The following is a 134499-nucleotide window of genomic DNA, read 5'->3' as shown; positions in this document are numbered from 1 at the left end:
GTCCATTCAAATGTTTTACAGCCTTCCATGTTTTTAAAGTTTAATAGTCATAGTGTTTTAGAATAAAGATGTTCGTACATGTCTAACTGAATCTTCATCTTTCGCATTTTAATGCACTTACATATGTTATAGATGAACACATTTTAACACATTTTAATGTGTTTTAAATATGCATTTTTAGATTAATATGCAATTTTAAATTAAATATGCATTTTTTATGCAAATATGCAAATATGCATATTTTTTTTTTTAAGTACACACTTTAATGCAAATATTACAAATATTATAAGCCAATGATTCAGTGACCCATTAATAAAGACATGTGCTTTGTTTCTAAATGAATCGGCAAATCAGACTGTATAATATTTTATAAGACAGTGAGAGCAGGCAAAGTCCATCATCTGAACTTTAAAATGAAATTCTCAAACTTAATGTCTTGGACAATTTTATTTACTGGACAAATGTGTAAAAAACACTGAAAAGTCACAGCAGTTACTTTTAAAATTCATCCTTGTGCTCATACTACAACAAAAGGGTGACGTGCAGCATGATCTACATTGTGCAAAATTATCTTACTATACATACATTGATTTTTAGGGGTAAAAGAGTGCAAAAATGCTATGGTAAGAACCTGTTAATTGGTTGTTGGTAAGTTCCCTAAATGTATATGTGTGAAAAACTGTAATAGATCTAATGCTCTGTACAAAAGGGTTGTGTTTTTAATGGTAAAAGACTGTAAAAATACTACAGTAAAAACCTGTTAATTGGTTAACAGTATGTTCCCTTACTAAATACATAGTCCAGTAATTTGGAGTGTCACCTATAGTGGCCAATAGCATTTTAGGGTTGGCGTGTGTCCATGCTGCTGGTCTTATTTTAAGCTGACACATCAGTTTAATAGAAAACTGAGTCATGAATGGATTGAGCTGATAGACTTCTTCTTTCCGGGTACTGTAAAGGAAAAGTGTTCAGATTCACTTTTTTCCTTTTCATTAGAAATTACAAACCAAAAAGCGAGACACCCTGTGAATTTTTAGACTAAATAATGTATATTGTTAAGCACGGGTTGTGCTCAGTTTACATAAATCATGCGTTTCATCATGATCATTTTAATACTCACACTTATTATGGGATGTTCTCTCATCCCCTCCTGCACTGCATTTCTCCTGTTTTTGGTTTTCATTTATATTGTCTGTGTGGAAAATGTTAATTATTACAAAAATTTTACTGGAATCAATAAGTGAACAAAGGAACAAAAACATACACTGTAAAAAACAATTTGTTGATTCAACTTAAAATAATTTGCTACCCAGCTGCCTTAAAATTTTCAGTTCAGCCAACTCAAAGTTTAGTCAACTTGAAATGTTAAGTTGTACTAAGTGACAACTTAGATATTTGAGTTTATTCAACTTACAATTTTAAGGCAGCTGGGTAACAAGTTGTAAACAAATTGTTTCGTCAACTCAAATATCTAAGTTTTCAACTTAACATTTCAAGTTCACTAAACTTATTTGAGTTGACTGAACTTAAAATTTTAAGCCTGCAGGGTAACAAATTATTTTCAGTTAAGTAGACTCAACAAATTGTGTTTTTTGCAGTGTACATACATATATACATATAGTCATTGTGTTAATGATATTTAAAAAAAATATGCCTTTTAAGCATATCTATTCTGTAACTCAGATGACTTAACTCAGACTTGAGATACACATTCACCACTTATAACACCAACACTCTGAGCTCTAATTATTATTAATTACCCATATAATGTTATTATTTTTTTTAATTTCACAATGCCATACCCACCACATGCAGATGCTGAACATGTAGAATGTAAAATCTCAGAGCCATCTGACAAGCTGTCATTATTTTTTGTCATTAATGTGTCATCATCACTGACTACAAAAAAATAAAAAATAAATAAAACAAACAAATAAATCAATAAAAGGGACACAGGAATGACAAAAGAGATTGTTGGATATTATTGTTGTAAATATGTATGGGTTTACTTGTATGTATAGTGTGACTTACAGTCTAAAAGTGAGCCTTTGCTCTGTCTGGTCTTTTTTGCCATCACACGATGTCTGTGATCCAACTCCTTTGGTATTTCTGTTTTGAAACAGTATAACTGTATTTAACATATATAGTCTGTTTCAGTTTTTACTTTCAGTCTGTTCCCTGTTCTGCTTTGCTAGTATAGGTTTTTTGTAATTTTATCAAACCAAACTTTAAAGCTTTCTTGCACTCTTTTCTTGTCAGTACAAAAGACAAAGCAAGTATTAACAAGTATTCATTGAAATTATGGTCAAAAATATTCATGTATGGAAGGTTTTTGTATCTATAAATAAAGTAATATAAAATGTCTGACCTGGCTTTTATTACACTGTTCACATCACTCTTCTGAAAGAGGTACTTTGACTCAGTCAAGCAACAGGCTAGAAGGAAATGCAAATTAATGCGAAAACAAATGTATTTCTCTGTTGACAGTGCATCCCCTTATTGGACCGAAAATGAACCAACAGGATGTATGCAATGCCAAACAAAAGTATTTATTCAAGTCAGTGCACAGTACAAAGATGTATGTGTTGTGAGTATCAATAATAACACTGCAGTATGGATGTGCCTGTCTCTAGAGCAAATGCTGCTTTTCAACATTCTATGAGAGACTCCTTTTTTCCTCATGAATAATGAAAGGCAAACAAACCCTTCATATGCTTGGTGAGACCTTAAGTCATAGAGATTATTCCCTTGTAGTATATACACTGTAAAAAATAAAAACACAATTTGTTGAGTCAGCTTAAAATAATTTGTTACCCTGCTGCCTAAAAAAGTTCAGTCAACTAAAATAAGTTTATTCAACTTGAAATGTTAAGGTGTACTAAGTAACAGCTTAGATATTTGTGTTTGCTAAACTTAACAGATGGGTAAGTAACCCAGCTGCCTTCAAATTTTAAGTTGATTCAACTCAAATATCTAAGTTGTCACTTAGTATAATTTAACATTTCAAGTTGAATAAACTTTTTTTTGAGTTGACTGAACTTTTTAAGGCAGTCAGGTTACAAATTATTTAAAGTGACTCAACAAATTGTTTTTTACAGTGTCCTTGGACATTTACTTATTTTAGTACATAAATTTGGAGGTATGTATTACCTTGTCTATTGTGTAGTCAGTAGAGAGATTGAGTTTTCCACATACGACTACAAAATGTGATGACAGCTCACCAGACACCACAAAAAACTTTTTTTTAACTAATTTGTTTGTAAAAATTCAAATTTTTGGAGTTTATTCAAAGAAGAAAACAAGGCAATCTCTGTTTCGCTGAGCATTTTGAAAGAACCCATTACAGATGAGTTCCTTATAGAATGTCAAAAAAGTGGTAAATTTAACATTATATCAACATTATAATTATGTAAAGGATAAAGCATGGCTAGCTGTGTATTAAATCATTTTATACAACAGTTCTTTCTGCTCTTCAAATCTGACTGGCTGATAAGAGTGTGATATTAGAATCCAACAGGGCGGCCACCCAAATCCATTTTCACAAAAAAATCATTTTAAAGGTATTACTGTTTTTGTGTCACAGAATGTAGTTTTAAGAGGTTTTCAGATAAGAAAGTACGTGTTTATAGCTCAAATATGCCGTTTTCTAAAAAAGATAACGTCTATTTAAAAATTGGCTTCAATGTTTTCAGAGATGTGACATTATTAAGATGAAGAATGAATGCTGTATCAGATAAAAATTGCAATAAAGATTATCGCATATAAAGTTTGGTATCACCCATTCCAAGTTTGCTCCCTGAAATTTCCCACAATGCACTGCAAAAGTGAACATCTGATGGGCAATGCTGTTTCCAGACAACTGATCTCCTATATCTCCTCCTTGGTTCTTGGTTGTTGTTGTTTTGTTTTTTTTTATGTTGCAATGGACTCTCTTTCATGTGTAATTTTGTAGTACTTTATGATTATGACACAATGTCATGTATAAGAAAGAGTAATACGAAAGAAAATTTCACTTTTTTCTGTGACTAGACAGATTAGAAGATTTGTTGTGAAGAAACGTTGTGGTAACGTTGATGATGAATGTGAGCTGTTCTCGGCTGTTTATTTGTTTTTCTGTGTTGGATCTTTTCTGTGTCTTTCTATCCTAGCAGGTCACTTTGTTTTTATGGATTAGATTTCTCCTCTGGCTTCACTCCTGGTCTCAACCACTGCTAAAAAAATCTATAAAACTCATGACATTTTGTTCTGAATAAAGAAATACATGTTATGTAGATTTGACATTTATGCCAATGAAACGACATTTTTAAAAAAGCAATCTACACTAAAGCTACTAGTGAGCTCTGGCTCATCTTGTTCAAATCAGTCACAGAAGCAAGATTACAGTTTATATTTATTTTTAAAAAAGGTAGTCAAGATAATGACTTTTACACTGAAAAAAAATTTCTGAGCTCAAGTCTAATTTAAAAATACATTTAATTTTATAAAGTACTGTACAAAATACACAAGCTTTTCAAAAACAAAAACAACAACAAAAAACATACATATAAACAATACACAAGCTTTTCAAAAAGAAACAAACAAACAAAAACATACATATAAACATACAGTATATACAGTATAAAAAGCTTATACTAACACAGCAGGTAAAACAAGGTCTTTACAACAGAAGCGTGTTTGTGTGTAACATGCAGCATCATCATCATACATAGCATACTCTAGCAGTGTTTCATTTCGGATGCCTGTGCACACTTCCCCCGCAGGTCGATTTTTGAATGACCAATTTCTGGACAGTTATCAGGGCAGGGACTACATTCACAGAGCCCAGGTCAAAATTTTAATGGGTGATTTCCCTAAAAAAAAAAAAAAAAAAAAAAAAAATACACCTTAAAGTAATGCCAAAGTATTATTTATTTATTTATTTATTTATTTTTGGTACATATTTCCCTACTTCAAAAATAATAGATTTAAAATGCATTTAGTTTATACTAGTTCAAGTCTATTAACATATTTATTGACATATCACTCAAGACTTACTAATTAAAAATTTGTAATTAAACTTTATTTGGAGTACTACTTGTGCACAATTCATATTTCTTAATATTTAGCCTAATTGTATGATCTTTAAATAATATCAGTCTTTGAATGCAAAATATTTAGTGTACCTAAAGTATTTAAGGTACAAACCAGGAACAATCACAAACAGTGAAGTATAACTATAGGAAGGTTTAGAGCTCCAGAGTACAGACTTTAACTCATGATTCAGGCTGAATTTCATAGACTAGGGGTCCAAAACTCCTGGAAACCGCAGCCCTACAGAGCTTAGCTTCACAATTACATGCACCTGATCCAGCTAAACAAGACCTTCAGGTTTCTTTTGTTCTGAAAAATACAAGGTATGTCTGCTGGAGCAGGGTTTGAACTAAACTAAACTAGAATATATATATATACAGGAAGCACCGAAACTCACAAGTTACTAAATACATCTACATGTACACCAAAACTCAACTGAGTTATTTAGCTCTTCAGAGTCTGTTTCTTTCATGCTGTAATGTACAACAAACGCTTAACTACCCAACACAATGAATTAGTAATGCACCTGAACTAAATCACTTCCATATATTTCATTACCTTTTCAAGGTAAAAAGGTAATGCATGTATATGGCAGTGATATAGTAAAATTATTCAAAATTAGTTGTGGCTTAAAACTATAGCTATTACTAAACAGGTACTGATAGATGGAATGTCACCAATGCTCACATTTGGCACATTGTTTTTCATTTGATTTTATGTTTGTCAAGCAAAAGTCTTACCTGACTTTTATTACACAATTTAAAGCACTGTTCTGAGTGAGGTACTCTCACACAGACTCAGAGTCCAGCAACAAGCTAAGAAAACAGAAAATAAAACCTACCTGATATAACATGACCAATACCGGTTCAGCAGATATAAACACATCAAAACATCGAAGCAAAAAGAGTTAAGTACAATGCACAAATGTTTCATCAGTTAATTTAAAATATGCTTTCTTTAAATCAGAAGTCAAATAGTTTTTAATATCACAAAATCAACCTGACATACATTAGCTTTTAAATGTGTAGTAATTTTGCTTTCGCCCACCTGGCGAAATGGTATATTTGCGTCATCAATGATCTTATGATTTTTGGATCACATGTCACTTAAGGTGCGGTTATGAGTACGCCAGATAAGAAAGGTTGGTTAGCTATCTAACTTGTAGAACCTCTTACTATAGTATATATATATATATATATATATATATATATATATATTATCAGCACAAGTAAGAAACACGTGTAATAAAATAATTTTGTTAACAAATAATAGTCAAGAGTAAACATCAACTACTAAATGAATACCATGAAAGTAAAGGAATAAAGTGCATAAGAAGCATAAAATGCAAGTGATTAAGTTAGATGACAGTTGGCAGAGTTATGTTATCTCATTAAGAGATAAACTGAGACTAATAAGGTAATAAATGAATCATTTGTTATTTGTAAATGACAAACTCATTTGCTGATAATGTGCAATAATCTTACAGTCTCTGGAAGAGGAGTGGATTTTTACATTCTCTGTGGGTAACAATGCAGTGGAATCCATTTTGACAGCCTTAAACACAGTGCTGTAGGATGCTGATCTCCTGGAGCACCAAAGGGTCCTAAAATCTGTAACGCAGACGTGGCCCTGGAGGAGGTGCAGAAGGAAAGTCTGGAACATGCAGATGAAAGTATCTTGAAGTGATGATTTGCTTGCTGGAGCTTAACCATGCAAACATCTGGAGGTCTTCCACCTCTCTGGGCTACAGACGCAGAACTTGGTCAATCCCCTTTGTCTCTCTAGGATGGAACAGTTGTTGTCTGTTGTTGTTGTCTCGCTGGATGAAGAGTCTAAATGTGGAATATCTCTTTCCTCACAGGCTGGAAGCTCAGAAAGTCAGAAGATCGTATCTGTTACTGGCTCAAAAGCTGGAGACTCTGGACTTGGTATCTGTTATTGCCTCTTCCCTTCAATCTCCTACCACGCAGGCTGGAGACGCAGAACAAGGAGTGTCTTTTGGGAGGCTACCTTTATCCCTTTCCGATGAGGAGGAAATTGCAATTTGGCGCTTCTCAATTTCCATGCTGTGATTGGCTGTTTCAATTAGAGTGGGGGAACACGTTGTGGCCCACCCTTCTTTCCTCCTATGAAACTTATTTGCATAGTCCAAACACACATTTAGGAAAGTGTCACTAAAGTTTTACCAATCCATTTCTCACTTTCCAAACCAGAGTACTTTCGGGCAATGTTATGAATGCATTAAGCCCAAACATGACGGAAGAAGGTTGAGCTATCATGCATGCATTCATTTGTCCATTAACAGCTGAGCTTGTTTAAGATGTTGCACTATATCGCTGTCACTGAGAATATTTATTTCTCTGAGTAAGCAGATGGGTGTGTTGTGGTTTGCATCCGTTTTAAATTTTGAAAACTTAGTTATGAATAGATTTAGATGGATCTTTGTGATCTCTTTTTGTTTCACCCACTACTGCTGCATTTAGGGGTCCTAAGGAATTTGGCTGTCACTTAAAGGAGCAGTCCACTTCCAGAACAACAATTTACAAATAATTTACTCACCCCCTTGTCATCCGAGATGTTCATGTCTTTCTTTCTTCAGTCGTAAAGAAATTGTTTTTTGAGGAAAACATTTTTGCATTTTTCTCCATATAATGGACTGATATGGTGCCCTGATTTTGAACTTCCAAAATGCAGTTTAAATGCAGCTTCAAACGATCCCAAATGCGGTTGTAAACAATCCCAGCTGAGAAAGAAGGGTCTTATCTAGCGTAACAATCTTTAATAAAAGTAATACAATTCATATACTTTTTAATGCCAAACGCTTGTCTTGTCTTACTCTGCCTGGACTGTTTTTGTTCTGACATAGATGAATGAGCTCCAGTTTTCTTCAGAATATTCTTGCAAGACAAAAGTTTCATTCAAAACATGCTTCACAAAATGCATTTAATTTTATGAAGTACTGTAGAAAATAACTTTTTTTTTTTTTTTTTTAAATAAAATCCCCAAAACTGTACAATTGCTTGAACATTCAGTGGACAAAAATACAGTATATACTTACATAAAAAAAAAAAAAAAAAAAAAAAATATATATATATATATATATATATATATATATATACATATATATATATAAAATCAAAATCTTAATGTGTGGTTTCCCTAAAAAAAGACTTAACTAGCTAAGCTAACTACTCTGCACACACACAGAAGGAAAACTCTAAGTAATACAAAAGTACTTTTTTAGATATTTGTTATTGCAACATTCCTTTTCAGCCTACTGAATTAATATCACATCACATAATTTTAGCCTTGACTTTAGTACAACTTACAAATGACAATAAAGAGAGAGACCAGTGTGAAATGTGAGGTAGTTTATGCTCTTCATAGATGTTATACTGACAGCTCTTTACAACTCTTTACAACATTCCCAAACATTATATAATGCTTTGCAGATCAATCGTAAAAATAAATTCATGGATATTCATAGTCATATCATGGATATTCATAGATGAATATCATTTCACAAAGTACTTTGTTACTGTTTATTGATTAAAAAACTGTTCTGAATGATTCACTTTGTAAGTGAATCATAATTCTGACTGAATCATAAACCAATTCACGGCCGGTCATCATTCAGATATCTGGAGTGTCACCTGGAGTGGACAGTTAAACTTTAGAGGTGGCTAATGTCTGTGCTGCTGGTCTTATTCGAAGTTGTCACATCAATATTTTTTCCCCCTGTTCATCATATTCAGAGATGGAGAAAATGCATGTGCCTCTTCTTGAAGAATATCCTGAGTCAACTGAATTGACGGAGATCATAGAGTGTCTTTTTGTCTCTACTGTGAAGGAAAGACATTCAGATTAATTTTTTCTTTGTTACAAATTTTGGTAATACTTCAGAATACAGTTCCGTCATTAGTGAAACTACACAGGAACAAATGACTAATGCACTATTAACATTCCAGTAACTACTATTGACTAACAAGAAATTCTGATTAACGAATCAGTTAGTAATAGTGCTCAGTTGAAAGTAGTAGGTCGCTATTAGCTACTCAGTAACTACTATTTTTTTCATATCTCCCAAAGAACTACTAAGAACTACCATATACATGTTCATAATTAATGTGAATGATGCAAAATGTATAATTAAGTGTTACCAAAGCCATTGGAAGTATGACTATCCAGAACCTTACAAAAACCTCAATAGTTTGAAGTAATGACTTCAGTCATTACTAAGGATTTATCATGATCTTCACTTTAGAATACGGATTCAAATAATTAGTAATTCCTTCTGAAGTATTTGGTAATACCCCAGTCATTACTAATGGATTACCATGATCTTCACTTTAGAATTAATTATACATTTTGCATCATTTACATTAATTATGAACATGTATATAGTAGTTCTTAGTAGTTCTCTGGGAGATATGAAAAAAAAAAAAAAGTAGTTATTGATTAGGTAATAGTGAACTACTATGACTTACTGATTTGTTAATCAGAGTTTCTTGTTAGTTAATATTAGTTACTAGAATGTTAATAGTGCATTGGTCATTTGTTCCGGTGTAGTTATTCATTAATGATGGAACTGTATTCTAAAGTGTTACCCAAATTTTGAGTAATAAATCAAATGCATAAAACCAAAGTTTAATTTAGGATAATGTGGCAGCTTTTATTGTTAGATAAGGATTATTTTATACTTAGTTTAAGTGATGTGTTTGGCCATTTGAACACTTACAATTATCAGATGGTGTCTCATCCCATGCTGGATTGCATTTCTTTGGTCTTTGGTTTGGATTGAAAAACTCTGTGGAAGTTGTTGATTACAAAAATGTTACTGAATGCAAATTGTGACAATATTGTGTTAATAATGGTTTTAACATATGCCTTTCAACATATCAATTCCATGATATGTCTTAGATATTGTTTTTTTTTATTGTCACCCCTGTCTTTGGTTTTCATTTATAATCGCTACGTGGAAATTAGTTGATTATCACAAAAATATTACTGAATGCAAGTTAAACTAGTCATTAAGTTTTTTTTTTTAACCCCATCATATTCATTCTGTAACATAGAGGACCTGAGATATTCACTCATTACATAGAATGCATCAAATTAACACTTTTTAACATATGCCTGCCCATCATATCATATGCATTCACCTACCATGACACCAACATTTAAACCTTGAGTCATCTAAGACACTGTCTTCTGTCATTGGTATTGCTGTGTTTTCAGTACTGACTAGAAAAGAAGAGAAGACATGTATGTAGGAGAATATTTCAATAAGCCTGTCTGTTATAAATAAAGGTTTACTTTCATGTATGGTATGTCTCACAGTCCGCAGTAGTGTCCAAGCTCTGTCTGTTCTTGTTTTTCATATTAACGCCAGTGTTTTCTACTGCCATATCCACATTCTTCATCTCTGTGACGTCTGTGATTGGTAGCATCAATGATGTTTTTAAATATACTTTTTCTATATATTCATTCTTTTACTCAGATGAAAGACTTTCACTCACCACATTTAGAACACCAACAACTTATACTGGTATTTATTTAATGCCATTACATTTTACAGTGTCATACGCACCACATTCAAATCTTGTAGGCTGACATTTCTCAGAATTATGTGAGATGCTGGTTTGTCTTTTAGGTATTGATGTGTTCCCAGCATTGACTAGAAAAGAAAAAGAACCACAGTGCACTTGAAAGACTTACATATATAAAGGTTTACTTTTATGTATGCATGACTTACAGTCTAATGGAGTGTCTTTGCTCTGTCTGAGCCTTTCTGTCATATTGACATTAGTGTTTCTGTCATCACATTGTTTAGCTCTGTGACCTCTGTGATTCAGCTCCTTTGGTGATTTCTGTTTTGAAACAATGTGTATTGTATAAGGTACAAATAAATTTGACTTAACCTTTTTTTTTTCAACTTATCACCAATATCTCAAAATACATGGATATCAAAATATAGCCGCATAAGGACTACAATGTACAACAGATTAATATTAGCTACCAATACAGTGAACGTGTCGTGCATTTAAACTAAATCACCTCCATATGGTCTCATTACCTGTCCATTTGCTGTATAACAAAAGTTAGTCAAAGCATAAAAACTATAGCTATAACTGGAATGTTACTAAACAAGTACTCACAGACAGAACGACACCAGTGCTTACAATTGGCACAATATTTTACATATGAAAGGTTTTTGTATTTGTTAATTAAAATGATTATAAAAAGTCTTACCAGACTTATGGCACAATTCCCATCACTGTTCTGAGCAAAGATGTGTTACTTGACTGAATTAAACAAAAAGTAAAAGGAAATGCAGAAACAGAAATAAAAAAACTTCCTTCTCGTCTATCATGACAGTACTGGTTTAGCAGGAAGTGTGAACAGTGCAAAACATCAGAACAAACAATCTTTTCACGCACACTATATAAATGTAAGGTCAGGTATCCTAAAATGTGCTTCATTTAAATTAGAACTCATATTTTAATAAGACTAATTAGAATATTTTAGAATATTTAGAATATTTTAATATGACCAAATTAACCTGAACATTAGCTTACAACAAAAGTACATTTTAAAGGTATGATGGAGCAGAAATTGCTTAGTTCAATAATTTTTTTTTTTTATCATAGAAATACATTTAACCTCATAACAAATGTGGAAACAAAATGCAAAATGGCTAAACATAAAAAACAAACTTACAGACATATTTTCTTCCTTTTTTCAATTTACAAAAAGATATTCCTTATGATAACAGCTACACAAAGTGGCCAACAATGCAGCTACATTTGTCAGTTCTCCTTTTAGCGCCTGTTCCTGTTCTGTTTCACAGTTCAGTTATTCTATTAAAAATGATTAAATTAGCAATGCTTATTATTTGATTTATTTTTGCAAAATGATGCTTTATATATAATTTATGTATCTTTATTATAGAAATGTATTGTAATCTCTTTGCAGAACACACTTTTAGTTCAATTTTAGCTCAGTCAATCTTTTTCATAACTAGCACCAAACAACATAATTCTTGTTTACAATAATAAGTTATTAGACTAGAAGATTAAAAAAAAAGTCATATCCAGCAATTAGGCGGTGATATGCACTAAGAATGTAATTCACCTTCAGTGCCGGCCCATCCAACAGGCGATACAGGCGGTTGCCTAGGGCCCCGCCTTAGGGGGAGGGCCCTGTGGCCGCGAGGTTGTCAATTGGATTTTTGTCAATTGGTGTGCGCAGCCCAACTTCAAGCCGCACACAACTTCTGACTACATAACTAGGGTGATGCACCAGGGCTGTACAGTGCGGCATACGTGTCGAACGAATGAAAAATCAGTCTGTGCGTCAAATTGACCTCATTAGAACGCGTGCATGGATTTTGCATGTGTTTGAGTCTGTTTACAAACCTGTTGTCTAAAGAGAACATTTTAATGACATGTTTTTGCTTCAAATTCATTTAATAACAATATCAGTCGACAAATAACTAATAACTTTTGTGATCTGACGTGGTTTCACATCACAGAATGAGGCAAAATTAATATTTGATATAGTATTCTATAAAGTGATAAAGGCTGTTGATTAGCATTGCATTGCATCTATAGTTTGTTCATATAAAATACTTGATATGGTTTAAAGAACAGATAAACCATTTAGTTGCAATCGTACAGATATGTCTCCATGTTTCATCAGTTAAAACGTCTCTATCTGAGTTTTATTCAGCTATGCAAAAGCATATAGCTTTGGCCATATTAGGGATTTCCTGTATGAATGAAACTATTATATTGCATGTGTACACTCACCAATGTTTTAATAACACATTATATAACACATTATTTTGGGTAAAAACAGGAATAATAATACTTCTAAGTTTTTTTGTTTTTTTTTTCCTGCAGTGTAGTGGAGTTTTTTCCTCTCTCTCAGTGAATGCATAAGATTTTCTGACTTTTTTAAAATCATAATTTATAATAAATCCTTATACCTTTCTAAACATTTATAGCTAGGTCTCCTGCATTTTAACAGGTCATGCTGCTGTTTTCTGCAAAATATATTGATAATTATTAACAATAATTATTGTTTTGTTTAATTTTTTTATTTAGTAATAACAATAATCAGAATTAATCATTTGATAAAAAACAACATTTTGGCCAAATTGTGCAGCCCTACAAACAGGCACACCAAACTCAGTGTTCTTTTTCATTTCTGGTAAATAAAGTCTGAAAACCTTTCTTGTTACAGTTCAGATTTTGTTGTTATGGCTTAGAGTTTGGAATTCACTTAATATTGCCTCTCAAAATATTCTCTCGAAATTAAGTCTTGTTACACATTAATGCTATTTTTAAATGATTTGAAATGAAAGAATGATAGAGAGCTGAAAAAAAGAATGTTTTGACTGCTATGTACATAATATGTATTGCTGTATTACTTGTTTTCTCCATGCAATGATGCCCATGATCACAGACAGACTTGCCATATAAGGAAAGTTTATGTTTATGCTCTGTTTGTTTATGCTCTGTTTATTTGATTTAGTTTTTGTGTATACTTCATTTATATTTTATTTGTGTTTCTTGTGTATCTGTTTACTCAAGCTCACTTTTTTTTTTTTTTGCATAAGTTTGTTGAATGTGTTATACACATTCATACTTAAATATGGAAATAGTCATGTTATGTGCTTTCTCTTCACTCGTCAAATTTCTATGACAGTTTTTTACACTAGTGGGGCCCATTTTCATTATCTTGCCTAGGGCCCCACAAACCTACAGGCCGGCACTGTTCACCTTTAAACAAAAGACTTAGAAAAAGAGTTAGGTCATTTGGCACACTTCTTTATAGTGTCCTTTTCTATGGTGACTACTTGACTTTTGCCAAATTCGTGTTCTGTACACACACAAAACTGTCATTTATGGGATTCACTCCTGTATTCATATGGATTTGTCACTCTTGAAACTTTACAGCGTGTATATTGCTGTTTTGACCTGCACTCCAGTGGTTCCTTTATTCTCAGTTCACTTGTTTGATTTGTTTCATGGTTACTTGAATCCTCACACATGTCACTGGATGTTCTCTCATTCCATCCTATGTATTTGTGTTTTCTGTCAGAAATTAGTGGAGGTGTGATACTGGCATCTAATACCGTCGTTGCTCCAATCTCACTGCTCACTAGAAAGGAAAACATACAGACGAAGAATTAAACAAAAATCAATATGCTTTGAGCTTACTTTTATGAATATTTACAGCTGTACTACTGTCATCCTCTCCATATTATACAGCTGTGGTCTGACTTTTGTTTCCATCTTTCATTTTATGTAACATTTTTAAAACCACAATTTGAAAAATCTGTTTTAAAAATGATCCCAAGAGAGCATTGTGTCAGGATATTGAGCTGTGTAGCTGTGTAACGTAAGAGATCAATGAGCTTCAGTTTTCTTTAAAACTTTTTGTCTTGTTAAGACAAAAGTTCTATACGTCCAACTTTATTTAAAGTGTAACTGCCCCCTCTGCTGGCTACCTCCATTCCTAACACACAACACAGTTATCTTGCGCAACTTCTAACCCTTTCCAACAGTGACTGTTTTTGAGAAACTTAATTGCCTGTGCTTTTCTTTGAAGCATATCCTGAGTCAGTTATTCCTTCCAGGAGTTATTCCTTCCAGGTGCTGTGAAGGAAAGGTGTTCAGATTAACATTTTTCTTCTACATATCAAATTACGAGTAATAAATCAAAATGCATGAACTTTAGTTGTGTCTCATTTGAATACTCACACATATCACCAGATGTTTCCTCACCCCATCCTACACAGTATATCTTCTGTCTTTGGCTTTCATTTATATTCTCTGTGTGGAAAATGTTGATTACAAAAATATTACTGAATGCTAGGGGTGTAACGGTACACAGGTGTCCAGTGTTGGGGGTAACGCATTACAAGTAACGCAAGTTACATAATATTATTACTTTTTCCAAGTAACTAGTAAAGTAATGCATTACTTTTTAATCGACAAGAAAATATCTGAGTTACTCTTCTCAAATAAGTAACGCCAGTTACTTTTCCCCCCATTTATTGATTAAAATCTCTCCTTTCCCCATGTTGAGAGAAATCAGGAGTAATATGTTAGTTCTAGAATATATGTGAATATGCATTAATTCATCTCACTCACAAAAAACAGATTCAGTATTCCTCAAAATGAATAAAAACAGTAAAATTCAACTCAGAATATGATGCAAACCTGCAAATTAAATATGTTAAATAATACAAATATCCTTTATGCATTTCATACCGCACCTTCGATGATCCAATTCAACCATAATAATAAGCAAAAAATTACTCAAGGTAATCTAACATTTGTTTTCCTTTTTTTTTTTTAATTGCTGAAGTGTTGACATTTTTTTATTTTGCGGTCTACTGTACAGACGTGAATTTACTTTTCTCAAAGCCTGAGGCTTTTTGTGTGAAAAGGCTTTTACATTTGCCAAAAATATAACTTTTTATATTAAAAACAAACAAGCAAGCCCTACCCAGATTTAAAAAGTAACGCAAAAGTAAACTAATGCATTACTTTCCATTAAAAGTAACTAAGTAGCTTCGTCATGCCAAAGAGGACGCTTACAGATGTGGGGATAAAATCTTGTATAACCAGGCCGGGAACAGACTAACAAAGGAGATCAGAGTGGCTAAAAAGAACTACTCTGAGAAACTGAAAAAAGAGCTTTCAGCAAACGATCCAACGTCAGTATGGACTGGTCTGAAGAACATCACCATGTACAAGAAACCACCCCCACAGTCTGTGGAGAATCAACAACTGGCTGACGATCTGAATGTGTTCTACTGCCGGTTTGAAAAGCCCAGACTCACACCCGACTCCCGCTCTGATCTGCACTTCACACATTCACCCACCCCCCCTGCAACTCCCCTCCCTCCCTCCCCCACCGCTCAACCTGTGCTGGAGGTCTGTGTAGAGGATGTCAACCGAGTCTTTAGGAAGCAGAAGCCTAGGAAAGCTTCTGGCCAAGACGGTGTTTCACCTGCCTGTTTAAAGGTCTGTGCTGACCAACTGGCTCCTGTCTTCACACAGATCTTTAACAGATCACTGGAGCTGTGCTTAGTTCCCAACTGCCTCAAACGTTCCACCATCATTCCAGTCCCCAAAAAGCCCAAAATCACTGGACTTAATGACTACAGACCTGTCGCTCTCACGTTTGTGGTCATGAAGGCATTTGAGAAACTGGTCCTGGCCTATCTGAAAGACATCACTGGACCCTTGCTGGATTCTTTTCAGTTTGCCTACAGGCCTGCAAACAGGTCTGTGGATGACGCAGTCAACATGGCACTGCATTACATCCTGCAACACCTTGACAGAACTGGGAATTATGCAAGGATCTTGTTTGTGGACTTCAGTTCGGCCTTCAATACCATCATGCCTGACCTTCTCTCAGACAAACTGACACAGCTCTCTGTGCCCACCTCCATCTGTCAGTGGATTACCAGCTTCTTGACAGACAGGCAGCAGCTAGTGAGGTTGGGTAAACTCACATCCAGGTCTATCACAACCAGCACTGGTGCCCCACAGGGTTGCGTTCTCTCCCCACTGCTCTTCTCTCTCTACACAAATGACTGCACTTCAAAGGACCCCCCTGTCAAGCTCCTGAAGTTTGCGGACGATACTACAGTCATCGGCTTCATCAAGGACGGAGACGAGTCTGCTTACAGACAGGAGGTTGATCAGCTGGCTGTCTGGTGCAGTCTTAACAACCTGGAGCTAAACACTCTTAAAACAGTGGAGATGATCATAGACTTCAGGAGGAACCCCCCTGCTCTCCCCCCCACTCACCATCATGGACAGCACTGTGGCTACAGTAGAGTCATTCAGATTCCTGGGTGCCAACATCTCTCAGGACCTGAAGTGGGACAATCACATTGACTCTATTGTGAAAAAAGCCCAGAAGAGCTGCTAAAACAGTTCTACTCGGCCATCATTGAGTCTGTCCTGTGTTCCTCTATTACTGTTTGGTTTGGTTCAGGTACCAAAACAGACATCAGAAGACTACAACGGACAGTCAGGGCTGCTGAGAGGATTATTGGTATCCCTCTACCCAACCTCCCTGATCTTTACACCTCCAGAGTCAGGAAAAGGGCTAAGAAAATCACTCTGGACCCCTCACACCCAGCCCACTCTCTCTTTGAACTGTTGCCCTCTGGCCGACGCTACAGAGCGCTGTGCACAAAAACAGCCAGACACAAGAACAGTTTTTTCCCCCAAGCCATATCCCACCTGAAACACTCTTAACACACCTCAGTACTGGTCATGTGTATTTACTTAACAAAATTTTTGTATATAGCACATATGCACATTCATAGTTCTGTCTATGGGCATCTTTTTTTTTCTTTCTGTATATTTTTATTACCACTGTTATTTATAATTTATTGTATATTCTTTTTTAATATTAGTGTTTATTATTACCTTAACTTTATGTATGTCTGCACTATGTTTGTATTTTCTGTACTGGAAGCTCCTAACACCAAGACCAATCCCTTGTGTGTGAACACACTTGGCAATAAAGCTCTTTCTGATTCTGATTCTGATTCTGATTCTCTAAGTAACGTAATTAGTTACTTTTTTAGGAAGTAACTCAATATTGTAATGCATTACTTTTCCCCAACACTGCAGGTGTCACGGTTTGGTACGCACCTCGGTTTGAGGGTCATGGTTCGATACGATTTCGGTACAACAGAAAAAAAAAAAAATCATTTCATTTATTTTAAACAGACAGTAGTACAAATTACAATTTTTTCCACCTACGTGTGAAAATAATAAATATTACTTAAAATTAATGTCATATATAGGCTATAAAACCTGCAGTACATATATACATACAAGTAATAAATACTTATAAAAATATATTTATTCTAGTTAACTGATAGACAAGGAAAAACTGTGCAGGCTCGGTGAGCAGAAAAGACTTAAAACATTAAAAAATCTTACTGTTCAAAAATGTTTGACTGGTAGCATACCTGTTTGCTTTTGTAAAGTAAACTACTGCATTCTGATTTACCTGACTACATTGTATATGGAGGTTGTCACGTTTGCACTTTAACCACGCAACCGGCTTAAAGGAAATGAAAAACTCTCACGTTCACACGTGACCAATATCCTCTTTCGAACGGTAATCCAGTTAGTCTCGGCCTGTTTTATCATCCTCCACAAGATGGCGCAGGGACTCACTCTCCCCCTCCACACTGTCCCAGTCTGGCGTACCAAAACAAATCCTCCATCCTTCCGTGCAATGCGATCCCACACCGCCTTCCGCTCTCTCAGCAAGTTTGTGTGAGCCAGCCTGAGATAGCGTTCATAGAAAGGCTAAAGTTTATCCAGAGGTATAGGTGTGAGCAATGGTGTCCCGGTGTGATCCATGCAGGATAGAGCACCTAAATAACAAGCGAATCACCGGCGGCGGAGCCGAACGTTAACCAGCGATCAACAGGACGCTCGCTCCGGTCTATCCCGACAGACAGCAGCGAGGTTTGGTTGAGCTCGGATCCCAAACAGCTCACACACAGGTGGGACAGACAGACGGCTATTTGAAGTTAACGAAAAGGTGCGTAAAGTAAAATATTGAGCTTTTTTTGTTTATGTGTTTACCTGCTTTAAGTCACGCTGCTTTTGTTGATCTTCGGAATAGATGGGAATAATGAAGCAGGCTAGTCAAATCAGCTAACAAAGAAACGCGAGCTATTTACATTTCTTAACATTACAAAATATACCATGGCAACCAAAATTTACGCCAAATTACCATAGTTACTGTATGTTTTGTTACTGCAGCAAAACTGAAGTTTTTCTTTTGAAAAAGTTAGTGTTATGCTATTAGTATTATGGTAATAAAAATAATCTTGTCTACAAAATAGAAACAAAACAAAATGACAGATATTGCGAAAACTTCTTACACTGTTAAAAAGGACCATAATAGCATATTAACTAATTCATTTCATCAGTAAACTGTTTTTTTTTTTTTTGCAATCGTGTTTTATTTTATTTTAATGATCCTTGTGCTTTTATTTCACCATTGTATGGATAGACATTCCATAAAGATCGAATAACAGCTATAAATAATTATTTAAATCATTAATTTCATTATAAGATTTAGTTGAATTCGACTGTAGCTGTTTATTTCGGGTAGTTGTTAATCTAGTTTTTCTCCAGTTAGTCAAGCTGTAGATCTATTGTTATGGTCTGTGATTTTGTTCTTGGTAACATTGTGACATTGTATGCACGTCCTACAAGTTTCTCAGTCAGCTTTGTTCTGTCTTGAAATATTTGCATACAGTACATGAGTTGGTCTTTAAAGGGGACTGGATCATCTACACTACCGTTCAACTGTTTGGGGTCACTTTTTTTTTTTTTCAGCAAGGATGCTGGAAATTCATCTAAAGTAAATGTAAAGAGATTTATAATGTTTCAAATGGTTTCTTTTTCATAAAAAAATATGAAGCAGCACAACTGTTTTCAACAACAATATGTTTCTTGAGAAGCAAATCAGAGAAATTTTTCTTGAGAAGGAAATCAGCATTATTAGAATGATTTCTAAAGGATCACGTGACACTAAAAACTGGAGTAATGGCTGAAAATACATTAGAAGATGGTGACTTAAAAATACTGCATTATTACTAATTTGAACACATTTTTGATTCAATAAATGCAGCCTAAGAGACGTCTTTCAAAAACATAAACAACTAGTGTATGCATCTAAGCTGTTGATCAAAGTAAATTCAGTCGAATCCTAATGATTTCAACTAAAAATGGCATATTTATATATCCTTTCACTTTTTGGTATTCACGTTTTTCTTTGTGATTCCACTTTCCAAGTAGCAGGTGTGCTTTAAATGATTTTCTGCTGGTTATTTACACACAGATAGGCTATATGATGAATGGCATCATCTGTGTGTTTGTGTTCAGGTGATGAGCTTCATGTGTGTGTACTGACGTCCTGCCAGTCCTGCTCATTCGTTGGTGTTGTTGCTCAGGTCGAGCATGGAAAGTATTTTCCTTCTGCTAAACTGGCTGAACCAGAGTGTCAGTTGTGCATGCACACACATTGAAAAGAAGACAGGAAACACAGTGGCGTAAAAAGGTTTCAGGGCAATCTGTTGCTGACTTGGGTTCTTGCCAGATTAGTTAAAAGATGGTAAAATTATACAAACAAATTGATACATTTTTTCATAGTGTGTCGATCACCTCGTGCTCGCTACTGTTTTTAAAATGATTTTCAGTTATGGCTTAAATATTTTTATTTAGTTTGACTTTTAAACAGTTTGGCTTGTTTGTATTTTTTTTTGAATAATTATTTTTAGCTTGATTTTCTTTGCAAAGTTAGCTGGAAGGAGGGTGAGGTTAAGAGCATTGTTGTTGTCCTAGAATCACTTTCATGTAAAAGTACTGAGAAATTTAAACTTGGGTTAAAGTGTGGATATTTTCTCAAAGCTATACTTAATGAAAGTCAAAGTATCTTACATAAAACATACTGTAGTGAAAGTACAAGATGTTTCTGAATGGACTGAAATTTAAGAGACGGAGGAGTTTTTCACGTTAAACGAATGGTTCGCCCATTTCCTAAAAATGTACTCACTCTCAGGTCATCAGGTCATCAGAACAGATCTGGAGAAGTTCATCAGCATTACAATACATACCTTGCTAACTAGTGGGTCTTCTGCAGTGAATGGGTGCCGTCAGAATGAGAGTCCAAACAGTTGATAAAAGCACAATAATCCCCAAGTAATCCACACAACAACTGCATTAATGTCCTAAAAGCTGTAAGAAGCATTCACCATTAAAGCATTTTAACTTCAAACCATCGCTTCTGGCCAAAATACCAATCTGTAATCCATAATAACGCGTCCTCCAGTGAAAAAGCCCATTAATTCACCAACGTACTTGTTTAAAACTATTTTGGACTGTTTTACTTGTAAACAGTGCTTGATCTATTTCTCTCCTGATTCAGACAACATGAGCCGTATTATGGATTGAGGACTAGTATTTTAGCTGGAAGCAACAGTTTGAAGTAAAAAATGTCTTAATTAATAATTTGGTTCTTCTACAAACATGCAGCTTTTTGCTTTATAACAAGTTAATTGATTGAGTGGAGTCGTGTGGATTATTGTGATGCTTTTCTCAGCTGTTTGGACATTTCTCCAGGCCTGTTCTGATGAAGAAACAAATTCATCTACCGGTGAGTCATCTTGGATTGCCTGAGTGTAAGTAAATAGTTAGCAAATTTTCACTTTGGGTTAACTATTCCTTTAAGGCTATACAACACAGCGGATGTTAACTTGACCTTTTTTTTTGACACTTGAATACTGTTTTTACACTCATGTTTGTCCTCAACGATGGTTAATTAACACAATTACAGTGAACTGCTGTAGGACAAAGACTCTTATGTTGTGGGACTGATGAAATGTTTTGTCACAAGCATGAATGACCATAGTTTTGGACAATCACTTTTTGCTTAAGTAGTAACATTCACTGTAACGTGAGCGTAGTGAGACGGTACTTAATTTTTATGATGATAGATTTACGTCATGATGATCAGTGGCATGTGCACCTTGTACTTTGAGTATCTAAATGAAACTGAAAAGAGTAAAAAGTGACCTGGGTGATCTACAGGAGATACCATCCCTCTCTTTCATCTACATTCCTAAACTTCTTATAAATAAAAATGAAATTAAACCCAATGAAATAAATGTAATTGAGTAGTTACAAAGGATATTTATAAGTAATTTACTCACCCCTTTGTCATCCAAGATGTTCATGTCTTTCTTTCTTTAGATGTAAAGAAATTGTTTTTTTTTTTAAAACATTGCAGGGTTTCTCTCTATATAGTGGACTTCTATGGTGCCCCTGAGTTTGAACTTCTAAAATGCAGTTTAAATGCAGCTTTAAAGGGATCTAAACCATCCCTGCCAAGGAAGAAGGGTCGATTGTTTTTTTTCTTAAAAAAATGTATCATTTATATACTTTTTATCCTAAAACGCTCATCTTGTCTAGCTCTGCGTGAACTCTGTGCATTCCGGTTTATGATAGGGTATGTTGAAAAACTCCCATCTCATTTTCTTCACCAACTTCAAAATCGTCCTACATTGCTGTTTTACCATTTTTGTAAAGGCCGCTTGATCTTTTTTGCACGTTCACTTTGTAAACATTGGGTCGGTACTTCTGCAGCAATGTAGGATGATTTTAAAGTTGGAGGAGAAAATGAAATGGGAGTTTTTTGACATTCACGCAGAGCTAAATAAGATGAGCGTTTGAGGTTAAAAAGTATAGAAATTGTATTTTATTTTATTTTTTTTTAGAAAATAACCAATCGTTTTGCTAGATAAGACCCTTCTTCCTAGGGTGGGATCATTTAGAGCCCTTCGAAGCATTTAAACTGCATTTTGGAAGTTCAAACCTGGAGGCACCATTGAAGTCCACTATATGGAGAGAAATCCTGAAATATTCTCCTAAAAAAATAATTTTTTTACGACTGAAGAAAGACATGAACATCTTGGATGACAAGGTGGTGAGTACATTATCTGTAAATTTTTGTTCTGGAAGTGAACTTCTCCTTTAAGGCTGGATAATCTGCAAGCAGGTTTCCTTTTCATTTTTCTTCTTTATCTCTCTGTATAGGGCTCCTAAAGTCATTAAATCTTTATTGTATTGAAGAACAGTAAATTCCATTTGATAACTACACAATGAGTAATGTCTGTTTTTATATCTGTTTGAACCCATGTTACTCTTTTATTCTGCCACTCCTAGTTGAAGAGCACGTTTGCATCAGTGTCACTCGTTTTCTTATGATCTGACTTGCACAGGAACTTTGGCTGCTTCTTTAAATGACAGTTGTTAATTTACATTCTTTGAAGGAGAATGATTTTCTTGTTTATCTTTCACTGGAATCTGATTTGATCGAGTGATTTTTACAGCCTTGGTTTATGTTCAAGAGCTTGACTATGTGGTGCTGATTGTGTTTTAGTATTGTTTTGATGATGAAGGTCAGGCCAAAATTTTGAGACCAGGTAAACATGGTGGGAAAGTTTTGCATTTAGATTGCAAGTTGAATGCTGTATGAAAACTTATTTGGTTGCACTAAAATCTTTCATGGTGGCAGAATATTTTGTGCTTGCCCATTACCAAAGTATTTGGTTCATATAGTTGATTTATTTCAGTAGGTATAGATTAAATGGTGGTGATTTCTTCTGTAAATAAAAATGAGTGGGGAAAAATGTATTAAGAAATATCTAGGTAATAATTGATCAAAGGTAAATAAATAAAAATAAGACATGATATTTAATCTAAAGAAGGTAAAGCCTATGTTTAGGACCAGTTAGGTCTCATTGCTGACAGTCACATTCCTTATTGGTGTGAAGTGATGCACTACCAGTCAAAAGTTTTTGAACAGTAAGATTTGAAATGTCTTTTCTGCTCACTAAGTCTGCATTTATTTCATCCAAAATACAAATGCAGTAATATTGTGAAATATTTTTACTATTTAACCGCTTTCTATTTTAAAATGTAATTTATTTCTGTGATCAAAGCTAAATTTTCAGCATCATTACTCCAGTCTTCAGTGTCACATGATCCTTCAGAAATAATTCTAATATGCTGATTTGCTGTTCACAAAACATTTATTATTATTAATATCATCCTTAATATTTAAAACATTTTTTTCAGGATTCTTTGGTAAATAGAGAGATCCGAAGATCAGCAATTATCTGAAGTAAAAAACTTTTGTAACATTATACACTATATAATTCAAAAGCTTGGAGTCAGTATAATTTGTATTTATTTAATTATTAATTTATTTTTGAAAGAAATGATAGGAATTAATACTTTTATTTAGCAATTAGCTTAAAATTGATCAAATGCAATGATAAAGACATGTATAATGTTACAACAGATTTCTCTTTCAGATAAATGCTGTTCTTCTGAAATGTCTAATCATCAAAAAAACCTGATAAAAAAATTCTGCTTTTCAACAATATTTATAAATGTTTTTTGAGCAGCAATGATAATGATGCTAAAAATTCAGGTTTGAACTCACAGGAATAAATTACATTTTAAAATACATTTGAATAGAAAACAGTTATTTTAAATAGTAAAAATATTTTAAAATTGTACTGTTTTTACTGTACTTTGGATCAAATAAATGCAGGCTTGGTGAGCCGAAGAGACTTCTTTAAAAACATTAAAAATCTTACTGTTCAAAAACTTTTGACTGGTAGTGTATAAACAATAAAAATGAATAATAACAGTATTAAAATAGGTTGAAAAAAGTATAACTTTGAATCTTTTTAGATTCATTTTTACATATATTATATAATGTAACTGTTTATATAATTCTTTTAAAGACACATTATATAATCCTCTAGCGTTTGGGGCATAAGATTTACTGTTACCAAGGAGTCTTCCAAGTTCCAAGATTTGAGATTTGCAGTGTGACTTAAGTGCTGCTAACCTTAATACGGAGGTGTAAAAATCTGTTTTGAAGTTTCTAGGTTAATGGCTAGATCATGTTTGTGTGTAAATGCGTCTCCACGGGATGCCAGAAAAACGACTTCCCTAAACACTCTGGTTTTGAAGCTGTAGATATTAAACATTCCAGCTGCCGAGGCGTTTCCTGTCAACAAACGACTGCCAGTCCGTGCACTCGGACCAGGATCCTCCTCCTTTCCTTCCTTCGCAGGCGCTCTCCCTCTTTCTGTTCATCCGTTAGCCGTCCCTCCTCCTACCATGTCACTACTTCTGTCCCCCTTGCGCAACCACACAGCTAAGATTTCACTACCGGAGACATATCAAATGTTTTGGTTTGCTTGGTAATCTGTACATGTAGGTCAGTCGTGCTGGTAAATATCTGGCTTCGATCCGTGTGTCTGCTTTCTGTGTGTTCATTTGTTTGTAAAAGAGACTGATCAAGCCTAATTTGCATGTTGCAAAAATTGTGATTTCGAATGCGTGTCTGTGTTTCAGAGTCTGTGCTGTGTCTCGAAAGTCTTTGTAATATTCTCGTCTGACTTTTTTCAATCAACAAGAAGTTTACATATGTGTGCATGTATGGAGGCTTCCAGATTACAATGGTCATTGATACCTAAATTGTGCAGAAGTAACTGTGTCTGACCATGCTGTATTCCCTGCAACAGAGTCTGGCTCCGCCTCCTCTCCATATGATATGACATCACTCTGCGGTTACCACAGAAACCAGGGCTCCACTGCAGACGGTTGACAGCCAAGCAGGTGAGTTATTATTGTGGTGTTGGAAAACTGCAGACAGAGCACAATTTGATAACTGCAGCATGGCAAACGCATGTGCATTTACACAGGCATGTGAGTGTGTTATGAGTCACGCTGGCTTTCTGTGTAAAATGTAAGTGTGTGTGTGTGTTGTGAAAGTCTGCGTGCCCATCTAAGTGTGAACACGTGTTTGTGTTAGCGCTCGGCTTCCAAGAGCGACATGTGTATTGCATTAGCAAATATGGTTCTTTGGATCCTCCTGTGAATTCCTTTTGTTTGATGTGTATCTGCCTGTAGTAGCAGGATTTTTACGCACAGCCCCGGTCTCAGTCTGGACTCTTAATTCAGCAAATTGATCCCTCCCTCCTGGGCAATGTCCAATCATTCTGATTTAATACACCCGTACACACACGCACTCTCACGGCATGATTAATGATGTGTCAGTAAGGCGTTCGATGCTCTTGTGAGCTCTGTATCTGCCAAGGCAAAGTCCACAGAACAGGGTTAGAGAGTGATTTTCTTCAGCTTCGTAGACACACCCCACCACAACAACATTTCTGAGAACACTGTGTTTGTTTGCGGTATAAAATCATAGTGCAGAGATTCAGCTCAGCATGTTGGATTTTAGACCGTGCTGAAGCTGGAAAGTGGTTTCGACTGGCTGCAGACTTTTCCCGCCAACTTAAAGGAAGGTTTGCACTGACAGCATTGAGCTGTGATAAGTCGGCTGGATATTTTTTCCCATGAGAGCCTGTGATTTCTGGTGACAGTTGGCAGTGAAACAGTGTTGAGCCGAGCTTGACTTTATGCAAATGAGCAGCGAAGAGATTTGGCATGACCAAATGGAGTAGAGAAATTGATCAATTGCCAGATACAGTTGAATACCTGACAGTGTTAGGGCTGGATATTGTTAAAAATACCTTGACTTTGATACCTGTTCATGAATTATACTTTTTTTCGATACCTGTTTTAGAAGATTACATTACACATTACTCCAAAAATACTTTGGTTTTACACTTGTTGATGTTTTTACAGACTCAAAGACTCATCTCCTCAGACACTGCACAGAGGAACAAAAAGTAACCAACACAATCAGTGAAAATCATTTTAATAAACTTCAAAGGGCTCATAACATGAATTTTTGTATTATTTTAATATGCTCCTTGAGGTTTACTTATAATGTTAAAAACGTCATGTTTTTTGCACAAAACAAACAAACATGTAGAAAAATTATTTTCAACCCTCATTCTGACCTACGGTCTTAAACAAACTGTTTCAAGGGGTGTGCCCTTTAAGGCTTGTCGGTAATCTGCCACTGTTATCGACAGTATAAATGCCCCGCCCCCTCACTATTGCATGTGAGTGTTTTAACAACATGATGAAAATAAAACTGTCATTTCCAGATAATGCATTATGCAATCATTTACTTACCATTTGTGATGCAGCTGCAGTCAGATCTGGTGGGGAATGTGCATTAATGCACTAATGTGCATTCTGTACTAAACAAGTTAAATTTGCCAAGATATTTTCAGAGATGATAGACAAGATGTTATATAATAATAATTTAATGGAAACCTAATTTTGACAAAAAAATTGACATTTAACCTATTTTTCTAATTTCCTGAAAATGTCCCAGCATGACATTCGATCACATCACATGTATTTCAGCAACATTACATGGCAAAAACACACATTTGATAACAATCAGAAGTTATTACAAACACTTAATGGTGGTTTAAAGTGAGTTTAGAGTAAAATCATAGTATAGAAATTGTCTTATGCAACATGATCTTACAGTGTGCATGAATGGTCACGTAAAATGCGTTTTTGGTTGTGTAGTGTGGACGGAGATCTTTCCTGAAAGGCAGTGGAAACGCCAGTGTGGAAGAGCATCTTGTTTTTTTTTTTGTTTTTTTTCCTCTATGGAATTTTAAAACTAAAACACACTAGCGTTAATGTAGCCTTACATCTATGGGGGTTGGAACGCTTACACACTACAGCCTCACGTGTGAGCCACGTCTCTGGGCGTAACTGGCATAAACTAATGTTTTTCCTTGATGCCTCACCAGAACCAGTCACATCGAGGCACATCAAGTATGCTGTATGCTTATTGGTTCACTTATGTAACGTCAAGACATTTTGATACTTGTTGGTATCGAGGCAATTCGGTGCCTAAAAAGTATTGAACTTGACACTCAGCCCTAGACAGTGTAGGGCTGCCTTCTACAAACTGACAGCCTAGTGATCTACAGTTTATTCACTGTGAGAAAAAATGACTTATTTAATGATTGTTACCTAACTCCGGATTTTTTTTCTTCTTGTTTCAGGTGGTGCAATGGCTGCCCAGGTTGAGGTAGATGCTGGGCGGCCATGTGTGGTTGGGAGTCGTCTGCACCTTAGCCCCCTTATAGACTCTAGCAACAAGAGCTTGATGGAGAGTTCAGGTGGCACCCAGGGGTCACTTATTTTTTCCTCTGAGCCTAACAAACCAGTTCCAGGCCCCAAGCCTAGACTCACTCCAAAACCTTTCACTGTGGAGAAAAACCCTACTATACGCCCCATTCTTGCTCCCAAACCACAGCCAAAACCAAAACCTGAATCCAGTCAACCAGTTTCCTCCAAACCAGACCTGCCCAGCACACCTAAACCACAACCAGCCAGTAAACCCAGTCTACCATCTGCCTATAAAACGGGCCTGAAGCCCAGCGGACAAACAAACAAACCTGTGACACAACCCTTTAAACCAGCACCTACTGATTCCAACAAATTTAGAACAACCCAAACCACTGATGTGCTGAGAAGAACAAGCTTTGGAGCCACAACAGCTCGACCCAAAACTGATGTTCAGGCCTCCACTTCTGGTGCCGAATGGCCTTTTGCTTCTCGGAAAAAACAACCCGGCCCTTCGATCACTCGTGCTAAATCAATGGGCTTCCTTTCAGAGATTGGACTGAATAATGAGGACGCTAAAGAGGATTCTGGTGCCAAGGATGAGTGTCCTCCCACTGTTCTTCGCTCCCAATCTAAAGGTTCAAGACCCAGACCGGTTTCAGCTGTGTTCCTACAAAACCCTGCTAAGTCTGAGCCTCAGGTTGTAACCCCTACACCTGCTCCTCGTTGGGCAAAAGGACGACCACTTTCATCTGACCTTACCTCAAAGTTTGAGTCAATTGGGCTGTCTCTAAACCGGCGACCTGCCAGGGAGGACGGCAAAGAAAACACTCCTGAAAAGCCAAAGAGTGTTGGAGCTGTGACTCAAGAGAAAGAACAAGGTGCTGAAAAGGTAGAAGGGCCAAATAAGCCCTCTGTGCTTGAGAAAAGGACTCAAAAGGTTGAATCGAAAGAGGAGGACTCCAAGACAGACTCTAAACCTGAGGATACAGGAGGTAGCAGTATAAAAAGACGCATCAGCCTGCTCATGGACTCTTCCTCGTCCTTCTCAGTGGCGCGTGGGGATACTCCAGGGACTGAGCCTCGCTCACCTGTCTCTGATACTGACGGAGCAGTGGGGGTGAAACAGCGAATCAAAGAACTGTCTGAAGAAGTGCCTACTACGCTGTCACCACCCCAGAAGCCACAGTATAAGCCACGTACCCTAATATCTGACCGCACTAAAAGGTAAGGTCCAGTGGTTTTCAACATTTATTATTGAGGTCTGCTAATAAATACTGAAGTACTTTGCAGTAGTTTTACTGCCTTCAAGTTTTAACAAATGACTTTCAAGTGTTTTTTTATGGGAATAAAGTAGATGAGGTGGGCAATGTCTCTTTAATTCCTGACAAAGAAGAAAGTACAAAGGAAGTGTTTTAGTGTATTAGTGCAACAAAATGAGTAGTAAAGGATCTACATTATGTGCATTAAGTGATTGTTTATGTACAGTTGAAGTCAAACGTTTACATACATCCTGCAGAATCTGCAAAATGTTAATTATTTTACCAAAGTAGGAGGGATCATGCAAAATGCATGTTATTTAGTACTGACCTGAATAAGATATTTCACATAAAAGACGTTTACATATAGTCCACAAGAGAAAAATAATAGTTGAATTTATAAAAATGGCCCTGTTCAAAAGTTTACACACACTTGATTCTTAATACTGTGTTGTTACCTGAATGATCCACAGTGTGTTTTTTTTGTGTTTTTATTTTAGTGATAGTTGTTCATGAGTTTGTTCTTAACTGTTAAACTGCCTGCTGTTCTTCAGAAAAGTCCTTCAGGTCCCACAGTTTCTTGTTTTTTCCCCATCAAATTTGTCTATTTGAACCTTTTTTAGCAATGACTGTGTGATGATTTTTTTTTTTTGGGAGATCCATCTTGTCACACTGAGGACAACTTAGGGACTCGTATGCAACTATTACAGAAGGTTCAAATGCTCACTGATGTTTCAGAAGGAAAAACAATGCATTAGGAGGCAGGGATGTAAACTTTTGAACAGAATGAAGATGTGTACTTTTCTTTTTATTTTGCCTAAATATCACCAAGCTACAGAAGATACTAACATGTTCCCCAGGAGACAAAATAAGTTAAATTTACCCTGATCTTCAAATTCCAAAAGTTTTTACCCCCCTAGCATCAGTGAGCATTTAAACCTTCTGTAATAGTTACATATGAGTCCCTCAGTTGTCCTCAGTGTGAAAAGATGGATCTCAAAATCATACAGTCATTGTTGGAAAGAGTTCAAATACACAAAAATGCTGAAAAACCAAAGATACTGTGGGACCTAAAGAATTTTTCTGAAAAAACAGCAAGTAGTTTAACTGTTCAGGACAAACAAAGGACTCATGAAAACAAACAAATTAAAAAAAAAAAAAAAAAAAAAAAAAAACACAGCTGTGGCTCATTAAGGTAACAACACAGTATTAAGAATCCATTGTATGTAAACTTTTAAACAGGGCCATTTTTTTTTAATAAATTATTTCTATTATTTCTCTTGTGGACTGTATGTAGACATCTTTTATGTGAAATATCCTATAGAGGTCAGTACTAAATAAAACATGTATTTTGAATGATCCCTCTTATTTTGGTAAAATAATTAACATTTTGCAGGTTCTGGAAGGTGTATGTAAACTCTTGGCTTAAACTGTATATGTGCTGGCACAGAGATTTTTGAAAAGTGTAATTATGTCTCACATACCTACATATAATTAATACCAATTTGCTTTTGTGATGATCCACATTCTCTACTCTCAAAATCAAAGCTAGTATTGGTTTCTAATGAATCTGATTTGTTTACAGATTTGAGGCAGAGCTTGAAAGCCATAGTTCCCATGAGCCCAAAGGCCCCCACCAGGTTGAAGAAGACCTTAGCAAAAAGGTATGGGAATGTGAACCACTGCTATTAATCATACTGCCACAAATAAAGCATCTTTGCAAGATGCAGTAAGGTATGTTTTGTGTTTAGAAGTTTAGTTTTTCCATAAAATCTAACATTTTAATATTTTTTTAAAAACAAATTACACCAGATCAAAATCAGAAGTACATCTGTATACTTAAATCAAAACATGATATGGACTAGGGTCTGTGAATATTTAAATATGAATCCTGTGTGTTCTGCATGTCTCTATGCGAAGCACATGTGACACCCACTGTGTTTTCATCCTCTGCCACCTCAATATATGAGTACATGAACACGTAAACAATCTCTAGAACTGCTCTGAGAGTTACTTCATCAGCATTTTAGTGTTTCATCTGAGAAAACTACCATCATATCATATACAAACTTAAAGGTCTTCATGGCAACCCATCAAAATCAAAGTTTGAGAAAATTACTTAATGTAATGATAGTTCTACTCCTACTAATAAAACTATTATTATTAATAGAAATTCTATTAAAATGTATTTATTATTAAAATTTAGTGAAACCATCAAAATGAAATCCAAAAAATTAATGGAAAACACAGAATTTGGTAAAAGGGAAAAATGTATTTAATAGAGCCTTAAAAATTAAATTTATGACATAAATTTGATATAATTTATGGCCTTTGTGACATTTGTCACAGTAACTGCCCTACAATGGTCACAGCCTCAAAAAAAATGTTGATCACTCCTTAAAAAAAGAAAAAGAGAGATTTCACTTTGAGAGAGAGAGAGAGGAATAGAGGAATAACAAATGAGGTTGTAAAAGGCGCTTCTGATGTCACAGGAGGTGCGGCACTCCAAAGACGTGTAACCTGAGTTGTAGCGTTAGTCATATAGTGATTATGAAACATGCACGCTTCGAAGGGAGGGGGGTGGGAAAGGTCAGTTTGTGAGAGAAGAGGACGCTTTGATTATAGCCCCTCCAGGCCCCACCCTGCTTTATGAGCTTTGACAAAGAGCGTACAGATCCCATTTCACTGTTCTCAGTCACACGCGTCAAGCTCCTCTCCCTTTTCACGTGCTCTTAATGTTTGCTTCTGTCTCCATCCCCTCTCTGTAGTACTTTCTCTGTTTATTATGGACTTTACAGTACAGTGCTTTACATATCAGTTTTCTTCATCTGTCATTATCTTGTACTTCCTCCTTTGGTTATCTTTTTTATACCCTTCTCTGTAAAATAATAACTTAGATTTGCAAGATTTGATAATCTGTTGTTTATTCAGACGAGTCTGTATTGCATTCTTTCTGTGACTGATTTGCCCTTTGGAGTAGAAACGTATTCTATTTCCTTTCAAAGTTTGCCTCTAAATCAGTTAAGTAATACACATAATATACACAGACGCCCTAATGACAGCTCATATCGGAGCACAGAAAATGTTACCTCTAAATGCCATACCTGTCAGTGAAAGCTTTAATTACACATGGGGGTTGTCAAAGGCTGCTTCTTTAAGGATAACAGTTGTAGACAGTGCTCACCTTGTTTGTTTGAAAGTCAATCCAAGTTCTGGGTTCTTGCTTACTCATTAAAAAGGAACTGAGACAAAGAAGGGAATCCTGGCAAAGTGAAATCATGTAAAAAATATACTTAATTGTATTTTTAATTTATTTTGTAGTTTGATTACTCCACGACTGAAGGACAGTTCACCAAACAGGAGGACAGGAATGCATCATCACTTGGAGTGCAAGACTTGCCTATCAGCAATAGGGACGGAGTGCAAACAGTACGAGCGTCTATGTTTGAGCATGTGGTGGAGAGGCATAATGTTCAAGTGATGGAGGATAACATTTCACAAGAACCAAGAGCACAGCAGGAAAGCACAATTAAGCCCATGCCCAGGCGAAACCACTCTTTGCGTATTCTAGATAACTCCTTTAAAGCTCCTGAAGATGATGATTCTGTTAGTTTGGTCAAAGCAACCTATAGAGAACAAGTTTCTCCTTCCAGCCCTGTACGTGTGGAGCATGTCTTTGACACTGTGTCTTTGTTCGGAGAGAACCGTGCTGTTAGTGAGGTTTTGCCACCCGCTTCCCTTGAGGACAAAGCTCATACACTGCGTTCTCGGCGATCAGCTCCTCACGGTAAAGAGGACAGACCTACCCATGAGATAAGTAACATGCTAACGGATGAAGCAACCACTCCACGTTACCTCAGAGTGGGGGCCTTGCAGAAATGGACTATCACAGAGGCAGGCAGAGAGATTGAATCTCAGATGGAGCAACAGAAAGAGATATTGAGAAATATGGAAGAAGAGATACAGAGGCAGATGCAATTGCACATGACTGCAGCAGCAGCATTGGAGGAAGAGGACAGTGAGAGCGAAGCAGAATGGAAGAAACAGTCAGAAGCACAAAGAGACAGGGAGAGGGAACGAGAAGAAGTTGCAGCACCCAAACGGCCTAAGATGCTAGAAGCCGAAGAACAAATGAACAAACCTAGAGCCACTTACTTTGCTCTGACTGGTCAGATTCAAGAGCCTGTGCATCAAGGTGAGAGAGTGGATGAGGAAGCAATCTTTGGGAGAGTTAAACGAGGTATGGTGGGTGGAGAGGACAGAGGGATGAAGGAGGTTCCATTTGATGATTTCACTGTTAGAGCAGCGCAGTGGGGCCCTCAGAATCCACCTGCTCCATTTAGAAGAAATCCTTCATTGGATGCTGCAATGCATAGAGATTTGCAAGAGGAACTGCAAAAAAATGACACTGGACCAAGAACAGATCACAGATTACAAGAAAGGGAACGGCAAAAGGCAGTCAGGGAGGAGATGGAAATAGAGAGACAAAGACTAGCAGAGTTTGATAAGAAGATGGAATTGGAAAGGCAGCGAGAATTAAAGAAACAGAGAGATTTGGAGATTGAGAAACAAAAAATTGAAAGGGAGAAAAGGAGAGATGCTGAGATACAGAAAGAAAAAGAGAGACAAGAGTTGGAAAGACAGAGGGAGTTGGAGAGACAAAGGGAAATGGAACGACAGAAGCGAGAAAAGGAGCGACAGAAACAAATTGAATATGAGCGAATGAAGGCTGCAGAAAGAGAACTAGAACAGCAGAGAGAGTTTGAGAGGCAACGACAAAAAGAGTTTGAGCGAGAGAAAGAGAGAATGCTTGACCAAGAGAGGCTTAGGCTCAGAGAATTTGAAAAACAGAAGGAGATGGAGAGAGAAAGAGAGAGACAGCTGGAGTTGGAGAGACAAAGGGAAATTGAAAGACGAAAGCAGAGAGAACTTGAAAAACAAAGAGAAAAGGAGAGGCTAAAGGAATTAGAAAGACAGCGAGAAGTGGAGAGGCAACGAGAGTTGGAGAAAGAGAGGGAAAGACAGAGACAGTTGGAAAGGCAGAGAGAATTGGACAGGCAAAGGGAACTTGAGAGGCAACAAGAGTTGGAGAGACAACAGGAAATTGAAAGACAGAGGGAGAATGAAAGGCAGAAAGAACTGGAAAGACAGAAGCAGAGAGAGCTGGAGATTGAGAGATGGAAGCGACAGAAAGCAGAGGAGAGAGAGGTCAAGAAAGAGCTGGAAGAACTCGAAAGGATCAAGGAGATTGAGAGACGACAGCTTCTTGATTTTGAGTCGCAGAGACAGCGGGAAAGGCAAGAGCAAGTGAAACAGAGATCGAAAAAAGAACGAGAAGAGAGACAACATCAGCAAGGAGCAGAACGACATCGGATGGAGACCGAGCCAGAGAAGTCTCTACCTACATCTCCACTTCGGCCCAAAGTTCTAGATCTGGATGCGGTGTCTCTTGGTTTGAAGACTGGTCGAGACAGCCGTGACAATAGCCCCACAGCCCGATGGAAGCAGCCCTCACTTCGTCCTGATGAGCTTTACAAACCTGGCATCTTAGACATTGATTCATTCAGGAGTCAAACCCAACCTGATGCCTTTCCTTTAACCGGATTAGGAGGTTTAGAGTCAGGAGGTGTTGGTTCAGTGATTCATGCTCGTCCACAGGCCACACAACCAAATGTTCTCCAACCCCAAACAACATCTCAAGTTCAGTCTCCTTCTCAGTCCCAGTTTTACCCTCAGTCCCAGGCTTACTTCCAGCCCACCCCAACAGAACGTATGAGAACTCAACTCCCGCCACCTCTGCAACCTCAAATTCTGCATCAATCCCAACCTCATTCACTGCCATTTGCTACAGAAAGATCTAGGCCACAAACCCACTCGTTGACTGAGACTTCAGATTGGCCCTTTCCCATTTCATCTTTGCCCCATTCGCAAACTAATGCTTGGGGACATACTCAAACAGAGTTGGCTGTAGATGAGCCCCTTTGGGTATCCTCCATGGAAGGATCCAGAAGGCCAATTAGCACCAGACCTGGTGGCCTTGATCAGCAACTCTTCCGTCATGAGGATAGAGGTTTAAGTAACATTTTGACACCCAGTTCAACCTCTTCCATGAGTCCCATCTTTGCTCCTGTACAGCATCCCACAGTCGCACCACCCATGGTTCCAATTCAAACTTCTGTGCCGACTGCACAACCAGGTTTTGGACAAATTCAAACTCATGTGCCGACTGCACAACCAGGTTTTGGACCAATTCAAACTCCTGCACCAACTGCGCAACTAGGTTTTGGACCCATTCAAACTTCTGTGCCGACTGCACAACCAGGTTTTGGACCAATTCAAACTCCTGCGCTGACTGCGCAACCAGGTTTTGGGCCAATTCAAACTCCTGCGCCAACTGCGCAACCGAGTTTTGGACCAATTCAAACACCTGCGTTGACTGCGCAACCAACCTCTGTAGCTTCTATACTGACCCCGGAGAGATCCTGGACCTCAGCACCTTTGAATGTGGGGTCAAGTGGAGGTTTGGTTCCTTCTCTCACAACACCATTAGCTAAGAAAGAGACTTCAGTGCCCCCTAGTCAGATTGCAACCACCTCTGTCACCGATCCTATATGGACTCCAAATTGGGAGCTGGCATCCCAGGGACAGAGAGAGAACCGTACCTCACACAGGGACAAAGTACAGCAGGTAAGGAAGAACACACTCCGGCATAAATTGATAGATCTGGCACTGTAATTGCAGAACCACCGAACTATTGGTATTGAAAAATGTTCTTAGGAGTGATCAAACATTGTGTCAGCATATCCCTAGTTGTGTTGCATTGTGCTGTCTTTGATATTTTTTAAGGAAGCTTGATTGTGGGCCTTTCTATGTTTGTGTAGAAACGTTCAAGGAGTATGTGTCGAAGATCTACCCCCACGGAAAGCTCTGCTGATGGCCCGTCTACCCATGTGAGAACTCGCAGAAGTCGCAGTGCACACAAAGAAAGAAGTGGAGAGAGCTCGGTAAGTACAACCATGGTCAGACCTAAAAATTTTGTTTTTCTTTGTCTGTATGTCACTCATTTTCTCATACACAGGCTTGCAAACACAACTTGTTTTTTGTTCGATTCCTAACCTAAAACTTGTAAGGGAGCACACAGTACTGAGCCACAATGCCTTGCGAAAATATTCATACCCCTTAATTTTTGTTATGTTGCTGCCTTATGTTGAACTGCTTTAAATTACTTTTTTTTCCCGCCACATCAATCTACACCGCATACACCATATTGAACAGGTTTTTAACATCTTTGCAAATTTATTAAAAATAAAAAACTTAAATGATTCCATTGCATAAGTGTTCATTTTCATATCCATATTTGGGAAAGTTAAAATTTTGCTCAGGAGCATTTATATTGCTTGTAGATGTTACTACACTGTGAGTGAAGTTAACCTGTGGCAAATTCAAAAAAAAGAGTATGATTTGGAAACTTCCTAGAGCTGGCCTCCTGGCCAAACCTTCCAACAGGACAATGACCCTAAGCACACAGCAAGAGTGGCTTATAGACAACTCTTTAAATATAGTTGAGTGGCCCACCCACAGCCTGGCCTTGAACCCAATCAGATATTTCTGGAGAAACCTGAAAATGTGCGTCTGTCCCCATCCAACCTCACAGAGCTTAAGAGGTGAGGAGAAGAATGTCAGATAATTACCAAATGCTGATGTGCAAACCTTTTCGCATCATACCCAAAAAGACTTAAGGCTGTGAAGGTGCTTCAACTAAGTACTGAGTTAAGGGTATGAATACTTATGCAATGTACTTATTTCATTTTTTTTGTTTTTTTTTTAATTTACAAAGTTGTGACAATTCTGTTTTTGCCTAGTCATTATGGTGTATGTAGTGTGGATTGGTTTGGAAAAAATAATTTTAAGCAATTTAAACAAAAAGCAGCAACATAACAAAACGTGAAAAAATGAAGGATTATGAATGCTTTCGCAAGGCACTGTATATTTCAGATATTGTCAAAAGGCTGAAAAAATTAAGATGAAATTACCCAACCCTACTTTGCACATGGGTAAGCAAACATCTTACATAAGAGTCAAGTTCTTCCCCATGTTCTAATGGAAAGTGTACAAAAATGAAGAATGGAGAGCTTGCTTGTTGACTTCTTGATGATGTCACCAGCTTTTAGAGACCAGATGTTGGAGGAGTTCCCTGACAATGTGAATACCAGCTGTCATATGACCCTTTCTGGCATGTAGTGCTTGGCTAATGATGTTTGCCCGTATCTGATGGACGTAATAGACTTGCTAAAGCACATAATGAACTAGTTATTTAGGCTGAGGGACATTAAAGCTGAATGTTTATATTTATATGCATGTTTGTCAGGTATGGAGGCTAACTAGCTTGAGTTTTATTTGTGTGTGTTAGAGTGGGTGGTGCAGGAATGCAGTCTGATGACAGAAAGGAGTGCCTTAAAGCTACTGCGTAATGGTAGAATGTTTTCCAACATGGCTAAACTGCTAGCAGTGAGTAAGAATGTGTAAATCAAAGTAAAGACAGACGTAATCATCATCATAACAACTGTGTGAAGAGGTGTGAACATGTGTGGACAACATTTTGTTGAAGAGCTTAAGAATAATCGCTGCTTTGTTTTTGATTGACGGTTTCATTTAAATTTCATACAGATTCTTGGATGACGAAGTGTTTTTAGCAAAGAGGAAAGTTTTTCCACCTAAAGACTTATTCCAAGGCAGTTTTAGTCTTTTTTGTTTTGTTCTGAGGACCTCTAAATGCATACATAGTGCCATCTGCTGTATGAATCAAGTTATTACAGTGTTCATTGTTATGATTCACAGCTAGCCGTGGCTATAAAACATGGCTAATCTGACCGCTGAGAATATCCCATTAGTCTTTTAAATATCGTTTGAAACTGAACCCTTTCAAGGACTGATAGTTGGTTTCTTATTTTAATGTTTGAGTTTATTGTTATGTGGGTGTCTACGTGTGGGCTTCAAGAGGAAGCATTCTCTCTCTCTCTTGTTCTCTCACTCTCATCTTTTCTCAGTATTGGTCATCATAGGAAGTGTAATTTTTACATCACTGTGTGCTCATGGCCACAGAAGATTTACACAGACACTGAGAGAGGCAGAGAAGTAATGAACATTCAAATAAACTTCACAAAAGTCAAGACTATAAGACATTCTTTCGGACTAAATAGACGGATTTGCTGCATAGAAACATGGCATATCACTTCTGTCCTTCCTGCTGTTGGTGGCCGTGGGTAAGCTTACTTTATATTACTCTCAAGATGGTCAAGCAACTACACTTACCACTACACAACCATAACATTTCATGCAATCTGAGATAAGTACAAACAAAAGCTAGTCTCTTGTCATAGATTGACTTATTTTTTCTAGCATAGATGCATTGTTTTTTTTTAAAGCAGATTGATTTGTGAAGTTGTTTCTTCTCCTGTGATTTGTGCGTATCATTCTGTTCAATAATATTATCTTTATGTTGCCAAGGTGAGGCCTCTGTAGATGCTTCCTGTTGTCTTGGCTAAATATATAGGTATTGTTTTCACTCTGTTCTTTTAATTTCCTGAAAGTGATTCAGTTGATCAAGGTGGACAGATGGCTTACTCTCCGTAAAAAGTAGTTTTTTGGTTTTCTGTCTCCACAGGCATCTTTGAATGAATCAAGTATGGGTATACTGTAATTTTTTGGTATCTATTATTATGTTGTTAAAAATACAGTAGTGTTTTCTGCTTGTATTGTGCTAACATGAGCCTTGTACTCATATGCATTATCAGAATCATTAAATATAGACGCATATCATAGATTAGAGGTTTTAAAACAATAGAATTCACATTTTGATTGGCTTTGTGCATCCTAAAGCATGTGCCTCTGTAGCATTTTTATGGTTTTATCACTTGTCAATCATTTTAGTATGCATACCAGCTGTGAAAACCAGTTCTGTTGATGTAAATGCCCAAGACAGTCTCAAACAGTGCACAATAAACTTATTTAACTAACCAAGTCAAGTTCCCTTCTATATCATCTGCACATCAGCAGCTTGTCTTTAATTCTCATATGAATATACAAGCTACTTTTGGTGAAAAAAGAGAGTTTAAACTCTAAGGAGTTTAGATTGGTTCATTTCCCAAAACTAATTGAGCATCTAAATGAGCAAACAGATCTCTTGTGTTAACAGTGCTGTGTCAGACGAACTGTCAGCTTGCACTGAGTCATAAGGCAGGGCTCAAATAAAATGAATCATGTCACAGATTTTGTTACATGGCTTGGTATGTGAAACGCCAAAACATCCACATACGTCGTAGCCTGTGCCACCACCTGTGTATGCTGTAATTTTCAGTTTTGAAGTGTAAAACGCAAAGGAAGTAGCATCAGTCAGTGTTACCCTTCCTGTATGGGCCACATGTCGTTTAAAGAGGAACATCAAACTAATTTGACCACTTGTTCTGTTTGGACTTTAGAATTACTCTTTGTTATCTTGATTCAGTCAGAGTAATAGGATGTAACCTAGTAATCAACCTTATTATGTTGTTGTTTGCTGTTAAAGGCTGAAAGCTAACCCTTTAAAATGTGACTTGTGACCCAGACTAGTGGAACCAAAAATGAGGTCGTGAAATATACCTAAACCACATATGAAGTGTAGGGATATACACAGTACTGTCATATTGGGGCCAAATTTATTTGAAATGTTTATGTTGCACTACATTAGTTAGACAGCTGTAGCTATTTGACAGCATTGCGAAGTACATTTTCGACTAGATTTTGGTTTGCCTTTTAATTGTCCTGTTAATAGCCATGAGGTTTTCAAAACTAGTAAACCTCCCTATAAAATATACTGGTGATGTATGTTACATTTTATGAGCTGCACTATCTATGAGTGATGTCTAAATAAATATGCAGTATGATCAAAACAGTATTTCATAAAAAATTCGGTGAGCAGGAGGTTCTGGTTCTTCAGGTGGTTTTACCATCAGGCAGATGACTGAATCATGAGCAGTGCCTCTGTGACTCATCTTAATGCCAGACTGACATAATGGTTTTGTAGTGATGATACATTCATAAAAGTACAGTCATCATTTTACCACTCAGCACTGTGGCTAATGCATTCATTTAATCAATATATGGATGTTAGCCAGATCCTCCTCATGTCAGTTTGTATCGTAGCTGTATTTTAAAATCTTTGTTGATTATTCTGTTATAAGATGTGTGTACCAACTGTAATGGAAAGCAGATTCCACCTACATAACTATTGCTCTGTCTCTATAAAAGGAACAAAAACTCATTTGCTATTGATTGGCTTTTGCCATTTGTAAGACTCTTTTGTCTTGCTCTTCCTTAATCTAATCTTAGTGATTTGTGTCTTATGTGCCAGCTTAAACTGGCCTGTAGTGTTTTATTTAAATTGTTTTAATGTCTTTTAAAGGACAAGTTCACTTCCGGAGCAGAAATTTACAGATAATTTACTCACCCCCTTGTCATCCAAGATGTTCATGTCTTTCTTTCTTCAGTCGATAAGAAATTCTGTTTCTCGAGGAAAACATTTCAGGATTTCTCTCCATATAGTGGACTTCTATGGTGCCCGCGAGTTTGAACGTCCAAAATACTGTTTAAATGCAGCTTCAAATGGCTCTAAACGATCCCAGCTGAGGAAGAAGGGTCTTATCTAACGAAGCGATTGGTCGTTTTTCTTAACAAATTGATATACTGTTTAACCTCAAATGCTCATCTTGTCTCGTCTCTGTGAAGCGCGTGTGAACTCTGGGTCAATACAGTTAGGGTATGTTAAAAAACTCCTGTCTTGTTTTCTTCTTCAATATCAAAATTGTTCTACATTGCTGTTTTACCTTTTTTTGTAAAGGGCATTTGATCTTCTTTGCATGTTCACTTTGTAAACACTGGGTCAGTACTTCTGCAGCGATGTAGGACGATTTTGAAGTTAGGGAAGAAAATGAGATGAGAGTTTTTCAGCATACCCTGACTGTATTGACCGTACTGAACCAGAAAAAAACAGAGTTCACACAGACTTCGACAAGGCTAGCGTTTGAGGTTAAAAAGTATATAAATTGTCAGTTTGTTTTGAATTTGACCGATCATTTTGCTAGAGAAGACCGTTCTTTCCCGGCTGAGATCATTTAGAGCCATTTGAAGCTGCATTTAAACTGCATTTTGGAAGTTCAAACTTGGGGGGGGGGCGCTATTGAAGTCCACTATATGGAGATAATTGTTGAATTTTTTTCCTCAAGAAACATAACATAATTTCTTATCAACTGAAGAAAGGACGACACAAACATCTTGGATGACAAGGGGGTAAGTAAATTTTTGTTCTGGAAGTGAACTACTTCTTTAACTCATGCAAGTTTTATTGTTAGATTAGTGATCTAAACAGTGCAGAAATTTGCATGCTTTATATTAATTTTGTCACAATATCTAAAACATATTTTTATAAAATTTAAATCAATAATTCTTAATAATTCTTAGACTTTACACTGTATGTGTGTAAAAAAAACAGCTTCAACTGATTTAAAGAATTCACTTCCAGAATAAAAATTCCCTGGTAATTTACTCACCCCTATGTCATCCAAGATTTTTCTTCAGTTGTAAAGAAATTAAGGTTTTTGAGGAAAACATTACAGGATTTTTCTCCATATAGTGAACTTCAGTGGGAGCCAACAGGTTAAAGGTCCAATTTGCAGTTTCAGTGCAACTTCAAAGGGCTCTACATGATCCCAGCCGAAGAATAAGGGTCTTATCTAGTGAAACGATTGGTCGTTTTCTAAAAAAAAAAAAAAAAAGGATATAGCTTTAACCACAAATGGTCATCTTGCACTAGCTCTGCAATGCACATGACTTTCTTTGCACTTTCACTTTGTAAACTCTAGGTCGGTACTTACGCCTACGTCATGCGTGACCTTTCCAACGTGACTACATAATACATCGAGCTAGTGCAAAATGAGCATTTGTGGTTAAAAAGAAAATGACCAGTCGTTTCACTAGATAAGACCCTTATTCCACGGCTGGGATCGAATAAAAGCGCCTTGAAGCTGCATTGAAACTACAAATTGGACCTCAACCTCTTGGCCATCACTGAAGTCCACTATATGGAGAAAACTAATGTACTGTCTTCCTCAAAAACGTATTTCTTTTCAGCTGATGAAAGAAAGACATGAACATCTTGAATGACATGGGGGTAATCATCAAAAAAAAATTATTTTGGAAGTGAACTAATCATTTAACCCTTTAACTGTCACTCTCATTTTTGAACACAGACATAAAAATTCATGAATGAAAACATGTATGAATTTGTAATATGATTTTAATGTACATTTTCCGTGGTAATGCAGTGTCTGATTTTTATGATGATTTTAGGATGAGGTGATTTTGAGATTTTAAGTGAACTTATATTAATTATATTAATTAATTTCTTATTATTTCTAAAACGTGATAGGGAAAAAGAAGAAGAAAGTCTTTTGTGACAAAGGTCAGAACTCATGTTATGATGTAAATATTTTTTTTTTTTAAGTTGCACTCTTGACATATATTAATCTGTTAATTTTTCTACATAATTTGTAACACAAAAAATATGGTAAAATGTCTATTTAGGAGTCTTAGACCTTTCCAACGATGTTTAGTTTGTCATGATTAAATTAGGATTTATTTGTAATATAGTGAAGTCCCCCCACAGAGGGGACGGTGACAGTTAAATGGTTAATAAAGCGACACACAAATGGTGTATGTTATAATATTAATATTATTATGATTTAGATGTAGATTTGGTCTCAGGTGAGGTTAATATGAGATTTTGTTTCTCCATTTACATGATATGGTGTAATTCACTTTCAGTCCACCAGTGGATGCTAAATTGCACCTCAGCATTGCCTCTGTCTTCTCCTTTTCCCCCCATTTCAACTCATTATGTTTAATTCATCAATGAATCCAGTAATTTATTAAGTAGTACAGAAAGATTTTAATGTTATTATGTTTTTTGCTTGTGATCTGTGTTGATTGCCAAAAATCAGAATTCAGGTTCTGAAGTTCACTAAGCGGATATGGAAATAAACGTCGGGCCGTAAAAGGACAGCGAGATTTGGTTGCTCGTCAGTGATGTTTGCATGACAGATTGTGTACATTTGCAAAGCAAACTAACTCATGGTACCATGTGCTTTAAACTCCTTACAACCCAGAGTGATTTACTCTAACAAGCACAGACATTTGCTACCAAACCTTTTTTAATTTATTTATTTCATCAAGAATTCTTCTGCTCTCAGCAAAGTGAGCTGCTGACAGTATTGCATAACCAGTGCACCTCTCTCCATCTGTGTCTCTCTGCTTCTCTTTCTCTCTCAAAGCTGGAACAGTAGCAGGGAACACTGCAGTGCATATATCTTCCTCTCCGTCTCTCTCTCTCTCTCATACTCGTATCACTGGCTTCCCTTACCCCTCCCTCTCTGTCTCTGTTCTCGTTTTCCTCCTCCCTCTGTTTTCTCCTTGAGCACAAGTCCTGTAACACGGGGGACGGAGGCAGGAAAGCTGACGCATTACTGTTCTACCTGCCAGTACCTGCAGGGACGCATTTTAGGACAAGACCACCTCAAAACAGTCTTTATATTTTAAAGCCTGCGAAGCCACATGGATACTTCTGGCACTTGATTTCCATGTTTTACGGACAGACTTTCATCCTGGACTTCTGTGTACTGAGCTTTCTAGCAACAGAGAAATAAGGAAACACTCATCTTGGTCTCCAGCTTTCCGCTTGACCCTACATTGAGAGTTACGGACGCTTTCCGAATTGACAGGTGGACAGTTTTGATGCTTTTTGAGAAATGCAGTTGTGTTGAAGTAGCTTGCGCTGCCTGACAGGTTTGAGACGTGACTGGGAAAGTGTGTGTGTTTTTGACAGCTCTGATTCATAAGTTGACTAGCGTTTGTTTGAGTATGTGACACTGCTGACAGATCCACTCAAAAGACGCTCAAACATTCATGTAGGAGTGGTGCACTGCTTGTTTCAGATCATCTACAGTGACGCAGCTTGAAGCGACATGACGTTTCTTTATGAAATGTGAATGATATTTGCGTGCTGTTTGTTCTTTTATGCACTGACTGACTGATTGAAATGTAACTATTTAACAAAAGAGTTGCTCAGGTCAGTAAGTAAGGTGTATTGAATCAGCTTCCATGACATCAAGCCACTCTGTTTTTTGTTTAGGGATGTAATTGCAGGTGCCTCTGTGGTTACATAATAACTATAACTTTGTTGCTTTGTCACTGAGCATGAGGCATTGCAGAACTGCTGTGATCTCTGGGACAATCCAGTGTCCTCTTTTCTAGCTTTTATTATGGTGTCTCGGAAAACGTTGACTCTATCAACAGTGAGTCATTTATGAGCCTAGTAGGTCCATGCAGTTTTAAATAATTGCTTTTGAGAAATCTTAAATTAGGTCTATAGTGACTTTATGTTACAATCTCTGACTCACAGTTGAAAATGTAGCTATTGAGGTATTTTACTGAAAATAGTCCAAAAACTTTGGTCAAGCACTGTTGGAAGTTAGACCACGGTCGACTGCTTAGTGGCAATTTGTAGTTTCGTACTGCAGTGCAGAGTGGAGCGCAATCTGTTCTGGCCTCGCTCTGGAGACATGGTGTACCAGAACAACACTTAAGTTGCTGGATTGGACTAAAGAGGAAGGTCCAATGAGTTTAAACACAGATGCACTTTCAACTGGACCTGACTGGATTGGATTCCCTTGTAAATCGAGGCCACTTCCCTGAGGGTTGAATTGGACTACCATCAATGGACCTTAGAGCCTCCAGTTGGGAGTCTTGATTGGATCTCTACAGTGTCCAAAGTTAAGGAACTTCACTGAAAACCTTGACATTGAGCTCTATAAGGACGCAAACCTTTGTTAAATTTACTCACTCTGAATCCTGAGAGATGGAGTACCTGGGCGACAAGTTGTCTGTGGCCCACTCGCAAGTGTCGGGTTGGATGGGCAATGTGCGGCGTTCCCTTCAAGGTGCCCTCAACTTGGTCTCCAGCAGCGTGGAGAGAAGATCCGCAGGAGGAGGTGGAGAGGATGGAGGTGGCTTTAAGAGGGCTGCCTCTCTACGCAGCTTGGCCAGTCGCAGCCGAGAATCCTTCCGCAGATTCAGCCTGCGCAGCCAACAGCGCTTGTCCCTGCGCAGACGAACCACCTCGCTGGCTTCACCGAGCACTCCCTCATCTGTAAGAGAAACATATGCTATTTCTATCTCTGCATTACTTAAAATCAGCTTTTTCAAAACCACCCATCTCACCCGCCACAAATACAGAGTAGTGCATATACTGATTTTGAACCTGGCAGCATGTAGCCCTCAATTTGTGTCTAGGTGGTCACTTTCCATTAAAAAAAAACTGCTTAAAGTTTTTCAGGTTCATTGTCTGAACCTGGAACTGAGCTTGCTTCTATAGTTATCTCAAGCTTTACCTTGTTTAGCTGCATCCTCTATCAAACACACATGACAAATCTAATTTCAGAAGTCTTCAAGGATTAGTTCACTCCTGAATTAAAATTTCTTGACAGTTTACTCACCCTCATGTCATCCAAGATGTTTGTGTCTTTCTTTGGTCGAAAAGGTTTTTGAGGAAAACATTCCAGGATTTTTCTGGACTTTAGGGGTGTAGCGGTACACACATTACGGTTCGGTATGTGCCTCAGTTTTAATGTCACCGTTCAGTATGAGTTCAGTACAGCAGGAGGAAAAACTAAACTCTTTTTGCTTTTTTTTGTTTACATAAACAGTGGTTTACTGAACAAGTTGCTCTTTCTTTAAATAAGTTCAGTTATAATTAACATTTTCGTAGTTATAAAAATCTAGTTCAGCTTATTCTTTAAACTATAGGTAGCCCTTTTACATTATAAGGTTACAATTAACAGCTTAACCCAAACTTAAATTTAATTACTATTTATTTTAAAATATAATAATCAACACTTAAAAAAAAAAAAAAAATATATATATATATATATTATATTCCCAGAATCCCAATCCCAGAAGCAGCTCTCCGAGGACTTTATACAGTGATCTGTCATGCCACGTCTATGACTGTCAAAGCGCCATTTATTGTTTGAATTTCCTGTGGGAAAATGCTGTACTTGTTCGGTACACATACATACCGAACTGAAAGATCCGTACCAAAGATTTTTGGTACTAATACGTGTACCATTATACCTGTAGTGGACTTCAATGGGGATCAATGGGTTGAAGGTTCAAATTGCAGTTTCAGTGCAGCTTCAAAGGGCTCGACACAATCTTATCCAAGGAATAAGGGTCTTGTCTAGCAAAACAATCTGTCATAGTCATTTTGATCTCATGCGTTATGTAATCACGTTGGAAATGTTACGCACAGTTAGTTCTTCATCTGTGAACTTCGGTTCAGAAAGCTAGGACGGGGTGAAAAATTCCATCTCATTTTCTCCTCCAACTTCAAAATCGTCCAACATCGTTGTTTTACGAGACCTTTCCAACGTGACTTTGGAATGTGTGAAGTCGAGCTAGTGCAAGATGAGCATTTGTGTTTAAAAAGTATATAATTTTTTTTTCCGCTTTGTAAATGTTGGGTTGGTATTTCCGCCTACGTCACGTGTGACCTTTTCAACGTCATTACGTAATGTGTGAAGTCGAGCTGGTGCAAGATGAGCATTTGTGCTCAAAAAGTATATACATTTTTATTTCGCTTTTTAAACACTGGGTCAGTACTTCCACGTACGTCACAAGTGACTGTTCCAACGTGACTATGTAATGTTTGTTACACTAGACATGACCCATATCCCTCAGCTGGAATAGTACTGAGCCCTTTAAAGCTGCATTGAAACTGCAGTTTGGACCTTCAACCCATTGGCCACTATTGAAGTCCACTATATTCAGAAAAAAACCTTGAATGTTTTGACTGAAGAAAGAAAGACATGAACATCTCGGATGTTGGGGTTGAGTAAATTATCAGGAAATGTTAATCCAGGAGTGAACTAATTCTTTCAGGATTGCTTAAAAAATTACCGGCAGGTGTGTCTGATTAGGCCCTGTAGCCTTGCTTTACGGAGCCCCTAAAGCAGGGTTGCTCAATCCTATTCCTGGAGATCTGCCATCATGCGACGTTTAGCTCCAAAAATAATTGAAAAATACACCTGAACCAGCTAATTAAGATTGTCAGGAATTTTATTACAAACAGGTATGTTGGAGCAGAGTTGAAACTGAAGTTTGCAGAAAAGTAGATTTCCAAGGAAAACAAACAGTCACTTCTGCCTTATAGTAACATTCGCAAGAAAAAAACCCTGAGGCTTTTAGCTCTGAGAATTTCTGGTGGGTTGTCTGAATGACTCAGAAAACTGGGCTAGTTGAGATATGTTCATCACATAAATGAAATAACATAAATGATCCCTGTTCCTGGAGGCACACAAACACTATACATTTTCAAACTCTTCATGATTAAACATATCTGATTCCACCAGTTTATTAGTAGAGATTCCAATGGTCCATCTGAAATCGCATACTGTCTGAGTATGTATTTAGATGGATGAGGAACAAACTTTATATGACCATAAAGTATATTCTAGAGTTGTCAAAAGGTACCGGGTTCGGTACTTTCGGTGCTGAAATTTTAAAAACGTCCATTTCCCGCTCACATTTGAGCGCTGTTGAGCCGATTTTTAAACCGCTGATTGGTCATAGTGTTCACGCGCTCAACAGACATGACTGTGATTGGCTACAATGATAAGCGCAGTTCACGCTTTCTCACCGAAGAAGGCATATTCGTATATATATCTTATATATTGTAAACATTTTCTTTCTTCTGTACCCGGTGCTTCTCCTTCTCTTACTCTGTTTGTGTTTGTTGGTGGCCTGACCTTTGCAGTCACATGAGAGAAGCTTTGAGAAGCACAGAGAGCCCAGAAGGGCATTCTGGGAAAGCTAGGTCAGCACGATTGACACAAAATGTAGGCATCGTCTGCATGGGTACAGTTTCATGCATACTGAAACCTGGCAGTACACTGCAAGGACGGTTTGCATAATCTCCTTGAACATTTACATGCATGTTCTCAGCGTTTTCTCTTTTACGCCAAAAGATCATGCACATTTGTGAAGTATTGTGTCGTTGTTTGAGTTATGCCTCATTGTCAGTGCCTGTTGGTATTTAGGTATGTATAAGCCAGGTGAAAGGGGTGTTGTCCTGCATGTTCAACAAAACACTGAGTGATCTCAAAAGCTTGAAGGTTCTGTTTGTCTAAGTCCATCAGAGAATGCTGGTGGGCAGGTTTTTTGACTAGTTTATAAACCCCTGATAGCTGGGTTTCAATTATGTCACATCTCATAATGCTCATTCACTCTGCTGTCAGTCAAGGGTTTTTTCTCCATCACTCAAACTCTGTTTGTGTGCTTGTGTGTCAGAATAATCGAACAAAAGGAAGAACTGTACTGTACATTGATTCTTGGTTTCAGTGTCACAGGAAACAGTCAAAACAGGTATATAATCATTGTAACAGAATTAACTGGCTATAATAGAGTGTTTCCTGTGTCCTTCGGCCGTCACCACGCTCTCTGTGACATACAGGCAGAGTGCTCCATTTCCCCTTCAGCTGTACTATATTATCACACACGAATGAGCTGAGATATGAACGCTTTGCTTGGAATAGTTTGAACTTTGTAACAATGCCTCAGGGTTACAGTCTCAGTAAATGTGTACATTAGAAGTACTTGATGCATATTATTTGAGGCAAAAGCTTTAGTGAACTCAGATTAAAATGTTAAAACTGCACACTATAGACTGACTTATATATATATATATATAATAAAATGTATAAAAATAGAAAAAAATGTAATAATATTTCATAATATTACTGTTTTTACTGTATTTTTGATTAAATAAATGTAGCCTGGGTGAGCATAAGAGACTTCTTTCAAAAAAGTCTTATGCTGCGTGCACACCAAATGCGAAACAAATATTCTCTTTAGGTTATTGCTCTAGTTTACTCACAGGATGTTTTTTGTGTCACTCACGCAAATAAAATCATTGCGTAATGGTGTGCACACCAAAAGCAAATTTAATTATTCGCTCAAGTAGATTACATACAAAGTCAATGCAAAGATGTGAATAGACACGAATTTGCGCTGAGCAACGTGAATGACATCAATTGGGCACAAGTTGAAAAATTTCAACTCGAAAAAATTGGGGGTCTGTAATGACTAGAAGTTTAAAAAGTTTGGGGTCTATAATGGCTATAATTATTGGTGAAAATATATTACATACGGAAAATTAGGGATCTATAATGACTATAATTATTTGTGCAAATATATTACATACAAAGTCAATGCAAAGACACGAGTAGACTGAATTTGTGCCGGGGTGACGCGATTGTTGTGAATGCACAATATCGTGTCTTTTGCTCGAAAATCATTGTGTAATAGTGTAGAGGTTGACCGATACTGGATTTTACCGATACAGATAACTAGGTCGGACCACCGATTAATCAACCGATAGTTTTTAAAATGGATACTGAACGGAAAATAAATAGTGCTCTACTATAAAAAAAAAAAAAAGGTAGCCTACTGAACCATACTTTGTAAATGAATAAAATTATTAATATTAATTATATATTGATCATTACAGTTAGTTCATTGTTCATTAATGTTAACAAAAACAACTAAAATTTTTCACATATATCAGTAAATGCTGAAATTAACACACTGTAACAAGGAACAATACTTCTCTTCTACAGCTTTTATCAATCTTAATGTTACAAATGGATTCATATTGTAAAGTGTTACCATTACATCAACAATCAAGCTAAAGATGGCCATCTTTAAATATCTACACAAAGGCCACAGTATTGAAATTGCATACATATGGATATTGTGTACTTTCACAATTTAACTGCTTCTATTCTAGAACATTTGCGGTTATCTAATCAAAATATAAAAATACGTTAGTCACATAACAGGCAAATGTGCAGCTCCGTGTCTAGAAGAACTCGCAGCTATCTGGTATCACACACACTGGACGCGTCACATTCAATTCAAGCGGCGGTCTACAAGACTTTATTTGATCACCAAACGGGCAAAAGTGTACTGCTGTCCTTTCTCCAGTAATGCAGCATCTAGTCAACAAATTCATCGCTAATGACATAAAAACATGCAGTACAGTATACTGTACAAACCATTTCGTTGTCAATGTTTTAAATCCACCTTTGAAGTGTCCGACTTTGTGCACCGGGCAGTGTCACGTGTCTAAACAAACGGCACGTGCTGTCAGTGATTTCCGGCACTAGAGGCCGATCTCGTGCTGCATAACAAAGACTATAGGGACTTGTATAATGTATAATGATGACCTTCTCAGCCACTCCAGCAACGGACCCAACCCGGGAAAAAACTTTCGGCATGGATTTTTGCCGATAACCGATAGTTCTGCCGATCAACTATCGGTGCAATAAGTTCTTCTCTTATTTGACTTGTGAGACAACGTGCCATGGAAATTTGTGCGGAAGACGCGACAACATCATCTGTCGTGAATTCACGTCTATTTGTGTCTTTGCATTGACTTTGTATGTAATCTGTTCGCACGAATAAATATAGCCATTATAGACCCAAAATTTTTGTATGTTTTTGATAGTGGTTTTGATAGTGAACTTTTTAAAATTAGCAGTCAATTCTGAAGTACCAGAGACTGGTGTTGTCTTAGCACAGTTGTATTTAATGCATGTAAATTCAATCTATCAAGCATCTTACACTGCTTCTTCACAGCCCAGTAATATCAGCTGTTAATGTTTGATTTTCCCTGAGGTAAATGTAGCCACACCTTTGGTGGGAATGTTTTGTGAGAATGCCAGTAGATGAAAATGAGTCTAAACGTGCACACACACACCAGTAAACACATAGAGTAAATGCACTATTGGAAATAAAGAAAGGCTTGATCGCTTGTTGAGTGAGAAGTCACACTAATAATAGATTCGCATTTAAAGATGAGACTCTCACAAGTGTAAATAGAAACACAAACACATCTTTTTTAAAGGCCAAACATCAGCGTGTTGGTGTCAAAGCAACGACTACCCTTTTCTTTCTACCTCTCATCTTTTCTTTCCATCCGTTCATTGTTTCTTTGCTTCCCCTGACGCACTCTTCCTGTTCATGTAGAGATGGCGAGGTTTTTGGCGAGGTTTTTCAAGTTCTCTCTCTCTCTCCGTTGCTGTGTATTTGTTATTTTCACACTGAAAGGTTCAGATAAGAGTGTTCTTATCCAGGCCTTTGCCCTTTAAAATAAGATATTGTTCTATCTAGACCTACACCCTTATGTTGTCAGGGTAGCCCTTTAGGCCATTACATCTAATGTTAGTCCTGAGTACCACTCCCTCTCAGTCTGTGTGTGTGTTTATTTTTGTGTGGTCGGCAGGCACAGAATATCAGTCGCTTTCCAAGGTGAGCAAGCAATTCATAAGGTGTGTCTTAGTTGGAAGTGCATTAGCAACTTTGTTTGAGACTCGGAAGATTTACCTGCCATGAATAAACCGAATGGTTTGGATAAGCCAAAAATGAAAGCATTTCTAACCGCACACACCCATTTCTGCGACTTTGAGGGCAGACATATGCAAAGATGTGCAAAAGTTCAAACAGGCATTTTGCTGATGCATTGTGTTCGTAGCCGCTGCTAATGAATTAGCACTGCATTACATGCTAAAAGCTTTAGGTTAATCAGCCACCAGCTGTTTGAGACATTCCTCTTGGCTTTTCTGGTCAAGTGATTAGCTTAAAAAAAAAAAAAAAGAGTAATTCCACCCTGTGTTTTGGATTTGGATTTGGATTAGGTATTCATACAGATTTTTTTTACTTGACACAAAGATTAAGAGAAGCTTTGTCAAAATATACTTTTTCTGGCAGTAGCTTACGCAGAAGCAACCTTTATAATTAGCATTATTTAAAAAAAACAACTAATGTATTTTCTCATTTAGAAAGCTAAGTGTGTGTGTGTGTGTGTGTGTGTGTCTGATGAGGTGTTTGTCAGGTGGGAGCACTGCGCTGATGTTGTCCGGTCTGATTCTCACTGCTCTCTGTTGCTGGTTACTCTTCCTGACAGGAAAGGCAAAGCTGATGAATGACATCCTGTGCTGTTTTCTCTAATGCAAACAGCCTCAACACACACTCTCCCTCTCATTCTGTCACTTAAACACACACACACAGTCTCTCTCTCATCATTACTAATGACTTAATGCTCAGGTCGATACGGTTGTCTTAAATTCTGAATTTTTCTCTGGGGACTGAGTTTTAAGAACTGGCTCAATTTTTAGTTCCGTTTTCCAGTCATAAATGAATGTGCATTTAAAGTGGTTTGGCCACGCCTCACGGGATGTTGAATTCGAATGGCAGGAAGAGGAATTTACTGCGATTCGAGGAAAGTCACACATCAGAGGAACTTTATTAGTCCACCACAACAATTAATCAAACAAAGAACAGGTTACTTGTTCTGTTAAAGGCGTCTGTGGTGTAAAACTGTTTCATCTTGTTTGGCTACATTTTGAAAGTAAATTAGAGCATTTTGAAAAATGATGCTCTATATATGTTTGTATGCAAATATTAAATACAGATTGTTATAGGTAGCATTTTACACATTGCTTAGTAATATCATCTACTGCTTCTATAAATAACATTTATTATGAAACGTAAAAAACGTTCTAATTTAAAAAAAAAAAATTAGAAATGTTTTTAATATTAAAATTAGAGTTAGAATAATTATATAATAATAATAATAATAATAATAATAATAATAACTAACATAAAAACATAACAAAATTACCAAAACAAACTAAAATTAAAATGAAAACTGAAAATATGAAAATAAAAACTAATTAAAAATATTAATGAATACTAATAAAATGACAAAAAACAGTGTAGAAGCTGGTATTAAAATAACACAGGTATATATTTGAATAATCTGAAATAAAATATATGTAATTTGAAAAAAAGTGGAAATAAAAAATGTTAATTATAATAATCATAATAAAAATAATAATAATAATAATAATAATAATAATAATAATAATAATAATAGTAATAATTATAACTAACATAAAACATAACAAAATGTCCAAAACAAACTAAAATTGAAATGAAAACTGAAAATATTAAAATAAAAACTAATTAAAAATATTAATAAATACTAATAAAATGAATAAAAACACCATGTAAATTATATTAAAATAAAGGTATATATTTCAATAGTCTGAAATAAAATACATGTAATTTGAAGTATTTAAATTACTAAAAAAAAAAGCTGAAATAAAAAAGGCTAATAATAATAAGCATAACAAAATGACCAAAACAAACTAAAATTAAAATGAAAACTGAAAATATAAAAATAAAAAAAGATTCAAAATATTAATAAATATTAATAAAATGAATAGAAATAGTATATAAATTATATTAAAATAACACGGGTATATGTTTCAATAATCTGAAATAAAATACATGTAAGTTAAAGTACTAAAATTGCTAAAAAAAAATTAAAGCTGAAATAAAAAGAGAATTATTATTTATTATTTATAATAATAAAAACAAAAATAAAAACATAACAAAATGACCAAAACAAACTAAAATTAAATTGAAAAATTTAAATATAAAAACGAAAAGAGAAAGACAAATTCGAAATATTAATAAGTGCTAATAAAATGAATAAAAACATTGTATGTTATATTAAAATAACACAGTTATATATTTTGATATTAAGCTATTATTAAAGGCTACATAAAAACTTTGTATCTGAATTATACATATCTTGACTCAATTCTGCTTGTGATCAGAGAGCTGATGACTCTGTTTGTGTGCGAGTTAGATACACTGTCCCCTCTGTAGTCACCTCATTAAAAGAGGCACGGTTGAATGGATGCGCTCACCAGTTCAACCAGTAGATTTCTATGAGGTCATCGCAGCACTTTCATGAGAGTCTTACCAGTATCTTCCTATGCTGCTTTTCCTTGTCATTCATTTTCACCCGGTCACACTGTTTTTATGACTTTGCTTCTGATTTATCTGCAAGTCATTTTCTATATATTACACTATTGCCTGCCCAGTTATGACATAAGGATGTCAGTTTCATGTTGTTTCTGAATACTTGAATACTGAATACTGGTGCTGACTGGGTTCGTAGTTGTAATGTGATCAGGGTTAATAGTCCTGCTGTTCTGTTCTGTGATTCACACAAGATAGTTTTATGACCCGCTGGGCAGATTGCATCTCTTCACTCAGTGATTGGCTAATGTCCAGCTCTGGTGCTGTGATGTCACACCCAAAGGGAGTGGCTGGGTTTTTATGACTGGGTTTTTCAGTGTGAGATTTAGCTTCACCTGGTGGTTGTTTGCAGTGCTGCAGGATGATTCAACTCCCTCTATATCTTCATTCATGCTTCTCCACAATCAGAAGCATCTTGCCCATTCAGAAAAAACAGCAGTGATCACTGACTATTAACTTCAACTCAAGTTTTTTGGTATATTAAACAACATTACAAAATATTACACAGTTTATTTATACACTACTATTCAAAAGTTTGGGGTTAAACTTTGTTGAAAGACACTACATCATTTTATTTAAAAATGACCATAAAGACTGTTACATTAAGAAAACATTAGTGCCGGGAAACGATTAATTGCGATTAATCGTGATTAATCGCATTCAAAATAAAGGTTTTTGTGTACATAATATATGTGTGTGTGCTGTGTATATTTACTACGTATATATAAGTACACACACATGTTCATATATATACATTATATACATTTAAGAAAAATGTTTATATATTAAATGTATTTGTATATAATATAAATTATATGAATATAAATATATACATAATATTTGCAAAATATATACTGTGTGTGTGTCTTTAAATATACATAATAAATATACACAGTACACTCATATATATAAACAAAAATGTTTATTTTGGATGCGATTAATCGCAATTAATCGTTGCCCATCACTTGAAAATATGTTGAATAAATGCTGTTCTTTCAATGTTTATATTTAATAAAGAATCATGGAAAAAATATGCTTAAATCAATGTTTCCACAAAAATATTAAGTGGCACAACTATTTTTAACATTGATAATTAGTAATAATAGTAATAATAATAATATGGATCATGTGGCACTGAAGACTGTAGTAATGGATGCTGAAAATTCAGCTTTGTCATCACAGAAATAAATTACATTTAAAAATGCATTAAAATAGAAAACAGTTATTCTAAATGTTATATATTTCAGAATATTTTCCTGCACTTTTGATTAAATAAAATGCAGCCTTGATGAACATAAGAGGCTTCTTTTAAAAACGAGCAAAAAAAATAAAATCTCACAGACCTCAGTGTTTTGAAAGGTATCAGGATTTGAACACACGTCTCCATGGGTACTAAACAAAAACAGTTGAGAATGAAAAAAAATTACCACTAAGTTGGTAAAAAGTATTTTTAATTTTTTTGGGGGGGAGGTAATTTCCTGTCTCATTCAGATGGCCACTGGTACAAAAAAAAATTACAAGACATCCCTGTTTACAACCTTATTAATTTGCAGCTTTTTAGTTTTAGAAAAACATCCTGTTTTCTTTCTTCTCTTTACAGGAGCTGGTAAAGCAGTGTGTTGGTGGACCGGGGGGAGAACAAAGACACGGACAATCTGGTGCAGGAGACCGACAGTCAGTACGGCACATGGGAGACTGGACTTCGCACAGATGACAGGTAAACACAAAACCATATGAAGCCATAAAACAACCATCTTTGGTCCTACATATACACTATACCTAAATGCCTCCCAAAACTGTCCTCAGTCACTGTTTGTAACTCAACACCAGGATCAATTGCATCTATTGAGTGGGTCATCTGTAACAGAGCTATAATGCTATAATGACCTCATGGACAGAAACACAGGCAGATACATCTTCATTACAGAGTGGACTGGGCTTGTCAAAGAGGTTTGGTTACAGCAGTGACTAATGCAAGGGATTCAGATGAAATGAGAGCTGATGTATTTGAATCATTGGGTTGGATTGGTTGGATTTGTGTCCTGAAATGATCTTTGGATGGGTGGATGTGTGTTGTCTGTCAACAGGGATATCGCAAAAGGGTGATTTTATTAGGAAGTACAAAATTATACATGGTTTAAATTAAATTATTTGAACGGGAGTCTGACCAACACTCATGACGTGTGCAAATCAAATTGAAATCGCTGGGCTACAAACCATCTGCTATTAAATTGGTTATGTAACGGATGTAGTGACAGATCCTTATTAAATATTTTGCCATATATCCAAGTATATGGGATTATTGAAATAGAAAAAAATGTAGGGTGGGAACTTGGTTCTAGTCATTGGTTGTCTGAATGCGAGCTTGTAGTCAGTTGTAAGGATCGTATTATAAATACCACGCATAAACATTGTTTTCTCAAAAACATAAACATGTACATTCATGCTGCCCACATATTATTGTAGCCCAGTTTGTGCTGAATACAGTGTTATCAGACTTTAGCAATTAATGTGTTTTTAAGATACTGAAAAAAAGCACAAATGTCAGGGCATGTCAAAACTTCTCCAGGGCTCCAAAACCCCCTTAGGCCCCAGAGGGTTAAGCAAAAACAAACAAACAAACAAACAAACAAACAAACAAATAAAAAAACTGGTCTGGAGTCCAGAGAGAAGTCTGACATTTTAGCGGAAGATTGTTATGATGTTTCGATTAAAAATTACTTTCAGCATGTCACCCCTCACCCTTCAATTTACTTTTACTTTGGAGAAATGTTCCTTACATAATATGAGGGAACAAATATGAGGAAGACAAACAGAAAGTGTCTGTTTTTGTGCTGCTGCTTCTTGTTTATCTAATGTTGCAAGCGACAAATTTTACCATAGCAAATATGAAAATAGTGTCAAAACAGTAATAATAATAATGTGAAATACAGTTTCATGATTCGTAAGAAATCTTAGTAGTTAATTGAATATGTACACTGTAGTATTTATACATTTAATTTATTTACACATAAATCAAGCTGCTTCATTTTTTTTTTTTTTTTTCAATTCAATTCACTGGAGCCTCTTAGCAACCTAATTTTACAGCTATGTTTTTTGTACACTTTTGTCGTTCCAAACCCGTAAGACCTTTGTTCATCTTCGGAACACAAATTGGAGAAATTGTTGAATAAAATTGTTATTTTTGTTTTTTTTGTGCACAAAAAGTATTTTCATAGATTCATAGCATTACGGTTGAACCACTGATGTCACATTATTTTTAATGATATCCTTACTACTTTTCTGGGCCTTGAACATGTCAGTTGCATTGCTGTCTATGCAGGGTCAAAAAGCTTTCAGATTTCATCAAAAATATCTTAATTTGTGTTCCGAAGATGAGCAAAGGTCTTACAGGTTTGAAAGAACAAGAGGATGAATAATTGATGATGAATTATAATTGAAAGCGTTTAAATGTGTGTTCAAGTATCTCTTCTCTTCTCCTCAGCCTCACTCCAGCTACACCATCTTCTGATGACAACCTCACCCCGTCTCCACGGAAGCCCACCCCACCCCACACGACCGAACAACCACTTCTCATCGACACAACAGATGGCTCGACCACGTCTCCTCAAAAGCAGACAGAGCTCCCATTCCCAGAGGTCAGTTTTCTCCCATAGGGATAGTTGTCCTAATAATGAAAATTGTATATGTACTCACCCTCATGCCGCTAAAAACCCATAAGACATGCATTCATCTTCAAAACAAAAATGAAAGTGTTTTTAATGAAATGTAACAGATTTCTGTCTTCAATGAAACCAAAACCTAACACTCCAAAAAGTTTATAAAGAGATTGTAAAAGTAATCCATATGAATTGACCGCTTCACACCAAATCATCAAGGTTTTTTAAAAACAGATTTAATTTGGACTTTTATTCGTGAATTAAAATACTTAAACTGAAAATTTTGTCATTAATTACTCAATTACTCATGTTGTTCCAAACCCGTAAGACCTTCGTTCATCTTCAGAGCACAAATTAAGATGTTTTTGATGAAATCCGACAGCTTTCTGACCCTGCATAGACAGCAACGCAACCACCACATTCAAGGCCCAGAAAGGTAGCAAGGACATTGATAAAATAGTCCATGTGACATCAGTGGTTCAACCATAATTTTACAAAGCTACGAGAATACTTTTTGTGTGCAAAGAAAACAAAAATAATGACTTTATTAAACAATTTCTTCTCTTTCATGTCAGCGTTCACAAGAGTACCATCATTTATAATAATATAGTTTTCATTTTTTTGGACAACGATCTCTATAACACTCTCATTTGAGTGCGAACAGACAAAACTACATGCCATTTACGTGAGATGTCTCTGTCTTTCTCTATAGACCCCCACAACACTGTTAGACTCTAGTGCACTACGTGCCAGGGTCAGTCTGAACAAGAAGAGCTCTCGCAGAGCCCCGCCCTCTCGAGCCGCCCGTCACAGCGCCCTCTTATCACAAGTACCCGAGGTAACCGGAGCAGATGATGAATGGCGCTACAGGGACTCGACAGGTACTTACAAACATTTTAGCAGTGAGACACGTGCATATCTGCACATCTTATCCCATGAGGTTGGGATTAAATAGGTTGCAGGTCCTTTGTACTGTAGCAAAGTCAATAAAATCTAGTCTTCTGCACTCACTCCAGTCTTTCTCTCTGTCTGTAGAGGACAAAACAGACTCTCCCAAGCAGGGTGAGGAGTCAGACTCTGAGGACCAGCCCAAGGGAATCGAATCCCGGACTTCCTCCGTGTCTCAGCCGCAGAGAGTGGCGCTCTTTCCTGGCATGGATCCATCTGCTCTGAAGGTGAGGGCATTTTGGGGATTTTTTCTACTAGTTGCATTTTCTTAACCTTGTACAGCTTGACATGTCTGAAAAATCTATTTTTTGGAAATGGAAGAGTTTATTATAAAACGGATAGTTCCGGTCCTTGATTCTGATTGGTTGATCTGCATTCTAAGCTGTTGTAAATTACTCTACAAACACATTTGTTTACGTTTGTGTGTTACTTGCCACAACCGTTTCCGAGGAACTACATTGTTTGGCAGAAGAATAATGTTTGTATTAATATTATTACGCTTTATTTGCTCCGTTTTATTTTGTGAAACCTTACTGCGTATATGGAATAACCGTTTTATAAAAGCAATAAGCCCCTTGAAGCCGTGGTTTACAGTGAATTTATAACAGCTAAGGGGGTTTTAGGCTTTGCGTCGTGCCTAACAACAACCCTTAGCTGTTATAAATTCATCATAAACCATGGCTTCTTGGGTCTTATTGCTTTATTGAACCATTAGACAAAATCTAAAGAAAAAAAATATTAGTTGCTAGATAAAAATGCTATTTGATGCAGTTGCTGATATTTACATGTGAGATAAAAATCTGATCGCTTGTAATGTAAATCAACGAGATACAGTATGATAGACTACTTAAAAAAATGTATATATATGTTATCTCCCAATAATGTCTTAGTAAGATGATATAATATGCAGTGGAATGCAATGATGATTAAAAAAATGTACAAGTTAAAAAAAAAAAAAAAAGCCTTCCTCAAAAAGCCTGATGTAGTATATTTGATACTCGCATTTTAACATAATTTTAAAATAACAAAAATAATAAAATAAAATAAAAATATTTATGGGTAATCAAGTAAACCTATATGTGTCAGTCCAGTAAATGTTCATCTTTAAATTTTACTAAAAATATTTATTCATTTACTTTAATCAGTAAAAAAATTCACAGCAAAAATATAAGTACCATGATTTTGAAGGTTAGAATTATTATTTTTACTTGCTAAAATAGTATGAACTATCAATCAGACAACGAAAGGCATCAGATCATGTTAAAAATAGAAATTTGCATATCAGATATGATACACATGGCTTCATGGTCTTAAGAAAAATAAATAAATCATGCTAATTAAACAGAAGAACCTTACTAACAATGCTTGTTTTAGGTCTTACAGGCTAAAACTTTTTGAATATTTTTGGAAGCTTATCATTTTGCAAGTTGTGTGACAAGAAATTTGTTCATTCGTTTCAGGCTCAGCTAAAGAAGAGAGGAGAATCTGACAATCAGACAGACGGCCCTTCACCCCCTCACCTCTCACGCTCACCCAAATCTCCGTTCTTGCCTCGAGCTGCCCGTGTGCTGCCTCCTGCTGGCGGCAAAGAGAATGGGTGGGTGATTTTAGGTCAATGGACACCAAAAAAATGTCAGAATTGTCTATTTTTTGGCAGTACTGACCATTATGGTGTGTTTCTGATTTTTTTTTTTTCTTTCTCGCTATTCCTTCACAGAGAAGAGTCCTCTCCCCAGTGGCTGAAAGAACTAAAGACTAAAAAACGTTTGAGTCAGTATGAAAATGACAGTACAGCCTGAACAAGCAGGTAAATCAGTGCCTGTATGTGCAGTTACATCATAACTAGGCTTGCAACATGTTTTTGTTTTTAAACCCAATTTTGATAACCATAGCTAAGTTTTAAGTTTTTCTCATTTTTTAAAGAAAAATCAAGTTTGCTTTAAGTGCTTTAAAGGATTAGTTCACCCCAGAATTAAAATGTCCTAATAATTTACTCACCCCCGTGAGTAAACCACAAATGCTCATCTTGCACTAGCTCGACTTCATGCATTATGTGATCACATTGGAAAGGTCACGTGTGATGTAGGCAGAAGTTCCAACCCAGTGTTTACAAAGTGAATGTGCAAAGAAAGTCAAACATCCTTTGCAAAAAAGGTAAAAAAAAAAAAAAAATGATTTTGAAGTTGGAGTAGAAAATGAGATGTTTTTCGCTCTACCCTACCTTTTTGAACTAAAGTACACAGATGAAGAGCTAGAGAAGTGGCATGTGAAAGTTTGGGAACCCTTGCGGAATCTGTGAAAATTTGAATAACTTTAACTAAATAAGAGAGATCATACAAAATCCATGTTACTTTTTATTTAGTACTGTCCTGAGTAAGATATTTCTGCAAATGCTGAAATTATCAAAATAACCCCCTTCAAAATTTTGGGAACCCTTGGTTCTTAATACTGTGTGTGGTTATTTGGATGATCTATGATTGTTTTTAAGTTCAGTGATAGTTGTTCACGAGTCCCTTGTTTGTTCTGAACAGTTAAAAACCCCTCCAGGTCCTGCAGATTCTTCAGTTTTCCAGCTTTTTTTGCATATTTGAACCCTTTCCAGCAGTGACTGTATGATTTTGAGGTCCATCTTTTCATACTGAGGACAATTGAGGGACTCAAAAACAACTATTAAAAAAAGGTTCAAACATTCACTGATGCTCCAGATGGAAACACGATGCGTTAAGAGCCGAGAGGTGAAAACTTTCTGAATTTGAAGATCAAGGTAAATTGTACTTAATTTGTCTTCCGGGAAACACGCAAGTCTCTTCTGTTGCTTCCAAAGGGCAGTACTAATTGGGGAAAAAAGGATATTTCAAAAAATAATGCAAATTTCTTCATCCTGTTCAAAAGTTTTCACCCCATGGCTCTTAATGCATTGTGTTTCCTTTTGGAGCATCAGTGAATATGTGGACGTTTTTTAATAGTTGTTTGAGTCCCTCAGTTGTCCTCAGTGTGAAAAGATGGATCTCAAAATTATAGTCACCTGTGGAAAGGGTTCAAATATGCAAAAGATGCTGGAAAACTGAAGAATGTGCAGGACCGGGGGATTTTTTTCTGAAGAACAGTGCTCAGTTTAACTGAACTCATGAACAACTATCACTAACAAAAAAAAAAACAGTCGTAGATCATCCAGGTAACCACACACAGTATTAAGAACCAAGAGTTCCCAAACCTTTGAAGGGGTTTATTTTAATAATTTCAGCTTTTTGTCTCGTGGGCTATGTAAGATCTTTTATGTAAAATATCTTACTCAGGACAGTACTAAATAAAAAAAAATAACATGCATTTTATATGATCTCTTTTTTTTGTTAAAATATTCACATTTTCACAGATTCTGCAAGGGGTTCCCAAACTTTTACATGCCACGGTATACATTTTTTTTTTTTAGTAAATGACCAATCGTTTCCCTAGTTAAGACCCTTATTCCTCAGCTGGGATCGTGTAGAGCCCTTTGAAGCTGCATTGAAACTGCAGTTTGGACCCTCAACCCACTGATCCACATTGAAGTCCACTATATGGAGAAAAATCTTGGAATGTTCCTCAAAAACCTCAATTTCTTTTCATTTGAAGAAAGAAAGACATGAACATCTTGATGACATGGGGGGTGAATTTTCTCCATACAGTGGTCAGTGGTAACCAAAAGTGATTACTAACATTCTTCAAATATCTTCAGAATTTTAGTTTTTTGGAGAGCAAAAAAAAAGAGTATTTTTGAAACCACTAATTACAACATCTCTTACTTTTGCACAATGCTCCTGCTCATCTAACACAAACCATGTGTGTTTTTCCCCATCATCTCAGGATGCCTTATAACTGCAGTATCTGTAGCTGTAACTCGTGACAGAAGCCTTAACCTTTGACCTGGAGTTGACGGGAATTCTGCTGCTGCTGCTGACTACGACATCATTCTGTTTCATTGGTTTTTCTGGCCTTCCTCTCCAGCCTGAGTCGTGTTCATGTGCATGGTGCCTTTCTAAAAGATTTCTGACTGACATAAAGGGCAAAGCAGAGATCTGTGTGTGAAGCGTGAGTCCATGTATGTGTTGTCGAGTTTCTCTTGAGCTCTTCGTCATACGAGAGAGAATTATTTTTGCATAGAGCCACTTTAACCTCTAGTGAGCGAGAGATCATCCTTTGTAGTGGAAATGTGGGACCACACGCACCTACAAGTAACCTTGAAGTGCTTCATATAACTGGAGTACGACGGTTTATTTTTACCCTTTTATGTTCATATTAGTAGAGCTTTCATGCTAGTTTGTTTGTTTGTTTGTCTCATTCTCATCGTTTTGACAGTTATAGGCATCAGTTGCACATGCATTTCCATAGACGATCACAATTTTATTTCTGAACGTTAATAGTCGACAAATCAGTGCTGAGCTATCTGTATAGAAAGTGTATTTAGTTATGACGAAATGTTAATCACAGAATGTTATATTTGTATTAATGTCGGTTTGAAAGGAAAATGGTAATTGTTTAATGATCAGTTGTTTATGAACTGCGGTCTTGTATGTGTGTTGATGTGCGTGTGGAAACCTGTTCGGATGGGCCACTGAATGAATTTAGTTCATCTTTTGTTTGCACATGTCTTCACTCCTTACAACCTATATTTTTGTTCATATTTGAGACATTTAGACATGCAAAGGTCTTAGTTTGTTTAGCATCATGTCACATTTGAGTCCATTATAATATCATGTTTGGAAAATTGCGCATGTACAATCAGTCATTCCCTTTATTACGCTTTATGTTCTTCTTTTTATCCCAGAACTTTACTTGCTTTAGCAATGGGCCAAAATGATGATAGGAAATTGCACAATCAGCATTTAAATCTGTTTTTCTTCCCACAAGATAATAACATATGAATACAGAAGGGAAAACGTTTCATTTGTGTCCTTCACTCTGGGTTGCACACATCTCGAGTTCATTTCTTTTGTTTACTTATTTGCTAAGGGAAATTTGAAATGTCAAAGTACTGTAAACAACCTTCACATTACATTGCACACTTGTTACCGTGTTTTCGAAAAAACGCCGGGCAGTTGTGCCGCTCCCACCTAACAAGCACTTTTCACCTGTTAATGAACAGCGGTTTTGACCGGTAGTCACTTTTGTAACGCATGAGTCTTCACCCGTGATGTCAATGTTGTGATGTTGGTATGCTGACGTATGTGAGTAATGTGTCCTACAGTTTGTGTTTTTTTTTTTTTTTTTTTTTTCTATTATCAGCTTCTTTTCTTTGTCTGCCTACAGTTGTTATAGTGTGTTTAAGGGTAATTTGTCCTTTTTATTTTAAATTTGACTGTAAAGATGTTTATTGCACTGTTGTAATGCCAGTGTCCAATACTGTAAATTCATAATAAAATTTACTATAAATATATATTTCATTCCTCCTCCCCCCACCCCCCCCCAAACATGTGTTTTTTAAGACTTTTTCTACAAATGTTTTTGCATATGGGCCCAGGGCTGGCTTGCTATGCCAGTGATTTCAGTGTCATTGAGCATACAGTTGAGGTCAAAAGTTTACACACACCTTGCAGAAACTGCAAAATGTTAATTATTTTACCAAAATAAGAGCGATCATACAAAATGCATGATATTTTTTTTTTATTTAGTACTGACCTGAATAAGATATTTCATATAAAACATGTTGTCCATAAGTGAAAATAATAGTTGACTTTATAAAAATGACCATGTTCAAAAGTTTACATACACTTGATTCTTAATACCGTGTTGTTACCTTAATGATCCACAGCTGTTTTTGTTTTTGTTTTTGTTTGGTGATAGTTGTTTATGAGTCCCTTGTTTATCCTGAACAGCTAAACTGCCTGCTTTTCCTCAGAAAAATCTTTTAGGTCCCACAAATTCTTTGGTTTTTCAGCATTTTTGTGTTTTTGAACCCTTTCCAGCAATGACTGTATGATTCTTTTCACACTGAGGACAACTGAGGGACTCATATGCAACTATTACAGAATGTTCAAACGCTCACTGATGCTTCAGAAGGAACAACGATGCATTAAGAGCCGGGAGATAAAAACTTTGAATTCGAATATCATGGTAAATTTTACTTATTTTGTCTTCTGGAAAATATGTAAGTATATTCTGTAGCTTCTGAAGGGCTGTACTAAATTTAAAAAAAAAAAAAAAAAAAAGATATACAGGCAAAATAAGAAAAATGTACACATCTTCATTTTGTTCAAAAGTTTACACCCCTGTAAACCCCGGCTCTTACATCCTCAGTGTGCAAAGACAGATCTTAAAATCATACAGTCATTGTTGGAAAGGGTTTAAATACGCAAAAGATGCTGGATAACTAAAGAATTTGTGGGACCTGACGGATTTTTCTGAAGGACAGCAGGCAGTTTAACTGTTCAGGACAAACAAGGGACTCATGAACACCTATTACTAAACAAAAAACACAGCTGTGGATCATTCGGGTAACGACAGTATAGAATCAAGTGTATGTAAACTTTTGAACAGGGTCATTTTTATAAAATCAACTATTTATGTATGTAAATGTATTTTATGTGAAATATCTTATTCAGGTCAGTAATAAATAAAAAATAACATGCATTTTGTATGATGCCTCTTATTTTGGTAATCCCATCTTTGCATCACATCTTGCTGGATTTGAATCATGAGTTTTAAGTGTTTAAATCAAGACAACAACACAATAATCATTCAGTTTCATCTCGAGTTTATTGCATTTCATTGAATATCATATCTATATTTGATCTCATTTATTTTCCTCATTACTTTGAATATGTATTTGATTTCTATCTACTCATAAATATGGTTTATAGCAGGTGTTAACAGTGATTAACAACCTTTACTAATGAAGGACGGAGTTGGGTGGGGTTGCTATAAACCATTAAAGCTAATTTGTTTAGAGAGAATAACCACCCCGACCTCCTGTTGTCAATCACCGTGTCACACCCCCCACCACACACAACACACTACACCACACCGGTCATTTACAACTCTACCCGGCCCCCCCTGCACACCTACAGGCCACTACAGCCCGGGGGGGGGGGCAATTATACCGACTTAACGCAAACTCGTGCCGGTCAAAAGGTGAAGTACCACGGGGTTACTACAGGGAAACGTCTCAGTAATCCTGCAGCAAAATATGCCTGGTTTGTTCAGTTCAGATGCATTGTTGACATTCATTGGCACCAATATGATAACGCGTTATGAAAACACTCTATTAACGTTAACTATACAATGTTTAAAATCATGATGTAAACAAAGGATCAAATAAAATATTTCAGTATTTATTATTTGAATGTGATTTACATATATTTTTCACAAATGTCCTTATAAGATGTGGTGTTATCAACATTGGATTTTATATATTAATTATGGATCAATGAATAGCCTCTATCAACTATGGATTTCAAAAAATCGAATTCACAAAACAGTGAATGCCCAAAAAACAGCTCAGAAACGTTCATAACGCAAAATCACTTATTTATTTCTCAGCAGTAGCAAATAGAATCACTGACACAACTGAAAAGGTCAAAGATAAGCATTCAGAGGTGAAGAGTAAGGAAAGGATGGGGCGTTTTAGAAGCTGTAGGGATTGAGGAGAAGTGCTGGGAACTTAGGTTGAGGGTTGGAAGGCTCCTCTTGGGTGATACTGCATGTCACGGATGCGCCTCACGGACTGGATCTGAGGCAGCACGGCCCCAAACTCAGAACACTCCTTAAACTCTCCTTTCTCAAACAAGTACTGGTAGCCTCTGTATCCTGGGTACTGATAGCCCACCCAGCTGGAACCGAGACAACATCAACAAATGAATGAAAATCATTACTATATACGAGGACTTTGAAAGATTAGACTGGAAAGTATTCAGAAATTGTGAGGTTTTACTCACGTGCCACTCTGCACACGAACTGAAGAGACTTTCTCATGGTATCCATGAGCGTGGAAACTGGGAACATCATCATCTATGATCTCAATCTTCTTCCCAGTGAAGCTTGGGTTCTCATAGAGGACGATCTTGTGTTCCTGGCTGTCCTGCAAGGATATAGGAAGTGTAGAATAAACACTTTAATAAAAAACAAAAGTTTTATGATCTCAAAAATGAAGAAAATGACAACATGAAGAAGCTAAATTATTATTACTTAGTTTATATGTTTAATGGTGACCCTACTATTTTTCTAAAATGTGTAAAATAGTCATAATTAAGTATGAGTGTCGAAACTTTTTACTAGTACTGTATATACAAGAAAATTTTGTAATCCTAGAGTTAGTTTTTAGTTACCACTTTGATGGGGCGGAAGGCGACGATGCAGTCACTGCGTCTGCTGTTGGTCCAGGCGTCCCAGCGAGGATACTCACCCTTCTCAAACACATACTGTTCCCCCTTACAGCCGGGCTGCTCATATCCCACCCACCTGGACCAAAAAGTGAATAAGTGTCATACTTTCTTGCTCATTCATTTTTCTTTAAACAGTAGTTCTCCAATCTGATCGGACTAAGAATACTGATATAACCAACAAGTCCAACAGAACTGGGACATTTTACTGTTGTATAAGTGGAGTTGTTTCACTGTGTCTGGAACAGGGTTGCCAGATCTGTGTAACAAAACCAGTTCCCGTGTCAACCAAATTTAGCTCAGTGTTCAATTTAACAAGCCCAAATAGCCTACCAAATTCAAAATATACCACTCCCATACCTAAAATATATATTTTACACTCAAAATTATGCATTACACATAATCATTTTTGAATTATTTGAAAATATACTATTTACAGTTTATAATCTAAAATAAACATTTCAAGATAATACAGATATAAAATTTATGAATGGATGGCAAATGCTTATATGACATAAAAAATATTTTTTTATTTACTAGAACAACTCTGGAGAGGATTGCCAGTGCCACTCCCTCACAAAATCCCATGACTACCTTATAATCTAGAGCGTTTTATCATTGATAGATTCTAAATTGTATCATAATATATAATATAATAAACGCAAATAGAATTAATGCAGTATATCAGACCTTCAACACGTGGGAAAACACAACCGCAACCGTTTAAAAGTAGCCCGCGAATTTCCCCGCATATCGCGGGAAAAATATTTATGTTTTCCCACACTTCAGAACACGTTTTTCAAGTGAAATGAAAAACCCGGTCGCTCCAGTCCACTCGCATATTGTAATCCATATCGTGTGTTGCTTGGCATTAAGCAAACCCCACCGTGACAAAAGACAAATTAACCCTTTATAATTAATGATGCACATGAACTTCTTGTTTGTTAAGTGTAACGCAATATTACACTCGCAAGCATGCTATTTTCTCTCACACACAAACTCACGGTCCACACAGCACCAGTACTGAGCCCACTTTCGCCACGTCCGCCTCCTGGATGTTGTTACAGGGCCCAGTCAGCTCATGACAGCGGCCTTGGAAGTTTTCCTGTTCGTAGATGACCAACTATGGAACAAAAAACGGGAGAGAAGGCATAAAGAAAGATAAGCAGGAGTAACGGATAAGTAACGCACACCACAGATACTCTAGGAATGTGTTTGTACCTTGAAGTTACTGGCAACTGGTTGTTTTTGCTTGGTTGCAGGGTTCTGGTGATCAGTTGCCATAGTGAACCAGGATGGGTGTGATGAGCTTTGTTCAGAGATAACATTAGGAATAGAATAGGAAGCAAACAATATGTTAGTGTCAATTGTGTAGATAATTTGATATTGCAAGAGAATAACAGTGCATGAATGACAATGTTGAGTTGTCATACTTGAGCAGTTAAAATATATGAAAATGAAACACTAACAATAATAAAGCAAGCAATAATATGCATATCTTACCAGATCCAGGATGTGCCAGTCGCTGTGGGGTGGCATCAGCCGCTCAATATATATGGCAAGCTCAGGGGCGGAAACCTTGCCAAAACATGTCTGTGTCTAGAACACGCTCATAGTCAGGTCCTAATAGGCTGACCGGCTGGCACTGGGAGGGCTGAAGAAGTACCAGCCAAACATCCTCACCCTCGCCATCCTACCCTCCCTTTTCTTTTGATACCCCACAAAGTTATTTCATTAGTTGTCAGTTTTTGCCCAGCCACGCTTTGTTCTATATCCCATGATTCAGCACAACCTGTGCCAAGAGTCCAGGACCTACAACAAGAGTGACCAACTCTGGAAGTGGAACTGAAAGAGAGAGGCTGATGCATCTTTACTATTCACAATTATGGTGAATCCTGTAAGATTTCGGAAAAAAAGCTTGTAACTAAATGTTTCATAATCATAATCAGTATTGATAATGTATTTCACCAGTGACATATTGTTTGGGGAACAAGCTAGCTTGGAGAGTCACCTTGTTGTTAACATGGGTGTTGCAATTATAAACTGTTCTGTTGTTTTACAGGATAAACAAAAGGTTTTTAAACCAAAAAATACAATAAATTAAATGAAAATATAGCCAGCGTTAAGGCATAAATTACATTATTACATATTACAATACATAAAATATATTAAGAGGACATAAACATTGAAAAGGAAACAGAATATAAGCAGGTGCCAATAAAACAAAAACTACACAGCCTATTTAAACAGGTTTTTTAATATGAATTAAAAAGAGAGATTCTCTCTAGAATATCTATTCCAGTCATGGCTCAATTGGGCCTTCACTGTAGAGGCAGTGGTTCTCAACCAGGGGCCTCAGCAAACCTCCAAGGGGTCCTAAAGATGACACTGAATCTAAAATAAGACATAACAATCATTAAAATGAGCTAAAACAATCATTTAAAAACAATATATTTCTTGTTTTAATTTACCCCCTCAAACGCAGTTTCAGAAAACTTGTATATATTAAGTAGTCTAATTTTAAAAGTAAATAATCCAATAAATCTTTAATGACTAGAAGTGTCATGTAAATTCATTGGTTAAAAGAGTTAAAAAGAGAACACATTCAACTCATGGAATCCTGAAATGTAATTATTTTAATTATAATTAATGTGGTTACATTTTAAATATACATAAACTAGAAGTTCCCATAAATTAAAGTATGTTTTATTAAAGTTTTATTACCAAAAACAGCAATGGGGGTGTTTTGAAGCAAACAAAATGTAAGGTGGGCGGATCCATATGCAAGCTTTTATTAAACTGAGACAGAGACATGGTCATACACAGGCAGCGTCAACACCAGCAAACAGATACAAACAGGGCAAAACACAAGAGTAATCCAGGGACAGGCGAGGGTTGATCGGTGGGCAAACGTAATCCAGGGGGAGAGGCAAATGGGTAATCCAAAGAGACAGTCTATAGTTTAAATGAGGAGCGAACAGAGTCCGAAACGGCAAGACAAAGGAAATCCAAGACAGGCGATAAATCCAAAGCAAGCTGAAGGCAGACAAAATGAGATAACCAGGCTAGGATCAAGACATGGATGACTAGGCTAGAAAACAACTTAACTACTCAGGAAACTTGGAAGTGGCTCCGTAAAGTTGCTCTCACTAGGAGAGCGATAAACGCAAGACAGTACTCGGCCCAGAATGATATTTATACAGTGTGTGATTGGCTGCAGCTGTATGCGTAACGGGTGAAGTGGAGCATGGGAAATGTAGTCCAGGGTGTAGTGCAACTGTCTGTGTAGTGTGAGAGGCAATATGATGGCAAGGCGACCTCTGGTGGTGGGCAGACCTGACTGGACTTGTAACAGAGGGCTTTTGAAGTCAAAAATGCTTTTGGGCCTTGGAGTCAAAAATGCTGAGATCCACTACTCTACAGTATATGCTTGCATTTGTTTACAGTATATCTAAATCTTGGACCAACCAGTTCTAGGTGTGATTGCGGTAATGTTTTATTCATTTATGAACAGTATTTGAACTGTGTTCTCTGGACATTTCATAAAAGACCATAATCACCAACATGTATGCTGGATGGTTTGACCAAAAATCTGTATCATGTTTTTTTCAACCTGATCTCATAACAAAAACGTAGACGGGAAATATGTTCCATGTACGTTTTGTGACATTTTCGATGTGAAATGTTCACTGAATTGCACTAAAAGAGTGTTCTTTTTCCCCCCCGGCACAATTAAACGTACATATGGTTTTATAACGTCACCATAGTTCTGACTTGAAATCCATTGAGTGGCGCTATAACTAATGCTCCATGATGTTTTAAAATGACGTACCACCTGCACTACACCTAAACCTACCTGATAGTATGAATAAAACTGAATGTGACGTAAAAATGCAATTGCAAGCATGCCATTTTAGCTTCTTTTTTAATCTCTCAGCTCTTTAATTGTGAGTCATGTTTTTCACAGGATTCATACCCAAGGATTCCACATCCTAAGTCCAATTCCATGCCAGCTGAGCTACCGAGCAAGCTTGTTACATTGAGAAACCGAAACATATGGAGCTGTAATCATAACTGTGTACGAAAATGATTCCCACTTCTAGTGTTCATTTTTGCTGGAAAACTCCAGTGATATGTACTTGTTGGTAAGTATTTTATGTCTTGTTCCCACAGGTACGTTTCCGTCATGAGATCAGGTCTTCCCCGCCCCTGTATGACAGCCTCAATCCATATTGCATTATCTATATATAAAACATAATTCTGTGAATTCTAATGTGTCCAATACGTTTTGTGGTCTGCGGCAACTCGCGCATATGATCCGCTCCGTGCTCTTCTCTGTGGACCGGAGCCAGGTGTGTGCTCTCTGCGACGGTTGTGTACACAACGTGAATTCAGACTTCATGCGCCCCAAAGGAATGCATGTTTTACACTGTCTGAATCGTTCCCTATCCCCTATATAGTGCACTACCAATTTACTTTACAGGAAATACAAATTCTGTGAACAAATGACTGATTTCAGCCACAGCTTCAGCTTCTGTTTATAGTGTAGGAGGCGGGATGTCTCGGATTCTAAAGAGCATTTAATTGGACAGAAAGTTTGATGAGAAGCTGAAGTGCAGGGTGATGTCATCAAAATCGCTGATCCATATTATAGATAACCTTAAGGCTAAAATATTTATATTAAAAGCCAAAAAAAGTAGTTTAAATATTACATTAATATGCATAATACAGAGGTAAAATGAACAGAAAATGCTATCTAACCTTTTCTGAAGACAGTCAGTTCCCCTCAGAGATACATTCATATAAACCCACACTCCCAATTCAGTATTTAGGATTTTCTTCCAATATTTCACGAATCGTGAACAGTAAGTTTACGTGCTACAGTATTTTCACCTCTTTACGTTCGTCTTCAGCATCTCTGGCTTCTGTTAACGGCCGTTTACAGAATTAGTTGTGTGTTAAATATAGTTCTAAAAGTTCTCCAACCATTTAGTTGTAATTGTATGCAATTGACAGGGATCCCCTTTCAATTCACTTTCTATATATACTTTTTTTTTTTTTTTTTTTTTTTTTTTTTTTTTTGAAAATTAATACCATGAGGGTAATTCAAACCGGTTTATCGGCCAGAACTAAATGACCTTATCTCTATAACAGTGAAAATACTTCAGACAGAATCAATATCTGGCCCTCGAGATCCACTGTGTGGCACAATTTAGCTCCAACATCTTAATCAAACACACCTGCTCGTAATCCTGAAGACTGTGGTTAGATTTTTCAGATGTGTTTGATTAGACTTGGAGCTAAACTCTGCAGGATAGTGGATCTTGAGGGCCAAAGTGTCCCACCCTGAAATCTTTTATAGGCCACTCAGGATCTTACGGTGCCATCAGTTGTAATAGCGCCAAGATGTCCATGGTCCTTTTCAAGCAGTGCATTATTTTTAGTACACTGGTTAAATGTGTTTAGCAAAAATCGTTTTTAATAAATCTAGTTATTTCTTTCTTATCATTATTTATTTATTTAGCAGTTTTCTCTATTTCCTTCTTTTCCCAGAATGCATGGCTCAAAAATGCTAATTATTTTCCCGGTTTTATGACTGCAAACAGATTTTATTTTAAAGTCGAAGTGTACAGATATACCGCCACCTGGTGGTAGTTAGCGTTCCCCCGCTGTACATAACATTCTTTTAATCTCCGTGTATCGTTTCTTAAACTTCTAATACGCCACAAAAATTCACTACGATTTTTCCCCCTGCACTTCTGGCATCCAATGGGACGAAGCTGTGAGGTCGCGGCAGTGGGGGAGGATAGCTGTGTTTATTTTCTTTCAGCCACAGATGGTTTCTGAGGCTGTGAGGCTAGACACGCAGAACGACAGTCGGGGATGAAGCCGCAGCTTTGGGAAAAAAGTTGCATTTATTGCATGCATAGCCTGGCCACGAGAAATAAGCGCTCACGATGTTAATGCACATAGTTACGTTTGCCGTTTTGGTTCTGAGCATCAGAACTGCACACGGTTTCCCCAATTACAAAGATGACTATATGGACGAGGACTTGGCCACCTTTGACTATTACAAAGGGACGGATGAGTTTGATGAGAGAAACAGGACGCAGGAGTGTGAGGAGTGTGTGCCGGAGTTGTGCCCGCTCCTGCTGGGCTGTAGAGCGGGGCTGGTACAGGACAGCTGCGGCTGCTGCTCTCAGTGCGCCAACCTGGAGGGACAGACCTGTGATCTCGGCCAGAGAACCGTCTATTATGGACTGTGCGGAGAGAACCTGGAGTGCAAATTGGACCGCTCGGATGGAGCGGACGGAGAGGAGCCAGAAACTCAGTGTGTGTGTTTGTCCCAGAAACCTTTGTGTGGCACAGATGGACAGACTTACATGAATATCTGCAAATATAAAGAAGCGGCTTATTCAAATCCTGGACTTAATGTGAGCGACGGGCCGTGCAGGACAGGTATGAACAACACAAACGAGCTTTTTTTGCAACCAGTATATATTTATTTAGCCGTTTCTTTATTGACTTTTTTTTTAAATACATGGAACGTGTTTTTTGATGTTCTTCTTGTTTTTGTTCTGCCAATTTATCTTATATTTAATTAATGCTAGCTTTTACTAAGTGTTTTTCAAACATTTATTATTATTTTTTTAATAATCAGAGAGATGTCTCAAATGTTTTTTTTCCTTCTAAGCAGCATTTATTTATTTAAGGTACACTTACCTTAAAAAGTTTTTTCAGTTGGATTTAATTTTTGTCATTACTACATTCATAAATAACTACATTTATTTATTTAATTAATTTATTTATTCTATTTATTTATTTGTTTGTTAACTTACACAGAGTCAAAGTATCTCAAGTATTTTTAAACCAATATTTACTTATTATTATTATTATTATTAATACATGGAATAAACAAGAATGTTTTTTAAAACTAATATGTGGTGGTGGTGGTGGTTGTAGGGGGTGGGGTTATATAAGATAGAACAGTAGAGAGCAGACTGGAAAGTATTAGGTGGTGGAGAGAGTGGGGTGGGATCGGCAAAGGACCTTGAGACTGGAATCAAACTCGGGTCGCCATGAGCACAGTTGTGCTACATGTTGGCGCACTAACCACAAGACTATGGGCACCGGTTTTCTCTCTCTTTAAAAAAAAAAAAAAAAAAAAAAAAAAAAAAAAAAATCTGAATTGTCTCAAAATATTATTTTTCCTCCAACCATTATTTTATTTAATTTGATACTGAATTTATTTTTATTTTTTAATAATACATGGAATAAATAGACATGGTTCAACTGTGTTTTTCTATAACCAGTATTCATTCATTCAAAAGTATCTTAAGTATTTTTCCAACCAATACTTCCTCTAAGCATTTATTTATTTATGGTTTGTTTGATTGTTATCTTAAAAGTGTTTTTTTTTTTCCAACAATTATTTAATAAAATTTGATATTGAATAATTTTTTTTGTCATCCTTTTATTTATACATGGAATAGACAAGGTTCAGCTGTTTTTTTTTTTTTGTTAATAACCAGTATTTATTTATACATCAATTGATTTTATTTTGTGTTTATTTAATTATTTGTTTGTTTATTTATTGTATAGTTACCTTAAAAGTTTAATTTAATCTTGAATTTCATTTTTAATACATGGAATAGCAAGGGTTAGTTAGTTGTGTTTTTTATAACCAGTATTCATTTGCACATCAATTTATTTTATTTATGTATTTTATTTATTTATTTACTTACTTACTTACATGGAGTCAAATGTAGTGTTTTTCCAACCAATATTTACTTTATAATAATAATAATAATAATTAGGGCTGTCAAACAATTAATTGCAATTAATCACATCCAAAATAAAAGTTTCTGTTTACATACTATATGTGCATGTACTGTGTATATTTATTATGTATATGTAAATACATACACATAGATGTATATATTTAGGGAAAAATGTTTTAGATTTATACGTAAAATATTTATAATTATTTATATATTATATATATTTATAATTATCTAAATTATATACAAGTATAAATATAAATACAACATATACAGTATATAGAATATATACATGTATGTGTATTTATATATACATAATAAATATACAGAGTAAACACACATATAGTATGTAAACATAAACTTTTTTTTTGGATGCGATTAATTGTTTGACAGTCCTAATAATAATAATAATCATTATTATTATCATTATTATTATTTAACATATGGAATAAACATATCTTAAGGGTGTTTTTAATATTTATTTTATTTTTTAAATAATCAGAGATGTCTTAAAAGTTTTTAGAATTATTCTTATTATTTACTCATTTGTTTGTGTGCTTGTTTGTTTTTGTTCGTCTCTTTCTTATTTTCTTTCACAACTGATTTGAAGTGTTATCTCAACAGTGTTTTTCTCTCTGGGCTCCCAGCACTTGGGAATTTTGGACCTGGCCCCTATAATTTTCCCAGTGACTTTAAAGAGGAGATTTATGACCTTTAAACAGCTCTTCAAGTCAGGCTGACATAGGAAGTGGTTTCTGAATGTGATTCCTGATATGACCTCTTTCTCTCTCTGTCTCTCTCTCTATTTCTGGTAAGTCCCTATCATCAAGGTGCCACCACATAATCTGGTAAATGTAACAGGCAGCAGTATAGCATTTCTCTGCGAAGTGTTTGCATTTCCCATGGCGCTAGTGGAATGGAGGAAAGATGGAAAAGAGATCATTTTACCTGGTGATGATCCCCACATATCGGTCCAGGTAAAGTACTTCCAAACTGAAACTCTGTAAAGTAATATATTACCTTAATTAGGGCCTTGCGGATGTAGATGAGTTTGTTTCTTCATCAGAACAGATTTGGAGAAATTTAACACTGCATTATTTGCTCACCAACGGATCCTCTGCAGTCAATGGGTGCCGTCAGAATGAGAGTCCAAACAGCTGATAAAAACATCACAATAATTCAGAAGTAAACCACACAACTCCAGTCCATCACTAATGTATGAAGCTGTCAGCTGTTTGGACTCATTCTGACGGCACCCATTCGCTGTAGAGGATCCACTGGTGAGCAAGTAATATAATGCAATTTTTTTTCCCAAATCTGTTCCAATTAAGAACAGTATATTCCTTTATACTGTATTTTTTGGCTAGTGATTCTATGTTGAAATGCATTACACTGATTTTTCCACAAAGTAAGTCAGCAGATTGTATGGGAATATTCATGTCTAATGATTTACTGCAGGTGTTTATAGCTTCAGGATTTGGGACATGGAGGGTGTTCCTGGTTAAATCCATTAATTAACTTGTCAAGAACTGCCAAAGTTATATATGTATTTCGTTGCTTAGTCGATAGGAAAAAGTGTGTACCTCAGCTTTTCCATTTATCTGTTTTTCCTTATAGTCACGAGGTGGCCCTCAGAAGTATGAACTTTCCAGTTGGCTGCAGATTGAAGAGGCCAGTCAGATGGATTCTGGCACATACAGGTGCATCGCTCGAAATGAACTTGGCCACGTCTCAGCCACAGCAATTTTAGGAGTCCTGCCACCAGGTAAAAGTTATATCCTGAGCTGTAATGGCCTACGGTAGTGTTTCCTGTTCCATTATAGCTTTATGTACAATGTAATCTGTTTTTTTTTTTTTTTACACAGATGAGATGTCTACCTATTTGGAACAAAACGTGAATGAAATGATGAGCTATGAGCAACTGCAAGACTACGACAGGGATTATTACTAAACTTCAGATCCCAACACCCCCAAGAAAAACAATGTCTTTTTACGTCTAGCCATTAAATTTGAGACATGGCAGGAAGACACTCAGGCAATGACTGTGAAAAAAGGAGTAAGCCTGTGAAAAACATCCCCCTCCTGAGCTTTTTCTACATCTGGATAATCAAACATGGAGACGGCGAAGAAGAAGCTTAAATAAATTCCCAATGGCACAGGCCTCTAAAATGGTTGAAAAACACACAATGAGAGAGCGGAGTCGTTTGGAAGCTGCTGGAAGCTTTGAAATTCAGTACAGAGAGTAGCTACTGAAGCTGAATGTCCCTTTTGTTTCACTAAAGCTCTTCTTCAGAGTGACAATCTGAATAACGAAACATAAAGAACTGTGAAATTTGAACATCTATTTTTTGATAACTTCATATTATAATTGCAGTTTTGAATTTTGATCAATAGAACTTTATATTTAAAATATTTTTTTGTGTGCTTTTCACTATGGTTGTAAACAAACCAGAATATACTGAAATGGAATGCTATAGTTGTTCGTTTCATGAATAGTTAATCACAGAAGCCTTAATTGTGATTATAAAAAAGTGTAACATTTATACAACAGTTTAATAAAGAATTTAATATTGAATTACTTATATAGGTAGAATAGTTACATTGTCCGTTTTTGTTCATTCAATGAAAATAGTTCCAAATGAATCCACAGAAGATTGTTGTGCATCTTCAATAGGATTGTGATGATAAATCTATGCATTGTGATTAGTGGATTGATTCTGAGGTTCGTTTTTAACAGCAGATGGCACTCAAATCTAGTTTTTAACTGCACACTTAAATGTTCATGAAAAAGGCCACTGAAAAGCACTAGTCAGAATGCTTTTATGACACAAGATTAATGTGCCAACAGCCCACTGTGAACACCCTTGTAATTCGCTTCAGCCTTTTCGAACTTTTTGAATGATTATTTAAGGTTCAAGTGTGTGTACTCAAGCAGAGTACAGTTGTTTCTAAAGTATGCAGTGCCATCTGCTGTTCAAAACTAAGCTCAGAATTGATTCGAGAGAATTGCAACACATTCGGAAAATCTCAGCATCGATGCAGAATCTTTTCTCGATTCACGATGCATCGATGTATCGTCACAGCCCTAGTCTCCATTGGCTTTCCTGAACGAATCAGTGATTTTTTTTAGGAATCTGTCACATGCTGCATTTGAATATGCATACTTCCATACTAGTAGGTAAAAAACAGTATGTGAAAAGAGTAGGATGTCCAAAGTCATAGTATTCATTTACGCTTTTCTATCCCATGAGGCCACGAGATTGGATTTTTTGTATGGCAGTGAAGTGACACAACTGATGCTCGGCTCGTAGGTCACATGACAGTGAAAGCATGGTGAATGTAGTAAGTCCAGATAACATTCACACTACAGACATTCATGCTATATAGGATTTTTAAGTTGCAAAGTAATTACTTATTCAAAAGGAGTATGCAATTTCAGATAAGCAACCATAAGATTCATTTCATGAATGTATCCGTACACTGTGTAAAAAAAAACTTGTTGCAACTTAAAAAAGTGTTTGTGCTGCCTTAAAATTTTAAGTTTACTCAACTCAAATATCCATGTTTTCATGTAGTTCAGCATTAACATTTCATGTTGACTAAACTTAACATTTTAAGGCAGCACTTACTTTTTTAAGTTGAAACAACTTTTGTTGTTTTTTTTTACAGTGTATTTCACTATAGAAGTCCATTTCCGGCATTGAATAAAAAATAAAAATAAGAGGTAATTGCGACTTTTATCTCACAATTCTTTTTTCTTGCAATTCTGACTCTTTCTCAGAATTGTGTAATACAAATTTACAATTCTGTAATTTTTCAACATAGTCTTTTTCCCATGAAAATAAACATAATTGCGAGAATTGTGAGATACAAACTCATTTTTGCAAGAAAAAGTCAGAATTGTGTTTATATCTTGCATTTCTGACTTTATAACTCATAACTGCGAGTTTATATTTTGCAATCCTGACTTTCACACAAAACTTTCATGCAGTTCTGAGTTTATATCACGTAATTCTGAGAATTACAAGTTTGCTACACAATTCTGAGAAAAAGTCAGAATTGTGAGTTTATATCAAGCAATTCTGACTATATAACTCATAATTGCAAGTTTATATCATGCTATTCTGAGAAAAGTTAGAATTGTGAGTTTATATCTCACATTTCTGACTTTATAACTCATAACTGCGAGTATATCATGCAATTCTGACTTTATAATTTGCAATAGCAGGTTTATATCACACTATTCTAAGAAAATAAGTTAAAAAAAAGTTTTTATCTCAAAATTCAGACTTTATAACTCACAATTGCGAGATTATATTACATAATTATGAGAAAAAAATCTAAATTACGAGTTTGTATCGATTCTGAGAAAAAAGTCAGAATTGAGTTTATATCTCGCAATTTTGACTTTATAACTCGCAATGCGAGTTTATCACACTACTCTGAGAAAAAGTCAAAAATGGCAGCTTATATCTTGCAATTCTGACTTTCACGCAATTCTGAGAAAAAGAGTCAGAATTATGAGTTTGTATCCATCCTGAGAAAAAATCTGAGAATTGTGAGTTTATACGAAACAATTCAGCCTTTATAACTTGCAGTTGTGAGTTTGTATCACACAATTCAGATAAAAAAGTCAGAATTACGAGTTTGTATCATAATTCTGAAAAAAAAATAAAAAATCTGAGAATTTATATTAAACAATTCTGCCTTTATAACTTGCAATTACATTATTTTGAAAAAAAAAAAAAAAAGTCAGAATTGTGAGTTTATATCATGCTAGCCTGACTTTATAACTGGTAATTACAAATTTATATCGCAATTCTGAGAAAAAAAAGTCATAGTTGTGAGCTTATATCTTGCAACAGACTTTATAACGTCCAACTGTGAGACTGTGTCACATAATTCAGACAAAAAAGTCAGAATTGTGAAATGAAAAGTCACAATAGCCTTTTTGTATTTTTTATTCAGTGGCAGGATAAAAAATAAAATACTTGACTCATAAGGTCATTCACTTGCTGGTGTAACAATGTAAGACTAGATAGACTGACAGTCTTATCTTCTCTTGAAGGCCACTGCTGAGAACGTGCTGCTGTCTAATTTGTGCTTGACTTTCGTACAAACACAGTTCTTCACAATCCACCCGTTTCTACTCAAAGCAGAATGTGTATCAGCCTCTGAGTTTATGTATGTTTCCACATGTGGCATCTCTCTTTTACCAGTCTTTCCTTTGAGTGTGTGTCAGATTGGGGTGAGGCAGCTGAGCACACAGCTGGCTTTAATATATCCTTATGATCTCCTGTCTTAGGACATAAACACAGGGATCCTACTCTTCGGTACATGTGCCTACAGGTTAGACTTCTTTTGATGAAAATACAACAAACACCATCAGGCTGGTAAGTAATATACAGTACACATCACTTAACCCTTTAATTTCACCTTTTAGTGGAGCAGTGACCTGTATTTAACAGAACAGGAGTAAATAACAGCCTTTTAACCCCCATTTTTTCTTCTGCCCTCTCATGATTTTCTCTGGTGCCTTTAACTCGGGAATAATTATGATAACAGCTATGCATTTATTTTAGGTTACATTTTTGATGCTACATTACATAAACTGTGTAAAAAGATTGACATTCATGTAGAGTTATACACCATTCTGTATTTACAAAAACAGTACGCGTAATAAACCAAATGTAACAACATGTGGTTTAAGGGTCCATTTGCATGACTTCCACCCAGCAGTCTACTGTTAAAGCAATTAGCCTGCAGTAATGTCTAAATCATTTCAGACTGAGAGCACCTTGGGACAGAGCTGTTTCCTCTTGCCTTAAACAACCAAACATTCTGAAAACTCAAAACACCTTTACTAGACATGCTAAATATTTTGACTTTATGGGTAGAATATACCACAGAGGATCTCCATGGGCCCCCTTGTGATGGAGTTTGGGGCAAAAATGAAGTTTTGCTGAAAACGTACTCACCCTCAGGTCATCTCAGATTTAAATTTAAAGTTCTGGAGTCGTGTGGATTACTGCAGGATGTTTTTATTAGCTCTTTGGACTCTCATTCTGACGGCACCCATTCACTGCAGAGGATCCATTGGTGAGGAAGTGATGTAATGCTGAATTTCTCCAAATCTGTTAGGATGAAAAAACAAGCTCATTTACATTGTATGCAGTGGCAGATTAAGACTCTTTGGTGCCCATGGGCAATGACACCTAAAGTGCCCCTCCGCCTCCCCCACCTCCCCCAATACTCCACCCACACTTTTTTTATTTGCAAAATTTCATATTAATAAACTTATCTGATAACAGAAGGCTACATCAACAGAAGTCATTTTAAGCTCAAGTAGAAATCCTTACAAAATCAGGTTACTACTTTTTAGTGTTCTAAATCTGAACAGTTGAAACCAGAAACCAGTTGTTACAGGTATTATAATAATCCAATCTGTTCATCTCATCAGACTCTATGGCCAACAAAGAAAGTGTGGATAGTGTTTTTAGAGTCATTATTGTCCTCAGTTCATTTTTTATTCATTTACATTTAATTTACAAAATAATTTTCAAGCATTTTACTCCCGTCAAAGAAAGGTGTAAAACAGGTGTTTTCAGAAATGTGACAATGAGTGCATTGTCTATTTAAAAATTATATTTTGAATCTTTGTATTTAAATACCTTTGGAAAAAGTCAAATGTATTTTGTATTTAAATACATTTAATCTTAGTATTTTTGTATTTAGTATTTTGTATACTTGTTGATACAGGAAATCAGCAGTCTAATAAAGAGGTTGATTGGCAAAAAGTATTTTATGTGTTTTGAAAATACAAAAAATACTAAGATGAAATGTATTTAAATACAAAATAGTATTTTGTATACAAAATAAGTATTGGTGATTACCAAAATCACTTTTAATGTTTCTGTAATGGTTAATCCACCAGTATGTGTAAGGTCTTTAGTCAAAGTAGTGTTTCTAATGCTAAAATATAATTATTGTTGGGACTGAATGGATTCAAGGACAGATTGTACAAAAGGTTAGTCAAAAGCAAATCTTTGGGAGCAACTATAAATTATTTGGAATATAGCTACATATGTTTTATGTACCGAAAATAAAACTTACAAACTCACTTGTTTACACTCTGCCCCCTTTTTGATTGCCAACGGCTGCAAAGTACAACATGAAAGCGCAAGGCTGACGCTCTGTAGCAAAATCAGTTAAAAAGACGTGGTGCCCCTGGGCACTTGCCCAATTGCCCATATGGTTAATCCGCCTATGATTGTATGGCCTGAGGATAACTAAATTTTGTTCATTTTTTGTTGAACTGTCCATTTAAGTTTTTACCTCCTGATGCTTTGTGATTTTAGTCAGAATGACGGTTCCCAAGACTAAACTCCAGTTGTTTCCAGCAGTTTAAGAGAGTCTATGGTTTCTGTTTCATTGCTCTTAGTTATTTTTCTTTCCCCCAAATTCTATGGAAAATTGAAAAAATATTCAGGGGATCGTGTGAACTTCCAGAACCAGCAGCGAGGGGCTTCCCATCTCTGCCCAAGAATCCACTAATATCCTGTGTCATGAAAAGACATTACTGGCACAGAGTAGGAGGCCGAAAGCAGACTGAGGTAGGCCTGAAATTCAAATAAATAGCTTTAGGAAATGCAGTTGACAACCAAAACATGCATTTATATGAATTTATATAGCTTACCAGATTTAGTTATTGCTGGCTGGGAAAGCATAGTTAGGCGAAGAACAAAAGTAACAAAATGACTGTTGTTCACTTTTCCCGTTTTGTTCTCCATCAACCAGCAGACACCACAGGCACTCGAATTCCCCTGCAGCATTCATTGCACAGCTAATGCTAAACCATGATAGCCACTTAAAAAGGGCCTCTCTGCTCTCCAAAAGAGCTGCCTCTGTTTGATTTAAATAAAGGAAAGCAGTTCCAGACTCTTAAACAAGTAATTTCCATGCTTTTGTTTTCCTTCCAGTTTTGTGGAAAATGAGATCCATGTGCTGTGTGAAAGATCATCTGTCTTCTGAGTGGATTTATTGTAATCAATAAAATGAGAGTGGAAGACAACAGGAAGAGTTTGTGTTCATGACTGACGAACAATAACAAATGACGAACAGCACAGACGGAAAAACTAAACAAATATATCTAACTTATGAGGCAAAACTGACAGTTTCTTAAATCATTAGAGATTAAGGTTTGCATTATATGCAATATAAGTTAAAGTACTAACACAGAAATTTGTTCAGTGGAGCAAAACAACAAGATCGGAAGGGATAATGATGACGATAATAAATGAGGAAAAACACGAATCTCCCTTCTCTTTTTCTGCCTTCGTTGCCACTGGTTTATTGCTTACACTGTAGTCTTCTATAACTGAATCATGTCATTGTTCTTAGTATATTATACTTTTAAGAAATGCGTGCTGTCAAACCTATTCAACTGTCAAAAAGCGATCTGTAATGAGAAGTGAATTCACACATCATGTTCAGTACTGTTTTGAGGCCCTAGAGGGCAGTGAGAAGATACTACTTAGAAGCATTCAGTCTGTTTATTGCTGTTCAAATTTTGATTTTGAGGTATAAACGAACCCTTAAGTATTAAACTTCGACATAGATTTCAACCTGCGCTGTTTATAAAGCAGACAAAATGATAATTCAAGTTATGGAGCTCGGTGAGCGGAGGAGAGCTGTTGCTTTAGATCCATATATGGCTTGTTTTGGCTACCCTGGTGAAAAAAAACATGCAACATGACCAGCATAAACATGACCAGCATAAACCAGCATCAAAAATACCTACCAGCATATGCTGTTTTTTTTACCAATGATAAGCATATAAACATACATTAACAAGTAGATTTGAATATTATAGAGACGCAGGATGGGCTCATTTAATTTGAACCAGTAAGCAACCACACAGTATATACGCTACTAATGTTTTTTTTTTTTTTTTTAAAACACCCAACCTTTTCCCTACAAGCGGGCGTTGTCATTTGGGGTCTGGCTTTTGGTGTCAACCGTGCCCAGCTACTTTTAGCTGTACAAAACAGCTTGTTTTGCTGCTTGACGTAGCAAATTGGTGTGTTTTACCATGTTGTTTTAATGTATTATCTTATTTCTGAACACAGTGGTTTGTAGTGCAAACAGTTTTACCGTTTACTGCACGGTGTTACTCTTCTCGTTGTTTCCCTATAGGGGGTTTGAGCTTACATCACGATTTGGTCAGTTACCTGGATGTGCAGCCATATTGGCAATACTTGGTTAATGTATTAGCCTACAGAATATGTTGTTCTGCTAATTTATGCTGTCTAAACCACAGAACAACTGTGTGGAAGTTGCTCAATTATATAGAGAAGGACTTAGTAAGTAGGAAAGGGCGCAATATTTTGACAAACTAAAGTTAACAGGTGGGTAAAGATACGTACAAGCAGTATTAATTAACATATTAGCTTACCTGACCGGAAATGATAAGCACAAACGTGAATGTTGTCAAGATTCTTGCCCTGGAAATCCTGGTTTAGTTAGGTCAACCACAATTGCCTTTTGTTCCTCAGACTCTTTTCTTTAATTTGTTATAACTTTTGGCAGTCTATAGTCCTCCAAATGTTTTTTTTTCCCGATCTGACCGATTACAGCCCAAAACATGACAATAATTGACCATTTTCAGCAGCAGTAATCAGCAAAATATGTTAGTTTTGTTTGGTTCAGCGGCATTGTTTACATTCAGTGCCGCCAATATGGCCGATTGATGACGCGTTGTAGTGACTAATGAACTGGGAATCTCATAGGCTTACTTCCGTGTTAAAAAATAAGATTGATGGCGACGCCCTGGAAAACACCCACAACATCTTGTCGTCGTGGAGGCAGGTTTTTAACAGGTATGCAGCTAATTTGTTTCAAAAAACTATTTGGGACACAATTCTGTTCGAGTCAACTAAATGCAGACTTCCCTTGGAAGAAGGGCTTTGTTTGTAGGTCTGACAGCTGTGTTGCATTAATGTTGCAGGCCAAACTAAAAGGCAGAGGCCTAATGAATAAATATAGCAGTGCCATTAGATCCTTGCATGATGAGTAAATATTTTTTTATATCAAGGCCTTTACAAATTGTATACCTATACTAAAAATGCATATCTATTTTTTTTATTTATTTATAAAAGTAAGAGTGTGTCTCTTAAAAGTAAGAGTGTGTTATTGTCGTTGTCTTTGTCTATCCTAACACAGAAAGATGCAGGCATTGGTCAGTAAAGCATCCCTCATTTTCTGGAAAGTAAGTTGGTTTGTGTTTTGTGCTTGTGTGTGTGATGGAAACTTGACATGCCGTAGAACAGGAAGTTTGCAATTGACCACAGACCCTAAAAAATAAGCCCTCAGGCCTAAAATAGCTCATGTGACAAATATAAATCAGTGACGTTACTTATAGTACCTTTAGTTTAAAAGTTTACCTTTTTAAAAAACAATTAACTGCTTAAATTCTCAACATAATAATGTGAAACAATCATATGGAAATGCTCAGGCTTCATGCAGTCAACCAAAAAATGTAAAAATATTTATTTTGCCTGATTTCCTAGGTTTGATAAGTTTGTGATGTTTATAAATATAAAATACCATGCTGTGTTCTCTCATTTGGTTACAAAAGAACATGAGGAAACTCATCATCTTGAGTAATCATTGTGGCTTTGGCTCTCATACACAGAGGCTCTTGCACAGCTCTGCAAAAGAAGTGTCAACTCTTTTGGGCTATACAGGAAGTACATATGGCGGAACTTGGAGATGCTGTTTGCGTCACAAGCAAGTTTAGCAGAAGGAGCATGATACAATAGATGAGACAGTCTTAAGGAGCTGGGTCGGAGACAAGACCGAGAGAAATGGAGGAGGACATTAGAAAGAGGGGGATACTGTATTTACAACAACAGCGGTTTGGGAAGGTAAGACACAACGTGCTTTACTTACCACGAGGCGGGCGAACGTTAAAAGACGATATCAAAGAACAATCGTGTTCTTTTACGGTAATGGTCTGTAACTGTTGTCACAGAACAAAATGAAGTCTGTACTAAATAGACTCGATTAGACTGACCGCAGGATGTAGCTGCTCTCTTACATAATTACCACAAAATAATGAAATTCATGAATATTGTAAAAACTCTTTTGTTGGATTTTGTCTGTTTATTTACTTGCGAAATGTTCTGTCGCAAAATTCTACTGGACAGTTGGCCCTTCTTTAGTTCCTGTTTAACACCTACAATTTTGTGTGCGGTTGTCTGTAAAATTGCAAAACAGCTGTTCATATTGCAGACAAATGACAGAATAAAATACATTATAAAATAATAATAAAACAGTTAATAGGTTTGTTAATGGAAATTTGTTAGTTTGACACCTGTCCAAACATTATGGCCTCAAGGAAACAAACCGGTAATGTACTCTTGAGTAGTACTGTGTTACAAGTGTATAGATCAGTTCAGGTTTTTTTTTTTTTTTAATATTAAACCTGCACTGTATTAAAAAAAAACAAAAAAACAAAAAAACAAAATCTGAAATTCACAGTAAAAAAAAAAAAAAAACTGGAAGCTGTGGTTGCCAGAACTTTACCAGGAAAAAAAATTAAATAAAAATAATTAATTGATATAACGTTAAAATTTCTCAGTTCAGCTGACAACCAAAGTATTACAATCTGTTTACAACCACCAAAATACACAGGTGGTCATGATAAAAGCCACATGTACAGTAGATTTTCAGCTCATCACAATTATCTTGCCCACAAGATGAAGTAAATATGAAAATATTGACGGTACACACAGTGTCATGCTTACAGATATAAAACACCATCATAGTAACACACATTAAAATCATAATGCAATACCTAATTAACAGATTTTTTACAGTTTTACAGATTTTTGGCATTAAAATGACACTTTTACAGTGTGGGGATTGTAATAAATTGGTTGAATTAGTTTTACCCTACTTGCATAAAAATACGCAATACTGTTTTTATAAGGGTGTAAAATTATGTCTGTGACAGAAATTCTATTTCAATTCACAAGTGAATTAAAAAGATAAAGACTTTTGCATTGCATATTTGTGCGCAGCTTGCTGGGCTTATAAATTTCAATTAGCAGCCTTCACTTTGCCTAATTTGAACCACATGTTTGTCGCCAAATACTCCCTATCTATAGAGCAATTACAATAATAGAGAAATTCATGAATCATATTAAGCTCCCTGGCAGTGTCATGAGCAGCTTCCTGAACTGTGAACGTGATCCACTTTAACTTGTCCGTATTCTCATCTAAAACCATTTTCGCTTCATTTTGATTGATGCCACTGATAATATTGTTGGTTCCACCATATGGGACTGCAGTAGAGGAATAGCCTGTTGGCATAATTTAGAGGACTTATGGGCTGCTGGAGTCCATTAAAGTGAGCTAATGTTAGGAATAGGATCAGCGCTGTCTCTTTAGGAAACCACAAGGACTGTGTTGCATCTGTAATAGATTATGTGCTGTTTGAGGCCATGAATTTCTCTGAAATGGTAGTTAATGTCCGTACCACAGAGATTAGTTAAACTCTGCATTTTATTACGGGTATTTCCTGACTGAGGAACCTCACACTTTAAGTGCTATCAATTGATAATCCATCCATCCTTAGGCACTTGAGACAATGTTAAAGCTCGAATAAGTTTTCATTATCCTAAAATTTCATTATTGTACACATTTTACCATTGGACTATTTGTGAAATTTTTGCGTTGTCATTATGAGAAGATGCACTCTGGCTATTTTTACATTAGACACTTCCCATTTTGTAGTTAAGCTAAAGTGCAAAACTGTTGGTAATACTGCTGACATCATGAAAACTATATTTGTTTTATATTGTGATTTACAAATACATGTGAGTAACTTTAAGAAATTGTTTTTGCATGTCGAAGTCACTTTTTGACATAGCAGAAGAAATACATTTAATTTTACAGTTTAAAAATATACATGATAGTGAATTTATAAAACTATGCAAATGATTTGTCTAATGGCTAAGCATTTATTTAAAAAATAGCGTGGGGTAAGTTTTGCCAATGTTATAGTAGGCCTATTTCATAACAGTCATTGCATGCTTTGCTTCTAAACACAGACATATTATACCAAAAAATAAGTATGTTAATCGTTAGGCCTGGGTTTTGACAGAAATTTCACGTTTCGATTCAAATTCACAAGCTTGCAATTTGATTCGATGCTGATTATTTTGGATATATATCAGGTACAGTAACTAGGAAGAAAATTCAACTAATGTTGTAAAATATACCTGAGAGTCAGTTGGTACTACATTACCATAATATTGAAGGTTAAAATTAACGGATTTGTGTACAACTGCTTAAATTACACTATTTTCTGTTTTTTTATAGAAATAAAGCAACAATTACACAATTCTATTTCTACTCCAATTCGTTTTTTAATATAAACATTTAAATGGTGGCTGTTATAAAAACTTGACAGAGTTTTTTTTCTAGCTGACGAGTTTTATATTCACAGAATATTTTTTTTCTGAGGTAAATGTGACGTTACTTGACATATTGTTTACAAGCTGTTGATGGAGTGATTACATAAAACAGGATATGGATTTCAGTAAGTTGTAGGCCTACTGTTTCTTTTAACAGACCTGCGGATGTTTATTAATGTTGATTTTGTGCTGAAACTAATATGTGACCCTGGACCACAAAACCAGTCATAAGGGTCAATTTTTCGAAATTGAGATTTATACACAGTCTGAAAGCTGGATAAATAAGCTTTCCAATGATGTATGTTTGTTGGGATAGGACAATATGTGGCCGAGATACAGCTATTTGAATAGCTGGAATCTGAGGGTGCAAAAAAATCAAAACATTGAGAAAATCGTCTTAAAGTTGTCCAAATAAAGTTCTTAGGAATGCATAATACTAATCAAAAACTACGTTTTGATACATTTACAGTAGAAATTTTACTAAATATCTTCATAGAACATGATCTTTACTTAATTTCCTAATGTTTTTTGGCATAAAAGAAAAATCTATAATTTTGACCCATACAATGTATTTTTGGCTACTGCTACAAATATATCCCAGCGACTTTTGTGGTCCAGGGTCACATATTAAAAAGGAGGAGATAAGTTGACATTACTCTACAGTGGTCTGTCAATCCACATTAAACAGCGCCAAAACGGCAATTATTGTTCGAATACTGTAATAAAACTGACATAATTTGGAATCTGCGACTTTGTTTCATACCAAATGTAACAAAACACGAAGCTTACGTCGATTTATTGAATGTGAGGCACGCTAAAGGTACGTTCATTAACTAAAAACAGGCTAGGCTAATCAGTTGTTGGGATTTAAGAATCTGTGTCGTTTCGCAAAAATGAGATATTTTAATATTTTATATTTTAATCCTATTAAAGTCCTATTAATAGTTTCACTACATTAAACTGTTCAGAATATTAAACCTGTTTCTGGCCGCTTATGATACTGTGAATAATGTGCATCAGGATGAGGATTGTGCCTGTGTAATTTTTGAATACGAAAGTTTGAAATGTAAATCATACGACCCAGTGACTCAACCTACCCATCAACGTATGAGTCAAGATTTGTCACAAGATGATGTTTTATGTCTCTAATAAATGTTTCTCTAATAAACAATGAATGTTTTACAGATGTTAGGTCTTCTAATGTTGTTTGATATTAGACATCCTGAAATACAGCAAGGTCCATTAGTTTTGTATCTCATTAATGTGCATGCCTGGAGGACATTGCAAACACGTCACTTTCAGCAATCTTCTCTCTGTTTCAGAAATGGCGTAAGGTCTGGTCCGTGCTCTACCGAGAGAGCTCCTGCTCCATCTCTCGCCTTGAGTTTTTTGAGTTTAAAGATGGAGCTGGCAACACGCTGGAGAAGGCCAACCGCAAACAGGAAAACAAAAAGGTGAGCAACAAACTGTGGAGCTCAGATTTTCCATGTGATGCAAACATAACAAATAAGACATGGCGTATCTGAAGAGAGCGATGTAGATCCTTGATGTGCTACGGCACATGAACAGTCAAACTCGGTGGGGGGTCATGCAAATGGTTTATGTGTGGGCGAACATGTACAAACAATTTGCAGAAGTGCCAATAAATCTGTTCCCATTTCTGTTAACAAAAATTATGAGAAACAAAAATTCCCTCTTACATAAAAAATAGGATTTTCACAAAAAAACTATCTTATGAAATGACTGCACATGGATAATGATCAGATCTGGAAGGAAAGAAGAAAGAAAAAAAAACGTTCATGCGTTATATTATCCATGCACGCAAATAGCAAATCTTGAAGCATAATTAAAAGCTGATGTGTTTGTTCACTTGTTGGGTAAACATTTCGAAACAACTGGAAAATAAAAAAAACATTGCTTTTTGAGGGTTAAGTATTTTAAACCTCAATTTTTGAGTGTAATGTTGTTGTTTTTTTTGACAGGTGATAAAAATGAACGACTGCATTCGTGTTTCGGAGGCCGATGTCGAAGGCTGTCCACGGGATTGTGGACCCTTTTTGGTGGAGACAACTGAAAAGACATTTGTTTTCGCCGTTGAGACAGCTGAACTGGAGGACTGGATCCAGAAACTGTGTGAAATCGCCTTTCCGGTATTGTGTCTCTTTTCAGTATTTTAACACTGCTTTTGAAAACAAGAAATCCTGTTTTGGAATATTGTGGTGCAGCACCTTGCTTGACACCTGATTGCAAAAGTGTAGAGCGGTTATATCAAAGTTTCCAGGTTTGGTCCTGTCTTTTGTTCCAGGCTTTGTAGTAGCAATAGTGTTTTTGAAGCTCTTGTTGCATGCCAATGTAACAGACATTTATATTTACTTCTCCCATCAATGGGATCTCCCACAACATGCTAAAATTTCTGCAGACGTGAGGATTCAAATTGCGGCAGCTTGCCAGGGTTTTTTTTGTCACCTCAGCAGATGTACAAGCCCTTCAAAGCTGATCAGAAACTTGCTCGTGTGACTCACGGAGTTTCTCATGCTGCTCTAGTTCACATTTGTGCAAAGAAAAGCTTCTGTTTCCACTGAATGTGTGTTTTTTTTTCTATCTTTATAGAAGGGAAGTTGTTTTCATATCTCATTGTACCATATATTTGTGTTGTGAGTGACAGTTATAGTTCAAATAAAGGAAGTAACAACCAAGTAACATTGACTTAAAGGGGTCATCGGATGCTAAGTTCACTTTTTCATGCTGTTTGAACATTAATGTGTGTTGGCAGTGTATGTACAAATCTACCGTATAATGATAAAAATCCATGCAGTGGTTTTCAATTAATCTGTAAAAATAATATCCTCTTTTTCAAATCGTGCAGTTCTCAGACGCCTGTCATTGTTGCGTCACACCCACGATAGTTGACTGACATTAGCGTCTTAACTGAGATCAGTTGTAACAGTCCAACCTCCATGTTTTGATGCAGGAGCAGTGATGTAAGTTAGACAAGAATTGAGCAATTGAGGTGTTGGGTCGCTGGATGTAATAATGAACATAGTGGTCGTCATTTACTCCCAACATCTGAGCTGCTGAAGATGCAGTAGATTACATTTGTTTGTGAATGGAATGCACCTCCCGATCTACATATATCGCCTATGTTTGCACGAATCATTTGTGATCCAGCTTCACTTACAGCAGAAGTGAGCATAAGGGTTTTTTTATGAATCTTTGCGATCGCCTTTTCTAATAATGTGCTAGTTAGCAAGTTTAGTGGCTAAATGCGGCTAAAGTAAACAGGCTAGTCAATCCACAGAGAGAAGAGAGGGGCGAGCAGAGCTCATTTGCATTTAAAGCAGCCTCAACCAGAATAGGATGATTTTTGCAGAGCTGATTTTGGCAAGGTAAAAAGGGTGTTGTTTTACACAACCATTGAGAATTTTTAACCAAAGTATATTATAGACTTTTCATTAAGACCCTAAAGAATCATGTCAACTTGTGGAAAGTGGGCATCCGATGACCCCTTTAATGGATGTTAGAGGTTCATAAGCTCTCTTTGGACAGTTGCAAATTGTTGAAGCTCACTGACCCATGGGTTACAGTAAATGCTCCATGACATTACATGAGCAAAGATGTATGCTTTGAGCAGTGGGGCCTGTACCCGAAGGGTTGACCTTATGAAGCTTCTCCAATTATAACTTCTTATTTTAACACTAAAGCAGTATAGTAGGTCATACCCGGTGGTTTGACCTTACATTTTTTTGAGCTACAGTAACACACTTTTATTGCTTTACTTCTATATCCACATGAAGTACATTTTAACACCTTCTGAAGTAAACGTGAGTGATTCCTAAATGGTTAAAATGTTGCGTTGGTCTCTAGATATTGTTGGGTTTCCTCCTGTGGAATTTTCTCTGAATTTTCCTGACAGGAAGAATTGTGCACCATTCAGAATTAAATTGAGATTGCCTGTTAAACTCCAATTCAGTTACTGCTTTAGAATTAAGGTAGAAAACAGGATGCAGAATTGCAATTCGAATTTGAATGTAGGGACATTGAATTAAAATGTAATGATTAATAAATTATAAAAGGCAATTTATTTGTAGCATATGTACGCATATGTAGCATATGTACGCATATGTAGAAAGACAGATAGCCGGATAGGAATGTGAACAGATGGATGGATGGATGATTGGATGGATGGATACATACATACACTGCTGTTTAAAAGTTTGGAATCAGTAAGATTTTTAATGTTTTTTAAAGAAGGCTTTTCTGCTCATCAAGGCTGCGTTTATTTGATTAATAACACAGAAAAAACAGTAATATTGTGAAATATTATTGCAATTTAAAATAGTGTTTTTATATTTTAATATACGTTAAAATGGAATTTATTCCTGTGATGCAAAGCTGATTTTTCAGGAGCATTATTCCAGTCTTCTGTGTCGCATGATGCTTCAGAAATCATTCTAATATGCTGATTTATTATTAGAATTATCTACACTGTAAAAAAAAAGTTGTTTCAACTTAAAATAATTTTTACCCTGCTGACTTAAAATTTTTAGTTTAGTCAACTAAAATTTTCCAATTGTCACTTAAATTAACATTAAGTAACGTCAACATTTAGTCAACATTACGTTGACTAAACTAAACATTATAAGTCAGTGGGGTAAAATAATTTAAATTATTTTAAACTGAAACAACTTTTTGGAACAATTTTGTTTTACAGTCTATGTTGGCAACAGTTGTGTTTTTTTTTTTTTTTTTTTTTTTTTTTGGAACCTGTAATACTATTTTCAGGATCTTTTGATAAATAAAACATTAAAAAGAAAATAATTTATTTCAAAAGAAATATTTTGTGACAATATACACAACTGTTTAAAGCTTGGGGTCAGTCAATTTTTCCTTTCTTTCTTTGTTTGACCGAATAAATGGGACTTTGAGGACCAGAAGAGACATCTTTACTTTAAAAAACTGCATAGATGATAGTTGGATAGATAGACAGATAGATGCTATAGCTAGGTTTTATAGATAAAGAGATAGATAGATAGATTCCCTTTCCTGTCATCTCAATTTAAATTCAACTTCATATGGGGTGTGACAAATTGAATTTATATTCTAAATCATGAATAGAATGGGAGCCAATTCTTCAGTCTGACAGATGAAAATTTGGCTTCTCTGTGATTGGAAAATAATTAATTATGTCTGTAGCACAAGCAGTGTGAAACAAGCTGCAAACTTTAAAACTTAGGCTTAGAGGTTTGTTCAAATCCCCACACCTTAGAATGAGAATCAACAATAGTGATGCTTGCCAGATATGGGATTGAATCATTCAGCTATGGATTTCAATATATTGATATACAGCAGACCAATAGGAATGTCTCCATTTCCTCCAGCTTTTTTTTGCTTTTTCTAAAACAGGCTGCTTTGAGAATTCGAGTCTGAAGTGGCGCTACAGAAAGCCAACAGTAGAAGCTGTGTTGAATGAGGAAGGCTATGTGGAATAGAAGAGCTTTATGTAATGCATTGGGGGAAGGTTTCTGTTGTGCAACATAATATGATCACTTCGGCACAGTTTTAGAGAGTGTTTGTTGGCTCAGAATGTGGTTCCTCAACAAAAGTCATTTGTCCGAAGTTGTATGGTGAAGTTTAACGGCCTTTTTTAACTGGTGCAAAAATAAAGAAGTGTAGTGAGAATTTCCATAGCACATATGTACCACGGAAGATGACACTTGCTGATAGAGGACTGACAGTGTGAAAAAGACTATATTTTGCTGAGTATATTTAGCAGTTTTAACAATAATTGTGTTGTAACTGTTGTGAGTGCTTTAGACTGTGGATCTCTGTTACGCAGTGGAAACGTACTTAGAAAAATCTAATGGTTTATACATGCCTGTGATCATCATATAAGAGTGGATCAGTGTAATTTTAGTATTTTATATTCAATCTTTGTATAAATGTGACCCTGAACCACAAAACCAGTCTTCAGTAGGACGGGTATATAAAATGCATTGTATGGGTCAAAATGATAGATTTTTCTTTTATGCCAAGTAAAGGTCATGTTCCATGAAGATATTTTGTAAATTTCCTACCGTAAAAATATCAAAACTTAGTTTTTGATTAGTAATATGCATGGCTAAGAACTTCCTTTGAACAACTCACAAGGTGTTTTAATATTTTTATTTTTGCACCCTCAAATATTCCAAATATTGTCCTATCCTAACAAACCATACATCAACGGAAAGACTAATTATTCAGCTTTCAGATAATGTATAAATTTGACCCTTATGACTGGTTTTGTGGTCCAGGGTCACAAATATACTTTTATTTGTATATATTTAGTTTTAATTTTAATATGTTTAATGTTTAGTAATTTTTGTGTATTTGGCATTCTTATTAGCTTTTTAAAATTTCTGAATTTTTGTTTAGTGTGAGTTTTTCATTTGTACTTTGTAATTTATTTAACTTTATTAATATTAAGAAAAAAATCTGTCACTTTACACAGAAATCTACTATACAAAAAATATATTCAAAATATATATATTCATAAAAACATCTGTAAAAGCAAGTAGCAAATCTGCTGACATAGTAGCCGAAAGTTTTTTTGCTGATCAAGAAACATTTCTTATTATCATCATCAATATTTAAAACAGTTGAGTACGTTTTTTTTTTTTTTTTTTTTTTTTTTTTAGGATTCTTGGATGAATAGAAAGATCCAAAGATCAGCATTTATCTGAAATATAAAGGTTTTTTGGGGAGAAATGATAGAAAATAAGATTTTTATTTCGCAAGAATGCTTTAAATTAATCAAAAGTAATGATAAAGACATTTAAAATGTTACAAAAGATTTCTATTTAAATAAATATAGGCTTACTGTAGTGAATCAACACGGTAAGACAAAACTGCGTTGTGTGTTCTAAAGTGCTGTACTTTTGGGTTTGTTGTAGATGAGCTGGACAGAGAGAGGAGCGGTGAGAGGAAACAGTTTGCATGGTGAATCTGATGACGTCACGATGGCAGACAACACTCTCTACTGCAGCAGAGAAACTGGTAAGAAAGTGTAAAGTGTGTATAAAACCACAGAATTACAACAAAATCATTCCAAAACCACTAATACAAATGCACACAAGGCTAAAGTCGCAAAAGGAGTTGCTTGCAGAACTGCTGTGATGGATGAGCTCAGAGCTGGTTTCAGAGATCTGGTGAAGTACCTCACAAAGGTCAGAATGCCAGCTCATCTGACAGTTGCTGTGAAAAAGACATGCAAAAGATAGGACTCATGGCAGGTACAGAGCTAAATACTTAGCAGTTTGGTACAAACCTGACACTCTTACGCTGCGATAGGCTTGTTCACTAGTCTGACACCTCTAGTTGATTTTGCGCTGTGAATATTGTAAACCAGCAGCTAACTTCTTCATTCCTCTGTTACGTAGTGGAAAGTTGTGGCTCATCTTTGTTCTCTTGTGGTGGAAAAAAAAAAATCACACAAATGTCCGCCTTGTTTGCAGATTGACCACTATCTGTGTAAATGCGCAATATCCTGCTGTTCTCAAAGACTGTTCAGTGGCCTGTTTGACTTCCTTTACATCCATTTTTATTTTTATGTCTTCAGTAATGCTGGGTAAGTGTTGTTTGTTTGATGGTCGGCACAGTGTACTTTTCTTTGTAACACTGTCATTTAGAACATTGTTTTTGGGAGTGCAATTATGTGAAATATTGATAGCAGCTGTGTGTTTTTTTTCCTTAACAGACCATGCACATATTTTCTCAATCAGACGTTCTTATACGTCGGCTCAGAATTATATTTTAACTTTTACTTTAGAACGTTGGAGTATTTGAGAATGTGAACACATGTACAGTTAATAAGGAGAAGTCAAACATAAACATACATATATATATATATATATATATATATATATATATTATTCTATAACATCTTGGCTATCATCTCTGAAAATATCTTGCCGAAATTCACTTGTTTAGTGCAGAAAAATAGCGATTTATTGCAGCAAGCAGAAATTATTTGAGTCTTTCTCTTATGTCCTGTGTAAACTACGGCACGCAAAGTTTTTTATTTATTTATTTTTTTAATATCCTGAGATGGCGGAGCCCAACAACGCCGTCTAAAGAACTGCAGCTGCGCACTTAAGCATTTTACTCGTCTCAGTCTGCTCAATCTTGGTGATGTCAGTGCCCTAAACGATGTTATAATGGACTATTTCACATCGAGAGATGAAGGATCGGATGATGAAGTTGTTAGTGAGGACGAGTCCGCTCACAGTCTGTTTTATGCACAGTGTGCAAACAGTTGCGCTGCGCTTGCTTTTACTACAAGGTAGGCTGCATTATCTGTGCTATTTAAACATAAAATGGGTGATCAAAAGTTTGGAGACCAATGATAAACAACGGAAAACAGACGTTAGTCTGTTTGTGTAATGATGCAGTATATGCAGTACCGACTGCTCTCGTTAAACCTGAAAAATGAAAGTGAAAGCCTTATCGCTTTAAAGCCGTTTTTCTCAAAATTCCATTACGTTCAAGCTATAGACAAAATAAAAACAGTTTTGGAAGGGCTTTCATATAGTATAAAAACCTAAAAAGGTAAAATTTCTCCATGTGTTTGGTTTTCCTAGATCACATCATATATATATATATATATATATATATGTATATATTATCCCATATTTATATATATATATATATATATATATATATATATATATATATATATATATATGTAACCTCTATATTTTATCCCAGTTTTTTTTTTTTCGATGTTTATATATATATCTATATATATATATATATATATATATAGTTCTGTTTTTATGCTCACCTAGGCTGGCTTCTTTTAATAAAAATACAATAAAAATAATTATATTGTAAAACATTATAACAATTTGAAATAACTGATTTCTATTTACATATAATTTAAAATGTAATTTATCGCTGTGATGCAAAGCTGAATTTTCAGCGTCAGCACACCAGTCTTCAGTGTCACATGATCCTTCAGAAATCATTCTAATATGCTGATTTGCTGCTAATTTTACAGTTGTGCTCATATATATTTTCGTGGAGAGCATTATGCATTTTTCAGGGTTTTTTTGTTGAATAAAAAGATCAAAAGAACAGCATTTCTTTAGATAAATGAAGAAGGAATATATATATATATATATATATATATATATATGTGTGTGTGTATATATATATATATATATATATATATATACACACATGACCCTGGACAAAAAAAAAGTCATAAGGGTCAATTTTTTCTGAAATTGAGATTTACACATCACCTAAAATCTGAATAAATTAGCTTGAAAAATTAATTAATTGAAAATGAATAAATTCATTGAAAATCTGGAATCTGTGAGTGCAAAAAAAATCTAAATATTGAGAAAATCGCCTTTAAAGTTGTTCAGATGAAGTTCTTAACAATGTATATTACTAAATATTACTAAAAATTAAGTTTTGATATATTAACGGTAGGAAATTTACAAAATATCTTCATGGAACATGAATTTACTTAATATCCTAATGATTTTTTTGGCATAAACGAAAAATATATAATTTTGATCCATACAATGTATTTTTGGCTATTTCTACAAATATACCGTCCTACTTAAGACTGGTTATGAATATACATATATATATATATATATATATATATATATTTTTAATTTTTAATGTGTATTCATTAATTTTATTATTATTTATAATATTAATTAAATATATTTAAATTAATGTTGTCAATCTTTTAGTCCTGACTTTTATTATTAAAAAAATATCTCAGTTTGACTACTTCTTGCACAAGTGGGATGAATCCATTGAACTCTCTGCATTTTCTTCAGTCTTTGTACTTGTTTCTTCTTCCGTCTGTTCGGTTACAGCGAGCAAATTGAATAAGAAGCGAACGGACTATCAAACAAATGCACAAACACAAAATAACCAAAACACATCCCCAAAGATTGCAAAGACAGATAGAAGTCCTCAGTGGACATGTTTTGCATTGTGGCTTTCAGCAAGATGACAATCAGGAGGAGAAGTGGAAGTGCAAAAACACACATCACTGATGCAGCAAAGGTGCCAAGCAATCTGCCCCAGCCTGTCTAACTTCATTGGACATTCGAACACAACCCTGACTTTTTAATTGTAGTGATTATGTTACTATATTTCCCCGCATTCAGAAATGGTGTTTAAACGATCTCATTACACTAATTGACTTATTTCTGTCCGCAAAAAGTTGGCCCATATGTCTGTGTGAGCTTCTGCATTCTGTTGCTTTCTTTCCGCTCTGCAGTGTGTCGGGCTTGGGGGATTTTCAGATTCAGACGGTTTATCAAATCCATCTGTTTCAATTTAAATATCAGAAGGCCTTGTTCTGTCAAGCGACAGCAGGGTAACAGGGTGCGTGAGGAATTCAGTCAGAAGGGAGCTGTAAGACTGTAAAACTACTGCTTATTTACAGCACGTACAGATATGCCAGAATTTAACGTTTTCACAACAAACACAAAGTCATCAATGAATCAAACCCTATGGTGAAATTAGTGATACTAAAAAGCTGCAAACCACATCAAATAGCAGCAGATCACATAGTATATGAAACCACATGCCAGATTCAAAAACAGCAGCATTAGGAGGTCAGAAAAGAATGCGGCTCACTACTCATCTTGACTGCGCCAGTTTATTTCTGATGCCAAATTCGTCACATTAGTAAAATCAAAACTTACAGCTGGACAGAATAAAATAACACTACAGTTAAAAAGAGTGGGGAAGATGTTGGATGTTTTTGAAAGTCTTTTACGTGGAAGCTCGTTTCCACCACTGAATAAAAAAAAAAAAAAAAGGAATTGGACTTTTTATCTCACAATTCTGAATTTTTTTCTCACAGTTGTGTTATTGTGATATACAAACTCACACTTCTCAGAATTGTGAGATATAAATGCGAAATTGCAAATTATAAAGTCAGAATTGCATGATATAAACTCGAATTTATGAGTTATAAAGTCAGATCTGCGAGATTTTCTCAGAATTGCGTGATATAAACTCAAAATTCTGACTGTTTTCTCAGAATTGTTATACAAACTTACACTTCTGACATTTCTCAGAACTGTGAGATATAAACGTGAAATTGCAAATTATAAAGTCAGAATTTCATGATATAAACTCGAATTTATGAGTTATAAAGTCATATCTGCGAGATTTTTCTCAGAATTGTGTTATACAAACTCACACTTCTAACTTTTCTCAGAATTGTGAGATATAAACTCAAATTTATGAGTTATAAAGTCAGATTTATGAGATTTTTCTCAGAATTGCGTGATATAAACTCAAAATTCAGACTGTTTTCTCAGAATTGTTATACAAACTCACATTTCTGACTTTTCTCAGAACTGAGATATAAACTTGAAATTGCAAGCTATAAAGTCAGAACTGCAAGATCAGTCAGATTTATGAGATTTTTCTCAGAATTGTGTGATATAAACTCAAAATTCTGACAATTTTCTCAGAATTGTTATACAAACTCACACTTCTGACTTTTCTCAGAATTGAGATATAAACTCAGAATTGCAAGTTTTGAAGTTAATTGCACGATACACTCGAAATTCTGACTTTTTTCTCAGAATTGCATGATATAAACTTATAAAGTTATAAAGTCAGATTTATGAGATTTTTCTCAGAATTGTGTGATATAAATTTAAAATTACGACAAAGATGATAGTTGCTGAGAAATAGTCGCATTTCTCAGAAATAGCAATGCATATTACTAATCAAAAATTACGTCTTGATATATTTACAGTACGAAACTTACAAAATATCTTCATGGAACATCATCTTTACTTGATATCCTCTTGATTTTTGGCATAAAAGAAAAACCCATACAGTGCATTGTATTACTGGGTATTATTGTGGTCCAGGGTCACACATAATTTTTAAATGATTACTTTTTAATTTGTACCAATACAAAATAATGTAAAAGCTTGACCAAAAAAAAAAAAAAAAAAAAAAAAAACACTTTTGGAATAGATAGGGGTTTCTCTGCCTTATGCTTGACCAGTAGCGGGTGGATAGTCACCTCTTGCTAGCAAATTTGATTGGATGCCACAGGAAATCCTTCACCTGTTAAAATCGTCTGTTTATGGCACCTTAACACAGCAGGGCTGGGGCTGTGAATTTTACATTAAAAGAGCTGTCAGACTTTTAGACCTCACTCTATTTATGTCTCGCATGAGATGCGTCGGTTGCGTCAAACGTACCTTTACGATTTTACAACTTCCTGAACACAGCACACACCTGGAGGGAGTAAGAGATAAAGTGTGAGTGAGTGTTATGCAAATGAGGTCATGTGGAAAGTGAGTGGAAATGGGGGGTTACCACCACAAAACAGTTGCTGTGAATTTGGTGCAGTGCCAAATGTAGAGCAGTACAAAGAGAGAGAGAGAGAGAATCTTGCATATGAATCTTACCACTTGTTGCTCAGTGACAACAGGATGTAAATGTGGAAATGAGTCTCATTTTTACACTAGTCTGTATATAGTGTGGCTTTTTTGTTCTTTTGCAGGAAGTGCCATTCTTTCATTTGCTGCGAGGTGTGGAGTGTTTGCTTCTGTTCTGACAGCTGCAAACAGAAGCTAGCATTGTCTCTGCAAAGGCAAACTTCCTCTCAATGAAGTCGACTGTGGCTGGAGTAGCCACGTTTCAAACGGAAAAAAGATACCTCCAAACCACATCGCAGCCTTTGTCGTTTGCTTACTCTTTCTCTCTCTTCCCCTTTCTAGTATGGTAATTAGAACAATTACGCAAAAGAGTAACAATGGCATAACATAAAGTAATGATTGTAGTGTGAGCCATGGTCTCGTTGGCAGCGCTATGACACACACCGTCGTGCACCGTGACCCGGGGTCAAGTCCTAGTTCCAGGTCTTTTGCTGTTCCTGTTTATGTTCATGTTCAGGTTGTTTCCTCTCTCGTCAATACTGTCCCATCCAAAAAGCCAAAAAAACAAAACAACAACAACAACAACAACAACAACATCAACAATTTTTACTTACTTTTCTTTATGGATTTCAGCTCCATAACTAAACTGTGACAATACAGTAGCATGAACAAATTAATTGACGAAACTTTATACATACAAACATGCAAATGGGATTTTATTCCTGGGTTATTATTGTTAAATAAAACTAAAACTATGACAAAAAAAATATATATATATATATATTAAAATTATTAATTAATTAAATAACATTTTAAATGTAATATAATTTAATTAATTAAATTTTAAGTTAAATTAAAATTAAAATTAAATTAATTAAAAATGGTGCCCTGGCAGCTAAATGAAATAACTTGAAGTTTAAACACTAAAATTATAAATAAACTAAAACTGAATTAAACCTAAATAGTGATATTCTAAAAATAATAATATTAATATTCTAAAACTTTATACAAACATGCAAATAGGTGTTTATTCCTGGGTTATTACTGTTAACTAAACCTATCAAAAAAAAATTTGTTAAATTAAATTAAAATTTTCATTAAATTTAAATTAAATTACATTTTAAATTGTATTTTTTTTCATTTAAATTTTATATTTAGTTTTAAGTTAAGATAAGTTAAGTTAAATTAAATTAAAATGTTGCCCTGGCAGCTAAATGAAATAAGTTTAAACACTAAAATAAAACCTAAATGGTAGTATTCTAAAATAATAAAATTAATATTTTAAAACTTTACATAAACATGCAAATGGGTGTTTACAACATGCAACATGCAAATGGGTTATTATTGTTAACTTAAACTAAAACTTTTTTTTTTAAGGTTAAATAAAATAAAATGAAAATTAATTTAATTTAATTTTTAATTAAATTTAAATTCAATTCAATTTTAAATGTAATTTAATTTAATTAATTACATTTTCATGTTGCCCTGACAGCTAAATGAAATAAGTTGAATTTTAAATACTAAAATTACACTTGACATAAATAAACTAAAACTGAAAAAAACCTAAATAGAAATATTTTTTTAATAATAATAATAACAAAGCACACAACAAAAATACTATAGATTAATATAAAATTAAAACTAGATAAACTAATAAAAACTATCTTAGTATATAAATAATACTAAAATATCACTTTGTTCATATATTTTTGGTACATTTCTGCTACATGCTTTTAACAGTAGCTTTTACATGATTTTACAGCTTTCATAATCTAAACCAAAAAAAAAAAAAAAAAAAAAAAAAAATCTCTCTCTCTCTATATAATTTAAATGTAAGAGTAAATATTTAAATATTTAAAGCCACAATTTTATTTAAAAATAATAAATCACAGTGTCTTGAAAATGTTTGACACAAATTAAGCACCCAAATATTGTTTATTCCATCCATCCATCTCTAACAAAAGGATATATTTCAGAACTTTTAACTACTGATGTGAAATGCTTTTAAACATCTACATTTGTATTATGTTTATGCATTTAAATGATACGCCACGCTGTAATGGGTCAACAGTTTTTGGACTGAATGGCATAAACTGAAAAATCTCCTGACACTTCACCTCAGGAAATTAATAGACTTTCATCACCCATGTCTGCTCCTGCATAGAAAAACATCTGCATGTAGAGCTCTTTAATAGACAATCCCTCTGGAGCAGCAGCAGAATCATGAGCACCATACAGTTCAGCCTGCGGTTCAACACTAACGAATGGGGTGTTGACCTTTCTTAACAGAGAACATCTAATAAATGCTAGTTTCTCAGCAGTGCATGTGCTAAATCTGTGTACTTGTGTGAAAAACCAATTAGGCTGTGTATATGTCACATCTAAAAAAAATCTGCTTTGAATTATCGTACATATGTGAGAATGACCTCTGACATACCACCTGCTTCCAAAGTTGGTACGTTAAAATGGTGAAAACAGTATATTCATTTACAGAGAAAAGCCTTTAAATACTATCTTACGTAACTTATTATATATGTGACCCTGGACCACAAAACCAGTCATAAGGGTCAATTTTTTTCAATTGAGATTTATAAATAATCTGAAAACTGAATAAATAGGCTTTCCTAAATACAGGATAGTATTTGGCCGAGATACAACTATTTGAAAATCTGGATTCTGATACATATAAAGTTGTCCAAATTAAGTTCTTATCAATGCGTATTAATAATGAAAAATTATGTTTTGATATATCGGTAGGAAATTTACAAAATATCTTCATGGAACATGATCCTTACTTAAACCCTAATCATTTTGGGCATAAAAGAAAAATCGATAATTTTGACCCATACAATGTACTGTTGGCTATTTCTACAAATATACCCATGCTACTTAAGACTGGTTTTGTGGTCCAGAGTCACATATTATACATTTTTATTATTATACATAAAGAATCCTATTTGTGTTTATCCACTGGATATTTTGAAAGATACAATCTTATAGAGACTCAAGCCTCCAGTAGCCAAGTGTGTTTTGTCTGAAAACATCTTTGACTGTCAGTTGGCTAATATATATTTTGTTCTTTTGCTTCTCCTCCCTGTTGTCTTCAGCAATGAAAGACTTTAAGGTGACAGTGAGGCGCACAGAGGCTTCTGAGAGATGCGGCCTGAAAGGAACAGTGTTGTTACGGACTGATTTTGATAGCCTCCTTCTGAAGGAACCGAAAACGGGAGAGGTTCTCTACTCCTGGCCCTACCGCTTCCTTCGCAGGTTCGGACGGGACAAGGTATGGCTTTGACAGTAATCTGCAGTCATTCATTTAATATTAGCGACGAGGCCTAGGGTGTGTGCTCTCTGTCATTCATAATGCCCCAGTAGAGTGATGAGGATATTGTACTGTAAACAGACACTGTCTTTTGGATTAGATGTTATTATGATGTCCAGACTTGTGGGAAAAAATGTTAGAAAAAAATCTTGCCACCAAAAGTTTAGGAATGCCCAAGGCAAAGTTTGGACCATGGAAACCCATTTCCACCACTGAATAAAAGAGATTAATTGTAACTTTTTATCTAACTTTTTTTTCTTAGAATTGCTTAATACAAACTTGCAGTTCTGACTTTATTCAGAATATAAACTCGAAATTGCGAGTTATAAAGTCAGAATTGCAAAGTTTAATAAAGAAATAAAGTCAAAATTGAGAGTTTATAAGTTTATATAAACTCGCAATTGTGACTTTTTTTCTCAGAATCACAAGTTTATATCTCACAATTCTGACTTTATAACATAAAATTGTGAGTTATTAAGTGAGAATTGTGAGATATAAAATTATAGTTTATATTTTGCAACTCTGTTTGCATCGAGTTTATATCTCACATTTCTGACTATAACTTGCAATTGCAAGCTTATATCGTACAATTTAAAAAAAAAATAGTTAAAATTGTGAGGTGTAAATTTTACTCAAAAATAGAAAATAAATAAATAAAGTAAAATATAATTTGCGCATTTAATAATTAAACTAGCCTAAGGTAGTTTTCCAGTCTCCCAGCCTGGCTTGTGTCTTGGCTGGCACTTTTAATGTGGTCAGACTGTTTTTAAAAAGATTTTTAAAAAGGCTGTTCCTTTTAGAATCCTGAAAGAAATGTATCATGGTTTCCACATAAATATTAAATATTACACCTGTTTTCAATAATAATAATAATAATAATAATAATTTATTGATTTCTAAAGGATCATGTGACACCAGTAATGGCTGCTGAAAAATGCAGCTTTGCCATCACAGAAATAAATGACATTTTAAAATATATTACATAGAAATAAGTTGTTTTATTATTATTATTATTATTATTTTTTTAATTATAATAATATTCTAATACTATTCTATACTATTCTCATTATTACTAGCTGGTTTTCCAAGTGTGAAGTGAATCTTTTCAAAGTTTTCGAAAAAAAAAAAAAAAAAAATCGTAGAAAAAGTGAATTAGGTGCATTTCCATTTCCATTTTCCATTTCCAATTAGTTAAATGTTTGTTACGTCAGAATTTATTTGGCAAATGCGTTTCAAAGACCAGCTCAAATTTTATCTTTTTCGCAAATGAATGGTTTTCTTTTTTTTCTGAAATTAGTTACTATCACTTTTTGATTCAATCCTTCAAATTGTGCATTAAAACGTGGTGATAGAAACATAGCTACTGTTTTACTGTGTTTTCAATCCAATAAATGGAGCCTGGGTGAGAATAAGAGACATCTTTCAAAAGCATTTTAAAAAAATCATACTGACCCCAAACTTTTGGATGGTAGTGTACATGCATGGAAAAAGTGGAGTGTCTTAGAATCTTTTTACCAACTACTAATTAAACGTCTCATTTCTCCACAAACAGGCAACATTCTCCTTTGAGGCTGGGCGAAGATGCGACTCTGGGGAAGGAAACTTCGAGTTTGACACAAAGCAAGGAAACTCCATCTTTCAGTCTGTAGAGGCTGCCATCAATCTACACAGAGTCAATTTACCGCAGAAGCAGGTATCAAGTGGGGAGCGAGATACCACGCCCTCTTCACCTCGAATGAGAGCTGGGGCAGAGGATCCGAGTATCTACAGCATGGTGACTGATGGAGCCAAACAACCCCAAAACCCTCAGCAATCCAGACTCGAAGCCCCTGCGGAGAAGCTTCTGACTGGAGTCAAGAGTCTGACCCTGGACACCAGGCCTCCGCCGCGTAAGAGCCAGGTCAAGAACTTCCGCAGCTGTCCTTTGGTCAACAGTGAGGATGAGATGTATTCCCGAGCCATGGCGCCGGATCCAGATCGGGGAAGTCCAGGGGAGAAGAGAGAACCGAAAGACCGACGTTCCACATGCTCCAACCCTGAGGACTCCGACTACTCGCTGCCCTTCGACACCATTGCCAAAAACGTTATGGGAGACATTTTGTCCGCATCAAACCCTCCACCCATGTTTGTAGAGCCCAACTGTGAAAACGACAGGAAAGGCAATATAGAAAACACAGAACCACTATATGACATTATAGATGAAACTGCAATCAGAACCCGTTTCTCAAACAGAAAACCAAATTCTTACAAAAGAGTAGAGCACATCTATGATGAACCAGAGGGTTGCGGTGTGGCCCCGAGTGGGCTTCCATCGCTCTATGATGAGCCGGAGGAGGTCAAAGGTCATGCTTGGAAGATGTTGGGCACAGTAATGGATCCGAGCGGTCATGAATATCCATACAACGCTTCTGCCGACGACTACGCGGTTCCTAAACCTCCCAGGAGGGCCTTGCTGTCAAAACAGAAGGACAGTGAGGAAGAGGACAGCTCACCGTATGATAACATTATGGTGAAAGGAGTGCAAAAGAATAACTAAGGACTGCCTCAGAATCAAAGGACAATGAAGTTAAATATAAGTGAGTGTGCGAATGAATGAATGATATATTTAATCAATTAATGTGCAAAATGAATAATAGTTATCAGAGTGCATTACTGTTATTCAGAAAGGTGTGATCTGCAACACATATCATCAGATGTCAGTAGGTCAAATTCAATTCCAACCCAACATTAAATCTCTAAACTAACCAAATGCGCTAAAATTGCGCTGTAATATGAATGTTTAAATTGTCATGATTTTATTCACAGACACACTTTTTAATGTAAATTAGGCTTGTTTTAGATCGCACCTTATTCAGAATGTGCATCATTATTTGTGTTATTAACATTGTGCTATACTGATAATGTGAACATTTATTTTTCAAAAGAAATAGCCTGGCATTTATTCAAACAAGCACACTTTTTGTTTTTTTAAGAGCACCTGTAATCAGTTGAATCAGCTAAATGCACTAAAGTAGCATTTATTTTAATGCATTAACATGCATTACTATTTGCCAGCGCAATATTGCATTATGCTGATCAGGTGAACATTTATTCATAAAAACTTTATTTATTCAGACGAGCACACTTGGATTTTTAAAGAGCACCTGAAATCCCAACCCGTTCTCATGGCAATTTGTGCAGATTTTAGAAGTCATACGAACTTGCTTGTACGAATTTGTACGTTTTGTGAAAAATCATACATATTTTACGAGGTGGCGAGTTTGTAGGAATTCACACAAATCATACGAATTTGTATGAATTAGCCACGTCGTAAAATACGTACAAATTGGTTGTGAGATAGCATTGGTAATCTGGTTTAACCAGTCAAAAATAACTAAACTAAACTAACCTAGGAATTAAATACATATATACATAAAAATAACAGGTTTTTTTAAAGTGCTTCTTTATAATTCTATGTTTATAAATTAGGCTCATTGTAGACTGCCCCTTCTTCACAACTTGCGTCGCTATTTGCCATTGTGACATATTCATCATGAATATTCATTCATAAATATTTATTCGCAATCCAGTTTAACTATTAGCTAAATGCACTAAAGTAGCGGTGCTAACAGTTACGTCACTTTTGGCTTGCTGTGTTTTAGTGCAAAAACCTGCTTTTTATGTGCTAACCACCCACAAATGAGTTTTTAAAATATATAAAAAACTGTGCTGTCCTGTGAACCCTAGTGAAAAAAAAAAATCCTAAAATAAATTTGAAATACATTGATTTTGTGCTAAGTATCCTAATAATACATTTACATATTTATGCGCTTAATGAAAATACTGGTATTCTTAAAGTCTGCTAAATTGAATTAATTTTGTGCTTTATGTACTTTAATTGTGTGAAAGTAGTACTGAAAACTAAAGATATACTGAAGTATATGATTATGCTAAAGTGGAACTATTGTAGGTGTACTTTACATTACATTAACAACCAATAATATTCAAAGATCATACAATCCTCATTAATAGTGACATTAAAAAACATTTTGGCTTAATATTAAGAAATGTGCATTGTGCACAAGTAGTACTCCAAATAAGTTTAATACATTTATTCGGCAAGAGATGGTGAATATATATATATATATATATATATATATATATATATATAATATGTATTTGAAATACATTTATTTTGTGCCGAGTATACTACAAATACATTTACATATTTATGTGCTTAATAAAATACCTTTTTGTACTTTTGGTATACTATACTGGAATACTTAAAGTCAGTTAAATTGAAAACTTATACAGAGATCATACAATCTTTAATAAAAGTGATTTTAAAAGTAAAAGTGAGCGTTGTGCAATAAAGAAATACTCCAAACTAAGTTCAATTATAGTTTTATAACAGTGATATATCAATAAATATGTTAATAGATTGGACGTATACTTAGTATAATAAATGTATTTTAAATCTGTTATTATAGCATATGTTTTTTTTTTTTTTTTTTTACTAGGGGATGCACAGAATATATATTTGTTTTTAAAACATATATATGTCTCGTTAAAACTGCACCTTAATCACAACCTGCATTGCTATTTGCCATTGTGGTTGCGTTACATTAATCGTGAATGTTTATTTGTCCAATTTTAGTTTAGACAAGCCCAATTTTGACTTTTTAAAGGAGAAGTCCACTTCCAGAACAAAAATTACAGATAATGTACTCACCCCCTTGTCATTCAAGATGTTCATGTCTTTTTTCTTCAGCCGTAAATAAACTACGCTTTTTGAGGAAAACATTTCAGGATTTTTCTCCATATAAAGGACTGGTATGGTGCCCTAAATTTGAACTTCCAAAATGCAGTTTAAATGCGGCTTCAAACGATCCCAAATGGGGTTGTAAACAATCCCAACCTAGGAACAAGGGTCTTATCTAGCAAAACGATTGTTATCATTAAAAAAAATACAATTTAAATACTGTTTTAATCTCAAACGCTCGTCTTGTCTTGCTCTCCCTGAACTCTGTGTATTCTGCCTCAAGACAGTTAGGGTGTGTTGAAAAACTCCAATCGTATTTTCTAACTTAACTTCAAAAATCATTTAAAAATCATCCTACATCACTGCAGAACTTCCGACCCAGTCTTTGCAAAGTGAACATGCAAAGAAGATCAAACACCCTTAACGAAAAAGATAAAACAGTGATATAGGACGATTTTGAAGTTGAGGGGGAACATGAGATGAGAGTTTTTTGACATACCCTAACTGACATGAACCAGCACAAAAACAGTTAAGGCAGAGTAAGACAAGATGAGCGTTTGACATTAAAAAATATCTAAATTGTATTATTTTTATGAAAATAACCGATTGATTCGCTAGATAAGACTCTTCTCCCTTGGCTGGGATTGTTTACATCCGCATTTGGGATCGTTTGAAGTCACATTTACACTGCATTTTAGAAGTTCAAAATCAGGGCACCATACCAGTCCAAACATAATTTCTTTATGGCTGAAGAAAGAAAGACGTGAACATCTTGGGTGACAAGGGGGTGAGTACATTATCTATCAATTTTTGTTCTGGAAGTGGACTTCTCCTTTAAAGATCACCTGAAATCCAGAAAGGAGTGTGCTAAAACAGTGATTTCTAAAATAGAAAATACACTTTTAACAAACGTGCCTCTTATGTAAATTAGGGCTCATTATAGACTGCACCTTTTTAACAACATGCATTATTTTTTGGCTATTCAGTTAACATGGAATTTCTGGTTACACTTTATTTTGATAGTCCACTTTAGACATTTTACAAACTATAAGTAACTTTGCAACTACATGTCAACTAATTCTCATTAATTTGCAACTACATTTCTATTAACTCTCAGAGCAGACTATTAGGTTAAGTTTAGGGTTAGTAGAATAAGTTGACATATACTTGCAAAAGAGTGAGTGTTAGAAGATATTAAGCAGACAGTCTACTAATGCTCTAATGACTAGTTGACATGCATTTGCAAAGTTACTTACTGTTAGTAAAATGTCTAAAGTGGACTATCAAAATAAAGTGTTCCCGAATGTTTTTTTAAGCCAGTTTAGTTGAACTAGTCGCTAAATGCACTAAAGTAGTGATGCACAGTGAATATTCTTTTTATTTTTAGTTCTCCCAAAAATGAAAACTCGTAAGACCTTCGTTTATATTCAGAACACAAATTAAGATTTTTTGATGAAATCCGAGAGCTTTCTAACCATGACTGACACGAAAGAGAAGAAAGTTTTTAATAAAGTTATAATTTTGGTTTTCTTTGCACACAAAAAGTATTCTCGTAGATTCATAAAATTACAGTTGAACCACTGATGTCACATGGACTATTTTAACAATGTCCTTACTATCCTTCTGGGTCTTAAACGTGGTAGTTACGCTGCTGGGTCAGAAAGCTCTCGGAATTTATAAAAAAAATCTTAATTTGTATTCTTTGGTTCACAGTTTTGAAATGACATGAGGGTGAGCAATTAATGACAGAATTTTGGGTGAACTTACTATGTAAATGAGACTTATTATAGATAACATTTTATTCACAAAACTTGCTTTTTAAAAAACGAATTTCTATGTCTGAATCTGTGAAGTATAGCAGATTGTTGTAGTCCGCTGTAATCTCCACACGAACTAACACTCAAGACGAGCGTTCAGCGCAACTTCTGTGGACGTGTTTGCACTGTTAACTGATTTGCATAACCACAATTGCTAAGACGGCACTATCAGCAGGCACAGTGCATTCTTGGTGAATTCCCCATTAAGTGTCCTAATAGCACACAAGCGTATCTACAATGACCTTCACTGTCTACAAAGGCGAAGTTGATTTTATCCGGTTGTAAATCAAGGAGTAATTTAACTTCGGTTGAACACGGGCCTCTAATAGCCCTTCTTCCCTGTCTTTTCTTGTTCTCATTTCTACGGGACTGTGATGAGAGCTCACACAGGTAATTAAAGTCCTGCAGATCTCTCCTAAGAATGGACGGCGCCCATCACGTAATCCTCCGCTCGCTAATGATGGACAAGGGAGTTCCGCCAAGTGTCATTGTATTATTCAGGCCAGACTCTGACTTTCCCTCTCACAGGCTTCCTATTTTGAGGAACACATGAATAATAATAACTTGACTTGCAGAGGGAAACTGGGGCACTGTTAGGATGCTGCTGGGCTCCCTGCCTGCCACGGTTCATGAGTCCCGCACAGTCTCGAGACTTTTAAAAGTCTGAAAACACTTTACAGCTCTTATCAATTCAGTGTCTTCTTTCTTCACTGCGGCACACATGATGTGAATGGTTTTTTCTGTATTTTACTGTACACTGCCATGCTTTAAATGCACGCAGCATATTGTTATCGTTGTAATTAGACTGGATGCAGTTCAAAGCATACGTGAGGGCAATTTAAAGCTATCCGCTGCCATCCGAGTGAAGAGAGATGTGGTGGCAATCTGCTACTAGAACATTTTAGCATAGTTTTGCAACTCATTAGCTGAGTAAACTGGTGCAGACTTAAGACGTCATTACAGTACACACTGATGCACTTATTCCAGCTTTGGAAGTCTGGTGTGAGATGAGCTCTGCATAAATGCCGGAAGAGATAAAAGCTTTGCTAAGCGCCGACTCTATGGCCTAGTTCCTTGTGTAAAGTATGCTGTTGAACAGCAGGGGGCACTGTTTCTCCTCAGTAGGGAGCCTCTGCAAAAACACTGCGTGGTTGGAGTCATGGTGCGTGTCGTTGTGAGAGAGTCGAAAGCTTGAGGGGTGTTGATTTTTTGTTAATAAAAAATATTTTCTCTCTTATTGTTGCACAGAAATCGACTTGGAGTATTCAGTGGTATGTTTGAAATTATTAATGGGGGAAAAAATCTACTGAAATGTAACTGAAATGTGCTTAGTGTTCCTTTACTGAATAAATAATAGTGTTGCAAGCTTATTTTAGGTGGAGATCATGAGCCTCATGCCAAGTTATGTTTCATGCCCACGATTTCTTTGAACCAGACTTGACACTAAGGCAACGCGAGTCTAATGTGGAAACTCTGAAAATAGACATTACTGATAGTTGTTTCAGATGTGAAGATGTAAAGTGATACAACACTGGCATCATATGGCACTGCCTACAGTGAGATCCATGAAAGCTGGATATCTCTCAAATTATTAGTAAAAACTTGCTTAGTGTTCCCTTATTAATAAATAGAATCAAATGTAACTGAAATGTTCTGTTTATATATTATCCTAATGTTATTATAATTAAATCATTATTGTTATTACATCTTTTTATATTTAAAAAAAAATTAATGACAAAAATCAATAATTATATTTAATTATTTGAAATATAGTAATTTATTCCTCAAAAATATATATTTATTTAGTTAATACTAAGAATCACATTAGACATATAGATGACATTATGTTTAACATTTTTAATGTGAAAAACTTAATTCTATATTTAATTATATTAAATATAATAATTTAATCCTCAAAATAATTCTTTATACACACACACACACACACACTGTTTAACATTTGTAATGTGAAAAAACAACTTAAATGTAACTTATATTTCATTATATGAAATATGAAATATTCATAATATATACACTTTTAATATAAAAAATATATATAGGAAAAAAAAAATGTAATTTTTTATATATATATATTTTGTAATAATATATATTATAAAATATAAAATTATATATATGCAATTAACTAAATAAATATAGTAATATAATACATTATTATATAATTAATTATATATAATTGTTATCACTATTTTATTATATATATATTATATATAATTTTATAATATTAATATATTACTATATTTATTTAATTTTTATCAAAATATTTCTAATAAAAATATTTATATTATATTTATTATATATATTAAATTAAATTTTTTGTCAGACATAAAAGACACTAAATAAATATAATAATATAATATATTATATAACTTTTATTATTTTTTTATGTTTTGTTTATTAAAATATCATATATAAAATGTATTTAAAATTGTAATAATTTATTTATTCCATATATATATATACACACACATAGAAAACATTCTGAAATTTTTTATAACCTACCAGTGTACCATGGAGGAAATCAAACAGAATAATCAAATTTCAAAAATACATATTTGAAGATGGTGTTGTATTCAAGAATGCTAGTAGTAGTGGAGGCAGCCAAATGCTTGAAGCTAATAAAAAGCTTACATGTTCAGTCCCAGTCAGTGAAGTGTTGAGGTACTGAGTTCACTGTCCTGCTCAGTCATTATTGTGCCCTTGAGCAAAATACTTCACCCCAGGTTATCCCATGGGCATTTTGCTCAATTAGCGCACAGTAAGCCACTTCACATGAAAGCATCTGCTAAAATGGCAAATATCTATCTGGAATAATAAAACTGCATCCCAGATGCAAATAAGAGCTTGTTTTTCCAATGGAAGTACAAACTCGGTATAATTAACCATATAACATGTTTAGTACATGTGTTGTTGAAGAGCGAGAAGTGTGCCTCACAATGCTGATAACCCCACTTTAAAGCAATTGTGTCTGATCAATAAATACATGAGGATGCGCAGAGTTCAGTGTCTTCGAGTGGTTAATTGGCTCCAGTGGATCCAATTTACCAGTGGCACTTTCTAATGATAAGCAACTACCTAATAGAACAGGCCGAACTTAACAGCCGCTTCATATCCGAGAGCGACGCCTTTTAAATTCCAATTCATCATCATTGATTACACTAATGACAGTATAAAGATTCCTACGCATGCGTTAGGGTTGTCATAACCCTACGCACTTTAATTTACACTCAAGTGATTTTTTTTTTTTTCTTTTTCATGACTGAAGAATCTATTGTTTTTGACTCACTGCACGTTCATATCAACGTGTCCGCTGCTCTATTTCAATCTGACTCTCGCATCGCCTGTTGCAGTGACATCGGAAAATGGAAAGAATTTCTTTTCCAGCACCCTGCATGAAGCAATGCTGTTCTGACAGCTTAATGTATGGCATTTAAAGCCATTTCACCAAATCACTTCTACCCTCCGCACCGCGTGTCATGCGGGATGACAGCAAAGTAGGGGTCACTGTCACTTTAAAGATGTATTGGCACACATTTGCATATATATATATTTAAAATAAAGTGCACCGAGTGTGGAAACGCCTTCTGATACGATGCTGGGATCGAATATATTTTTTAATCTCTTCAAATGAGTATGATCTAGTTCTTGCAGTACTTGACTCGCAGCGAATTAGAGATCTAACTGAATAACTGGATGACGGCCAACGGTAGATTATCTTGCTCTGTGCAATCTTTGAGGTTATATATAGTGATTAGAGATATAACAGCTTACAATCTAGAGGTAGCTTCTCACCTCTTGATTAGCTGTGCTGGAACGGCGTTATACTGTTAAGAGAAATATAGTGTTTATAGAGTCTAATGGTGAGGTCACAGAAAGGGAGAGCTGTGTCCTTATGGAATTGGTGCTGCCAACCCAATCAGCTTTATTTAAATTACATCTAAGTCCAAATAAACATAGTGAACAAGACTACACTTGCTAGACCTGCCCATATGATTAACTGCTGTGCAGAGGTGAATAGCAGCAAATAAACAGAGTGTGCAGACCTACAGTGCGTGAATGTGTATTTATTAAAAATGGTAACACCAGTAATTGCTATGTAAAAAAAAAAAAAAAAGTGGAATACAGCTAAACTGTCTATTTCATTTAAAATGCCACTCAGATCAGAAGTGACCCTAAGAATTTTAGGTTTAAATTTGATTTATTTCAAATCTTGGTCAATCACTGAGTGAGCAAATGTTTTTATTTAATAGCTGCTAAACCAGCAAATTTTGCATACGACTTTGGACTGTTTTGGTTCGTATCAATGCAAGTTGTTATAGCTAATTAGCGCCATCTTGTGACTTAAAAGTTGCTACAACTACACGTTTTCTGAGAGTTAGTAAAGGGAAGTTCGGATCATTTTACCGACTCGGACCTTTGAGTCTCGTTCAACAAAATGAACGAATCTTTTTTCCGAGTCATTTCGTTCATTTAAGCAAACTATAATTAAAATGTTACGTGTTACTTCCCTAACACATCTACTGCTTACACAAACGTTGATCACACTACAAACAAGACAAAATGCTATAAAAAACAAAACAAAAACAAAAACAAACAAAACAACAACAACAACAACAACAAAAAAAAAAACAGAAAAGATTCATTAATTGTTTACCTGGGTCTTCAGTCTATGAATAACTCACCTCACCTCTTATCTGACAAGTCTATGGGTATGAGTTGTTCATCAGGTGACAGCTCCATAAGCATAACCAATGCGGTGTGACACGGAAAAATAATTGATTATCGATTATTATCTTCGGGTTCGAGTCTTCGTTCATGTATAGGATGTTGCGCAAATGCGCATGCGCGACTGAACGAATCACTCCCTGAGACGACTCGTTCTTCCGGAGTCACATTAAAGATTCGTTCAAAATGAACGAATCATTCAAGAACGACCCGTCACTACTGAGAGTCGCTTAATTCGCTTTTCTACAAGAGGTTTTCTGACCAATTGAACTAAATTAAGTTTATGCTTCAGAACAGCTTTCTGCCAATAAATTTTAGAATTAAATTAGGATTAAGTATTTTTCTGAGCCCACTGACAGATATTTGTACTTAAAGGGGTCATGAACTGCCTTTGTTTTTTTTTTTTTTTTTTTTTTTTTTTGTGCTGTTCTCTGAGGTCTTATAATATAAATTTTAAGATTTTTACTTCAAAAAACAATAATTTTTTGTCTTGTTTTGACCCCCTCACTAGAAATCTCTGTTTGAATAGACCAATTATCTGTTTGTAAACAATCGGTTTGCGCGCGCATCTTGAAGCTGAAAACCCGGAAGAGATGGCCTTTACTCCTAGTGAATTACACGAATATGGTACAAAATAGTTTTTAAAAAAAAAAAAAAAAAAGATTATATTGATTAGATGTCATTTTCAAAATGTTCTCTGCATATTACAAGAGCTTGTCACCCAGCGAAGCACTGCTATTCAACGAAAATGACGTTAAATAGTGGGTCTTACAGATCCAAAATAGGGATGACGTTTTTGTGGGTGGTTCAAGTAGCAGTCTATGGAGCCATGGAATAAAAGAATAAAAAAGGTACATTTTGTACATTTTTTTTTTTTATATTTCAAAATTCTGACTTTATTTTCGCAATTCCGAGCTCTAATAGTTCTAATAGAGAAAAAAAACAAAACTCGTCATTCTCTCAGAGTTTATCCCACACTTCCGGCTTTTTTCCCTCAGAAATGAGAAATTTACTATTTTCAAGTTATAAAGTCCGAATTAGGAGTAATAAACTTGCATACTGCAAGAAAAGTCAGAATTGTGAGATAAAATAAATAAATGTTAATGTAAAAATGTTAATAATAATAGGTTTAAATAATATTTTATGCTGTAGGGATAATACAATACATCCCTTATGAACAGTATATGTGAATATTATGTAGACCTATTGTTTAAATCCAAGGTATGCTTTAAAAGTAGAGTAATCATAGCAGGTTTCATCCATAATATGTCCGTTTAAATGTTTGCGTTTAGCTTCAAATGACGTCTTGTACTGATGACAGCAGTATTCTGTAAAAATTATTTGCATTCTGATTTTGACATCAAAAGGCTCAAAAATATTTTTTTTTCTTATTCCATGGATTTTACCTGTTTACCTCCACTTGTTACCAGTGTTTTTCTGCAACCACTATGCGTGCGCAGCTGCAAGTGATGTAACTGTGACTTCTACTCCAAAATAGTCTGTAGGCGTGACGATATTGTAGACTCGGAGGTAAATGCCCGCTGTTGTGATTGGCTTGTATGTTTGACAGCCTACATCCTTCACAGATGGACTCTGCTGTGGTTAAAAACACATAAACACTCAGTACATATCTGTTTAACAGACAAAGCCATAGTGACCACATAATAAAAACAGTTACTCACACTTGTGTTACTCTCAGATCCTAGTTAGATGGCACAGCGTAGTCTTTAGTTTCAATCTTGTTGAAAATCCCACGTTGAATTGTGCCTTGTTTGTAAATGAATCCGATGTAAAATGGAACTAGAGCTACATAAAAAATAAAGTTCATTTACTCTTTTTTCTAATGTTGGGTTTAGAAGGAAGGCAATGCAAAGTCTGTTTTTCCACAACTTAGCACTGCACAGCATCTTCTTGTCTTTAGAGCCAGTTTTATCGTTTGGTTTCTGCATAGACTTGCGTGTTCGCCTCTCTAGTAAAACAGGGTGGGCGCTCCAAAATAGGGCGTGGCTTCCTCCCTTTGACAGACAGGCACATGACACGCATGCACAATTTCCCCCCCAATCCACTTCAGCGCAAACTCCGCCCCACAGCTGATTTTAAAGATTTTATTGGATGTGTCAATTACAGTGTTGATTACCTACACTATGCTACACAAATGCTAACCCCTAAACCTACCACACACCTTTCCCTAACATTAACCAGTGAAATTGACTGCAGAGCGGGATTGGCGCTGAATAGCATGGCAGATAAACAGTTAATAAGATTATGCGATATGAGATTGTCGGGCCGTTCTGTAAATCCCCAACTGGACCTCACCAGAAAATTTGACCTTTTTAGTTACATCCAGTGTCACTACCCCCTCACTACCCCCGTTTATATCATTAACCACTGGCCACAAGCTTTGGGGCTCTGCTGTCACTGAACATATTGATTTATAAAGCATAGTTTATTTTATTTGAGATCAACTACAAACTGTTTATTTTATAAAGTTTAGTTTTGAAATGTAAGTCAGTAACACTAGGCTGAAGCTAGAGCCAATGGGGAAAGTCTTTGCGCAACGAGACCCCGCCCCATTTTGCAGGTTCTGCCCACTTTTGGAGTTCCCGCCCAATTTTGGAGATCTCTGGTCTGCAGTTTTATATACTTGGAGGCAACACTTAGGCTGTGTCTGAAAACCTAGTCAGCTGACTTGCTGTCTCGCTGCCTTATCAGGCAGTGACTTCAAAGGCTGTGGAGGCAACACCGGGAACAGTTTCGGACAGACTTCAGAGGCAGCGGAACGTGGCGCCGTTGCTAGGTTACCTAAAGGTTAAGTTGTAGATTTTGGAGAAAAAACGATCTCATACAGTTACCCACCGCAGGTCTGTGCGTCGAAGAAGACGACTGAGAATGGCAGCTACTTTTTGCTTAAAAAAATTAAAGCACTGATGTAAGTAATATTGTAGAACAGGTCATTGTTATTAGTGGCTGTTTCGTTATTATTGGTATATATTGTAAATATTATTCTTATTTACTACTCATTTGAACCATTTTAACATTTTTTATTAAATACTATTACAAACAATATTAATTATTATGCTTTTTACTAGGGCTGCATGATAAATCGCATGTGATATACATGCGCATTTTGTCATTAAAGCCGGTTCTGTAATCAGCAGTGAATCTCTGTGCGTGCATGCTTTCAGACAGAGCAGCGTCAATACACAGAGCCGTAGTTCACCGACAAGCTACGCAAAAACATTTATTTCAGTAAAAAAAGATAAGCCAAAAAAACTCTGTCAATATTTTGAACAATAGGGCCCTACAATCTTTTTCTTTTTTCAGAAATTTGTGTGTGTTTTCATTTTTCTGATAATCAAATACAGGCATTAAATATTTATCTATTTTTAATGAAGTGAAAATTAAACCTTTTTATTTGTTGCCAAACAAACAGAGTTTTTCTGTTATTTCTGTTATTATTATAATTTCTGCATTTAATTGTTTAATTAAATTTGGCAGAAATAGGAATATTTAAACACCTACATTATACTGTACAAAAGTAATACAAGACTAATACATTTCTGTTACATGTTAAACCGTACTTTTATTTTGATAGGTTGCCGATTAGTTTTTGTGTATACACACTTCGGTATGATGTTAATTTTCTCAGATGAAACGGTAAAATGTACATTAAGTGACTCTCACAGCAGTTCTGGAGATTAGATTCATGCGTTTATGTCGTCATATAATGAGACGCAGAGGCCGAAAATAACCGCAAGCGTGACGTGTGCTTCATTATTTGTGTAGCCTTCTGTGAGATGATGTGGCTTCTTACACAAAATAAGGCATGCAAAATATTTTATTGCATTCTAAGCAGTAATAAAAGCAATGTCGAATACTGTTGCATTATTATATACTGTACTATAAAGAAAATTATAATAAGAAGTCAGATAAACCATATATTGTCGTAGTTGTGTGTTTATTAGTCATGTTAAATCAACGAAGGCAGTTAAATCTGTTTATTCAGCTGCAGTGATTGTGTTATTTCCTGGATTTCTTCTTCGGGGCGTATTTGGAGTTTCCGCGCGAGATCACCTCTGGACTTCAGATGGTGATTTACTACTGATCACAGAACCGTGCTTCACTGACAAGATGCGCACATGAATATTGCAGCTTTTCTTAATGTCGATTGCGATATTGTCACAATTTACACTATTACGATTCATAAAGTATATCATGGACAAGATCTCATCTATTATATAAAGTAACAAGTCTAATTTCACCAGAATCTCTTTATTTATATGACGCACACACACAGGATTGTGGGAAATCGAAGGCAGCGAAGGATACATCTATGCTGCCTTCAAAATTCGATCAGAGGAAGGTACCTCCGGAGACAGGAAGTGAAGCAGAATTTGAATTTGGACGTGCCTTGATGCCTTCCTGCCTTGGAATGCTGCATCCGAAGGCAGCATTTTAGAGCTTTCGGATGCAGCCTTAATCTACCTATTACATCATACATAGGAACATCCCAAAAAGCTGTCATTTTGGCAGACTGCCGTCAATCAAAGTCCCTTTAAGGCAAGTCATTTCACGCCATCTTTGAAACGCCTCTCGGCATGCAAGTGCAGCTCCTATCGCTTTGAATGGGGAAACATCAAATTCTCCCAAACTCTTCACCTAGCTTACGATTAAATTTCATATTTGAAATCTGACAACAACGGCGAGATCAGCCAGTGCGCATGCGCAGTACTGAGCGCACATCTCGGAACGCTGACTGTTTCCATTGCAACCTGGACTTCTAACGGCAGCTGCAGTGATGCGCTGACTTTATTATTCAACGATTGGCTCTTTCGTTAAGAATGCGGGGTTTTGCGTCCATAATGAGTGTTGCATCTTTCCCCATTCAAAACTATATGAGTGAGAAGTCTTGGGTATTTTATAGTCTTTGCTGCAATATAAGCTGTTTTTAGACTAATGACGAAGTTTTGAGTTCTGAAACTTACAGGAGGTTTTCATAGTACACTGACCTGTCAAAAGATAAAGGGGATTTTGGTTTCTTAGTTCATGACTCCTTCATTTTGATCAGCTTCACAGAAAACAAGACTTCATAAACGTCTTCTAACGTGTTCCTTTAAGGTAACAATGTACTACACTTTCACTGGCAAATAAGGTACAGGGGTGTTTTGTACATTTATTCTGAGTGAGTGTGTGTAACATGAATTAACAAGTAGGCCTAATGGTATGAAGTTGTATTTTCAAACTGAACTGATTGTGTGCTCCTATTTACATTAGAATATCAACATATTATGTTCCCTTCAATTTATACTTTAAATATTCTTTACTTGACCTTAAAAGAGGGATAGTTCACCCAAAAATGTCATTAATTATTCACCCTCATGTTGTTCCAAACCTGTAAGACCTTTGTTCAACTTTAGAACACAAATTAAGGTATTTTTGATGAAATCTGAGTTTTCTGACCCTGCATAGACGGAAACGCAACTGTCACATTCAAGGCCTAGGAAGGTAGTAAGGACATTGTTAAAATAGTCCATGTGACATCAGTGATTCAACTGTAATGTTATGACACTACAAGAATATGTTGTGTGTGCAAAGAAAACAAAAATAACGACTTTATTCAACAATTTCTTCTCTTCCGTGTCAGTCTCCACCGGCATTCGCGAGAGTAACGCAACACATACGTGTGGTGCTGCTGACAAGGGAGCCGGCACTCTGACGTAGAACATGGATGTGCTGCACCTTGTTTACAAGCAGAAGATGCACGCTGTACAAAAAACAGTCTTTATAAACATGTTTGAAGGTTTCGACAGAGAGAATGACTTGCAATTTTTTGCCCAGCCTTACTTATTGGAACCAAAATACAGAGACGAAGAGAGATGGACATTCTACATCAGAACGCCGGCTCCTGCGTCAGACTGATAAGACTGACAAGGACGAGAAGAAATGGTTGAATAAAGGCTTTTTTAATTAATTTTTTTTTTTTTTTTTCACAGAAAAAGTATTCTCGTAGCTTCATAATTTTAAGGTTGAACCGCTGATGTCACATAGACTATTTTGTCAATATCCTTACTACATGGGCCTTGAACCTGCCAGTTGTGTTACAGTCTATGAAGGGTCAGAAAGCTCTTAGATTTCATCAAAAATATCTTAATTTGTGTTCCAAAGATGAACGAAGGTCTTACAAGTTTGGAATGACATGAGGGTGAGTAATTAATGACAGAACTTTCATTTTTGGTTGAACAATCCCTTTAATCCCCTTCGTGCCATGTGAAACATTAGCTGCAAAAGGTCCTTAAAAATCTTAAGTTTGCCTTCATAAATCCAGCACAGACCATAAACTAGCTGACTGAAACAAAAATATTTATTTAACCACAGTATAATTTTAATAGAGCATAACACGTTTAATAGATGAACAGAAGCTCAGGAGTCTCCAGTTATGGCAAGAAAATGAAAACATCCCTCATAAGGACCAGTATGAGATACAAAAGAACTGGATGACAGAGATAAAGTGGAGTAAAGTAAGTGAAATAGAGTATGGAGTAAAAAGAGTAAGAACTTGGAATGCAGATTAGCTAACAACAATTTATGAATTAATATTTGAATATTGTTCCATTTGTCTTGTTGCTTGCCTGGCCCATTGTTTCAAATGTAATAAGTGACTATTTTTCTTAAGTTTATTTTCTAAAGCATTAAGACAATCCACAAGTAAGATCAAATTAATTTCTCATGTCCATGTATTTATTTATTTAGTAATTAGCTTAGGCAGGATAATTTCGGGCAGGCAGTCGTTTATTATCACAAAATAAACCAAGACCTGCTTTACAGCAGGGTCCTGATCTCCTTTTAGGGTTTATTTTGAAGTATAACCGTCATCATCCCTTACATAACTAACTGGAAATGCATTACAACATAAGCTACAAAAAATAAAAGATTGATAATTGATGTGCTGATGCTTTAGATAGACCCTCAATGACGTTACAGAGAGCATGTTTTAATGAGCACAGTTTGGTGTTCTGAACGTGTAAAAATAGATGTGAAGTCTCATGTACAGTAAATGTGATGTCAGTGGTTATTTTTACATTGGTTGATAGCCTGTTTCATCTACTGCATTTTAGTACTATTAATACACTAACTCTATTAAACAAAACCCGGCATTTGTGTGCACAAATGCTTTAACAAAAGATCACAATTAAGAGTAGTTTTAAGGCTCAGGCCTTCAGAAGGGGGCAATAAGGCTATCGAACCGCAGCCCAGTGCGAATGTCGACTGTAAAAGGGCCACTGGGCCATGCTGCCAACTCCCCCATTCCTTACACAACACGCCAACACGACTCAAAGCACATTACCGCTCTCTCACATATGAACACACACACGCTCTAGCATTAACTTCTGTGGCCAACGGCATTGTGAGAGTTCTGACAGGTCAACGTCGAGTGCCACTGGCTGCGTGACAGAAAGAGAAGAGGGAGAAAAAAGAAGAAAGGCATTGTGCGGAGAGCAATGGCCGCAATTCAGAACCCACGCAGCATGAGGACAATTATCCCCATTTTTCAGTCCACCCCCTCCTCCTCCTCCTCCTCCCTCTGCGAAGTCTCCTCCAGCTAGAGCGAGCACAGGAGGAAAGCGCCAGAATGGTCTGCGTGACACCTGCATCTATTACCCCACTGCAGTTCTGCTCAGTGAGACGACTAGTACTGCTCTCGCAACAACACGACTGGAGCTGTAGCGTTGCTGTTTGCATAAACCCCCGTGTGTGTAATACTATCAAGCCGTTTTTGCCAAACGCTTGGCTAGAAATCACTAAAAGTTCTCAAATCTAGCCACTCAAGATGTGCACATGACTGAAAGATGAAAACAGGACGGATTTGGCGGCACCGGCCACATGGCACGTCTCGTTCCCTTTCATCCGTACACCTTCTGGGAAATGATAAAAGTGAGAAAGCGAGGGAACGGAAGGCTGAGGGGGAAAATACAGGTATTTCACCCCTCCCTCCTGCTGAGGCTTGTCATCATAAACACAGAACAGGTGTCAGTTCACACCTGTTACCTGTGTGCAGTCTGCTCCCACAGCCAAAGTCTACCAGCCCAACAGGAATGCCAAATTGATTAGTATTTCATGCTCGGTGACCGACCACAGGGCTTTCTGTATTCTGCACAGTGCCTCAGCGATGCCTTGTGGGCAGCACACAGTGATGGTTACCGTGTAGGGCTTATTTAAAAAACGTTCAGTGCATCTGCAAAGACATGAACTCTCTTCCAAAATCTAGGAAGCTGCCTTGCTAGCCACGTCATAAATTACTGATTTGCTGTGCAAAATCTATGCGTCATTTCTCAGTTTATCACAAGTGCAGCCTCTCTGTCATATGGCATTGTTTTTTGGAGTGAAGCAATGGCATTCTACAGTTACAAGGGATAATTCACCAAAAAATGAATATTTGGAACCAAAAATGGAGTTTGGAACAACTTGAGGGTGAATAATGATGACAGAATTTTCTTTTTTGGGTAAACTATCCCTTTAAAGCAACCGTATGTAATTTTGGGAGCCCCCTACGGTTAAGTTAACTACCTCATCTCATGATGAAAACATACCTGTGGGAACTTTTTTGCAAGACGTAAAAATACATACCAATAATATTCAGTTTCCAACAGACTTGAACACACGTAAAACAACATACAGGTGGTAAAACAGTGAGCACTTATGATTACAGCTCCATATGTTTTGTATTCCAGTGTTGACCCCTGCCAGATTACTGCCCTTCTAGTATTGGTAGGTTTAGAATTAGGTATGGGGGAGGGTTAGGATTATTTCAATGAGAGGAGGTAATAATTTGGCAGGGGGTCGAAAATGGACACAACACCCGACGTAACAAGCTTGCTCAGTAGTTCAGCCGGCACGGAATTGGACTTAGGATGTGGAATCCTTGGGTACGAATCCTGTGAAAAACATGGCTCATAATGAGAGAGCTGAAAGATGGGAGTTTGAAAAACAAGCTAAAATGGCATGCTTGCGATTGTGTTTTTACTTAACAGTCGCTTTTGTGCATACTAGTGGGTAGGTTTAGGTGTAGTGCAGATGGTATGTTATTTTAAAATGTCACGGAGCATTAGAGTTATAGCGCCACTGTGGTGACACATACAAAACCAATGTCACATAAATCTGTTCTGGGGATAAAAAAAAAAAAGAACATTCTTTTAGCGCCACTAATTGGACATTTCTGTTGGAAACTGCAGTGATATGTACTTTTTGGTACGTATTTCTCATCTCGCGAAAAAGTTCCCACAGGTACGTTTTCGTCATGCGATCAGGTTGCCAGTTAATCTGTACCAAAGCCACTTTATGGCAAGCCTCCAAAGTTAGTTAAAAGAAATATTAACAAAAATTAATGCTGTGGTACACATCGAAGGAAACCGAAGGCCTTTTTTTAATAGATGTTAGTGGAGGAGAAGCTTCACTTCGCTGAATTAGCCTATCAGCTATTTCTCAAAATGTTTGCCATTAAATATTTATCTTGCATTTACCTATTTTTAGATTTTACACTGAAAACAAAATTGTTTTATAAGAGAAGTCACAGATATGGAAGCCCATTTTCTGCCAAAAATGTAATTATGACTTTATCTCACAATTCTTTTTCTCAGAACTGCAAGATATAAACTCGAAATTGCAAGATATAAACTCACAATCCTGATTTTTTTTCCTCAGAATTGTGTGATATAAATGCACAATTCTGAAAAATAATAAAAAGTTAGATATTCTAACTTTAGAACAAATTATTAAGCCAGAATTGTGAGATACAAACTCAGTTCTGATTCTTATATCCTGCAGTTGAGAGAAAAAAGACAGAAATGAAAAGAAATTCTGACTTTTTTCCCAGAATTGCATGATTTAAACTTCACAACTGTGAAAAAAACCTCTCAAAATGCGATATAAACTCAGTTCTGAGAAATAAATCAGAATTGTGAGATACAAACTCGCAATTCTGAGAAAATAGTCTTTTTCCCCCCTCAGAATTGGATTTTATAACTCACAGTTGCGAGTTTGTATCTCACAGTTCTGAGTGAAAAAGTCAAAATTGTGAGTTTTATGCCGCAAGAGAAAAAGTCAGAATATATATATAAACGCGCAATTCTGACTTTCCTCAGAATTGTGATATAAACTCGCAATTCTGAGAAATAAAGTCAGAATTGTTAGACATAAAATCTCAATTGCAAGTTAAAAAGTCAGAATTGTGAGATAAAATGTCAGTTTCCATTACACAGACAATTTTGTGATAGTTTTGTAGAATCTATGGTATCTGCAAACTGTATTTGACTGTCGCACAACTTCAAATTCAGTGACACCAAGCCCGTGATGTGATTTGTTTTCAAGACACACATGACCGGTCTGTTTTCTACAGTGAAAGAGTTCATTGGACCTTGGTATCGCCCAATATTAAGACAATGTCCTGCTGTACAACTTGAAATTCGTACCCGCTTCCAAACTGACATAGACAGATGTTTGGGGGAAGCATGGGAAAGTAACAGAAGCGATTTGCCTCAATTTGAGTACAAAGACAAAATATGAGAAAAATGTGTGTTCTGAAAATAAAGAAGAACAAAAAGAAAAAAAATCAATTCCAGAAGAATTCCAGGCCTGACATGTTGACTGACAATGATTCACACTGACATTAAAGGTCAAAGGTTACAGTGTTTACACGTTCCACGAACGTCAGCCAACAAACGGTTTACTTGTTGTTGTCACTGCATATTAAGCTGACACTGAAGGGTTTTTTAACAGGAAAAATTCCCACATCACCTTTAATGTAAAGAGATTGCTTTATTTCACATCTTCTGTTCTATTTGTGTGCATCTGAAAGACTTGAAGTACACAGTATTAGTCATGAAAGAGTTAAAAGAGGACAGAGAGAGAGAAGATTAGTCCATGATACACAAAAGAAGAGTCTAACCAGTGGCTATATGTCCATCTAAATACAGGGCAATTCATCCCGTGCTGCCAGTCTACATTGTGTAGCATCTGTTTAAGATCATCCCCAGGTTTTGTTCTTCATATGCAGGCAGACCTCATCTTGCCCACAGTAAAACCAGACCTCAAACTCACTAGTCAGAGACAGATCCTGCACGACAGCTAACTGATAACTTCGGTCCGTTTCACTCATGGCCTTTGGCAAGACTCTTAAGCACAGAGCTCAGTCCCAGCCTTATTTGTTGGACCGGGCCTGATCTTTATCATTGACTTGTTATCCCTCTCCAACAAATGACAGAGGAAAAGAGGACCAAGCCTCCTCATCCCTGTTTACTGAGAATAATTGAGCCCTGGCTCTTTCCCGGTCTTTTCCAGCGGATTCTCCCTGAGCTGCCCTCAAGGGAAAGCTGGCAGGAAATGAAATGATAACATCCATCCACACCTGACGAAGAGAGGAGGAGGTTCGGAAAGGGGATAGTGGAAAAAGGAGAGAGTGAAAAAGAGCGGGAAAAGAGGGAAGCATTTCCTCATAGGAAATAAAAATCGCAAATGAGATCTTTTTAATATCTCAATTGCTTATCTTGGACAGCTATGAGATGAAATGAAGAGCAAATGAAGAATTCTGCTTAAATCTTCTGCTTCTCAGATTTTTCTTTTGAGAAACAGACCGCATATCTCACATGGGTCTCCTCAGTGTTTTCTACTTGATCTCGCTGAAAAAACATGCTAAAAGTACCACTGGCACAGAGAAAATGAAGATTATAGAGTATAATATTATCAAAAATATTCCATGTTATATGAATTTGATATACTGGTATAAAAGTCCAACAGAAATAACTTTTTATATCACTGTCAGTCTGTGTAATGGCTGTGGGGATTTTAGTCGACCAATAAGTGGCGACAAGAGACAGTGTGTATGAGTCACTAAATCGTTATTTCAACCGATTAATTCAATACAAAACATAAATAACTGAATCGTTCAAGAAGTACACATCAACTGCGTTGCTTACTGCGACTTTTTTGGGAATTTTCGTGTATGGAACAAAAATGGGTGAAACTACTGGGAATACTGTGTCTAAAATGTAAGTTATTCCATGTTAACTTTTGTATGGAACTGTTTTATACTTTTTTTTAACCCTATAAAGGGTGTCGCATGTCGGACCTATATCTAGCGAACGACAGAGTGACTCTTAAAATTCAAACAAAGAATACGTGCACTTACTTACACTGACTTAGCCTATTATACTGTGTATTGTAAACTTATTTTTCAGTCATAATTTAGTATTTTTGTGTTTCGACACTTTGAATAAGTTATTTGAAAAAGTAAACCAAATGTAAAACTCACCATATTAGATTCGCTGTTTTGGACTGGTCGGCCGCCTTGAACTTGAGGACGCCAGTATGAAATGACGCTTCCGGTGGCGTGTTGTCCTTGTTACTGGAATAATTTACAAGGAATAGCCCAAGCCAACGTTCTAACATGATGTTTTCTAATTAGTCACGAAGGCTTGTGCACATCCATTGAACGGTTGATCATGAACCCATGGCTTAGTTCCACACGCGAGAATGTGTTTGGGAAGCTTCTCGGTTTTTCCGCTCTTATTTACATACTGTACGTGTCCATTGGACTTGCTGGAGAATTGTAGACTTATTGCATGGAAAATGGCATTCAAAATAATTCATTTTGTACTCTGCAGAAGAAAGAAAATCATATAGGTTTGGAGCAGTGTTGATGTTTACAGAAGTTTCAAAGTTTTAGTCATAGTTTTTCTTTAGAAAATGTAGTAAGTATTTTGTAATGCTCTTTTATTTTAGTAATTTTTGCTTACTAAATTGGCTTAAATTTAGTGTAACTTTCTACATGTAATATTTTAGTTGTAAAATCAAATATCCATTTATTTTATGTGTTAATTTATACATGTATTTAACAAAACCAGAAAGACTCATTTTTGTCTAAATTTTCATGATGCAACACAGCACATGCAAGTTTTCCGTACAGTTTTCCATTAGGATGGGTAGCAAACATGGTCAAGGAAGTGAGAGAAAATGAAAAAAAGTGGTTGGGAGATTTGTAAATGTGACTTTAAGTTACCAAATGGGGATGCAGTTATGCAAAAGGAGAGAGTTCATTTGCGTGAGAAAAAGAGTCAGTATGAGAGGAGAGTGTGCATACTCCAGGGTCTCGGCCTGACTAGCCTGTGCCTCGTAAAAAAGTTGCCGATTTCCATCCGTAATCTGCATTTACATACGTCTCCCCTATTAATAATAGATATTAGTCCCATTAAATTCTCATTTCACTCCACACTTCAGAAAACCACTCCAACTGCTTCCCTGACCGTTAACGTGAATGCTTCTTCTGCTCCTTTCTAGAAGCATCACACACACACTTTCCGTGGAATAGAGCGTGAGAAAGCATGTGTGCGTGTGTGTGTTCGGGTAGGTGGCTTCACCATCGACACATCCTCTCCGTCTGGCAGCGCTCCTGCATTGCTCCTTGTTCATGGCTATTTAAAATTTCAGTAGCCTGTCGCCTTGAGTAACACAGAGCAGTGCTGTAATGAGGACATGAGGGAGGTTGTATTGATTTACTCTCTTGCCTATTGTCAATCATTGAGGCTGGGATGTGTGCATGCAGTAGAGGGACTCTAGACCTGTCGCTTATGCTAAATGGCATTGCCCGTACCTGTTTGCCTGTTAAGCTATTTGTGTAATCTAGCTAACATTGTTAGCTGCTTCTGTGGCTGTAGTGCATTTGGACAGCAGTGCTTGTAAATTACCATGCCTTTGTTCATGTATATTTGCATTATGTGTCTCAGACTAACATATGTACCATGCTGGCATGAATTTGTTTGTGTGCAGTTTGTGCAGAATACAAACGCGTGGAACAAGGCATGGGAATACCAGGAGTTGTCTAGCGCCTTTGCATCTTTGGTAGTTTGAACCAGCTGTATCCAAAACCGGTCTCTGCTGGCACACAGTCTTTTCAAAGACTTTCTTCCAGTGCAGAACATTCATGAAGAATTCATGCAGATAGATAAAATGCAAAAAAGGGCCATAATGAAGTTGTGACCAGGGCAAGTGAGCATCTAAGGGTGTAGGAGTCAGTGGCTATATTAAATATAATGAGTCTATTTCTACCGTATGCTGCAGAGACACAGGAAATAATGAAATATATGAGAGAGATCTTTCCTTGTAATTTGTGCGTTCAGCGGATGTGGCCCCTCGCATATTATGATATCTACGTATCGTAAGATATAACAGTAAAGGGATGTTCACATCAGGGATGTAAACTGTAACAATAATTACAACTACAAAGTCTTGATAATCATTTTAAAGTTCCATTCACACCAAGAATGATAAAGATAGCCAAACTATAACAAAAACTATATTGTGTCCACATCAGCCAACAATAAATGTCTGTTTATTCTAAACTCACAGATGCCCTCAGCATACTATGTTTCTAGCACAATTAATTTAGCTACTGTGACCTAATGTAACAGTGAATTTAGCTCAACGTAGTGAAATAAAAACAACATGTATAGTCTTTTCACTGCAGCTTCAACAGAGGCAAGAAACTAGCTCTGGATACCTGAGGTAATTTAGTTTTATGTTACACTGTTTGCAAGCCTGACCTAATGATGTATCTCTGTTAATACTTACCACAGATTATACCAAGGGTATAACCAGTTGTTTTCCAGATACCCATCTTTTTAAAACATCTTTAAAGTGTTGGGCAATGAGCTTTTTTGCAATATTGCCAGCCATTTTAAATGTGCGAGCCCTTTAAATTTGAACAGATTCTGATTGGCTGTCATTGTTTTATCATTAATCAGCTGAAAAAAACATTTTTTATGTTAATAATGTTAATAATTGTACAAATTCGTACGTCCTCACTTTGTCTAAACCCTAGTGACGGGTAGGTTTAGGTTCGGGGTAGGTCATTCGTACAAAGTCATATGAATTGGGGAACTCATAAAACACTTACGATTTGGCAAAACTGAACGAATTTGTATGACCTCACTCGTACGATTTTGTACTATTTGTCTAGACCCCAGTGACTGGTAGGTTTAGGGGTAGGTCATTCATATGGATTCATAAGAATTGGGGAATTCATAAAATATGTACTATTTAGCAAAAATTTTATGAATTTGTACAACCTTTCTCGTATGATTTGTCTAGACCTCAGTGACAGGTAGGTTTAAGGACGGGGTTGGGGGTAGGTCATTTATATGAAATCATACAAATTGGGGAATTGTAAAATACGTACGATTTGGCAAATTTTTACGAATTCGTACAACCTCACTTGTATGATTTTGTACGATTGGTCTAGACCCCAGTGACGGGTAGGTTTAGGGGCAGGGTTGGGGATAGGTCATTCGTATGAATTCATACGATTTGGGAAACTCGTAAAATACTTATGATTTAGCAAAAATTGTACAAATTCATATGACCTCACTTACGATTTGTCTACGCCCCAGTGATGGGTAGGTTTAGGGGTGGGGTTAGGGGTAGGTCATTTGTACGGTGATTTGTACTCAAAAAATTTACGATTTGTCTAGACCCCAGTGACGGGTAGGTTTAGGGGCGGGGTTAGGGGTAGGTCATTCGTACGAATTCATACAACTTGGGGAACTCGTAAAATACTTACGATTTAGCAAAAATTGTACGAATTTGTACGACTTCACTCATACGATTAGTCTAGAACCCAGTGATAGGTAGGCTAAGGGGCAAGTTAGGGGTAGGTCATTCATACAAATTCATTCAAATTGGGGAACTTGAAAAATACTTATGATTTAGCAAAAATTGTACGAATTCGTACGACCTCAGTCGTACAGATTTTCTAGACCCCAGTGACGAGTAGGTTTATGGGGCGGGGTTAGGGGTAGGTTATTTGTACGGTGATTTGTACTCAAAAATTGTACAATATGTCTAGACCCCAGTGATGGGTAGGTTTAGGGGCGGGGTTGGGGGGTATGTCATTTGTACAAATTTGTACGAATTGGGGAACTCGTAAAATATAAATGATTTAACAAAAATTGTACAAATTTGTTTGAACTCACTTTTATGATTTTGTACGATTTGTCTAGACCCCAGTGACAGGTAGGTTTAGGGGTGGAATTAGGGGTAGGTAATTCGTACAAATTCATATGAATTGGGGAACTTACAAAATGTGTATGATTTAGCAAAAATTTGCCACCTCGTAAAATATGTAGGAATTGCCATGAGATCGGGTTGGAATACTAAAGAATACCAATATGGTGGCATGGTGGCTTTGATTTTTTTGACGTCATGAGCAATCCAGTTCTCTGTTATAGATCAGTGGTTACCCCACAGGCAACTTCTAAAGAATTTTACGACATGGTCAACTTCGAAACAAATTGGCTTTGATTATCTTTTACAAGGTCAGTGTCATAAAGTTTTAAGATTTCCACGAGCCAGTGTTAAGCTGTGTTTTGAGAAACAGTAAATAGCGCTGATAGACTTTTAATAGTCTCCTTTTAGGCTGACCCTGAATTTTAAGTGTTATAGACTAGCTATAAAAATAATAAATAGGCGGATATGATTAACGGAGGCAATAAAAGCAGTAAAAGCCAGGACATCAAGCTTAGTATTTTGATGTTGACTGGTATAAGAGAAATAACATTTTTAGAAATGTTCATTTCATTCATTTTGCAAAAAACTACATAAATCAAGTATATCAACCACTGAATATCTACCAAGCAGTTTGTATCAGTTAGCTTTTCATGCAGAGTGGCTTCAAGGCTTTTCACACTGCACTTAACCTTGGGTTAATGTCTTTTTAAACCCAAGCCAGGGTTAAGGTCGATTTCATCTCTGGGTTAAGAAAGGCTCTGGGTTAACAATATTTTAAGACCATTACAGTAAACGACTTGCAGAGATAGTCATAAAGCAGTTACCTCAGGTTAAGTGCCTTACTCCTGGGCATAACAGTGATAGAGCACAATTACAGTCTCGGTCGTCTCTAGTACCGTCTGCTCCAAATATAAGCAAATGGCTCTTTGTGGAGCCTCTCTCTTATTGCCCCTCTCATAGGACGACCCCCCCCTCCTCCTCTTTTTTCCCTATATCCTCTAGATTTTTGCCACTGCTCAGATAGTAAATAGCTATCGGAGGTTGAATCATCTGCTGCAAAATTGCTTTTCATAGAGAGCCAAGCCTGGTGGCAGTGCTGGAGCATCTCTGTGCCCTGCAGTCAGGTTTCTCCTCTCTTTAAGTTTTTTTTTTTTTTTAATATGCCTTTCTCTTTGAATAATATAATTTAACACTTTCACTCTGATATAAACGTGTGGAATTGTTTAGTCATCATGATGCATATATATGTGCTTAAATACGGAGCATACTTTAGTTTATATAACAAAATACAGCATTTTGCTAAGTATAATTACATGCAGAAGTGAACCCAGTATACAGCAGTTTTGTAAATAAACACAGCCCACTTGAATATTATTGAAATGTAATATTGGTGATGATTATGTTAATTATTGCTATATTTAATGTTTTGTAGTCAGCTGCTGTCAAAGTTAATTTATGAGGTTAATAAAAACACACCCTTAATAATAAAAGTTAATTACTTCAACAATCTTAAAAAAAATAAAATAAAATAGAAAAGGTCTCCTGGCAACTGAAATAAAATTAGATTAAATTATTATTATTTTTTTTTTTTTCAGTTAAGGTTCATTTTATTTCACATGTTTTTTTTAAAATGGTTTTAGTTTTGGTTAATGATAATAAACCTGCTTCTGCATCAGGTATTTTATGATGTTTTATTGACCCAAAAGAGGTAATGCATTAAACCTGGATTAATTGGAATTTTTAGAGGCAAACTCAAATAAAAAATAATGGTGCTGAGAGAAACCAGTAGACGTAATAGAATATATTTCTTTTTTTTTTTTTTTTTTTGTTTTTTGTTTTTTAACTTTCACATGCCATTTTGTCCGTATTGTAACTTTGAGCCTTCATTTCCTCAGAACAATTATTTAAATTGTACTAATTTGTAGGGTGATGAGGGAAAAGTGACAATATACATGAACAAACATGAAACACAAATATAAAAAGGAAAAAAACAAACAAACAACAGCAGCCGTAGGAAGTCAACATATCTACCTTGCATAGTCTCATTTTCAGATATTCACTGAGGTGATAACAGGATACAGCAGACTAAATTAATTAACTGATTTTATTCATGAAGCAGTTCCATCTCTTTAAAAAAGGTATTATAATCAGTATTTATCTTGTATATTAATTCCTCATATCAGGAATTTTTTTTTATTAATTCTTCTATTCATTCTTCAAAGGGAATAAATCCTGCAGACTTCCAGTCCTGGTGCATTATTCTGCTGTTTACATTTTTAATATGTTCCGCATTCTATCTCCATAGAAATAATAATATATGATGCTCATCTCTCGCTGTCATTGTGTGACATCAAATGAACTCGGGGGCCCTTTGCTTTCTACAATGCTGACTGAGCAAACTGCTTTCAAACCTCCATCCAAGACAGTCCTTGCTTTGCTTTAAAGAGGCCATTAGGAGTGTGAAAATTCAACTGAACCAATTTTGCATTCAGAACAGTATGTTTTTTAGGGTGCACAGACCTAAAACATGGATGATTCAGGCTCTGCTGTTGCACACATACACAGTGGCAGTTGCAGATTTTGCAGTGTATAGCTCTGAGAAGGATTAGAAACATCATCCATTGAGCCTATGCTACAAGACAACAGCAGAGAAGGCCTCAGGACAAAATACCAGCTTTGAGCACTCCATTGTTTTCTTCACACACTAGCAATAAAACTTGGAGCACTGTGGTTGTTTCCCTATTGGATGATAAATAAATTCCTCAGCTTACCTCGAGGACATATACTTACGAATTATCAACATCTCATCATATGGATATTAATTGCTTGGATATGCTTAAGTAGCGGGTTGGGTTGTTGTTTGTTACGAGACTAATTTTACCTCAAGGCAAATCTAATAAAATCTCTTCTAGGCTATTATGATCAATCAGTGAAGCAGTGAATCACCAACTGATTCACCACCAGTAAAAAGAGGGTTTATATCCAAAAGGCAATGTTTGCTGAATTTGGCAAGAGTTTCTGTATACAAGATAGCTGTTCTTCCTCTCAGCCAAAAGCAGCAGTGGAGGACTGCGCTCTTGTTGATGGACTTTCAAACTCTGGCGAGAATTAGCAGTCCAGACTCTAGCACTGATGTGTTTCAGGTTAGGGTGAGGT

The 134499-nt window shown here is 35.9% G+C and overlaps 5 protein-coding genes and 1 long non-coding RNA gene across 8 annotated transcripts; 4 read left to right on the top strand and 2 right to left on the bottom strand.

The window, feature by feature from the left end:
* Nucleotides 1-14676: 14676 nt before the first annotated feature.
* On the bottom strand, nt 14677-18341 carry LOC127169507 (uncharacterized). Its single transcript, XR_007828252.1, has 3 exons — nt 18206-18341; nt 14841-14912; nt 14677-14735 (listed from the first exon to the last, which is right to left on the bottom strand). It is a non-coding gene; the product is annotated as an uncharacterized LOC127169507 (long non-coding RNA).
* A 31-nt stretch (nt 18342-18372) lies between these two features.
* si:ch73-138n13.1 (calponin homology domain-containing protein DDB_G0272472) lies at nt 18373-57641 on the top strand. Of its 3 annotated transcripts, none has more exons than XM_051116935.1 (8): nt 18373-18669; nt 25244-25337; nt 27662-28952; nt 30570-30648; nt 32306-35671; nt 35866-35988; nt 55623-55739; nt 57507-57641. In XM_051116935.1, the coding sequence occupies exons 3-7, from the start codon at nt 27670-27672 to the stop codon at nt 55734-55736; spliced, it is 4965 nt and encodes a 1654-aa protein (XP_050972892.1). In that variant the 5' UTR covers nt 18373-18669; nt 25244-25337; nt 27662-27669; the 3' UTR covers nt 55737-55739; nt 57507-57641. The 3 variants fall into 3 exon arrangements, with proteins under 3 accessions (XP_050972892.1, XP_050972893.1, XP_050972894.1); XM_051116936.1 differs by lacking the exon at nt 18373-18669 and adding an exon at nt 24803-24936; XM_051116937.1 differs by lacking the exon at nt 18373-18669 and adding an exon at nt 24808-24949.
* LOC127169907 (uncharacterized protein KIAA1671-like) lies at nt 55905-64042 on the top strand. The gene is made up of 7 exons (XM_051117582.1): nt 55905-55972; nt 57507-57660; nt 58394-58562; nt 58717-58856; nt 60090-60226; nt 60347-60436; nt 62473-64042. The coding sequence occupies exons 1-6, from the start codon at nt 55905-55907 to the stop codon at nt 60426-60428; spliced, it is 750 nt and encodes a 249-aa protein (XP_050973539.1). The 3' UTR covers nt 60429-60436; nt 62473-64042.
* A 1873-nt stretch (nt 64043-65915) lies between these two features.
* Nucleotides 65916-68613, bottom strand: crybb2 (crystallin, beta B2). Its single transcript, XM_051116378.1, has 6 exons — nt 68487-68613; nt 68205-68292; nt 67988-68106; nt 66930-67062; nt 66540-66682; nt 65916-66434 (listed from the first exon to the last, which is right to left on the bottom strand). The coding sequence occupies exons 2-6, from the start codon at nt 68265-68267 to the stop codon at nt 66266-66268; spliced, it is 627 nt and encodes a 208-aa protein (XP_050972335.1). The 5' UTR covers nt 68268-68292; nt 68487-68613; the 3' UTR covers nt 65916-66265.
* Nucleotides 68614-72645: 4032 nt separating this feature from the next.
* Nucleotides 72646-77346, top strand: kazald3 (Kazal-type serine peptidase inhibitor domain 3). The gene is made up of 4 exons (XM_051116377.1): nt 72646-73442; nt 75581-75741; nt 76382-76529; nt 76630-77346. Exons 1-4 carry the CDS (start codon nt 72941-72943, stop codon nt 76713-76715), a joined length of 897 nt encoding a protein of 298 aa, XP_050972334.1. The 5' UTR covers nt 72646-72940; the 3' UTR covers nt 76716-77346.
* Nucleotides 77347-85519: 8173 nt separating this feature from the next.
* Nucleotides 85520-106765, top strand: dok2 (docking protein 2). The gene is given in 8 exon segments (XM_051117810.1): nt 85520-85573; nt 85575-85628; nt 85630-85689; nt 89568-89699; nt 90228-90395; nt 95175-95277; nt 103775-103950; nt 105542-106765. Coding segments are annotated over 8 exon segments (1716 nt in total). The 5' UTR covers nt 85520-85534; the 3' UTR covers nt 106526-106765.
* The last annotated feature ends 27734 nt before the right edge of the window (nt 106766-134499 follow it).

This window comes from Labeo rohita, chromosome 8 (genome assembly GCF_022985175.1).
Source record: "Labeo rohita strain BAU-BD-2019 chromosome 8, IGBB_LRoh.1.0, whole genome shotgun sequence".
Taxonomy (NCBI): Eukaryota; Metazoa; Chordata; class Actinopteri; order Cypriniformes; family Cyprinidae; genus Labeo; species Labeo rohita.
Note: the sequence above shows the minus strand (reverse complement) of the source record. Positions and strands in the feature narration are given on the sequence as shown.

Bases quoted from the DNA above. Each gene is read 5' to 3' on its own strand.
- LOC127169907 (XM_051117582.1), top strand. From the start codon at position 55,905: ATGACCTCATGGACAGAAACACAGGCAGATACATCTTCATTACAGAGT. The intron at 57,661-58,393 runs GTCAGTTTTCTC...CTTTCTCTATAG, and splicing joins CAGAGCTCCCATTCCCAGAG to ACCCCCACAACACTGTTAGA. The intron at 58,857-60,089 runs GTGAGGGCATTT...CATTCGTTTCAG, and splicing joins TGGATCCATCTGCTCTGAAG to GCTCAGCTAAAGAAGAGAGG.
- crybb2 (XM_051116378.1), bottom strand. From the start codon at position 68,267: ATGGCAACTGATCACCAGAACCCTGCAACCAAGCAAAAACAACCAGTT. The intron at 68,107-68,204 runs GTACAAACACAT...TTTGTTCCATAG, and splicing joins CAGTTGCCAGTAACTTCAAG to TTGGTCATCTACGAACAGGA. The intron at 66,435-66,539 runs GTGAGTAAAACC...TCTCGGTTCCAG, and splicing joins GTTCGTGTGCAGAGTGGCAC to CTGGGTGGGCTATCAGTACC.
- kazald3 (XM_051116377.1), top strand. From the start codon at position 72,941: ATGTTAATGCACATAGTTACGTTTGCCGTTTTGGTTCTGAGCATCAGA. The intron at 73,443-75,580 runs GTATGAACAACA...ATTTCTGGTAAG, and splicing joins CGACGGGCCGTGCAGGACAG to TCCCTATCATCAAGGTGCCA. The intron at 75,742-76,381 runs GTAAAGTACTTC...TTTTCCTTATAG, and splicing joins ATCCCCACATATCGGTCCAG to TCACGAGGTGGCCCTCAGAA.
- si:ch73-138n13.1 (XM_051116935.1), top strand. From the start codon at position 27,670: ATGGCTGCCCAGGTTGAGGTAGATGCTGGGCGGCCATGTGTGGTTGGG. The intron at 30,649-32,305 runs GTATGGGAATGT...TTTATTTTGTAG, and splicing joins AAGAAGACCTTAGCAAAAAG to TTTGATTACTCCACGACTGA. The intron at 35,672-35,865 runs GTAAGGAAGAAC...ATGTTTGTGTAG, and splicing joins ACAGGGACAAAGTACAGCAG to AAACGTTCAAGGAGTATGTG.